Consider the following 126,564-nt stretch of genomic DNA (forward strand, 5'->3'; position numbering starts at 1 on the left):
AATTTTTTTCACATTTTGTTATGTTGCAGCCTTATGAAAAATCTAATAATTGAAAGCATTTTAGCATATCAATCTACACTCCATACCCCATAATGACAAAGCAAAAAACAGATTTTTGATGACTCTGCAAATATATTAAAAAGAATAAATTGAAATATCACTTTGACTTAAGTATTCAGACCCTTTGCTCTCATACTTGAAATTTAGCTCAGGTGCATCCGATTTCTCTGGATCATCTTTGAGATGTTTCTACACTTTGATTGGAGTCCACCTGTTTCAAATTCAATTGATTGGACATGATTTGGAAAGGCACACACCTGCCTATATAAGGTCTTACAGCTGAAAATGCATATCAGAGCAAAAACCAAGCCATGAGGTAAAAGGAACTGCCTGCAGAGCTCAGACAGGATTGTGTTGAGGCACAGATCTAGAGTTAGGCTACACCATTTTTTGGCTGCATTGAAGGTTCCAAGAGCACAGTGGCCTCCATAATTCTTAAATGGAAGACACTTGGAACAACTAGGACTCTTATAAAAACTGGCCGCCCAGCAAAACTGAGCAATCGGAGGAGAAGGGCTTTGGTAAGAGAGGTGACCAAGAACCCGTTTGTCACTCTGGTTCTCCAGGGATCATGTGTGAAAATGGGAGAAACATGCTGAAGCACAACAATCACTGCAACACTCTGCCGATCTGTGCTTTATGACAGAGTGGCCAGATGGAAGCCTCTCCTCAATGCAAGACACATAAAAAAGCACCTAAAGGACTCTCAGACTGTGATATACAATATTCTCTGGTCCGATGAAACAAAAATTGAACTGTTTTGCCTCAATTCCAAGCATCACGTCTGGAGGAAACCAGGCACCGCTCATCACCTGCGCAATTCCATCTCAACAGCGAAGCATGGTGGTGGTGGATCATGCTGTGGGGATGTTTTCAGCATCAGGGACTTGGGGACTGGTCAGGGTTGAAGGAAAGCTGATCGCAACAAAATCCAGAGATATCCTTAATAAAAACCTGGTTTAGAGTCCTCAGGACCTCTAAGTGGGCTGAAGGTGCACCTTGCAACAGGACAATGACCCTTAGCACACAGCCAAATAAATGCAAGAGTGGCTTAGGGACAACTCTGTGAATGTCCTTGAGTGGCCCAGCCAGAGCACGGACTAAAACCGAATCGAACATCTTTAAAGAAACCTGTAAATGGCTGTTGAACAACGGTCCCCATCCAACTTGCGCTTCAGATTATCTGCAGAGGAGAATGGCAGAAAATCCCCAAATCCAGTTGTGTAAAGATTGTCACATCATACCCAAAAAGGCATGAGGCTGTAATCGCTGCCAAAGGTGCTTCAACTAAGTACTGAGTAAAGGGTCTGAATACTTATGTTAATGTGATATTTCATTTTTTTCTTATTAATAAATTTGCAATGTTATCAAAAATCTGGTTTTTGCTTTGTCAATATGGGGTACGGAGTGTAGATTGATGTTAAAAAGATATCTTTCTCTAGATTAACAAACAACAAAAAATATATTTTCCATCATGTCAATATTTGTAACAATATTTTTTGTTTACTTTTTGTATGATAAACCATTTTGCTGCTGTGTTGGGTCAACTTGATGTCCAGTGTTAAATCTGGGTCCTGAAGCAAAACCAGTTGAGAACCGCTGGCTTAGAATGATGATGCAAGAGACGACAGCTCACAGTTTTCTAGTTAATCTATGACCTTTGCTGCTGTGTTCTCTGATTTGCAGATATATTCAGACTGACATATAAAGTTCAGAGTCAACAATGCTATAGAACAAACTCCTGATGCATGAGGCAGGTATCATGATGTTGCACTAAAGCACAGTATATTATTCAGGCCAAGTTGCAGAGCCATTGACCAAGCAGAAGAAAAAAAAATCAAATATTGAAGGTAAATCATTTCTCAGAGGGCAATAAACTTTTAGGATTTATAACTTAAGGAGAGGAGGTTGGTTATTTTGTGCCATTTCAGAGATTGGCTTGTGACATCAGGCTCCTCGTGCACTGTCCCATGGGAAATGTGTGACCGAGTCGGCTTCTTTTAAAGATTAATCCTTGACAAATATTTGTACTCTGAAAACAGAAATCAATGTTGCACTTCTTGCTGGACACGCTTTATCCTCCACTCGAACAGATAGGTGTGCACTTAGGCAACATACAAAATAAAGTGCCTTTGGGAAGAGTTTAAACATTAATGATGTTAAGATGGAGAAAGCAAGAGGGGCATTAGCACATAACAAACAGCCAACTTTAGCACAGCAGTCTCTCTGAAAGCTGTGTGTGTGTGTGTGTGTGTGTGTGTGTGTGTGTGTGTGTGCGATCACGATCACACAATGGTTGATCAGCAAAGACGGCTTGGCAGTGCCTCCGCTTCATTTCCAATTACATGCTTTGTTGGCAAGGTAACCAGGTCACCCTATGAAGACGACAAACAAAGTTACCTTCAGCTGCCTCGGGTGAGATTTGAATTCTCTGTACGTGCTCCCCGAGAACAATAATTGATTTGCCATCAGAGAGAGAAACAAATGTCTGAAGTACTATTTTCTCTGATCTGTATATTTAGACAATCCCTTACAAAAATCGAGAGTTCTGGCAAACTTGCCGCAAATTTGCAAATGAGCTTTGCGGCAAACTCTGCATTGTTGCCAAAGGTTTGCTGCAGGTTCACCACTACCGGTGAAGAGCTGCAAACTTCTGGCAAGCATTTGTGGCGAATCACAAGCTCAATTGCTTGTGAAAATAAGGATTGGCGAATTTGCAGCAAGTTTGTTAGAACTCTAGAATTGTTGTGAGGGATGGCTTGTGATTCTCAAGAAGTGGCTTTTATTTAAACTGTGTACTGGTCATTTATCCCATCTTAATGCCTTGACAAACATACAGTAAGTCATCTGTAGGTTAATTTCTACAAAAACATTCAAGTGTTTTGTTGTCGGAAACATGGGCCTTTATGACAGTCCTCATGTCATCTCATCCGACTCCGAATAGTAGCGTAACCAAACATCCGCCAATAGATCTGTCTATAGACGATCGCAGTTATTATAAATAAATTAAACCAACTTGGATGCACTTAACACTGCACTTCTCCGTGTGGGTTATCTACTGCTTTAATGCGACTATCAGGGCAAGGTTTACCCAGTTCATGAGGAGCTGCGCACGCTGTTCAGGTGACACTCTCAGAGGATTAATGTGCTCGACTCAAGTCCGAAGAGACCACTTTTAAGTCTTATGTCATTGTTGTCACAAACTGCAGCATGCTCATCTGCTGTTTGTGAATAGAATACAGTTGTTGACACTGGGGCATTTTCATCTCTGTTTTATTATTGTATTCGGTCGCGACTCATGAGTGGATGCTTCCCCAATCATCGCGCTCCGACCGTGAGAATATAACCCCGCGTTTACAACGATTAAACCAGTTCTTTTCTTTAATCGGACTCTTGAGATGGGAATGTTTTTTTGTTTGAACATTTTTAAATGGATCTTATACATGGAGATTGTAATAAGTACATGAATGCATTGTGATAGTTATCAGGGCAAATATGCTGCATAATCTTTACTCGGAATATACACTGGCGGCCAAAAGTTTGGAATAATGTACAGATTTTGCTCTTATGGTAAGAAATGGCATTCAACTGATCACAATGAATACTCTGGATATTAATAACTTGAAAAATGACCATTACAATTTGAAATAAATTGAACTTCTTAAACTACTTCAGAGTAATCCTTCAACAAATCCTCCATATGCAGGAATGACAGCTTTGCAGATTCTTGTTATTCTAGCGGCCAGTTTGTCCAGATACTCAGGTGACCTTTCACCCCACACTTCCTGTAGCACTTGACCTTTCACCCCACACTTCCTGTAGCACTTGACCTTTCACCCCACACTTCCTGTAGCACTTGCCATAGATGTGACTGTCTTGTCGGGCACTTCTCACACACCTTACAGTCTAGCCGATCCCACAAAAGCTCAATGGGGTTAAGATCCGTAACACTCTTTTCCAATGATCTGTTGTCCAATGTCTGTGTTTCTTTGCCCACTCTAACCTTTTCTTTTTGATTTTCTGTTGGTTCAAGGTGGTTCAAGTCACAAGCAAGTCTCAAGTGCGGTGCAGACAAATCAAGTCAAGTCAAGTCAAGTCGAGTCCTGATGAGTGTCGAGTCAAGCCACAGTACTAAAATAAATAGAGGTACATTTTTGAAGGAAAAAAAAAAACATTTTTGCTCTGAAAAAATGAACTTGTATACATATATTTACATTCATTTTTTTTATATGAATTGTATAACAGTAATGTGTTTTTATATTTATATATTTGATTGTATCTTTTCATGTGACAACACTGAAGAAATGACACTTTGCTACAATGTAAAGTAGTGAGTGTACAGCTTGTATAACAGTGTAAATTTGCTGTCCCTCAAAATAACTGAACACACAGCCATTAATGTCTAAACCGCTGGCAACAAAAGTGAGTACACCCCTAAGTGAAAATGAATGGGTGAATGAGACACAGTGTAAAGCACTTGGAATACCATTAAGGTAAAAAGCGCTATATAAGTGCAGACCATTTACCATTTCATATTCACGATTGCATGTGAAGGCAGTATATTTGTTTGAAATCCACAGCCAGTCCAAAACACCATTATTATTACTAATCTGCCTGACCAATGACAGATGGAGATCATGACAATCATATTTTTGAAATTCTGACTGGTAATGCTAGTGCCGCATTTTAAAAACGTAAGCTTTAAGCATGACATTCCCTACATTCATAGCTAAAGTTATTTGCTATTATTATACAATTCCAGACCCTAAGAATCGCTTAAAAAGATATGCTTGTGTTCATTATTGGGCAGCAAGTAGATTTAAAGGCATTTGGGCTCATTAATTGCCTTTAATGCCATAGACATCATTTTTGCTACTTGTTAGCCACAAATGTATAGACGTCCCTGTGTGGATCGGAAAAGAAAAATAACAAGCATCAAGGGGGCTGACGTGGCAGATTCACCCATTTATGGCACTTCAGGTAGAGTAAAAGGAGCATATCATAACAAACAGAAGATTCAGTTCAGTTGTTTATGATTATGTCTGTCACATGATTCTTCAGTTTGATGTGGTACTTTAGTCTCTAATCAGTGTTGTGGTCGTTTTATGACATGCTACACGAGGTATGGCTTTTGCACTAGAATCAAATTCATTGCTATGAAGCCAATGATTTATTTCGGTATGTGAGGAAAGCTGCAATCTGTATCTTTGTCTGTCATTTATCTTGATGCCAAGCAGTGACTCTTTCGAAGCACAGGAGCATTTGATTTCTTTCCCAGAGGCAGTGAGACTTGAGTCAGTCAGCAGTTTTTCGCAAAGTTGTGGCATGGTTTTATGAAAAAAATGCCACAGAACTACTGAACCATGAAGCACCAGAGTACAAAAATCAGTGTGAAAAATAGGGATTGTGAGTGAAAGCATATGTTTGCAGTCTGAGGATAGTGAAATTGATTCTTAAGCTTGTGCTGTAATCAGTGATTTGCATGTATTTGAATAATTGCAAAGTTTCCCAGATCTTCACAGCAAGAACATCATTGCTTGCCTAACATCGTTAAGGAGTAAAAAAGATCACACATGAGTGGTGTGTTTCAGCTGACATTCAGTGAACTTCACGTGAACCATTGCTTTATTTTGAGTGATGTTTATAATCTGACATGCATACATAACCACACACTGAACACAGAACACACACACACTCTGAACGCACACGCATGCACTGAACACAGACGCACGCGCGCGCGCGCACACACTGAACAGACACACACACTGAATATACATTGAACACACGCAAGCACACACTGAACACTCACAGACACACACTGAACACACACACGCACTTAGATAGGTAAATAAATATAGTGGGCAATTCCGTGTCAACTCAAAGGTCTCCGGCTTTGGTTTTGATAAAAAAAAAAATTCCTGGTGTGCATAAATGATGATGCAAGCCAAAAACTACATATGGTTATTGCACTAACTAAAGAGCCACATGTCACTTATTCTTAAATAAATTGATTGAAAAAACTGAACATTTTATTTTGACATTATTATTTTAGGTGAATAAATAAAAGGTACATTTCTAGTTTCAACATAATTTGTTCTTCTGATCTTTATTTTGTTGGACACAAAAAACTAGCTTTATACCATGTGACCCACATTTGGTTTTCTACCATTAAAAATGGGTCAAATGTAACAATTTTGGGATGGAGCCACATTGAGAGTCCCTTATCTCTGGGATTTATTCATATAGGCGCTTAGGAAAAACAACACAAAAAGTGTTTCTCCCCATTTTTGGACTCACACCACTGACATATCATTCATCAAGGGGTGTTGAAGTCAATTGATTTTAGTTACAGACCAACCTATCTATGTGTAAAAATAAAACTATGATGCGGTCACTTCTCTAAAGTTGTTAATTTGCCATGTAGATTTGCTCCAAAGTCATAGGTCGAAAATTGTCATTGACCAAAATCGTGGATTACGCCGTAAATATTGATTATGGCATTTCATCTTTTGGCCTTCATCATCATTCATGTCCATCTTTGTTTAGAAAAAGTATTAACTAAATCAAAAATTTCAGCCGGTTTTTAAAAAGCTTCAAAATCTCAAACACCCTCAATGGGAGAACTCTTTTACATGCTACATCCATACGTGCACTTGCAAAAGCCCTTCATGTTTTCCTGTGTATATGGGAATTATAAGATGACGTGTGTGTGTGTGTATATATATATATATATAATATAATATTATTATTATTTTTTTAAAATTGATACCACTTCCCAGTTATCAGCATGCGAGTTACACTCTCTACCTTGGTAAGGAATGATCTTTTCCCATAGATCTCGCAATGACATCATACACCACACACAGAGCCTTGTTTCACCTTTGTCAGTTGCCATAGGAGACGAGGAGGGTCACCTAAGAAGGTTGTTGTTTTTCTGTCGGTTACGCACGGATGTAGGACAGTGCTGCCATTTCTCTTCTGCCCAATCTCAAGCAGCGAAAGGAGAAATGTATTGATTTTCTCTCAGAGCTTTTCAAAAATAACACAAGCTCCTGAAATGTGTCATTGACTATTGCACATTTCAGTTCCCTGTGCTTCTGTTCATCCATCTTCTCAGCTTTCTACCTCCCTTAATCCATCAAAAACAACGCTACATTGCTGGATAGAAATAATGTCAAACATACTGTAAAGTGTGCCAGCTAGGTTGCTTCCTGGTTGTGCAACAGATGTTTGAGGAGAGCTCCAGCGACAGCTGCACTTGGTCATGCCCAGACGCTCGTGCTGCTCAAGCTTCCAAAGTGCCTGATCAATAATGCAGACCGCTAACAATCACTGGCTTTTACAAGCAGAAGATGTGAGGGAAGTTCAAGGGTTCTTCCAAAATCTACTCTCCTTTCCTTTCAGGTGTCCCCTAACCAACTATATACCAAAGTGCAGTGCGCCGTGCCAAAGAAATCCCGTCACTCCATATTAAAAGGACACAAGGCTTACTTTATTGACATCCTAAACTTTATTTTACAAAGGTAAGCTTATCATCCCAACCTCCATGAAACAGATTTACAAAGAAATAAAAACATCTTTCAAAGGCCATAAAAAACAACATCCGGTCCTGAAGCAGCATCCAAACATTCGTCCCTCCCGATTATATGTTTAGAGTTATTTCTCAGCCAAGCTACGCACGGTACTGCCGACATGGTACACAAGTATACAAAGTACTGCCACATGGAGCCATTACTCATTTTAGTGCAGGAAAGGAAATTACTCGTTAAAATAATCTTAGGTTAAATAAGCTTAAATAAGAGGGCTAAAGTACAAGACACTTCTTTTTAAGGTACTTTACACCAACAAGCAGAATTTGGCTTTTGTATTAGGTGGTTTACAGGTGCTAGTTTGCGTATTCTGGTGCAACCATGAGAGTTTTTTCTATCTTTTGTTTACGCAAAAACAAAGCCAGTAAGCAGCCTAACGGATAAGACCGATAGGCATGAATTGTTCATGTTGAAGTAATATGGATAAACAAAAAGAACCAAAAGGACAATCTATTTACCACCAGTAACATGAGGCACACACAGGATTTGCTTTTTTTTTTTTTACATAAATGTTTTCGAATACAACCAAATCACACTCAGTGCTAATCGTATGGAACAATTCTGTGATTAAATCAGCAAAATTATTGCTACAACATTTTTTTTGTATGCATCAACGGGTTACTTACAAAACATATTTTAAAACAGGTCTACAGAGTCTACACAGAGTCTCGGGGAGCTTTGGACATTACAGTAAGTCGCATCTTTCGACACATGGTCAACGCTAGCTTGAAGATGTTGAGCCCAAGGAACTAAAGAGTTTTAGATTGAAATCACAGCCTATTACATTAACTTCCACGATCGCAACGCGTTCGTACCCCTCGACTGGTAAAAACGTTCCCATCCTACCCTTAGATATCACATCTCGATTCTATCGTATTTAATTTACAAACTCTCCCTTTTCTCATTCACATTCTCTTGTTCCGCCGCCAACTAATCATAAAACTTTCAGCATGTTAGCATATTAGCTCGGCGCACGTTCACATTCAAATGCTGAAAATGTTCGTCTTGAATGTCTTTGATTCTCCTTGGGTCATGTCTTTGCTGAGCAAGAGAGGGGAAGTTGTGGACCACTTCGACTCAAGGTTTCTGGTCCATTGTGTTGAGGAACAATTCGGTAAATCTTCTCAGCTGAGCTGCCGCAGTCTGGCTCTCTTCGTGCAGTCGAAGGTTGTCTTGTCGGAGATGCTGAACTTGTTCCTGGAGCATAGCCTTGTCTTGTTGCTCCTTTGGAGACAAATAACGAAGCATGTCATTTCAAATAACTCACCTGAAGTGGTCTGGCAGTGCTAAAGGATTTGTTTAAGCATTATGTTTGGCAGTTAAAGGCCTTTTATATATTTTAGATGCTCTTACCTTCCTTAGGTCATACTGGAGTTGTCTGAGAATGAGCTCGAGCTGGTTAACTTTCCCAGTTAGAAGCGCAGGAGGACCTTCCCTGTGTAGTGTAAGACAGGCACACAATTAGCCAAGCCGAAATCATATTTTAAGGGTGGGCCTTTTTGCTCATTTTACTCATAGGACAGAAAGAGAAAGTGGACAGGAAATGATGGGGGTGGGCAATTGGATGATACTTTGATATACAGTGGCATGCAAACGTTTGGGCACCCCTGATCAAAATATCTGTTACTGTGAATAGCTAAGCGAGCAAAAAGATGGCCTGATTTCCAAAAGGCATAAAGTTAAAGATGACACATTTCTTTTACAGTTTCAAAAAACTAAAGGAAAAGGGCTTGAAGGCACCCTGCATGGCAAGTATCACAGCTTGTGAACGCTCTTCATGGACAGCTAAGAGTCTTTCAATACTTTTTTTTGATGCAGACATTTTTTTCCTCAAAGGACCTCTGAGTAACATTTTTGTATTGTCACACAAGGGTTAAGGAAGTCTGGGAATGTGTAAAATAAACTGAATTTTACATATGCGATTTAATTTTTCGAACATAATTTTTAGAGAACTAATCACACTAAATGAATAAGTTAAATTGACAGCCATATCTAATGAACTGTTATATTTTAGCATCTTCAAAGTAGCCACTGTTTGCCTAGAATTTGCAGAAATGTACTCTTCTTGTTATATCACCCTGGGATAATTCCCATCTATGCTGGGCACTTATTAGCTGCTTTATTATTTGTTCCAAGTCATCTTGTGACGGCACTGCACCATGTTTCGGCGCACCCTTCACAAGGCTACTGCTCCAACATGATTTTATCGTATCTTTGACTTCTTGGTGGTATTCTACATCAGGACTTACCCTGTCTCCAGTGTTGAGTCCTGCACACATCTCACTCTCCTGGTCAGCTCCTTGGTGAGCTCCAAAACATGTTTGTTCTGCTCTGCTTCCATCAGAGAGCTCAGAGAGGCCGTGGTTTGATCTAAAAGTTAGGAAAGATTTCATTAGTGACTGTTTACATGGACACCAGAAAGGAGCTTATTACGAGAAAGTGACCTTCCTGTTTACATGCATTGCATAAGCAGTGTACTCTTTACTTTACAGAGTTGTTGCTGATGTGTTCGTTTCCTTAAAGGGGTCATGACATGTTTTTTTTTATTGTATTATTATGTTCCCTTAGGTGCAATTATAGTATTAATATATTTTTTTTTTTAAGAAAAACTTTTAAAATCTAGTGATTTATGACCTTTTCCCACCCTGTTTCTCATCCTCTGATCAAACAGTCTGTTTTGGGGGCGTTTTCCATTTAAGACTTCAGTGTTAACGCCCACTGTTATGATTGGCTAACGTCAGTGCCTATGTATCAATTATTGACGCTCCAGCCAGAACAATATGCAAGTAAACTAAGTAAAAACACTGTGATTATTCATAATGAATGAAATTGCGCTTTTAAAAAGTAGTTTAAAGTTTAAAATAGATTACTTACAGTTTGCGTCGTCGTTGTTCCCAGAATAGTCGGCACGGACTTATCTTTGAGCAACAGTTTTCTGGCAAAACCAGCATCATATTGAGATTTGTTCTCAAAACAGTCATCCTTAAAATGTACAGAACAAACGCTTAAGTTAACACTGCCGTGACTGGGACGTCCGAAAAAATAAACTGCATCCATTTTTCCCTGACGCCTGGATCTTTCGGCAGCTTATTCAGAGGTTTTGTTTGACCACAGCCAGGAACAGCACATCTGTGTGGCATCGTAATTTTCCTGTGCACAAGTAGTCTCTGTCAGAGCTCGCTGTCCATCGACTGAACACTTGTGAGGCGACGGCGATACTGAAATGAGCGTAGCTGTCTTGGCGCTTAAAGCGTAGTTATCTTGTGCTGGAGGCGGTCATATGCAAACGCTGTTACGTCACTTCTAACCGACACGTCACTTCTAACCATGAATCCAGAACGAGCTGTATTTTGAGCTTGATTAAATAAATGATTCGTTTAGAATGGGGAGGACGTCTTAAAATATTAAACTTGAAGGACGTTTTAATGATACAAAGACCTCTTATATACCAAAAGATCAAGGCAAATTTGGTTTCTCATGTCATGACCCCTTTAAGTTTCCATCGTGACCTGCAGTGGAATTGCGCTGCAATAGTGGGGCTTCCCTCTTACGTCATACTCCGGGATTCACCCAATGCACTTGTTGACTTGTTGTTGGGCTAAACCATATGACGTTTGTTATACGGTCTGTTTGCGCACTCCAAAAACTGTAAGAATGCCGCTAATGCGTTTAGATGGCCTCATAAGCTGCGTTCTGTGGCAGAAACAGTGTATGAGTTTAACCAAGTTCTTCTGATCCATTAAGCAGCGTTCAGGAAAATAGCGTTCTGGTTTACGTGACATTTCAGAATGGTGCTTTCTGCAAAAACCCTGGAATATATTTTAAAATGTTATGTCAAACTGCAAGACCATGGGAAAGATTATGCCTTGCAAAGGCTCCAAGGCCAATTATCTCCAAGGGCCCCCCTCCACCCCAAAGTTGTTGAGCGGGGGTGGGGGTTGGTAGGGTGTTCATTGTTCATGCATAAAAGGGTTTTCGAGTAAAGGGCCCCTGGGCACTGTGCACCACAAAAATATTGTGTGCCAAAAACTCATTTATCAGCCCCGTGCAAAAAGAGGAAATCAGGCAACCCCCAGAGGCGCACAGGACATGGTACCTCGTATGCCTCGGATCGAGGTGAAAGCGGCTGATGTTCCAGGTAGGAGCTTCAAGCAACACCCTGAGAAAAGCTGATTAAATCCTCCTTTTTGTCTCCTTCAGAGGTGTTAAAGTTAAAACTGTTAACCAGCTTCAGCAGTGCAAGGTGTTAATTAAGTGGGGGAAGGAGCTAGCGCGGTAGAAGGGTTAATGTCAAGTGAAAGGGGGGTTCACATGCTTTCAGCTGAGTTTAGCATTACACTGTCAGTCGGGCATATCATTAAGCATTCAGGACTGAGAGAATACACTGATATTGAGCCTTTATCTTCCAGCGAGAAGGGAAAAGAAGGATGGTATGCGAGAAGAAGCTTTTGTTCTGTTGTGCATCCAGCTACCATTTATATATATATATATACACATTTCAAACAACGTCTTTAAAAATACCTTAACGTACTCTTCTTATATATGCGAAAGCAAATGCATCTACTGTAGCTATGCAAGCTCAGATGTATGTTCAGGAATGTGTTAGACCCCAATTCATCATGCAATGCAAGTGTGTTGCACTCTCAGCACTGCCACAAGGGGCGCTACAGAGATCAGCCAGCATGCATCTCGCTCAACGAAAATGTTTTTTTTTTCCCCATCAACGATAAAGATTATGAGACTGAAAGGATGCACCATGACAATAACTAAATATATATGTAATATTACAACTTACATCTGTGCAAACCATTTAGCGAATGTACAGGTGAACTTAGTTCAAGTTACGTGCGTCATAATGCATAACTTGCGCTGTGTGCCGTTTCCATAAAAAAATAAAGCTAAAGCACAGAACATTTTTAACAGTCTCTAAAGCATGGAGAACTCGGATTACAGTAATTTCAGAAAAGTAGCTAATACTTCAGTAAATTCCATTAAAGGGCCATTTTTGCCCCATTTATTTGATTTTCAGGACCAATTTTTTACCTTATGAGGGCATATGTTTTTCTGACCATTTAAAACAAAACATTTATTTCAAATATGGCAATTTTAAGCAATTCATTAATACAAATTCTCAATATTGACCACTCCAGGAGTCGGGAGGTTGAATTTAAGGCTTTTTTTAATTTAAGTGCTGAGTGATCAAGCCAGGTCTGCTAAGCAACCAAATTGGTTTCTAGGGGGGGTAGAGTCACATGGTGTAACCACCTCGTGGTCGTGATTAGTGGTTCTCGATCTCAATGGGGCGTGTGGTGAGTTGTGAGTGAATCGTGGAGAGTAGCATGAGCCTCCACATGCTGCGAGTCTCTGCGGTGTCGTGCACAACGAGTCACGTGATAAGAAGCACGGATTGACGGTCCCAGAAGCGGAGGCAACTGAAACTTGTCCTCTGTCTCCCCGATTGTGGTGCGTAACCACGCCCATCATGAGGACCAACTAAGTAGTGGGAATTGGGCATTCCAATATTGGAATAATTTCCCCCAAAAATTCAAATTTCATACCATAATAAGTACAACTACTGAAATAAAATATTTATAACTAGATCAGATATAGCAGAATTTATTTGCCCGCACATTTTGAATTTGGGGCATTTTTGCCTAGAGCCCCCCCTTAATATCTGACTCTGATTCCTTATATGCCATTACTTCAGGAGCTATTTTGCATCTCTGATACTTGTTTCAATTAATAAATGTTTATACATATGTCTATGCCTTTTTTTAAAGAAAAGGAGGGACAGGTTGAAATGGTAATCCAAGTGTGTCGCACAAGCCCTCAAAAGAGAAGCCAAAACGTCTCGATCGCCCCCCGGTGACTGGTCCTAGTATAGGTCATAAACCCCGCCTCCCCATGTTATTCAACAGGACGTGAGACCAACTAAACAATTAAATTAAACTTCACATATCTTTTTTCCAAAGATAGTTTCTGTCATTTACTGTCGTTTCTATCACGGTGATGTCATTTCAAGTGTTTGTTTTCAAAATAAGTTTGTTTTTAGTTATTTGATGCTATAAAAACGGTGCTGTGACATCATGATTGACAGCTGTGATTGACAGGTTCTCGGAGCGAAATAGTCACTGATGCACCAACTGACTTTTTTTCGGGATTTTTACTATCTAAATTTCTATAATTAATTATTTCACACCGTAATAAGTCATAAGTCAAAAGTGCAGGGGCGTGTGCTTGCGATTGATTCAGCGAGAGTGAGGGCGGGGCCTTGATTTCGCGGCTTTACTTCCTGCTCACTAGTGCGCAGGTCTAGTCCCGAAATCGCAACTGCGCAGACTCAAGTCCCAAGATGTCAGCGCCATATCGGGACACTGGCGGCTTCAGTTCTCACCAATGGAAAAGAGCGAAGGGGCGCCGTCCATCTTTTTTACAGTCTATGTGGTAATCGTCATTATGCCAAAATGCTGTCGATTGAGCTTAACTTGTATTAAAGCTGGAATATTCCTTTTTAAGTATTTACATTGAATGTACCACACCATTGCAATGCATTGATCAAGCATTTGCATACTTGCATATGTTTTGTTTCTGCCGTTCTGCACCCCTGTCACTATTCTCGGTTTTCAATATACCATAAAGGAATCTTGCAAGATGTTGACCTGCCATTGTTCTCTTGAAGAATCAAGGCTAAGAGCAATAGCAGCTCTCCCCTCTTCTAACATCTATCAGCGCTTCCCCCCCCCCCTCTCATTTCATTAACAGTCTCACAGTGAGGGGTGTCATAGGAGCTGGAATTGAATGGATGGATAATTATCAGTGCTCTAAAGAAAAACACGAACAAAGCAGCACATGGAAATCAACAATGTTACGTCCCCTCCTCCTCACCCCCATCAGTTAGCACCCGAGCCCTGGGGCAAAAGCTAACTTAATCATTTCTCCCACCATGAAACAATCACATCTGTCAAGTCTTGCGAGCTTGTGTTTAAGGGCTGGGGTTGTTACCGCACACAGTATATACTCATGAATACATTTTTTTTAAATGCCACCAGATAAGTCTAGATGACCCTGGGAAATGTAAACATTTACAGGCCAAATGTTGCCTTCGAACACATCTGCTCCTATAGATCTGAGATGGACATTCGTTACTGCATCATGACATACATTCAAACTACAATAAAAGAACATTTTTTTTCTGTTGCCAATGAATATGCATAAATGAATACACCTGCATTAGTTTAACACAATGTATTTACTTGTACATGATATCTAACAAATTATTAATTTGCATAAAACAAACCTCTTCTGTCTTGAGAATGTTTTTTTTCTGTTCAGTCATTTTCTGTTCACAAATGTTTTGTTCAGTCATTTTTATATTTTCTTTTTTATGGGAAAGTAAATAAATGTGGTGTAATCGTCATAAGATGGTAAAAAAAAAAAAGTCTGATTAAATGCTAGGAAGAAAAAAGAAATGTTGTCATGAGTAGTGAAGAATACTCATTAATTATTAGAATAGAATTGTATTATTAGAATACTCTTATTAGAATAGAATTGAATTATTTGAATAGAATTGAATTATTAGAATACTCTTATTAGAATAGAATTGTATTATTAGAATACTATTTATTAATAGAATAGAATAATATTATTAGAATAGAATTGTATTATTAGAATACTCATAGATTACAATATTATTATTAGAATTGTATTATTAGAATAGAATTGTATTAGAATAGAATTTAATTATTAGAATACTCTTATTAGAATAGAATTGTGTTATTAGAATAATATTTATTAATAGAATAGAATAATATTATTAGAATAGAATTGTATTATTAGAATACTATTATTAGAATAGAATTGTATTATTAGAATACTCTTATTAATAGAATATTATTATTAGAATATAGTTTTATTATTAGAATAGAATTGTTTTATTAGAATACTCTTAGATTACAATATTATTATTAGAATTGTATTATTAGAATATAATTGAATTATTAGAATACTCTTTTATTAGAATAGAGTTTTGTTATTAGAATAGAATTGTATTATTAGAATAATATTTATTAATAGAATAGAATACTATTATTAGAATAGAATTGTATTATTAGAATACTCTTATTAATAGAATAGTTTTATTATTAGAATAGAATAATATTATTAGAATAGAATTGTATTATTAGAATAGAATTTTTGTATTAGAATATGATTTATTAATAGAATAGAGTTTTATTATTAGAATACTCTTATAGAATAGTTTTGTTATTAGAATAGAATTATATTATTAGAATACTCTTATTAGAATAGAATTGTATTATTAGAATACTCTTATTAGAATAGAATTGTATTATTAGAATACTCTTATTAGAATAGAATTGTATTATTAGAATAGAATTGTATTATTAGAATACTCTTATTAATAGAATAGAATAATATTATTAGAATAGAATTGTATTATTAGAATAGAATTTTTGTATTAGAATATGATTTATTAATAGAATAGAGTTTTATTATTAGAATACTCTTATAGAATAGTTTTGTTATTAGAATAGAATTGTATTATTAGAATACTCTTATTAGAATAGAATTGTATTATTAGAATAGAATTGTATTATTAGAATACTCTTATTAGAATAGAATTGTATTATTAGAATAGAATTGTATTATTAGAATACTCTTATTAGAATAGAATTGTATTATTAGAATACTCTTATTAGAATAGAATTGTATTATTAGAATAGAATTGTATTATTAGAATACTCTTATTAATAGAATAGAATAATATTATTAGAATAGAATTGTATTATTAGAATATAATTTTTGTATTAGAATATGATTTATTAATAGAATAGAGTTTTATTATTAGAATACTCTTATAGAATAGTTTTGTTATTAGAATAGAATTGTATTATTAGAATAGAATTGTATTATTAGAATACTCTTAGATTACAATATTATTATTAGAATTGTATTAGAATATAATTGAATTATTAGAATACTCTTTTATTAGAATAGTGTTTTGTTATTAGAATATAATTGTATTATTAGAATACTCTTATTTTTTTTTTTTAAATAAGCAGTGAATTTTTATTTGATTTGTTTTAAAATATGATTAATATTTAAAGAAAAATGTATCCACCAAATCAAAGTCATGTCGGACATGTCAGTAGACATTTTGTTGTCATGTGGGTTAGGAAAAGAGTTCGTAAAAAAACTAAAAACATCTAGGACCCATTTAGACCCGCACAATTGTTGAAGTATAATTATTTTGTCATATCATTAAATATCAACATTTTGACAAGTCACATTTTTTCAGGTCATTTGGTGTAACCCAGAGAAAACTTGATATTCTTGATTTAAAAAATACCTGACATTTGTAAAAAATATATACAACGCCACAACATTAAAACCACCTGCCTAATATTGTGTAGGTCCCACTTGTGACACCAAAACAGCGTCAACCCGCATCTCAGTTAGGGTTTAAAATATTGATCTTTTGTTTTCCTCTTTGGACCACCTTTTTTGTCAATGACCCAATTATGCCATTTCTGACATCACAAGGCTGCATAAATGACTAAACCTTAAACTAATATAAAAACAAAATAACAGAACTATAAAAATCCTGATAAATACTTGATGACAATCAAACAAACAAATCAACGGAAACCAACGCTCCATGGCTGAAGTCGCACGCTGGCTCTCTCACATGACTCTCCTCCAGCCAATTAGAGAAATCTTTCATGTGTTCACCCATTCCATACACAAATCCCAAGCCAAGAAATACTGCGGCGTGCCCTCGCCAGCACTTGCTGTGGTCTCCACAGCGACCGGTTGAAGGTGAGGGAACAGCTGTAATTGCCCACGAGCAAAAGCGTCCAAAACCCAAACTGTGTAATTACAGCGAGCAATGGCTTGAGTCATTTCCCTAAGTGGTGTCTTGCTGGGCTCACATTGTGATAATGGCTTAATTTCGCCATGCTCAAAATACGTTCTCCAGTCCTAATTATCACCTTGTGGAACAATCTGCCTTCAGACAGTCACAGGAAATGAATGGGAGGGAAACAGAAGGCATGGTCAAGAGCAGTGGAAGAGAACGGTGCCGATTTATGCAACCTTTAGTTAACTTTGTTAATGGCGTGTGAGAACTGGTGAAGCTTTGAGGGGAAAAATATGGTCAACAGAATTCCATTTATGGTGCAAAAGGGTATTTTTAAGGTATCTGGATTTTTAAAATCCTAAATAATAATAATAATAATACATTTTTAAGCCCAAAGTTGCCCCTAGAGGTTTGTTAAATTGTGGTAGAAATACTAAAGCTGACTTATGTGATGAATTAAAAGATGTTGTGAAATGCCCATTTATACCCATGCTTTGCCACCACACCATGCATTAAAACTGTCAATGCATTAAAATAAAAGTTAATGATTATAAAGCATGTTAAATGGGTCAAGACCTTCCATTGCTGTGAATACTGCATACGCAGAAAAACTGCATTGCTTCTCTGTACCTTCAAAAGCTCGTGCAGCGTCCACAAGATGGGACCAGTCGAGACCAGAAGAGGGGTCCGGCAGGGGCATGAGACCAGTGTCCGCCAGCTTGGCCTTGTCTGCCAGCGAGCTGTCAGAGAACCAGAGCTCATCTGTAAAACAGCACACATGCTTCATCAGTGGACCGAGTAAGCGTGCATGTCCAGACTCACGGCTAGCCTCTTTCCTCACTGTAGAGCACCTGCAAACCCACACAGTCATTTCATATCTCTCCACTCTGTATAAAATGGGTCACCCACTGATTGGCCTGAATCTCTGGAGAATTTAAAGGAATGGTTAACCCAGAAATGAGTAATCAAACACCATCCTGTCTCTCATATACTGTATTGCTGGGAAAACCTAATCATTTAAGTGAATCAGTTCTTTTGGACCGTTCATGACCAACGCATTACATGTCTGGAACCAACAATCATACCATGGTCCAAATCACTGACAATCACATTTTTCCCCATTCTGATGGTTGATGTGAACATTAACTGAAGCTCCTGACCTGTATCTGCATGATTTATTCACTGCTCTGCTGCCACATGATTGGCTGATTAGATAATCACATGGATGATTGTTTGTGTCAGACGGGCTGTTTTGAGTATTTCTGGGATTTTCACACACAACAGTCTCTAGAATTTACCCCGAATGGTGCCAAAAACAAAAAAAACATCCAGTGAGCGGCAGTTCTGTGGAAGGAAATGTCTTGTTGATGAGAGAGGTCAACAGAGAATGGTCAGACTGGTTCGAACCGACAAAGTCCACAGCAGGGTTCCTCAATATGCCGCACGCGGGCCACATCCGGACCATGAAAGACAAATGTTTATCCCGCGCTAAAGGCCTGCGCTCGGCAAATCCGTGACGATTTTGCGAGACAAACTTCCAATGAAAGGTTTATACAAAGTAAATCTGAAAAACACTTTCACCCCTGTACAGTAGGTGGCGCTGTTGCTGTTCTACAAACATTTATCAATGCTAGAGATTAATACATTGAATGCTGTTAAAGTATTTCTATACCTAATTTGGTGTTTAATTACCTAATTACTGCACTTTCTGAGCAGTATATAATCTGTTTTTATGCAAGTAAAGAGCGCTGTAGCATAAATATAGATCCTACTTATATTTGCACATGTATTTTGCTACTAGTATATTTCAAACAGTCTCCCGAAGCCAACTAATCTTTCTATAATGTCTGCATTAATGCCTGGATAATATAATACAAGGTATTGTGATGCAAATACACGTGGAATAGTGCACATTAAGAATACTATGATGCATAGGCTAATATAAATTATTATTAATAAGAAAACATTTGTTCATGGTCTTTATTGAAATTATTGCAATACTTTGTCATATTATCCTTAAGAACAATAACTATATTAATGCTAATAGGTCTAATAATTGAATTTGCAATTAGGGAGAGTGCAGGGAGGAGATCCCGTTTGGAGATGAGCAGGAAGACTTGACTCCAGATTGTTCATTTAATAAAAATAAAAAAATTCCCAGCAGGCAATTTTGTGTAGTTGTGTATCTATATACAAACAAAATGTACATAATTATTTGAATATATAAAACGGGCTACTAATACTGAGAAAAAGTTAAAAAAATAAAATAAATCTGAATATTTATGTGTGAATTTTAATAATAAAAACATTATTATTATTAATAATAATAATACAAATAATAGATGCTGATTACAACCCTTGGAGTCGTGAGTTCGAATCCAGGGCGTGGACTGTGGCCAGGTCTCCTAAGCAACCAAATTGGCCCGGTTGCTAGGGAGGGTAGAGTCACATGGGGTAACCTCCTCGTGGTCGCTATAATGTGGTTCTCGCTCTCGGTGGGGCACATGGTGAGTTGTGTGTGGATGCCGCGGAGAATAGCGTGAAGCCTCCACACGCGCTACGTCTCCGTGGTAACGTGCTCAACAAGTCACGTGATAAGATGTGCGGAGGCAACTGAGATTCGTCCTCCGCCACCCGCATTGGTGCAAGTCACTACGCCACCACAAGGACTTGGAGCGCATTGGGAATTTGGCATTCCAAATTGGGTTGAAAATAAAAGTAAACCAATATGATGTCATTACATCGATGGCTGTGGCCCTTGACTTTGTATTGTTGACAGAATTTGGCTCTTGGTGAAAACGAATTGGGGAACCCTGGTCTACAGTAACTCAGATAACCGCTCTGTACAATTGTGATGAGAAGAATATCAGAATCTTAAAATAAATTCAATTTATCCTGGACATAATGACCAGTTTTATTAAGAGACGATTGAGATGGTCACAGAGGACACAATTCTGACACAACTGACCACCATATAAAACATTTAACGTTAATCCACTGGCCGAGAACTGACAGGACAAGAAGAGATGCCAAAGATCATCTTTACACACAATTTTGAGTTTTGCCAAAGAACCAAAAGCACCAAGTCACAGAGGCACAGTAAAATTAGCCCTAGGTGACCTCTAGGCACACATTTGCTAATTCACACAAAGTCTGCTCAGACAGGGTTCGCATGAGAGCGCAGGGGTGAGGGTGATTTAAATAATGAATGGAGTTGGCTAGCTTCAGGTTCCGCCATAATGAGAGGGGAACAGTATGTCTCAGACAGCTGGAGAGCAGCTCAAGTGTCTGCATGCCAAACAAGCCAAGAGGCGTACGGCCAGAAACATTCAATGCATGTATGCAGACGCAAATGCTGGGCCAGAACACTGCAAGCGAACAGTCCCGGCAAGCATCCTTAATGTAATGTGGACAAGCCCATGTATTTAGGGGGCGATAGAGTTTCAATCAAATGGATGTGCCATTAAAAGTGGAGCTATCTATAGACACGGATGTGAGTTGTGAAAGGTGCCATACAAATAAAAATGACTTGACATATAGACTTTAACTATCTTCCTCTGTTGTTCCGCCATGACAGTAGCTGACAGCAGAGAAAACTGATGTTCTTAAGCCATTTATGACCTTACCCCAATAAAGGAAAGGCATTTAATGTATTTACATGACCTTAATCGTTGTCGGGTTAAGTAAGACTGTGATCGTAAATTCGCTCATCGAGAAAGCAAAGCGTACTTTCATGACGTGTGATGTTGAGCTTGAGTTGCTGAAAGCGTTTGCATTTCGGGTCTAAGGGATCGTTCACAAAGGATGCATTCTTGTGTTCCACCTGCTCATCCATCCATCCATCCATCCATCCATCCATCCATCCATCCTCAACCGCTTATCCGAAGTCGGGTCGTGGGGGCAGCTGCTCCAGCAGGGGGCCCCAAACTTCCCTATCCCGAGCCACATTAACCAGCTCTGACTGGGGGACCCAGAGGCGTTCCCAGGCCAGTGTGGAGATGTAATCTCTCCACCTAATCTTGGGTCTTCCCCGAGGCCTCCTCCCAGCTGGACTTTTTTAAATGTTGGTCTATGCAAACGTGCGCTAGATGGACATTTTTGGGCGTTCCTGAGCTGATATTTAAAAGGTGATTTTAAGGTAACACAGTGCAGCAGATCAAAGTCAAATTTAAAACAATGGACCAATCTGATGAATCTTGGGGTTGGACAAGCATATGTTTACATACGAACAAGCGTATTGAGTATTTATATTATAAAAGGAGATGGTACGCTAGGGCTGCACAATTAATCGAAATGAAATCGAAACCGCGATATGACCTTGTGCGATTATTAAATGGCTGTGATTTAATTAAATAAATAGTCTGCTCCCTTCAAGGTTTATTTGCGCTGCTCTGTCCAGTCTATATTAAATTAGCGCATTGTTACCGTGTTTTCAGAGCGGTTCTTTTCTCCACAACTCCCTCTCATGCTTATAGTAACAGAAGTGCTGTGAGTTCGGTTCCGTTTGCTCACGTGCGCTAAACGCTTTATTTACACTAAACTGGCGCATCCTGCGTGAAGCGTTTTTTATTATTATCTGCGGTAGTAGCATTTCAGTCTCCGCAAGGCACATGTATCATAATAATAACGCAGAATACAAGATGGGGTATAATTCAAACATCTTTATTTAATGATTGCTGAGCAAACAGCATTATCAGTAACACCTGTAGAGTCCAGAAACACGCGCTCTTCATTCTCCCATCATTTGTTTACCTCACAAGAGAGAGCGTGTTGCACTTATTATACTCCCCGCGGAAACAAGTGAAAGCGGAATGAAAATGAAACGGAAGGAACATACATATAATAAATCTATATTAAATATTGAGTTACTATAATATAATGCATTGCTAAATTAAATATAATAAAATAATGAATACAAATAATTAAATTAAATCGTGACAAACTAACCAAAATTTTCACTAAGTTTAATTACACCAATGGGTGACACAATCAGTTCAACTTCAGTTTGACATTATGTATAAGTCTGTATAAGTCTACTAGTTTTTAAGGCCTAGAATAAAGAGTAACATTTATATTTTGTGTATACTGAATGTGTATTATTCAATCAATCAACATTATTTTTGACAGCAAAAACTAGGCAACTATGGTTTTACCAACAGTGACATCGAGTACAAAGCTTACATATAACCAGTTTTGACAGAGCTGCTGATAAAAGTTAAAAGATCAGCATCGATTGGTGAGATACAAATTGGAGATCAGTGTCAAATTTTAAATTCCTGATTGGAGCATCCCTAATATTCAAGTTGACTGTTTCAAAATCTAATATTGATGATTAGTGGGCTGAGACCGTATCACAAAATGGACAAAAACAGGTACACGGTGGACTGTAACATTTGGATATGAAGAAGACTTTGTTTCACTGTTTATCTATTTATTTGTTTGTGGTTGAACTGAAAAAATCCATCATAATCACAGTTCAAATCGCAATATTTTCCATAATAATCGCAATATGACTTTTTGTCCAAATCGTGCAGCCCTATGGTACGCTTAAAGCCCCTGCGCACTTCCTACGATAGCAAAGGAACAGGTGTGGCATCATTTAGAACAAATTCTGCCCTAAAAGGTGTTTTTGAGTTCATTTCGGTGGTTCGTAACAGCTCGCCAGGGCAAACTTACCAGCTGCTAAACAACTTCTTACTGCCATAGGTCGACATCATCGATAGGTGTGACCTGGAGCTCCACCTACTTTGAGGCCCACAACTAATTCCCGTCCATTTCTGACCAGTCAACATTAGTGATGGGCATTCTGGCTCTTTTGGTTCACAAACTGCTCTTGAAAAAAAACATGTATTTTTTTCAGTTCAAACAGTTCGCGAGAGTTTTGGTGTTTTTAAAAATTGTATTATTAAATGAAATCATATTCTACTTTTAACCACACTGTATTTAAAAATGCATTGTTTGTAATGAAAATGAATGCTATTAAACATTTGCCTTTTAAATGTATCATTTAGTTTTTGTACATAAACAAAGTGCATATAAATCTAACCATTCATAACGAATACTGTCTGAACGGCATAATAGACCGGGCCGCCCCTGGCTAAATTGATGCCCTACGCAGAGTTCTAAGAGGGGGGGTTCGCATTATATGAGCGTTAAGCGATCGTCTGTGTTTTGCAACTGCTTTCGGATGGACTTTTTGGTACCCTCCTAGTGAAAGATGGTTCCCCCTAATGAGTTCTTGCCCTATGCAGACTGCGTAGTATGCGTGTAGGGTGGCGGTATTGATAATAGAATATTGCACCATATCAAAGAAAAATAAATAACAATTTGCAAAACTGTAGCATCCCACGAATGGATGCTATTACACATGTGCATTTAAATATAACTTTTTAATGTATATAAACAAAGTGCATATAAATGTAATAATATCAGTAAAAATACAATCTGAACAACATAATAAATTGGCTCCGCCCTCCCTCACGCATCTTTGGTTCATTGATTGACACTGCGTGTCTGATTGACAGGAACAACAGGTGAGGCCGTTAGTCTGAGCAGACGGTCACAACGCATGTGTGTGCGCTTGAGCATTTAGGCCTATATTTTTTTATTTCTTTTTTTGTTCTTTTGAATTAGTTAATTCTGTTCATTTAAATCTTTTGATTATTCATATCTTAATTTTTTTTAATATATTTTTATAAATGGATTCAGCTCTTCTGATATGCGAGCCGGCTCCCAACGCTCCCCTATAAGAGCCGTCTCTCGTTAGCGAACGACCCATCGCTAGTCAACATGAACACACTGGTGTGTAGAGTTATTAGCGAGCTGGTGCAAATGTACCAACATCTGTACGATCGATCGCATAGAGACATTTTCCAAGAACATGTCATGAAATTTTGTTTAATCTACACAAGTAATCAAATCTACTCAAATGCCCATTCACTTACAGCATGTGCCATCTGCAGCCTAAAGCGATTCACACATCTGCCCAAAATACGATACGCCTCTCATCATCACTCTTTTGTCTGTATTCTGCCTATTTACACTCTTTTATACACCCTTCCTTGCAGTAGTATCAGTGCCATCATAAATTACAATAACAGTGTAATCGGTGCATATTATAGATGCGTATAGCGTGTTAGCACCTTAGCGCCATGAATACAAAAGGTAAACATTACAAATTACACTATCTACTGCATATACAGTATAGGGTTTTCCTTTAAATCATCAGAGTTGGTAAAACACTTATCTTTCATAGAATGAGGCATGAAGTAATTGTGCCAATTCAATGTCATGTTAGTTGATGATTCACATGTAGTTTTGTACATCATCATATTTAAATGCTCCTCTAAATGCCGCCCCCGGTGTTTAAGTGTTTGCAAACAGTATGTCGCCGCTAAGCTGTTTCATATTTCTTTTCAGCTCTGAGTAAAGAAGGAAGAAGCACTTCAATGTAAATGGTAAATGGTCTGCACGGAATGGTTTTAACCTTGGCGGTATTCAAAGCCCTTTACACTGTGTCTCATTCACACACCAATTATGGAAGAGCTGCCATGACGGCGCTAGCACTGGCATTGGGAGCAACTTGGGGTTCAGTGTCTTGACCAAGGACACTTTGGCATGTGGAGTAGTGTGGGCCTGGAATCGAACCGCCAACCCTGCGATTAATGGACAACCCACTCTACCAACTGAGCAACAGCCGCCTCATCATAAGTGTGCCAGGGCCTTTATAGACGGGCCTTCGGTTCAATTCGGTGTAACACCAGAACGCCTCCAGTGCGAATGGCATGCACACACACACCACAGCATGATGTCCAACATTCATTCTATTGTAATGGTTTTGCTATTGCAACACACTCTTCAACCCACAGGAATATTTCATTAGACATATACTGTAATAGTATGATTAACATTAACTCTCTTGTGCACCAGCAGCAGATTTATAGTATCATTATTTGCTTCATAACGAAGTACAACATTGAGTTCTGTTGAGGATGACATTACTGCAACAGGAAGGAATGTGGTGCGCTTACTGAGATGGAAAAATATGCTATGAGCCAAAATAAAAAAATCTCATCTGTCCTCATTATCATCAGCTAAAGTGTCTTGATGCTGGCAATCAGTTCAACAATTACAGTATCTGCAATGTCTCCGTTGATACAGTGATAACTTTGGGGATAATGTGGACTGCTTATTGGGGCCAGAATGTTTTTAAGACAATGTCCCGCCCAAACGGAGTCACATTTATAATTTGCAAGATATGTTTTATGCCTTATGCAATCCCATAAAAGCACTTTACAGATATAAATTCATAAATGCATCATATTAACCTCAACCGTACTGCCATTTGCACATGTGTTTTTAAACGTAGAGTTCTGTGGAGGAGATGATGAGTTTTCGGGCACCCGTTTAGCCATGCTGTCATGCAACTTTTGCCCATGTGTAGTGTATTCTCACACTGGATGAAAGATTTCATCACTATGTTAAAGATTGAATTATTGGCTGAATGTAATAAACATATGAATCCCTGAGAAGAGACTTCCAAATCGGTTGGGACGTGTAATATCCATTAGGGGGATATTAGGTCTAATCTGTGAAATTAAGAATGTGTATATAACATGAAATCAGACCAACCTAAAGACCAACACAGCCTGATGCACAAAGCACAAAACCAAAATACCTGTACGGTCCAGAAATTAGATATGTAACCGGTGTTTCATGAGGATGATATTATGAAGTAGACTGTTTTGAATATTCATCTTCACCCTGCAGCTGAACAGCTCTGATAATAATCGCCTAATAGCCGTAGTGATCTTGCTTCTTTTCATATCAAACGCCATTATCATGTCCAATTATAGTTAACGCTTTGAAACTAACCTAATTAAATGTGTACTTGCATTTTGGATATTGAGCAGCTTTTGATTCCCAGACACACGCATAACTGGGGTTTAACAAAGTTTATTACGTCTCATTCGGCACTTCATCTCTAAAGGCGAATGAAGGAGAGAAAATGTTTTTTTTTTTTACAGTGGAAATAAAACTAGCGGTCTGTCCCTTTACGAGAGCGCACGCATGTTAAACGGTCTACTATGCACGGAGAGACATGGATTTTCAGTCCTATAGAATGAAACTGTTGATTTCATGTGTTCCGATGTGTGGATTACTTCTTTTCACCAACATGTAAAAACGGAAAATGTGGGGATTTCGTTTACATTAAGTGGATTTTTCCTTCTATTTTCTACACATTGGTAATAGCTGCTGCTAAGACACTTGGAAAAGAGCGAGGAGACTGCGCTCGGTGTCTTGTGCATGCACGTAACTGCCTTGGCGTGTCCAGTATATTATGCGCTCGCGCATCTTTGCGAGCTAAATGGACTCCTCCCGCTCAGACTTCGTTCGCTCATTGTAATTGTTGTCCTCTCTCACTTGTTGTTTACTTGCACTAATGTTATAAATGCAGCATTGGCCCGATCGGGCAAGTGACCATTCTAGCAACTGGCCCGACGCGCTCTCTCACACTGGCCACGGGCCATCGGGCAGTCCTTATTGTCGAGCCCTGATATCATTTTCAATGACATTTACGTGAAGTTAACTGCAAACTTTGCCTCTGAAGAAAGGTATGCCAGTACATTCAATAGACCTCAACCCTTAACACTCAATAAAGATGACTATCAATCAACAAACCTCAATAAGTTAAAAGATAAGCTCTTAACATCACCACTCAACAATTAACTAACAATGGCAACAAAAGACAATAATGCCAGCATAAAGTCAGCAAACAGTAAGAAATAAGCCTATAACACAAAGTGCATAATAGATTCATGTTGCAATGCATGCTGGGAACTCACAAATCAGCAACAATGTTCAATCTGAAACTTTTTTTAGGCTAGTTAAGACTTTGTAATCAGCATTTCTGTCAGTCCAAAAGAACAGATTTGCCACAGCAAAAAATGTGTCTACAGATATTGGATTAGCAATAACTAATTGGCCATAATGCCAATCTAAACAATCAAAGATTAGCAAACATAAACAGCCTCTGATTTCGAGTCTGTGCATGCTGTATTTGTGATTAAGTGGGTGGGCGCTGATCTTGTTGTTGTTTGCACTGATGTGTGGCACAACATGATGAACACTCACTTTTCAGCTGACCAGTGGCTCGGTTAAGACTTAAGCGAGGTGGTAGGGTGCTGTGGTAGGGCAGGGTACTGCTGAACAGGATGTCGTTGGGCACGGCCTGATCCAGCATGGAGCTGCGAGAGCTGGCTAAAGACAGCGCCCTCCGGTGGCTGCTGCACAGGCTCTCATCGGACAGAGTACGGTACAGTGACCGGCGCGGAGACTGACCAGCATTCGGTATCTGAAAGAACCAAACGTGGAGAGAGAGAGACTTCAGTTTCAGACCAGCACAGTTAAACAAAGCCAAATCAGAACAAATCAAGAAAGCAAGGCATTTTGGGACTGTTAGGAAAAATAAGTAAAATGGAAAGAGTACATACTGATATTTGCCAATGACGCATATAAAAACAACCATGCCAATAAACTACTTTTAAATCGATGTGAGAGAGAGAGAGAAAGCATAGAGAAGACAAAGAGTGGTGGGACGGACTGGGGGGAGGGGGGTAAAGTTATTATTCATCAGAATATGATTCTGTGAAAGGCTCTGCGATATTGTTAATAAAACAGCCCTGGCAATAAAGCACATATCACTTAATTGAATTAGGAGAGAGAGGTGGAGAGTGGGGAACAGGAGGAGGGTGAGGAGAGGGAACATGAGAGTCAGCAGGAGACCAATCAGAAGCGGTCGTCGGAGCGACTGTGTATCTGTGAGTCAGAACTATTAGTGTCATGGCACGCTCATCAATAATGCAGGCAGAGGGGTCTATTGTTGGGGGAAATCGGCCAGACAAACATTAGACACACTAAATGGGATGCTTATCAGAATCAGGATTAATTGCCGCTATTCTAATATCATGGACAGTGTTGATGTTGGCCAATGCATGAAACAATCAATGAACAGTTGAATTGTGCATCGCATATTAAACACTAAAGGAAATAAGCTAAGAGTTAAATACACCTTAAACTGGCTAATATCTTACTAGTAGGTAATATTGTTAACTTGGTGCATGCCCGTGCAAAACTTAACGCCACAATGATGGATCTGGGCATTGTGAGTGTTCTAGGGCATTCACTAAATATTCTTAAAGGAATAGTTCACCCAAAAATGCCTCATTTGCTCACCCTCATGCAGTCTCAAACTAAATCTCTGAAACTTGTAAACTCATCTCTGTACTCACCTTGCCTCGACCTGCCTGCCCCGGGAGACTGTCGGGGAGGAGCATTCTGAGGAAACCCTCCTTAGAGAGCGTCTGGAGCTGCACACCAGCATTAACCACCTGAGACGAGTCTGTCAAATATAGCTGCCTGAGAGGGACATGGAGACAGAGGAGGAAGAGGACGAGAGAGTGAAACAAAGGACAAAGTGGTGGAAGGATGACAAGAGACAGAAACAAACAATAGCCGTGTTTTTGCTGTAGTTTTAACATTCTTTGTAAGTGCCTCTGCTTTACATTGATTTCACGAAACCTGTCAATATGACCTGGCAAACATTTACGGGAACATAGATGTGAAATAATTTTTTTCTTACGAGTGTGTATATACAGTGTATGTGTGTATATATACACACACACACACACACACACACACACACACACACACACACACACACACAATGGTTAGTTCCGGTCCTCAAATCTGATTGGACGAGAGATGTTCCATGAGCACTGTTGGTCTGACACCATCAGCACTTGGATGTTTCACTGTGTGTGTCACTCCGCATGTGTTAAGAGCTACTGTTTGTCTTTTTTTTTACATTACATATGTTAGCCAGCAGGTGGTGGCAAAAGATCATTTTTGTGTGTAATATGAGCCATTTGAGCCATACGCGTCAGCCATTTACATACAACAACTCTTCATGATCGCTTGTATTACTACTGCACTACTAAAGTTAGGAAATAGCTTTAAAAGGCTTAAAACGAACAACTTCAGCATTATGGCTCATCACAGCTGAGAGACACAACAGACTGATTAATTACACAGTGGGTGCTGTTTAAAATGGCGGAGGACATTGCGGTTTCTATAGTGATCGAAATAGGGAGAATTACCCCCGCTTGGACGTCTATTTTTCCACTGAGAAATCTGATCTTCAGAAAGCTGACAGCATCTCTGCTTGGGAGTGGAAACAGGTGATCACACACGCTCCTCTTTCTCTCTCGCTCCACTCACACACACACATCCTTGTTTATCCAATAAGTTGTTAGATAACAGCACAAGCCGTGATACTATTTCTGAAGAGATATTTTTGAATTACTAATGGTGGCTTGAACGCATCAGTTGTTTTGAACCAGCAACGGCAGATTCTGATCCGTCGCGTAAGAAAGTAGTTCCATGCACAAATGCGTTTTTATGACCGTACTCAGTCTTTCCTAATTTTGTTAAATGTACTTGTTCATAGAACTGTTGTATATAAGCAATATCACACTCGCAATCGTGCTATATGACTGTGGCGTGGGGGCGTGGTCGTGTGTCGGTCTGCGGGAAAGGAGGAGGCGAGAACCGGCTTGACGATACAAATCATATTTTTAATGATAAACTTAAAAGACACAAACACACACGACGGACATGTCCGTAAACTATCTCTCTCTCGTTGCACCACCGTCTGCCATCGGCCTTTATCCCTACCGGAGGCTTAATTAGCCTGATAAGGGACTGGGTGTGTATAATCACAACCCGGCCCCGCCCTCCGCCCTGCCACATTGACCCTAAATCAGCACTGCTGTGATTAACTACAGCACTCGACCTGCGGCCAAATCACAGCAGTGCTGATATAGGGCCATATAGCACTCTTGCAAATGTGATATTGCTTAAATATATATACACACACACACATTCTATATATATATATATATATTACTTTACATACAAATATAAAAAAGATATATTTTTTTTACTTTTTATTTTGGGGTTAGATTTTACTAGGACATTTTTGCGTGAGATTTACCAAAGTGGTGCAATTTATTTGTGTTTAAAGTGCTACAGACAAAAACATTCTTCTGCAACAACACAAAAAGGTGCTTTTTGACCACCGTGGTGTCAAACAGCTGATGAACAGGATTCTGGTTCAATAAACAAACACAAAGTGGCTCAAGAGGGGCATCAGGGAGCAAATCAAAACAGATCTTGTGACTCTTGTGATCTTATGGGTATGGGAAGTGCTATTCTTACAAGACAAGAGGGGAGCAAACAAGACTGGGAGGAAGATAAAAGGCCACATAATGACCAAACTACCTTGATTTCCTCAACAGTGTCTTTAGGAATAAAGACAACAAGACCTCTGAGCCTCTGAAACCGCAAACACAACAAAAAGGGACATAAATGTGATTATGCACAGAGCTTTGAATGGATGCCATGACTCTTTCTTTTTTAAAAACCTGACAAATGAAATCTGAATCTCCATCTAATATGATATACTTCAGCATCACCCAATGAGCTTGTCGATCACACCCTGTCTATGCTTTAATCATCAGAAAAACATTTACTAGGCCTTCAGTCTGATAATGTGAGGTGGCAGGTGTCAAGAACATTCTGTCTGGATTCTGTTTGATGGAGGTTATATAATATGTCTGTTGACATCGATCATTTCTGAGACGTCGCCAGAAGAGATGTGTCATGGACCTAAAAGGTATTCCCGGTGTCACTGCTATGCCGAGGTAGCAGTCTGAAATCTACTCAATACATTTGAAAAACAAACACTAAATATGTTACTTCTCGAATCATTTTCACAATCTGAACCCTTGATAAAGGGCTTCCCAACCTTTATAAAAAGCTGATCCCCAATGACATAAAATATTTTAAGCAATACTAACCTTTCAATAAGTATGTAAAGTAGGGGGCCTGGGTAGCTCGGTGGTAAAGATGCTTACTATCACCCCTGGAGTCACGAGTTTGAATCCAGGGCGTCCTGATTGACTCCAGCCAGGTCTCCGTAAGCAACCAAATTGGCCCGGTTGCTAGGGAGGTTCTCGCTCTCGGTGGGACATGTGGTGAGTTGTGTTTGGATGCCGCGGTGGATGGCATGAATCCTCCACACGCGCTATGTCTCCACGGTAATGCGCTCAACAACCGACGTGATTAGATGCGTGGATTGACGGTCTCAGACGTGGAGGCAACTGAGATTCGTCCTCCGACACCAGGACTGAGGCGAGAGACTACGCCTCCACGAGGACTTGGGAATTGGGCATTCCAAATTGTGGACCAAAATGTATATAAATAAATATATAGTTGCGTAAAGTATACTATTTATTTATTTGGTTCCACTTTATATTAGGTGTCTTTAACTACTATGTACCAACATTCCAAACGGATTCCCAATTTTTTTTAATATTTTCTCCCAATTTGTCATGCCCAATTCCCAATTCCCAATGTGCTTTTAAGTCCTTGTGGTCACGTAGTTATTAGCCTCAATCCTCCACGTCTGAGACCGTCAACTCGCACATCTTTTCACGTGGCTTGTTGAGCGCGTTACCATGGAGACATAGCACGTGTGGAGGCTTCACGGCATCCACGCTCAACTCACCACATGCCCCACCGAGAACAAACCACATTATAGCGACCACGAGAAGATTACCCCATGTGACTCTACCCTCCCTAGCAACCGGGCCAATTTGGTTGCTTAGGAGACCTGGCTGGAGTCACTCAGCATGCCCTGGATTAAAACTAGCAACTAGCCAGCGTCTTTACCACGGAGCTTAGCCAGGCCCCCACTATGTACCTACTTTAAAAAAAAAACATACAATCCAATGTATTCATTTTGTAACTACATGTTGTTCTGCAAAATTCTCAGAAGATTTAAATCTACTGTTACTAAGGTTGCAGTACGGGTAGGGTTAGGGTTGGTGTAGGGTTAGGTTTAGGGTAAAGTTAACATCAATTTAACATCAAATGTAATTCCATGCCGGTACTTTAAATGTAAGTATACTTTAACAACATGTATGCACATAATAAGTACATTGTATCAAAAAGAGACTTTTTTTCAAATGTAATTTGTTATTGGCAACGAGGTTCTTTCATGAACTACCAGTTGAGAAACCCTTTAAAGTACAAGAACAGAATGAACATGTTCAATAAGATCGATAAACATTTAAGTATTACTCACCTAAAATCTCTGGCCTGCTGCTGCTCCTCCTCCAGTGAGTGCTCGTCCTCTTTCTTCCAGCCAGTCAAATACTTAACACCTTGAGTTTGGCAGCTGTGTGGACACTTTTCCCGCCCTCCCTCAAAAGTTGCGTCTTTAGGAGAGATGATGTAGAGTTTGGAGGGGTCCATGGAGCCGGAGCTCTTTGAGCAGCGTTCAGATGGGCTTCCAGAATGTCGAGAACCGCTGGGGAAAAATGGAGGACCATTGTGTGACCAATATAAAATAGCCGATTCATGAATGTGCCACAGAAATGTGAATGACATATTTTTAGATTGCATTTGTATTTTGGCGGATGGAGACTGTATAGTCAAGTTTTCAACACTTAATTATACAGACTTTTACAGCTCATTCTGAAATATCGAGTTCTTGGCGTTAGAATATCGTTATGGTCATTTGAGGTACGTGGTTTTCCCCCAACTCTATAAGGGAAGATTAGTAGGTTTGCAGGGTATTTTAAGGACAAGAGCATGGTCCACAAGCAGTTTCCAACCGAAAGCTCCAGCACTCCCAGCTAAATGCTGCTTTTAGGTTGCTGGCAAACTCCACTGAGCAGGAGTACATTTTAAGCGTTCGAAATGGGGTTTGAGGTGGAACACCCTCAGGGATGGTGAGATGTTTTGGCTGTTTCTGTCTCATCACTTTAACTTTATATCCTCAAATGACGTGCTGATTTAATTTTAGCAAGCTCTCCAACTGTGTCTGTTTGTATTCAGTGGCTGGTGACAAGGAACCTGAATACAAGAGTACCTTTGTTCTGACCTACACTTTGCTCTAAAATCTGTGCCTAACTTAGAGTAAAATTTTCCATGAGGATCAGACATACTGTTTGTTCTGTATCCGCACCACAGGCCCAAACAGAAATCATCTGGTTAGGATACGCTACAACAGCACACTTTCACCCGTGTGGCCTCTCGCACCTCATGTTTGTGCTCTCGCTCATCTTACCTGGAAAGGGACGAGATCTCGCTCAGATCTCCAGTGCTGCCATCAGTGGTGTGTCCGGTGGCTGTACCAGGAGCGTACCCCTGAGACAAGAACATCTTTGCCCTCCCCTCTTCCGTCTCACCCTCCTCGTGGTACTCCAGAACCCAGGATAGTCCTGTCCCGTCACTCGTGACCATCCGCGACGGTCTCAGCGGTAGAGAAGGGGGTGGAGGGGGCATGCAGGGTACTGTATCTATGCCACTGTCTGTGGATGCTCCCTTGATGTAGGTGAGGCCCAGTGACTCCGGATCCATCGGGTCTCCAGATCCAAAATGCTTCTCGTCGCTGCCGCTGGAAGCATTGCTAGAGAGGGTGTTGTTACTGGAGTGGCTGGAGCAATGACTGTGGCAGCTCTTCTCACGGCTCTGGAAAATATACGTCAAGAGTTGAGCTTCATAGAATGAAATTCAGTCTGGTCCTGGAGAACCTCAACATTGTTGTCTCTCTTATTCAACACCCAAATTCATGGAGCCTCTACTAATGAGTTGAATAAAGTATGTTAGATTAAGGAGACATTCAAAATGTGTAGTATTGTGGTACTTTAAATGTGCCACGGTACACTAGTGTGCCTTGAAAGATTGTCAGTTGTGCTGTTCAACTTATTAAATGTTTTTTACATAGAGGAAAAATAAATAAGATGGACTAATCATATATGTTGACAGTTTCAAAAGGTATATGTCAAGCACAACAAACACGACATGCTCAAACATATTGATGAGTCATGATTTCTGCATGATAGCGTTCATACACAAGTTTGACACACATACGTGTGTTTGTGAATGAGATCCAGGGCATGGCACAAGAGAGATGTCAAACGGTGCGCCCATCCTGTAACTGAGCTGTCGTCCTGTTCTTATAACCATTCCTACAGGGTTCACATGGCTGTATGTGACACTATGAGCCATCTGCCATAGATGTCAAAGCCACTTTCCACCAAAGCCATGCCCTCCCTTCGACAACTACCCGCCCACCCTGAGATATGTGGTGCGTTCACAATGCTGCCAAATACATGTTCCGGATTAATGAGGTCGCTGCACTCATCAGCCACATACAAACACATAAACAGTTGCACGGACACACATGCATGCACATGACATTTGTTCCCATTCATGTACAGTACAAGGCATTTACAGTACATTAGCTAAAAGACATTTATGCTCCAATAATCAGACTTTTTTTAAAGTTAATATGTAAACGAGGAAATCACTGAAAGTACTGAGAGCAATTTAGCACACAACTACAATCTTTGCAAGCACAGTTTGGAGAGTAGGGATGTGCAAAAGTACATCTTTTCATGATCTATTAGCTGTCGTAATGTCGTTCTGAATGCAAGAATGCGGCATAACCCAAGGAATCAGGTTCAAATTTGTACGTTTGGTGGCGCTAGAGGGTTTGGGCTAGAGAGCCCAATTTCTGGCCAGTTATATTTCAGAGTGTCCTCTATCAGTGTGCCAAATTTGATAACGGTCCTATCTACGGTTTTATGGGCAGCCAAAGACTTCAAGAGCGGAATAATACTAAGAAGAACATTCATGGATTGAATAGGTGCTTGACCCCTAAAAATCGAGATCAACTAGTCGACTAGCCAGCTTGAGAATGACTAGTCCACCATCCTCTCCTAGGTATGTATGCATATATCATTTAATCAATTGAGTATCTGTTCAATACTTACTTGGGGATATTTACCGGTTGAGTCTTTTGCCCCCTGTCTCTGTAAGCCTCTGTTCAGGATCTTGGTGGACGGGATGTGCCACTTGGCCTCTGGAACACAAGGCGATCCTGGAAATCATTGGTGTAATGTTACATGATATTGATTGGAATGCAGAGTGTTCATAAATGATCATCTGAACTCACTTACATTTGCATTTACGTTTATGCATTTGGCAGACGGTTTTACCAGAGCAAAGTACAGAGTGCTTATTACAGGGACAATCCCCCCGGAGCAACCCGGAGTTAAGTGCCTTGCTCAAGGACACAATGGTGGTGGCTGTGGGGATCGAACCAGCAACCTTCTGATTACCAGTTTACCAGTTAGGTGCATTAGACCACTACACCACTTAATGGTCAAATGTATAATGCAGCTTGTTAAAGGAATTGTTCACCCAAAAATTCAAATTCTCTCATTATTTACTCACCCAAATGATATCCCAGGTGTGCATTACTTTCTACCTTTAGCAGAACACATTTGAAGAAAAATGTAAAAATATCTCAGCTCCGTAGGTCCTTAAAATGGAAGTGGATGGTGATTTCTCTTTTTGAAGCTCCAAAAATCACAAAAAGCCAGCATAAACGTCATCCATACGACTCCAGCGGTTAAATTAATGTCTTAAGCGATACGATCAATTTTGGTGTGATAAAAAGATCAATATTTTAGTACATTTTTTAACTCTAAATCACACATCTGTACTGCAGCAGTATGTGCACGTGACGTAATCGCATTGGCATCTGAAACATGTGAGAACTGACCCATGTGCGTTACATCCGGAAGAGCAGCGCTGTTTAAAAGTGAGTAGGAGGAACGTTGTACAATAGTTTGGTTGGTTTTTGTTTAGTTCTGTAATTATCCGTTTCTTTACTCACAATGCTGTGTTTGTGTGCTTATCCTGGATGCCCCAACCGAGAGAAGAACGTGAGATTACGTTGGTATTATGGCAATGCAAATACGTCACATGTGAGACCTCTTGGACTCCACCCTATTGTGCAGCTTACCCTCACATTGGTGTGTTAGAAGATCAATATTTAGGTAAATGTTTACTATAATCCAAAGGTGATCGTATCGCTTAAGAAGACATTATTTAACCGCTGGAGTCGTATCGATGCCGTTTATGCTGATTTTTGTTGGCGCTTCAAAAGCCAAATCTCCATTCACTTCCATTATAAGGACATAGGCTACTGAGCGGAGATATTTTTCTAGTTTTCATCAAATGTTTCCTGGTGAAGAAAGAAAGTCACATACACCACGGATAACATGAGGGTGAGTAAATAATGAGATCATTTACCTTTTTGGGCGAACTATCTCTTTAAATGCGCAAAACACTCAAAGTAGATCAGTCAAATAAAGCGGGTGAACCAATTCATTTCTATAGGCTATTTGAGCGAACGCAGCTAATGCGGTTTTAAGTGTAGCGGTACTTGAGAAGAATAGTCGTTTTGTACCGGCAGACCGCGTTCTCTCCAGCTTGTGCTCTCGGTCTCTGTGCCCCTCCCCCTCCTTCTCTTCTGGCTGGTCGTGAAGGGCAGGTGACTGCGATCTATGGAATATAACACAGAGGATGTTCACAAACAGATGCCGTTATATCACTCAAGAGTTGTATAGAGGTTCACTGGTGTACTGCATTGGCATTAATTATAATTCAAGGGAAAACGTGTCTCAATGTCGAATGTTCCTTGATATTTTGATATATAAAAAAAGATTACGGTTTACTAAAAACATACTATGACTTTCAGAAATCTTCGCCAAGCCAAAATATTAGAAATATATATATATTTATCAAATCTAGAGGTCGACCGATGGTGGATTTTGCAGATACAGATAACTAAGGTGGTGGGAAAAAACTGATAACCACTTAATCTGCCGATAGTTTTTAAAATCGATATCATATTGAATGCAAGGATGTAAATTTGGCTTAAATATGGGGGGTGCAATGTGAAGCATTTACCTATGTTTCAATTGATCAAGGTATAAATATTGTGGGGGTGTTATCCATGTGTGGGGGGATGTGTGAAGATGGGGGCCTGCTGATCAGCACAGGACTTTAGACAAGTGGGTGAAACACCATCTGGGCCATATGTTTCGCATCCTTGTTATTTTTTTTCTGGAAGACACTGCACAAATCCTCTTCACAGATATTAAGTGCATGTTGAGTAGCAGGATGGGGGAGGAGGGTGTTTCAGGAGGTGTTGATGTTTGTATGATGTGAAGGTCAGAGCGGGTGTGGGGTGTGAGACTGGGCCTTTCAAATCTACAGTAAAACCTCATCTGCTGAAATACATGGGCCACAAAAAGCTATTTTATTAATATTTAGATATTAAGGACTCTTATTTTGAAATGACAGAGTCTTGGCTCTGTTACAATGCTTTATATCTTAAGTATTCCAAAAATGTTGCTTTTTGTGGGCTATATATTTCACCAGATGAGGTTTTATATGATTATTCACAAGATGTACATTTGGAGACACGATGCTTGTGCTGATGGGACACGTTTCACTACGGTCACATTTTTATTTGCATGCCCTCACCTCAATTTAGAGCACTTGATAATCTAATCAAAATATGCTTTGAAGAAAATATTGAGATTGAGATACAGCAACTCCTCATAAGGAATCGGTGATTGTTTTCACCACTGTTATACTATAGAACCAAGTCATGCTAACAGAGGAACAAAAGAAAAAAAAGTACCACATCGATTTTTTTGCAGATATCGATTTTTCCAAAAACTACTATTGGCACGATTAATCGGACAAAACCAATATATCGGTCGACCTCCACTTGAGTGGTATAGGGGACGGTGATAACTGATTCTTGCCATTATCTCTGCAGGGTCTCGTGTCTGCCAATGAATGAACAGCTGACGCTCACAAGGCTGGTCATGAAACACTAGTCCATACTTGGCATGAAGGAACACAGGAGACGACAATTCAATATCACTTGACTTCACTTCTCATCTCTTGTGCTTAATTCTGTTTGCACCAAAGATTTGCGGCAAATCTCATATGATTAGCCTCTTGCGATATCCTCTAAACCTGCTGGGCTCTTTGGTCTCTGAGTTTCATGGCTGCTGTGAACGTAATCTCATTACCCGTCATAACTGGCTTTCTGGGCCCATGTGCCGTAGGGACCCGGGTCACTGGAGGTTGATTGGTTACTGGGAGAACTGCAGTAGTGCTGGCTGGGATTTCCAGGTGGACTCTGAACCATCTCAAAATCCTGCAAGACCCTGGAATGAGCAAACAAAGCGCAGAAGCTCATTAAACAGGACAGGCTTTGGCCAAATCTCTGATGGCACACAATGAGATTTCTAGAACAAGACTCATTCATATTCCCAAATGAAGGGAGGAAATACTGTCAAGAAAATAGTGTTTGAGCAGATTCTATTCATAGCCGTTGTCTCCAGGACTGAGCGTCTGTGCATTCCAGAGGGGCGTGGGGGGGCTGGATGTTGGGGGATAAGAAGAATAACTGACAGGCCACGCGCAACATAGATCCCAGCAGAGCCGAGGACGAGACGACAGCCGGGGTCAAGAGGCCATGGAGGTGTGTGTGTATTTCAGACAAGGTGAAGACAAAACATGCAGCACACAGTCACTCAAATGCACACGACGACATGCACAATCTTGAAGGGCTCCCAACTCTGCAGCACCAGAAAATCAAGTTCTCATTTAGCTCACCCTGACGGGCGTCTGGAGACTCCAAGCAAGTCCAGACTCGGACACAATTATTCTGCAAATTTAAACCCTGTGTCTAATCCATCGGTTGGGATGTGTCATCTTTAATGGCCTCTGTGTTCTCCCTTTTGGGTTCCCCCTGACACTTTCCAAGACGAATCCAGAGGATATGTCAGCAGGGACATGTACGGATCATCAAACATCACCATTGTGAATCATTATTTACGGCTCCTGCTGCTGAAAACCAGGTGTTGCTTTTTGTTACTTGTCCTGACACATTCATATTGGCGGCCAAGCACAGTACAGTAAAATCAGGCAGGAAATGCTTCTGTGCTGTACTGGCATACCATCAGAGGCACCACGTAACATCTGGGCTTGGTATTTAGTCTAGAATATTTTAGTGTAAATAAAAATATATATATATTTTTACCCCACAAGCAAAAGTCAAATAAATGTAATGGTATTTTTTTAATTAAATAGAAGAAATATACAGTTTGCAATGAAGAAAATATAGCCTAATAATAGAAATTTACAATTACAGTGAATGGAGTCGGTCCATAACTGTTAAAATACTCATCGTTTTAAAAGCATAGCCACAAGATGTAAACACTATGCATGTTTGTAACGGGATTAATGGAAAGGAGGAGGCGAGAACCGGCTTGACAATATAAATAATAGTTTAATATAAAACTAACAAAAAGACAAACACACACAGGTGTCGGACAGCTGTCTGTAAATCTCTCTCTCTCTCTCTGTCGCACTGCCGTCTTCGGTTGGCCTTTATCACTCTCGAGGGCTAATTAGCCTGAGTAGGGGCCGCGAGTACGGAATCATAACCTGGCCCATCGCCCTGCCACATTCCTCCATCGTTCTCTCTGGCTGGGGAGCCCCCGGCATGACGTACAACCCCCCCCCCCCCTTCCCCTGGGCAGGGGCTTGCCTTCCACCGCATCTGCCGGCAGGTTATCCCCGTCTACCTGGACGAGGGAGGGGACAAGGAGAGAAAAAAAAAAAAGAAAGTGTGGCAGCTACACGCCGTAACGGCGATCGTGCCAAATTAACAAACATTTTAAAAAAGAGAGGGAAAGGCCAACACGGAGCACCAGTGGGAGAGAGAGAGGAGAGATAGGGGAAAAAAAACATTCCCAAGTCTCTTGTTCCATCAAAGATAATACGGACTTCTGACTTCAGGCATGTGTTCACTTTAACTGTCCATATACTGGAAAACAGATTGTCAGATCGATGGGCATTACTTATTCTGCTGAATATAAATAACGAGAGAAGACACTGCCCAGAAGAGAGAAAAAAATTAGTATTGACATCTTTTGAGGAGATCAATGCAATTAAACACACACTCACTAACACACACACTAACACACTCACTAACACACTCACTAACACACTCACTAACACACACACTAACACACTCACTAACACACTCACTAACACACTCACTAACACACACGCTAACACACTCACTAACACACTCACTAACACACTCACTAACACACTCACTAACACACTCACTAACACACTCACTAACACACACTGACACACACACTGACACACACACTGACACACACACTGACACACACACACTAACACACTCACTGACACACACACTGACACACTCACTGACACACTCACTAACACACACACTGACACACACACTGACACACTCACTTACACACTCACTAACACACTCACTAACACACTCACTAACACACTCACACTGACACACTCACTGACACACACACTGACACACTCACTGACACACACACTGACACACTCACTAACACACTCACTAACACACTCACTGACACACACACTGACACACTCACTGACACACTCACTAACACACACACTGACACACTCACTAACACACTCACTAACACACTCACTGACACACACACTGACACACTCACTGACACACTCACTGACACACACACTGACACACACACTGACACACTCACTAACACACTCACTAACACACTCACTGACACACTCACTGACACACTCACTGACACACACACTGACACACTCACTAACACACTCACTAACACACTCACTAACACACTCACTAACACACTCACTAACACACACACTAACACACTCACTAACACACTCACTAACACACTCACTGACACACACACTGACACACTCACTGACACACTCACTAACACACACACTGACACACTCACTAACACACTCACTGACACACACACTGACACACTCACTAACACACTCACTAACACACTCACTAACACACTCACTAACACACACACTAACACACTCACTAACACACTCACTAACACACTCACTAACACACTCACTGACACACACACTGACACACTCACTAACACACTCACTAACACACACACTAACACACTCACTAACACACTCACTAACACACTCACTGACACACTCACTGACACACACACTGACACACACACTAACACACTCACTGACACACACACTGACACACTCACTGACACACTCACTAACACACACACTGACACTCACTGACACACTCACTGACACACTCACTAACACACTCACTAACACACACACACTAACACACACACACTAACACACACACACTAACACACACACACTAACACACTCACTGACACACACACTGACACACTCACTGACACACTCACTGACACACTCACTGACACACTCACTGACACACTCACTGACACACACACTAACACACTCACTAACACACACACACTGACACACACACACTGACACACACACACTGACACACACACTAACACACACACTAACACACTCACTGACACACACACACTGACACACACACACTGACACACACTAACACACACACTAACACACTCACTAACACACACACTAACACACTCACTAACACACTCACTAACACACTCACTAACACACTCACTAACACACACACTAACACACTCACTAACACACTCACTAACACACTCACTAACACACTACACTAACACACTCACTAACACACTCACTAACACACTCACTAACACACTCACTAACACACTCACTAACACACACACTAACACACTCACTAACACACTCACTAACACACTCACTGACACACACACTGACACACTCACTAACACACTCACTAACACACTCACTAACACACTCACTAACACACTCACTAACACACACACTAACACACTCACTAACACACTCACTAACACACTCACTGACACACACACTGACACACTCACTGACACACTCACTAACACACACACTGACACACTCACTAACACACTCACTGACACACACACTGACACACTCACTAACACACTCACTAACACACTCACTAACACACTCACTAACACACACACTAACACACTCACTAACACACTCACTAACACACTCACTAACACACTCACTGACACACACACTGACACACTCACTAACACACTCACTAACACACACACTAACACACTCACTAACACACTCACTGACACACTCACTGACACACACACTGACACACACACTAACACACTCACTGACACACACACTGACACACTCACTGACACACTCACTAACACACACACTGACACTCACTGACACACTCACTGACACACTCACTGACACACTCACTAACACACACACACTAACACACACACACTAACACACACACACTAACACACTCACTGACACACACACTGACACACTCACTGACACACTCACTGACACACTCACTGACACACTCACTGACACACACACTAACACACTCACTAACACACACACACTGACACACACACACACTAACACACACACTAACACACTCACTGACACACACACACTGACACACACACACTGACACACTAACACACACACTAACACACTCACTAACACACTCACTGACACACACACTGACACACACACTGACACACACACTGACACACTCACTGACACACACACTGACACACTCACTAACACACACACACTAACACACTCACTGACACACACACTGACACACTCACTGACACACTCACTAACACACACACTGACACACTCACTGACACACTCACTAACACACTCACTAACACACTCACTAACACACTCACTGACACACACACTGACACACTCACTGACACACTCACTAACACACACACTGACACACTCACTAACACACTCACTGACACACACACTGACACACTCACTGACACACTCACTAACACACTCACTAACACACTCACTAACACACTCACTAACACACACACTAACACACTCACTAACACACTCACTAACACACTCACTAACACACTCACTGACACACACACTGACACACTCACTAACACACACACACTAACACACTCACTGACACACACACTGACACACTCACTGACACACACACTAACACACTCACTGACACACACACTGACACACTCACTGACACACACACTAACACACTCACTAACACACTCACTAACACACTCACTAACACACTCACTAACACACTCACTGACACACTCACTGACACACACACTGACACACTCACTAACACACACACACTAACACACTCACTGACACACACACTGACACACTCACTGACACACTCACTAACACACACACTGACACTCACTGACACACTCACTGACACACTCACTAACACACTCACTAACACACACACACTAACACACTCACTGACACACACACTGACACACTCACTGACACACTCACTGACACACTCACTGACACACTCACTAACACACTCACTAACACACTCACTAACACACACACTAACACACTCACTAACACACTCACTAACACACTCACTAACACACTCACTAACACACTCACTAACACACACACTAACACACTCACTAACACACTCACTAACACACTCACTAACACACACACTGACACACACACTGACACACACACTGACACACTCACTGACACACACACTGACACACTCACTAACACACACACACTGACACACTCACTGACACACACACTGACACACTCACTGACACACTCACTAACACACACACTGACACACACACTGACACACTCACTGACACACTCACTAACACACTCACTAACACACTCACTGACACACACACTGACACACTCACTGACACACTCACTGACACACACACTGACACACTCACTAACACACTCACTAACACACACACTGACACACTCACTAACACACACACACTGACACACTCACTGACACACACACTGACACACTCACTGACACACTCACTAACACACACACTGACACACACACTGACACACTCACTGACACACTCACTAACACACTCACTGACACACACACTGACACACTCACTGACACACACACTGACACACTCACTAACACACACACACTGACACACTCACTGACACACACACTGACACACTCACTAACACACTCACTAACACACACACTAACACACTCACTAACACACTCACTAACACACTCACTAACACACACACTAACACACTCACTAACACACTCACTAACACACTCACTAACACACACACTGACACACACACTGACACACACACTGACACACTCACTGACACACACACTGACACACTCACTAACACACACACACTGACACACTCACTGACACACACACTGACACACTCACTGACACACTCACTAACACACACACTGACACACACACTGACACACTCACTGACACACTCACTAACACACTCACTAACACACTCACTGACACACACACTGACACACTCACTGACACACTCACTGACACACACACTGACACACTCACTAACACACTCACTAACACACACACTGACACACTCACTACACACACACACACTGACACACTCACTGACACACACACTACACTGACACACTCACTGACACACTCACTAACACACTCACTGACACACACACTGACACACACACTGACACACTCACTGACACACACACTGACACACTCACTACACACACACACTGACACACTCACTGACACACACACTGACACACTCACTGACACACTCACTAACACACACACTGACACACACACTGACACACTCACTGACACACTCACTAACACACTCACTGACACACACACTGACACACTCACTGACACACTCACTAACACACTCACTGACACACACACACACACTGACACACACACTAACACACTCACTGACACACACACTGACACACTCACTAACACACACACACTGACACACTCACTGACACACACACTGACACACTCACTGACACACTCACTAACACACACACTGACACACACACTGACACACTCACTGACACACTCACTAACACACTCACTGACACACACACTGACACACTCACTGACACACTCACTAACACACTCACTAACACACTCACTAACACACACACTAACACACTCACTAACACACTCACTAACACACTCACTAACACACTCACTAACACACTCACTGACACACACACTGACACACTCACTAACACACACACACTAACACACTCACTGACACACACACTGACACACTCACTGACACACACACTGACACACTCACTGACACACACACTAACACACTCACTAACACACTCACTAACACACTCACTAACACACTCACTAACACACACACTAACACACTCACTAACACACTCACTAACACACTCACTGACACACTCACTGACACACACACTGACACACTCACTAACACACACACACTAACACACTCACTGACACACACACTGACACACTCACTGACACACTCACTAACACACACACTAACACTCACTGACACACTCACTGACACACTCACTAACACACTCACTAACACACTCACTAACACACACACACTAACACACTCACTGACACACACACTGACACACTCACTGACACACTCACTGACACACTCACTGACACACACACTAACACACTCACTAACACACACACACTGACACACACACACTGACACACACACACTGACACACACACTAACACACACACTAACACACTCACTGACACACACACACTGACACACACACACTGACACACACTAACACACACACTAACACACTCACTAACACACTCACTAACACACACACTGACACACTCACTGACACACTCACTAACACACACACACTAACACACACACTGACACACACACTGACACACTCACTAACACACTCACTAACACACACACACTAACACACAAACTGACACACTCACTGACACACACACTGACACACTCACTAACACACTCACTAACACACACTCACTAACACACACACACTGACACACACACACTGACACACACTAACACACTCACTAACACACTCACTAACACACACACTGACACACTCACTAACACACTCACTAACACACACACACTGACACACTCACTGACACACACACTGACACACTCACTAACACACTCACTAACACACACACACTAACACACACACTGACACACTCACTGACACACTCACTGACACACTCACTGACACACACACTAACACACACACTAACACACTAACACACTCACTAACACACTCACACTACACACACACTGACACACACACACTGACACACACACTGACACACACACACTGACACACACACACTGACACACACACTAACACACTAACACACTCACTAACACACTCACACTGACACACACACACTGACACACACACACTGACACACACACTAACACACACACTAACACACTCACTGACACACACACACTGACACACACACTAACACACTCACTAACACACACACTAACACACTAACACACTCACTGACACACACACTAACACACACACTAACACACTCACTAACACACTCACTGACACACACACACTGGGGAGGGGACAAGGAGAGAAAAAAAAAAAAAGAAAGTGTGGCAGCTACACGCCGTAACGGCGATCGTGCCAAATTAACAAACATTTTAAAAAAGAGAGGGAAAGGCCAACACGGAGCACCAGTGGGAGAGAGAGAGGAGAGATAGGGGAAAAAAAACATTCCCAAGTCTCTTGTTCCATCAAAGATAATACAGACTTCTGACTTCAGGCATGTGTTCACTTTAACTGTCCATATACTGTAAAACAGATTGTCAGCTCGATGGGCATTACTTATTCTGCTGAATATAAATAACGAGAGAAGACACTGCCCAGAAGAGAGAAAAAAATTAGTATTGACATCTTTTGAGGAGATCAATGCAATTAAACACACACTCACTAACACACACACTAACACACTCACTAACACACTCACTAACACACTCACTAACACACACACTAACACACACACTAACACACACACTAACACACTCACTAACACACACACTAACACACACACTAACACACTCACTAACACACACACTAACACACTCACTAACACACACACTAACACACACACTAACACACTCACTAACACACACACTAACACACTCACTAACACACTCACTAACACACTCACTAACACACTCACTAACACACTCACTAACACACTCACTGACACACACACTGACACACTCACTAACACACACACACTAACACACTCACTGACACACACACTGACACACTCACTGACACACTCACTAACACACACACTGACACTCACTGACACACTCACTGACACACTCACTGACACACTCACTAACACACTCACTAACACACACACACTAACACACTCACTGACACACACACTGACACACTCACTGACACACTCACTGACACACTCACTGACACACTCACTGACACACTCACTGACACACACACTAACACACTAACACACTCACTAACACACACACACTGACACACACACACTGACACACACACACTGACACACACACTAACACACACACTAACACACTCACTGACACACACACACTGACACACACACACTGACACACACTAACACACACACTAACACACTCACTAACACACTCACTAACACACACACTGACACACTCACTAACACACTCACTAACACACACACACTAACACACACACTGACACACACACTGACACACTCACTAACACACTCACTAACACACACACACTAACACACACACTGACACACTCACTGACACACTCACTGACACACACACTGACACACTCACTAACACACTCACTAACACACACTCACTAACACACACACACTGACACACACACACTGACACACACTAACACACTCACTAACACACTCACTAACACACACACTGACACACTCACTAACACACTCACTAACACACACACACTGACACACTCACTGACACACACACTGACACACTCACTAACACACTCACTAACACACACACACTAACACACACACTGACACACTCACTGACACACTCACTGACACACTCACTGACACACACTAACACACACACTAACACACTAACACACTCACTAACACACTCACACTGACACACACACACTGACACACACACACTGACACACACACTGACACACACACACTGACACACACACTAACACACACACTAACACACTAACACACTCACTAACACACTCACACTGACACACACACACTGACACACACACTAACACACACACTAACACACTCACTGACACACACACACTGACACACACACACTGACACACACACTAACACACTCACTAACACACACACTAACACACTAACACACTCACTGACACACACACACTAACACACACACTAACACACTCACTGACACACACACACTGACACACACACACTGACACACACACTAACACACTCACTAACACACACACTAACACACACACTAACACACACACTGACACACTCACTGACACACTCACTGACACACACACACTGACACACACACTGACACACACACTGACACACACACTGACACACTCACTGACACACTCACTGACACACACACCAACACACTCACTAACACACTCACTAACACACACACACACACACTAACACACTCACTGACACACACACTGACACACTCACTGACACACTCACTGACACACACACTGACACACTCACTAACACACTCACTAACACACACACACTAACACACTCACTGACACACACACTGACACACTCACTGACACACTCACTGACACACACTAACACACTCACTAACACACACACACACACACTAACACACTCACTGACACACTCACTGACACACTCACTGACACACACACTAACACACACACACACACACTAACACACTCACTGACACACACACTGACACACTCACTGACACACACACTAACACACTCACTAACACACACACTAACACACTAACACACTCACTAACACACTCACTAACACACACACACACACTAACACACTCACTGACACACACACTGACACACTCACTGACACACTCACTGACACACTCACTGACACACTCACTGACACACACACTAACACACACACTAACACACACACTAACACACTCACTGACACACACACACTGACACACACACACTAACACACACACTAACACACTCACTGACACACACACACTGACACACACACACTGACACACACACTAACACACTCACTAACACACACACTAACACACACACTAACACACACACTGACACACTCACTGACACACTCACTGACACACTCACTGACACACACACTGACACACACACTGACACACTCACTGACACACTCACTAACACACTCACTGACACACTCACTGACACACTCACTAACACACTCACTGACACACACACCAACACACTCACTAACACACTCACTAACACACACACTGACACACTCACTAACACACTCACTAACACACACACACTAACACACACACTGACACACTCACTGACACACTCACTGACACACTCACTAACACACACACACTAACACACTCACTGACACACTCACTGACACACTCACTGACACACTCACTGACACACACACTGACACACACACACTGACACACTCACACTGACACACTCACACTGACACACTCACTGACACACTCACTGACACACTCACTGACACACACACCAACACACTCACTAACACACTCACTAACACACACACACACACACTAACACACTCACTGACACACACACTGACACACACACTGACACACTCACTAACACACTCACTAACACACACACACACACACTAACACACTCACTGACACACACACTGACACACTCACTGACACACACACTAACACACTCACTAACACACACACACACACACTGACACACTCACTGACACACACACTGACACACTCACTGACACACTCACTGACACACACACTAACACACACACACACACACTAACACACTCACTGACACACACACTGACACACTCACTGACACACTCACTGACACACTCACTGACACACTCACTGACACACTCACTGACACACACACTAACACACACACTAACACACTCACTAACACACACACTAACACACTAACACACTCACTAACACACTCACTAACACACACACACACACTAACACACTCACTGACACACACACTGACACACTCACTGACACACTCACTAACACACTCACTAACACACACACACACTAACACACTCACTGACACACACACTAACACACTCACTGACACACTCACTGACACACTCACTGACACACACACTGACACACTCACTGACACACACACTGACACACACACTGACACACTCACTGACACACTCACTGACACACACACTGACACACACACTGACACACACACTGACACACTCACTGACACACTCACTGACACACACACTGACACACTCACTGACACACTCACTGACACACTCACTGACACACACACTGACACACACACTGACACACACTAACACACACACGTACACACGTACACACACACACTAACACAGACACTAACACACACACTCACACGTGCACAGACACACACACACACTAACACAGACACATACACACACACTAACACAGACACACACACTAACACACACACACTCACACGCGCGCACACACACACTAACTCACATGCGCACACACACACTAACACACACAGAGATGATAATCAGGCAATACTGAGATGACTGCAATGACAGAATCAATTACACAAGCCTAACCAATCGACTTTCCACTTCTCTAAGACCTCCCCCTACAGACTGTCCTCATATGTCTCTCTACCTATCTCTCTTTCACATCAATTATCATATCATTCTTCATGTCGACATTACACTTAGAATTAGGGAAGAACACATGCAATCGCATACTATTACTTAAAATTACCAGAGACAGTTTCTCTGGCAGAGACGGACCACCGCTATTAAACTCCCAACGACCCACGGATGTAGAAAAAGTCCTGCCTTACAGGTAAAAGAGCCAATCACATTTTAGATACTGACATCAGTCAACTCGAGAACGTGCATGTGCGTTAGTCGAACCAGCTTGAAATGTAATGTTTTATTATTATATATTTTTAGTGATCTGAGCTAAAGAAGCACAATTTTTGCGTCCATTGATGACCATATTGGAGATTTCAGTCTTTCCCCCTTCAAGTAAATTGGATCTGTAATTTTATGTCGGCCCTGTAACTGGTCACCATTGTTTCCCCCACCATCTTCCCTCTTTCTGCACTCGTACACTTAAATGGTCCTGCTCAATTAACGATGTCATAAAAGCTGCATGCAAAATAATAAACAGTACCAGTCTGGACCAACATCGAAAGTCATGCAGGTATAATGCGAAGTTGTCAGTCAGTTTTCTCTTACCTCGATCCATCCTGGTACTTCTTGTCGAAAGAGGTGCTGCGTGAGATCGCAGCCTGTGCGTACTGGAACATCTGCTGGCCTGGAGAGGGTCGATCTGGAGCCTGAGTGGGAGAAACACGAGAGAGTGCCAGCGCCTGGGGAACATGAGTCATCCGATGCCAACCAGGCCCAGTACCAAGCGCCTTGTACTCCATAACGGGGACACGGTATAGCTCTGAGGCACCTCTGTAGGACACAGAGAGGCGAGACAACAACCCCACAGTCAAGAGATTAGACACTAACATCATAGTACTACGGTATTACCAGGGATTTACTTTATTTACTTGTTTATAGTGAAAACAATTGAAAACATCTGCCAGTGCTGAAGAAGTAATCCAAAGTATTTAGATTACATTACTGATTTTGAGTAATCTAACGGAATACGTTACAAGTTACATTTTACAGTATGTATTCTGTAATCTGTAGCGGAATACTTTTTAAAAGTAACATTCCCAACCCTGCATATAGACTTTGGATTTAAATGGACAATGTTATTTTTAAATGACCCATAAACTGAAAACAAGCATAAACTTCCTCAGATTCCTGCAGAATTCATCCCCCTTTAAACAGCACATGACAGATGCATCATTGACATTTAGCAAAACATACATCTTGCATTAATGCATCACTACATGAGAAATAATCTTTTACATGTTCATGGGACGCCTACACAAGCTGACCCAGTGTTTATCTCCACTTAGATCTGCATTATATCAAATGCACGACATGCAGCCGACAAGTCTAATTATAGAACGGTCTGTTTCTGGAAGCCTCCAGGGATTAATCGCATCACTAGTATGGATTAACTTGATTTTTGGTTAGATCACTGACTGCGCTTCTATAGAGTTAATTAGCCTTGAAATGGCTGGGAAGATTAAAGCAGCGTAGAGTTCCTTCCGCGAGAATGAGGATTATCATAGCGGCTGAGTTACAGGTCAGAGACCCCTGACAGCAGGAACGCTTCCTTCACGCTTCTGGATAACTCCTGGGAGTTTGTGTGTAATTGTGTGCTGTTTATCGAGCCAGACACTTTCGATAAATCTATGCCAATTTGCAAATCTGGAGCATATTTTTGCTTTTTAAGTCACATGTTTGTGATTTACTTTAGCACTGCACCAAAACCTAGTAAGCTGCCTCGCTGCCTACATAGGCAGCTACCTTCTAAGGCAGCATCCTAGCCGTCATGGAGCCACACACGTGACTGATAAACCTAAAAAAAAAAAACTCTACACTACACCAAAATAGTGCTCTGCATGGTAGACTCGACTAGCAATTGATTTCAATAGAGTTTAAAGTTAGCATGTTGCTAAGCTAACAACAATATACTCAAAAATAAACAGCAGATACAAATATTGTGTTAAAAATGTAACTAGTAGTTTTCATACTTTTCAGCACTGAATGAAATCAGTTTATTTATAATAAAAATGCATTAATCAATATTATAAAAAAAAGGACGTACGCGATGATGCTACAGACGTACGCGATGATGCTACAGACGCCGTTCAGATCAAAAGCGCTAGTGTAAAAAAAAGCTAGACTCAGTACAATGAATGAAAAAAAGCGAAACAGTGGCACGCAGCGCAACGGCCAAAAATGTCTGTCTAGTGCATGTTTACATTCTGTCGAAAAACTACTGAAGAACAGTGCAGACAGAGGCAAATACACGTTCGTTGTGAACAGCCCCTTAGAATTTGGCTAAAACGGAGGCAGCATTATAAAGTTGCCTTTCTTTTGGAACAACCATCATGTCGATAGCGCCTTTAAATTTTAACACCGCTAATATCATCCATTTGAATCTGAATGTTGAAGTGAAAATGGCAGAGGTGTGTGTGTTTGTGTGTGTGTGTGTGTGTGTGTGTGTGTGTGTGTGCCACACACACCACACTACTTCCGAACCAAGACTCTCTGCCGGTGATCTTGAATGAAGGGCTGCAGCAGGCAAGGGCTCTCAAATCAAGATCTCATAGCCTTGATTACCAGATATGATACTTTAAAAAGTACTTCTATTAAGAATATCACACTCTTACACTCACACACTCCACAAATCTGTGGAATAGAGAAAATACAAACAGACCAAGAGCATCGATTTTGACATTTGAGTTTTTATAGAGACGTGCACAACTCATCGCCAGGAGCTAGGGTGTTCTGTGTGGTTGCTACGCCGTTGATATGTGGTTTCTTATTGGACAACTGACTTCCTATTGGCTAACTCCCTAGTTGTGACTCACGTGACTCCTTCAATGCAAGTGACTCAATTTACCGTATGCCAAACGAAAATCTTAAGCTTCGCTTCGCAATGTTGCACACTTTTCTAAACGAGCTGCATGGGCTTGAGACATTCATGTCTGTAGCACAGGTGCAGGACTAGATAAGAGGCTAAATTTAAACTTAAGCGTTGAACCTACACCGTGGCCTCTATGTGGTTGTTTCACAGCCAAAAATTATAATTTTACAGAGTATTCTTAACTGCGTTCACACTGCCAGCGACATGCAGCGACAAAACGACCTCGTCTCATTCATTTTCAATGAGAGCTGGCGACGTCCGGCGACGCGACGGATGTGGCCGTGTCCCGCGACACAGTTGAGAAATGTTCAACTTTATGCAAACAAAGAGCGACTTTGAGGAGCGACAGCCAATACGAGAGAAGATGGTAGAGCTCAAATAGCCTGTAAAATCAACGTACTATATTAATAACCTTACTAATATTTGAATAATAATATTAATTGGCCATGGTTCTCAGCAGGAAACCGATGGAGTGCGTACTCCGGGTAGGGAATGAGGTATTGCCCCAAGTGAAGGAGTTCAAGTACCTCGGGGTCTTGTTCACGAGCGAGGGGACAATGGAGTGGGAGGTTGGCCGGAGAATCGGGGCAGCGGGGGCGGTATTGCACTCGCTCTATCGCAAAAAGAGAGTTGAGCCGGAAGGCAAAGCTCTCGATCTACCGGTCAATTTTTGTTCCTACCCTCAGCTATGGTCATGAAGGCTGGGTCATGACCGAAAGAACTAGGTCGCAAGTACAAGCGGCCGAAATGGGCTTCCTCAGAAGGGTGGCGGGCTTCTCCCTTAGAGATAGGGTGAGGAGCTCAGTCATCCGTGAGGAGCTCGGAGTACAGCCACTGCTGCTTTGCGTCAAAAGGAGCCAGTTGAGGTGGTTTGGGTAAGGACATTTAGGATGGTAAGTATATTTGTTACGTTTTCAATTTTTAACTTCATTAAACAGAACAATATAAAACGGCAGATGCTCCAGATTAAAATGAGCCACGAAAATCTTTTTTTTATCCAGGGAAAACGTCTCCGTTAACATAGCAGACTAATCACAGCTTCTGTGGTTTGTGTAGATATGATGTGTAGTTAAATTTTTGGGGAAGCATCCGCCGTAACCGCTGTAGCTATGCATAGCCTATGGTGTGGGTTGGACGCAGAACTATAAATCAGCCCTAAATCGGGTTGGGCATTTAAAACAAACCCTTAACCCAAAGTATAAGCCTATTAACCCTTATAATAAAATTGACGGTTGCCTTTGCAAACACCACTAACAAACTGAAGCTATTGTTCAATGAGCTCCAACCAGAATATTATTGCTAATCTCTCTGAATGCTACCTTAACTTGTACGGGCATGTTTCTGTTAACTACAACTCTCCAGAAATGTAACTGCCTTAAGATACAGAGATATACAGCACTTTAGGGTCATGCAACATGCTCCAGATCTTTGGCATTTTGCGTTACAGGGGGTGACATGAGTCAATCCAGATATGGACGGTGCAGCCAGAGGGTCGCTGTAATCTCTGACGTTCTCAGTAAGCCCTCAGATCTTGTGAAATGACCAAACCGAACACGAGGCACATGTTCAACGAAGCTCTACCGGGTTCTGGGACGCGCTCTATTCTAGGCCTGTTTGCTGCGAGTGGATTCTGTCATGTAATGGGTCAGCAGACTACGAACAGACGATGATCATATCATTCGCAGATTATCTCAAGAGGATTAATCTTCTCTTTGGGAGGTGACCTCCGTTAACCCATGAGAAACTGGTGTGGTCCATCTGTCCATATGTTAGTTTCATATAAGTTCAATGTTTAGTGCTGCATTTGTCAAATGTTGCCGGAAGTGTTCATGACATGGTAAAGCACACTTGGGATTATGTCATCTGTATTGCATCTCTGTCTGGTAAATCACAAATCCGTTTAGTAATATGAGTATGATTTATGAAGAGCTATAGTTTTTCACAATTTATAAATATTTACATAAAATAAGCACTGAAAAGCTCAAGCTCGTGAAAGAGAGTTGACAAACTGTACCTCCTAGGGGTGCCGTCCTCGTGTGGCTGTATGACCACCACTGTGACAGGTGTGGAGGTCCGCAGCAGGTCGATCATTTGTTCGTGAGTCAGTGTCCCAACAGCGACTTTGCAGATCTCTACCAGACGGCAGCCAGGCCGGAGTCCAGCCTGCCAGGCAAATCCAAATGGCTCCACGTCGGCTACCACACCTTCAAAGTTGACATGGAAGCCCAGCTGGCCGAGGGCGTTTCTGAGCAGGGTCATCTCTGACGTCTCGCAGCCCCTGGTGACCAACTGAGAAGATAATTGTATTGGCTTGTACTAAGAGTCTTTTACCATCTAAGACAGTTTTAAATGGTAAATGGTCTGCACTTATATAGCACCTTTTTAACCTTAGCGGTATTCAAAGCGCCTTACATTGTGTCTCATTCACCCATTCATACACCAATGACGGCATGAGCTGCATGCAAGGTGCTAGCCTGTCATTGGGAGCAACTTGGGGTTCAGTGTCTTGCCCAAGGACACTTCGGCATGTGGAGTCACGTGGGCCGGGAATCGAACCGCCAACCCTGCGATTAGTGGCTGACCTGCTCTACCACCTGAGCCACAGCCGCCCCAATAATAATAATAATATTAAGTCTCTCACTGTTCAAATTAACCTACCATTAAAATTATAGACTGATAATTTCTTTGTCAGTGGGCAAATGTACAAAATTTCCCTCACTGTATATTATGATTCACTACATTGTGAGCAATCACGTTATAATCTAGCTGCAGCGCACGCGCGATGAGCGTCTCCGTGCGAGACCGTATAACTGCCGGGAGAAGTTTGAAATACTCTTGCGTTGTTTTTCATGCAACTCGTAAGCGGCTCTGACCACTTCCTTATTATTTAAACTTTAATAAAGCATTAATTAAAGATATAATGGTGGGGTGTTTCCTTTTTAGACGCTCTGACAGGAAAGTTTTGCTCAAGCGAACACCAGGTCCGGCTCCGCTTTATTTTATGATGACACTGCTTCTGTGTTTATTTATCTTGTATTATATTTCCTTCATAATTTGCAATCTATATCACCTTCAGCCGTTTGGAAATTTTGGAGTGCATCTGGACTGCGAGCTGAGATGAAGTGCTGCTCTCGCGTGTCCTCATTAGCATTTCAAATGATCTCATATTGCGTTAAATGAGATCAAATGACTATTCCACAACAGAAATGCTCGTCGACAATTTTTTATTGTTGCCGTTGTCGATAATGTTGACCAATCGTTTCAGAAGCTATTTATAGAAGTTATGGTTGGGTGAAGTAATCCAAGATTGTATTTGATATACCAGCTTAGACCTTCTGCACACAACTCCTCTATCCCGAAATAAACCATTTTCAAGTTTGAAAACTGAACTTGCTTTTAATCTGCAAAGCCACTAAGAGCCTAAAGTTGCAGTTCTTGGCAACAGCAAAAGCCCTTTGAAGAGACTGAGGTGGATAAAAAGAAATATAATCCTTCCTTTTTAAGCTAACTCTGTTGACTAACACATTCGTGATACCTTACCCCATGCAACACTTCCTTACATTCACCTGCAAGAGATCAGGTGAGTTTCACTGTTATATTACGTAAAGTGTTGCCTATCGGCTATGCAGGCTGCGCAGTACAATAAACAACACATTTAAAAGTTGTTTAGGAGACGGGTAAAGAGTTAAAGGAAGGCATTTTGCAAGCTGTCAAGCTTCATAGAGAGACCGGAGCACACATGCTGACTGAGTCCATCACAACGTTTCACAATAATACTCTCAAAACAGCATGTACACCCATTACAGCCTCTACAACACCAAGTTGGAAGGTCTGGCCCAAAACTGGGAGGCGATAAAGCAGGAGGTGGAAGTAACATTTTATCCCTTTACTTTCTTTAGTTGTATATATTGCATTCATTTTTCCAATGGTGCAATAAGGCACCAATTAAATGTGGACACTTCTGGCAGCTTTTAGGGAAACTATGGTTATCTGCTTGGGGCAGAGCGGAGGGCGGGGCCGGGTCGTGATCCTACGCACCCGGTCCCGTATTAGGCTAATTATGCCTCAGTGAGGGTTAAAGGCTGACTGCAGGGGTTCGTGCGGGAAAGAGAGAATTACGGGCATGTCCGCCATGTGTGTGTTTATGTTTGTGTGTTTTGGTTTTGAGTTTAATTCAATATGATTTATATTGACAAGCCGGTTCTCGCCTCCTCCTTGCCCATCTTAACCTCCTTACATTGGTGCCGAAACCCGAGAAGGAGGAGGCGAGAACCGGCTTGATAATATAAATAATAGTTTAATGATAAACTTAAAAGAGGACACAAACACACACACATGACGGACATGTCTGCTAACGATCTCTCTCTCCCGCACGAACCCCTGCAGTCAGCCATTAACCCTCACGGAGGCATAATTAGCCTAATACGGGACCGGGTGCATAGGATCACGACCTGGCCCCGCCCTCCGCCCTGCCACACTGCTCTAACATGGTCTTTTAAACATTTTAAATGCTAGTCCAATGACCCATGATGCAACATTGCAACTGAAGAGAAACTTGAAGAGAACCCAATATACCAACGCTACATGCTTCACAGTAAAATGCAAAGCTGGTCAGAGCTTCAGTTTAAATTTAAAGCTGAAGTGTCATTTCTAAACAGAATTGCAAAAATGATGATCCTTTTCTAACAGGTTTCCCAAACACTCCCAGTGTCGCACTGACTTTCGGAGGGTGTAAAGGCAGAAATATGAAGCTTATAATTTTATAAAAGCACGTAGCCGCCAGGAATATTTTACTACTTATGTATAACTCAAAGGCGAACCCAACACTTGAAGTTTAGAAATGTATATTCTTTCCTTAAAAAGAAGCTGAATTTCTTAACTAGAAAAGAACTGATTTGCAATGAAATGTTTTAACCCATAAGAAGCATACATATGGGGTAATCCATGCACACAATTGATGAATGCAGAGTAAGACTGATGTCAAAAAATCATGAAGGCACACCGGAAAAATATCAGATTGCATATCCAATCTATTTCCACATGAAACCCAGATCGTTTAAATAATTACTCATACCTCTAATCGCTGCGTAACCTCTCGAACTTCCTCCGGACATCCATCCTGCACGGAGAACACCACGCAGTCACCACGCTCGTAAAACAGCTTCACCCTTCCCGCCGTGGAGGAAGAACTCCAACCAATCACGTCCCTGCAGTAACAGTTGAAAACCACTTCCTTGGACGCCTCCTCAATGAGCACCACAAACTCTTGGGAGATGGCCAGCAAACAACCGATATCAGTAGATTGGCTGCTGTCCCGGGCGACCACCGACCACGTGATGGCACCCGTACTATGCAGATGAGCGTTGATCCGTGGCCGGCTACGTTCCTTCCTCTTGGCGCCCAAAGTGATGAAGCTGAACTTTGCCCCCGTGGCATCCACAGGCGTGGCACTGGTCAAGTTTTCTGCCAGGTCCTTGAGGTATTCCTGGCGGCTACGTGTGGCCATGGCACGGAACTTCTCAGACTTGTGAGCTGCGTTTTCGCCATTGATCACTTTGGCCAACAGGAAGTCCCGGAACACGGCAGACTTCGGGAACATCACTCCCTTGGGGATGGGTGGACCAAACGCTGGGACATCTTTTGATCTGGCAACTGCAACACTATTGAATAATAGAGATGAATGAGTACAGTACTTTTTTACAAATGTGTTATTTTTATGCTTAAATGAATAATTGATTGACTTTAAGTTTTAAAGTGCTTATATCTGATAAAGGTACATTTAGTCGAATTGTAGACGTACACTAGCAAATAGATGGCTTTAAAGCTAATAGACATGGACTAAAAGTCACAAAACACTCTTTCAGTGGGCTTTTAAACACTCAGTTTCCCACAGAAAGATGTTTTAGTATCAATTAAAGTTAAATATCTGTAATATCTAGCCGGGTTGGATGCACGTGGCCCCTGTCAGGAACATAAATGGCAAGGTTTTTCAGTTTGACTTCATCTCTGACATCAATTCTGAAATCGCAGAAGGTGAGGCAGGCAATTTTCCTTTGCGACAGGTTCCAACCTTCCTCCGGTCTCTGCTATGTTACTCTGAACAAGCTTAAGGAGGGGCACACTGAGTAAATAAGACTGGAAATTGAATTCCTTCCGATCTTATCCTTTAATCCTCCCTATCGTTCTAAGAGGTCAAATGTGACCGTCACCAAGCTGTTCAAGAAAGCAGCTTCGTCTATTTTGTCCCGTGCCTCATAATTACATTTTTAATTTAGAAAATTTGATCAGTCAGGGTGGGTTGAGTCAGACTTTATAGAGAAACAGCATCTCACTGGAAAACAGAAGCATATATTGAAAATGTCTAGGTTGAGTTTCCCCTACCTGTAACACACATGGTCCGTGCAGGGGTTGTGGACTTTGACGATGATGAAGACGTGCTGAAAATGTGAGCGTATGTTTTGGGGTGTAAATGGAGAAGCTCCTGGCTCCTGGAAAATGATGGTGACGATGTCGTTCCCAATATGCCTTTTCCTCAGTAGCTGGATGGAGGAAAAAGATAATAGGAAGCAAGTCATTACGGGGCAAATTCGAAGAGAAAACTACTCATCTACTCAGTCCCGCCGCTCCTATAAGAAGACTACGCAGTCTGCATAGGGCACCAACTCCCTAGGGGGCACCATCTTACCCTAGGAGGGCACCAGAAAGTCCACCGGCTGCCCTTACTTGTACGTTCTGGACGTGCATACATTATTTAAGGACCCGAAAGCAGTTGCGAATAACAGATGATCGCTTCATGCTCATATCACGCGAAACCCCCCAACTGGAACTCTGTGTAGGGCATCAATTTGGCCAGCGGCGTCCCTGCATCTACTCTTTCCACTAACAACTTTTTTTCAATAAATACCATAGTATAACCATTGTTTGTTGTCATATCGGTTTTACAGATTAATCGGTACCGATATTTGCATTTTAGGTTTTCTGCAAAAACCAATGCCGATATTTGGGAATAGATTTTATCATTATTCCTCTGTGGCCATCACTGGAGGATTCTACAGTTTGGCTATAAAATTATGATTTTTTTAAAACTTAAATATAAAGCACTGTAACAGAGCCAAGTCTCTGTCATTTCAAAATAAGAGTCCCTTGTGTGTTTCGGGCTTGTTTGTAGTTAAAAGTCCCGCTTTCTGCATCAAATCTTGATTATTTGGATTTTGGTTGAACAATAAAACTGCATCTGGGATTATATTCATTTTGGACTCTTGCAGTCTCTGTGTCTGTGCTTGTCATACTAACAATTTTTAACATTTAATAAACCGATTTTAATCAGCTGATTAATCGGTTATTGGCCTTTTCCACCACCGTAGTAATCGGCATCTGCAAAATCAACTATTGGTCAACTATTATTGATAATGCCATGTAGAAAGGCAGCATCTTGGTATTTTAAATATGATAATTATTCAGTACTAAGATACACATCAAATCACACTGGCATTACCATCTGAAACCATCACTATACAACAGTTTTTATTCATTAAGATTGTTTGCTGGTCTTATCTGGTCTCACATAGGCTGGGCTTTGATGGGGTTTGGGTACTTTTAGCTGAGCGACCAGCTAGACCAGCTTGGCCAGGCTGGAGATCAGCTTAAACCAGCTAAGATCAGCAAAATGGTTTAACATTACTTTTTCAACAGACAATAGTTTTTTTGGTGGGTAACTTGGTAAGAAAGCATCTGACAAAAGGTATTTAGCTGTAGTCCACTGTGAATTGCTCAATGAATTTCAGAACCGAACAACCAAGATGTGGAGATCTTGACCAGTTTACGTTCCAAGATAAGCCCCATCAGACCATGATCCTATGAAGAGAAATTACAAATCCCACAAATCAGCCAAATAAAGACTCAGGCAAGGGCTCCTTTAATTCCCATTCTGTAAAAAAACAGCTTTCCTTTAAAAGCACAGATCTCAATTTCGTTATCCGACTGAGCTCTGCCAAGGCATGAGGATTTCACAAAGTCATTGATGGAAAGCTGCTACGGTTGAAATTAATCTGCTGAAGTCTTTATTAGGATTGTTCCGCCCATTGAAAAGTACAACCGAGAAAGAAAATAAATCCCTCCACAATTGCTTCACCAAATAAATTCGAACAGCCCTTCTTAAATGCATCAACATTACACATTTTTCATTAATGATCCTTTATGTGCTTTAATGCATTACTTAAGCTTTGTCTAGTGAACTGGAAAGGGAGGGTTTTTTTTGGGTGATGAGATGGGGCATTCAGGCGGTTGCCATGACGACGTGGCCTGCCCGCTCAAGTGTTTACAATTAGCAGGATGCAGAACAATTGGTCTGGACTCTGTGAGGTCTATAGAAGCACAGATCAAGACCGCACACTTGAACGGAGAGATGACATGGGTTGAAAGAGTTTGCAGCGGTTATACAGAGGCTTGAGTAACTGATCAGACCGCCTTGAATCTCATTTGCACGGGTGTTTGCTGAAGCGTGCATTATTCTGAAGGTTTGTATATGAAGGTTTTCTAAAGAAAGAAATGCAATGATGGGACCCAACCCTGTGCAAAATCAACCCTTAAAGGAACAGTTCACAGATAAAACGGTGAAAACGAGACGTCACGAATGGTCATGATCACTTTGAATGGACGTTAATGGGGCCCAATTTTGGAGGGTTTAAATGCAGAAGCTTATATGGCAATTTTATTAAAGCACTTATCTGTTAAAATGTGTACATTATTTGAGCTGTAAAGTTTTAGAGCATTACGTCATCATGGCACTGAAGCTGTAAAATTGGATATAACGTGACACTTTACGTCTTGTGTTTATACTTTTGAAACAGTGAGTATTTTAATGTTTACCAATTGGCCCCCATTGACTTCCATTGTAATTGTCTCACTGTTCCCCAGATTTGTCCATTTTTGTAATGAAAATTCAAAATCAGTTTTTGTGCTAATAATTTTACATGACGCCACAAATGCTGTCGACCGAGCTTAACTTGTATCGAACCCGCAATACTCTTTTAAGGGCAATATTTCCCCCCTAAATATGATTTTAAGGGGCATTTTCCTACCCCTACCTGTCCTAATCATGCTAATCATCGGAGTAATTACATCTTCATGCTACAATATGTATACCTTGTCCTAGAATTAAATATTAAAAATATATATCAGATGTTACAAATAAAAACCAAAGAACTTCTGCCCCCACATTTTAAATTTGGTAGGCATTTATGCCATTTTCGGTGGCATTTTTGCCCCAATTCCCCATTCATTTCTGACCCTGGTAACGATACATGCGAGAGCCAATGCCGTTTGGCATCACTGATGTGAACCGCCTCTGTGCTTTTGTTGTATGGAGAAAAAATAATCTCCTTTTGTGTTCCATGGAAGGAAAAAGGTCATACAGGTTTGGATTGGCATTAAGGTGAGTAAATGAGTTTTGGGGTGATCTATCCCTTTAAATGACACAATAGCCCCATCAGGGCTAATTAAACCTGGATGAAGAAAGGAAATAATTATGAAACGTGTCAAACTCACTTGCTGTCTGTTGTTGGGCATATAGGGCAGCATTGTAGAGACGTGAAACATCAGTTCAAAGTCTTTATAGGTGGTGTAGAGCGAGTGAGTGCCAGTGGAGTCCGCTGTAGAGTGAGATTAAATCACACATGTAAGTATAAGACCAGTAAACTAAAAAGACACATACATTCATGATGAAATACAAAAATTAGTTTCCTATGTACTCAAATGCTAATTGAGATTCTCAGATTATAAAAAGCTGTCCAAAGCCCAACAGTATAGGCACTAACTGACCGCCAGGGATGGATTATGACTTCCAAAGGCCCTGGGGACAATTATATCCAAGGGCCCCCCTTCACTCAAGAGTTGTTGAGTGAGTGGGGTGGGGGGGTCATTGTTCGTGCCCAAAAGGGTTTTCAAGTGGGGGGTCACCAAAGTAGATCGTGCAGCCTTAAAGCCCAGGGCACCCCCGGGCAGTCAAGGGCCCCTGGGCACTGGCCCCATTGACCCGGTCGGTAATCTGTCCCTGCTGACTGCACAAATGGGGTATTTACATAACACATTTTTAGAAATGAACCTGAACTTGCCAAGTTGTGATCTGAACAGCTTTCGAGTCATCAAGCATTCACAACAGTGAAATTAGATCAAACGTTCTGACGTCATTCTGAGAGCAGCACTTACTTTTGTTGTCCAGCTGTGCCCTAAATTTGCTGAAGCCCTTCAGTCGAACTCTCTGACCCAGCAGATCCAAAAATTCATCCAGTGCGGGACTACCACTCTCATTGTTGTACATCTCCTCCTCTGTGCTCTGACCCACCTGGCAGTACAGGACGCCCACTTTGTGCTGGAAACTCATCTACAAATAAAACGAGAAAAAACTGGCACTTTGAGATGATATTCTTACATTTACATTTATCCAAAGCGACTTACAGAGCACTTATTACAGGGACAATCCCCCCGGAGCAACCTGGAGTTAAGTGCCTTGCCCAAGGTCACAATGGTGGTGGCTGTGGGGCTCGAACCAGCAACCTTCTGAGTACCAGATTACCAGTTATGTGCTTAGACCACTACACCACCATTTAGTTAGTTTTGACTCTAATTCGAATGCACGGCAATTGTAAACAACTAAACTCAAGTTTGCATTGTGCCTATCACACTTATTTACTCACTTATTTTTATTTTTTTTTTGCATTTCAATGTTTCTTTGTCGCTCTCATGAAAAAACGATCCGTCCTGTCAAATGATAACCATGCAAATACAGTAAAGTTCACAATATTCTACTCAATGCACCGTTTACAGTCACAATGCCCATCTCTCCAATCTTCATTAAACTATTGAATATCTTTCTGGTAAATCAGTTTCAGCTAGTTATTACATCCTTCATTAAGTACTATAAACCCCTAAATCCATGTATTACATGGCAGGATTTATTATGGAACAGAATGGATTTTGAAGTATAGCGACATAGTTGATGTCCAAAAATAAAAAAAGAGCTTTATTTATTATACTGCATCTCCAACACACCATGACATGAAATAATCAAAAGCACTCTTGAAGCACATGGTCACAGTATGCTGATATACATCGCCAGTCACAAGTGCCGATCAAGCCATGTTAAGTGCTATCAATCTGTGCAAAAGGCTGGCACATAAAAGACCATAATCACATGTAGACTGGCATCAGATGCTGCTTTTGCATTATGTATGAGACACACTCGCCAGACAGAAACTCAAAGATGATCGAGAAACACACTGGAGCTCCAACAGGCAAAACTATTAACTAGAACTCCTAAAAGCAAATGTACAGTATATTAAAAACAGAATTATTATTTATAATAAAATGTAATGCTGAATTGAGTTGGTTACACACAGAGGACTTTTTATGGTAATTGTCTCAATCCCCAGCCCATACCTTGGGGGGGGGGGGAAATGGTAAAAGCAATTTTTGTGCTATTCTGACAATTGCTTAGGATTTTGTGCCATAAAAATGCCACCAACAGTCTCTAAAGAGGGAAGGAAAAACTGCTGGCGAGCACACTTGTGGGTGGCGCAAAGAAAAAAAACATAAGATGAGAAATGATTTTCTTTCATTTTCACTGTAAGTGTTTCTGGTCACAGTTGGCAGCATCTCAGACAGGTCAAGTGCCCGTTATGTGTGGCTAGGTGGTTGTCATGGCGATATTTTTAGCGGTATTGTTGGAGGGGTGGGGGGCAATTAATTGCCTTAACAGAATTGTCTGGGTTTAATACACTTTGAGCTCAATCAACAGCATTTGTGGCATAATGATGATTACCAAAACAATGGAAGTGAATGGGGCTAAAGGCGCACAAAAGTGAAAGCGGCATAGAAGCGACACCTAATGACGTGAAAACACTATCGGTTAGGGTTAGTCGTTGGTTTAGGTTAAAGATGTCTGTTTTGTTAAGCTCTTATTGATCTTTTCGGACACTTGGTTAGGTTTAGGGTACAGTTTTAGATTACGGAGGTACATTTACTTATTGAAATCTCCATCTTGGGACCTGGGTAGCTCAGCGAGTACTGACGCTGAATACCACCACTGGAGTCATGAGTTCGAATCCAGAGCATGCTGAGGTCTCCTAAGCAACCAAATTGGCCCTGTTGCTAGGGAGGGTAGAGTCACATGGTGTAACCTCCATGTGGTGGCCCTCTCAATGGGGCGTGTGGTGAGTTGTGTGTGGATCGTGGAGAGTAGCATGAGCCTCCACATGCTGTGAGTCTCCGCGGTGTCATGCACAACGAGTCACGTGATAAAATGCGCGGATTGACGGGCTCAGAAGCGGAGGCAACTGAGACTCGTCCTCCACCACCCGGATTGAGGCGAGTAACCGTGCCACCACAAGGACCTACTAAGTAGTGGGAATTGGGCGTTCCAAATTGGGAGAAAATTAAATAAATAAATGCATAAATAAAGAAAATCCTCCATCTAAAAACCTCGTCTGATTACAACCTTATTTTGTTGGTTTCGGCACCCCCTGCTGGACATTTCACTTGAAAACTGCAGTCAAACGTGTAACGAAGCACGCGATTTCAGTTTTGCAAAAACATTGCAATGTTCAATCTCTTGAGTTCAATTCCACACTAATTCATTTTTGGTTGAAAACGCATTGATTTTGCTACATTTACATGCCTCATCCAGCATTGTCCCCCACGGAAAACACTCTCTCTTACGACAAACATACTTTTAAAAAATCAATGACATCAGGAAACCGAGAACTGAAAAATGAATAAGTATGGATTTAACTTGATTGACTAGACATGTCAAATTACGGTTTATAATCATTACCAACTTGAATTTTACAACTAACCCCTCTAAATGCACATACAGTCCTACAGAATTCCTCTCGATAAATTTGCCCCTCCGGCCGTCATGTGGCTGCAACATCAAATTCCATTCAGCCAATTTACAGACAAAACGGCTCATCTCTCATTTCCACTCTCACCGTGAGATGTTCAAGTCCAGCTCCGTTCAATAAGAAATGAGAGCTTTCTTTTTATAAAAAGGCTCCTTTAGTAAAACCCCATCTCGTCCTGACACACCTGCAATTCGAACCCTCAAACGGAAATATTGTAAGGTCATCAGCACCCGATAGGCGCCTTGCCCAAAGGAAGCACTTTACATGCTCAACCTCGCTGTAGTTATCCAATGAACAATGGCTTTTAAGGATGTCACATCATCAGGAGAGTGTTGCACACATCTGTTTCTGTTTTTATCAGTACATATTAAAACTCTAAGTGAATGGGACGTATGAAGGATATAATTGATGGTTTCAGAAACCCCCACTTGATTATGTCTTAGTAATTACAAGCCTTGTAGACATGCACGGTTCATAACACTGTACGCTGCATGCTATGAATCATTCTGGCGAATGAGTGTTTCTTCCCCCCGGTCACTTTGTGTTAGCCAAACTGTCTCTTACTCACCAAAGGGCGCTTTGATAATTGTGCATTATTGCAGAACTGTGGGAAAGACTCATTGAAGCACTGCTCACCAAGCTATTGTGTATAACAGCATAGCACCCATAGAGTAACGTTCTGTATTCATTTATATACCAGGGACTCTGCATAATGTATCCATTCATTTTTTTGTTTGTTTAATAACGCCTCGATTTTAAGATACAATTCATATGAATGTACCAAGAATATCCTGTAACTGGTCACCATTTCGTTTCCAGTCTTTATAATCACCTTTTGTCTTCACTAGTTCACTTTAAATGGTCCAATTGAGTGACAAATTCACATTTTAAAAGTACAAATATTCCATGTAGTGTCCCAATTAATAAGAGGTCACAAAATTTGGATAATAACTATAAAAGCATGAGCAAATGTTGTTTAAATTACCTTTAAATAGAGCGTAGCACGCACATGGAATGACATTTATTTAACATCGTAGTGGAAGTATTTTCCAATAAAATGTTTATACTTAATGTTTTTATTATTGAGCGTACGTTTACACGACAACGATGCACTAAAAACGGAAACGTTTTTCCTTTGCATTTTTGAAAAGTTTCACGTACAGACGACAACGTTGTCATAATGATCCCCGTTCACACGGATCCGCGAAAACAACTGAAAACGCTGCATTATGCATGCCAGGCCAGTAGGTGGCGATGTCACTTTGTAAAGAAACACTGCACGCCTGCGCACATAAGCATTCTTCCACAGAGCGGTGATTACGAACAAGATGGCGAAAACATAGAGCAATTTTGTCTGGACGGAAGATGAGGTTGCTTTATTACTACAATTACTTTGCTGGAGAAGCGTCAATAAACTCAAAATCTTGAACAGCACAAACTGTCCTGCTGTCCGCCATTGTAGTTTTGAATGTCTCACGCATTATGCATTTGGCAGACGCTTTTATCCAAAGTGACTTACAGTGCATTTATTACAGAGACAATCCCCCCGGAGCAACCTGGAGTTAAGTGTCTTGCTCAAGGACACAATGGTGGTAGCTGTAGGGATCGAACCAGCAACTTTCTGCTTACCAGTTATGTGCTGATTAACAATTATGTGCTTTAGCCCACTACGCCAACACCTCTCGCATGCATGCCAATAGGCTGAACACGTAATACGCGTGCGCATGACCTCGTAGTTTTCACAAATCTGCGTTTTTGTATGTTAACACGGAGACGCTAACGGCACCGTTTTCAAAAAAGTGCACTTTGAAACCCGTTTTCAAATGTTTGCGTTTTCAGGACCCAAAACACCGTTGTTGTGTGAACGAACAGCCAAAATGCATAAAAAGTTAAAATCCGTTTTTTGTTGAAAACGTTGTCGTGTAAACATACACGTCAAGCTTTGTTGACCGCATTTGTAGCTGAACTGAAAACTATTTTGACTCATCCATCTTTTTATATATATATATATATAAAACGGCAAATATTGCAAACAACTGGTTACAGAAAGACAATTTCAATAACAGTAAACAAGATGTAAACATTATACGTGTTGACATTAATTTATTGAGACAAAATCAGGGATTTACAGCATTTAACAGCGGGTTTATTGGTGTTATGTTGTCATGACAACTATGTTGTTACATTGGATAGAACTGTACACAGATAATGTTAGTAAGCAATTCGATCATACTAAAATCATGTTGTGACGAGGAGGAGGGCGTGGCCGGCACTGAATCAGCTGATCAGCGGGAGAACGAGATAATGGGCGGCCAGAGGTGCCAGTTCGAGATGGAGAGAGAGCGAGCGCTGCATGTGTGTCCTTTTGTTTATATTTGCATAATGTTGAGTTTCTTATTTAACTTTATGTTGACTGTTCAGCCGGTTCCCGCCTCCTCTTTGCCCATCCTTTAACTGTTACACATGTTAACATTAGGGATGTGCGAGACTAGTCGACTAAACGGTTCTGATGTTGCTAGTCGACACTGGAATTACTAGTCGGTTAATATTTCCCTCCATTAAACTGTTCAGCATTTTTACACATTTACGTTTGGCTTTATATTTTTTACAAAGGTTGCTCTTAAATTACTGTCATATTAATGTTATATATTTTACAAACAAAGAGGATATCTGGAGCATACACAAAGTTTAATTTCACCGCAGACTTGCATGCTTCTTCCCTCGCGGGATGCGCAGGAAAATGTCCTCTCGCTAGACAAGCAAAGTGACATCACTTCGGTGGTTTATTGGTTAACGTTCTTTACAGAACAGCTGTCATGGTTAGATCAATGGCTAATGCACGACTGCAACTTTTCAGAGCATTTTATCCTCTCTCGTCGATTTGGCTTACCTGTTAATTATTTTCAACAATGTCATGACTGTTTTAATATGTTAAAGCTACACTATGTAACTTTTGTCCCTCTAGTGGTTAAAAATAAAACTGCACGCGTCTTGCGGAAGAACATTGTTTTGGTTGTGCTTCGGCTCTGCTCCTCTGCCCGCATGAATGTGGTTCGAGGCATCGGTGTACACATGAATACGGGACGTCTTATCAGAGCGAATGGACAAATAAATAACAAAAGAAAGGAAGAGACGGACATCCGAAAGCATGTCATCTGAGCAGATAAGTGCATATCTTGCGCTGTTGTTTGATTATTGTATTTCACTACACGCAAACACATAGACCTGAGTGTGTGTGTGTGTGTGTGCGATTACACAACTATCCATAATCCATATCAATTAAGTATCTTATCTGTTGAGTAAGACTAAAGCCATCTCTGGGCCACTTTTAAATCCTTTCAGTTGTCAGCACCTCTGACAATCAAAGCCGATGTTGATTCTGGTTTTCGGGACTCTGTCGTTTCCCTTTGTGCTTGTAGACTCTACTCTGTTCGGGGTTTCTTTGATTTTACAACCGGTGATTCTCCGGAGGTTTGCGTTTTAAATGATACATGCTCAGTCTTTCTCGTTCGTTGGGACATCAAACATTCAGCTTCACGCTACTCGCACACATACATGCGCTACAGTAGCCAGAGCTTATTTTCTCTGTGTACGGATACGACATAAACGCATGAACATGCACGGGCGATTAACACATGTACGCAATTTCCCGTCAATCCGTCCCGACAGATCTAAAATATAAATCATTATTATAGGTTTATCAAATGTATTTGGGTAAAGACACGGTTTCGTTGATTTTTGTTGCATTCTCTCATTAATAACATTTTGTTATTTATAAAATAATAAATAAATGTTACATAGAGTAGCTTTAAGTAACTTGGTGAATTACTTTTAGAACAGGCTATTAGGGTCCTGCACTATTCATTCAATTGTTTTTAATAAATAAACCTGTATTCGCTAAATACGTGCCATGTTCTATATTTAATGTACAATGATGATAATGCAAGGCGAATATTTTATATGGGTTGCATAAACAATTTTAATTGTATTTTTTTACTGTTTTCTGAAGAGTTTTCTTTTTAGATTAGTCGACTCCAAAATTTTCATTTAAACGTCAGTGAAATTAGTCCATCCTTAGTTAACAATGTCTAATGTTTTCATCTTTTGGCTACACTTTTAAACAGTGTTTATTTCAATAATGTTGATGGATTGGCCCCATTCACTTCCATTGTAAGAGCCTCGATGTAACCACAAAGTTTGCTTTTTTTAAATAAACAATGGACGAGTGGATCAAACAATGGAAATGATGCCACAAATGCTGTCAATTGAGCACAACTTGTATTGAACCTGGAAAATTTCTTCAAAAGCAATGAGACACGTGCGGCCTCTATTGGTAATATAGTCACTGGATCTCATTCCTTATTGCCAATTTTTTTTTTTATTTATTAAAAAAATATATATCTTTTTTTTTTACGAGATAATAAAAATATATCTTTTTTTTTAGTAACAGCAAATAAATGCACAATACTCTTTCTATGTGTAAAACTCATCGCAGGCTTGTTAGTATGGGACTCACCCCCTGCTGATCCAGTTTCAGCAGCTGTTCTGGGACTTTGGGCGAGCCGATGGCCAGCCTGAGGCACTGAATGTTGAGCTCCGGAACTACATACTCCAACACCTCTTTGAGAGGGAGACCACGGGATGTCCCATGCTTCGCCGTGGAGGGGACGGCGTCCTCCAGGATTGCGCCTCTTAAGGTGGTGAGCTGTGGAGTGATGTATAGAGCAAGAGATGGATTGACTCAAGAAAATGGTGCTTATACTCAAACGCAAAGAGTTCTTAAATGTTGACTGAATGCACCATATGCAAGTATTCAATGAAATCAATGTCATATCAGTAAACATGAATAAACCATTCAAGTCAGCTTTCAATGGCAAAACACTCACTTTGAGTGCCCCTGCAATGAGCTGAATCCGGCTACATGCCCTGCCAACCATCACGATGAATAACTGAGCTCAACTAACTGTGGAGGATGCTGAAGTAATGTTTTGGCTTTTAGCAAGAGAGCCATTGTACACTCAAGCGTTGCAACTTCAGCAAACTACACAGTCACCCTTAAATCCCTGGCAAGCTGCATATGAAAGATCTCATTGTGACTGTTAAAACTTCACTGCAGTGGTGAGAATCATGTACTACAGTGAGGTAATTTATATCACCGGACATGGAAAATCAATTGTACGCCGCAGACATAATCCATCTTGAGCTGATTTTCAAAACAATCAATGCCATTATTGAGGCAGCTCTGATTTGTATTCAGAGAAGACATTATAAAAGCTTTGGGAGATGCACTTAAGGGGACGGTAATCAATTATGAATTAATGAGAAGTCCACTTGTTGTCTGATAAAAGCATGCAAACAAACTGCCCTCGGTTTATTTAACATTTGATTGGATTTCTGGAAAACAAATGAGAATGAAACCGCAATAAATTAAGATTTGATGTACTCGTTGAGAAAAAAGGAGTAAGAGACTATTTAGCATACAGAGGTAATACCTCACAAGTTTGTGTTTTAAGGTTTTTAGTCCATGTCTATTAGCTTTGAAGTCACCTGCTTTTGAAGCCACATACATAATATGCATAATGGGTCTGTTCCAAAACCAAGTGAGCGTCCTTCGGAGGCAGCATTTTAAGACATAGGCGCACTCCTGATGAGCAGGCTGTTCCAGAAGGTAGGTATGTTTATTATGCTACCTCTTAAGACATCTCATTTTGGCCAAATTCTAAGGAAGCATCATATGTATCTGTGATACATGTGTGTTCCCGGGCCGTGATGGAGCATGGCCAGTGCTGAATCAGCGGGAGAGCGTGATAAATGCCGGCCGGAGATGCCGGTTCGGCAAAGAGTCCGCGTTGCAATTGCGTCAGTGTTTGTTTGCATTTGTTTTGAGTTGAGTTTCTCATTAAAGTTTACGTTGACTGTTGTGCTGGTTCCTGCCGCTTCCTTGCCCGTCTCTTACTCATGACAGTCTTTAAGTGGAAGAAATTCACAATTGTTCATGTCCCTCAAATGTTTGTTGTTTCAAGTAAATTTTCAAGTAATTTTTTGTGTTAAAGTTGATTTCATAGGGGGGTTTTTTCCATCTATTTCACAAATGTTCAATCACAAGGTTTTGGCTCCACTGTAAAGGGTAAGGGACGGGCAAGGAGGAGGCGGGAAACTCAAAACACAGATACAAATGCAACGTGGCCACGTGCGTCTCCCTCTCTACCGAACCGGCGTCTCTGGCCGCCCTTTATCTTGCTCTCCCACTGATCAGCTGATTCAACGGCGGCCATGCTCCATCACCGCCCGGCCATGTCCTCCTCCTCGTCACAGTATCCTCCCCGGGTGGGCGATTTTTGGAAATACAAATCCAAGATGGCGGACGAAGCGAGATAAATTGTGATTATACATATACTTATAATCCATTCACTACTGACACACAAAACTGACTATTTTACCCAAAATGTGTGTGTGCTATGATTATTTATGCTCATTTAAGGGTAGCGTTATTTCTCTCGAGTCACTTGTATTGAAATCAGTTGCGCCTCTCTTACGAGGCATAATTATTTTGGTAAGAATTCTGCTGTATAGAATATATATTTTAAAGGTGCACTCAGTAACTTTTTGCTCATGTCATCTTGGACTTACTGTGGCACCTAGTGGTGTGGATGCAGCATCATTATCAAAATCAACAGTTTTCAGTTACATATGCCATTGTAGAAATTCACTATGCACAATCAGCTATGGTTAATTTAATCCAAGAGTGAACGTGTCCAATAACAAGATGGTTACTGAGCTTAAGCCAGTGGTATTCAGCTGGTTATCTGATTCTAAAATGGCAGCACCCATGAGGGCACCCCTCTCCCATACAGAATAAAACACATGAGATGAGAGTCCTCATCTCATGTGAGTGGTCCTGATATCATACATGTGTTTCAAAATTACCATTAATATATTTAGGAGTAAAAATTACTGAACGTACCCCCTCGAACCTCCTTATGTACTCCCTGGAATAAGCTACCCCTGTTTGGGAATCACTGTGCTAGTGTATTCCTAAAAGTTGTCCAAATTAGCCTTTAGCATTGAAAATGTACAAACTTTCTCTTCCGGGAAACGGACCAAAAATACTGTATTGATTAACCAATTCATGGGGCTTTACCTGTAATACAAGTAGTCCATTTTATACCACTGTACTTGGTTGACCAAAGAACTTTGGCTCAGAAGAGTTCTGTGAACTGGCGTGTGTTAGCAGTGAGTTTGAAAGACGCTGTCTTACCTCACTGGTCCTGAAGATGACTCTATAATTATACTGTGTTCCCTCCTTCCCCTCCTCCAGCTTCTCTCTCCGGATACTAACTGCCACCGGACCCAAGTTCTCATCAACACCAAAATAGTTCTGGTGCTCTGATGGAAAGAAAGAGTGTAAGAAGAGATCCAAGTTCCATAGTGAGAAGAGATGTCCACACATACCTACTTCACAGAATCTATTACTATGGTGCAATACTGCTTAAGCTATAAATAGTTTCGTTTTGGAGTCAAATAATGGTTTAGATCTTTGAATCCTACCTTTATTGAAGAAGAATTTGTGATAGTAGTATGCTCCCATGTCAATGTGCTCAATGATGTAGCGTTTGAGGCAATCTCGTGGAACAGCGTAGTTTTCACGAGTGGCATAATTCTCACGAGGCAATTCCAAGACAGAAACCCCCGCATTAGTGCAGTGAGAACTCAGAGTGGATTCAATGGTGTACGTTTCGCCAACATTGTTGTAGGGAACACTATTTGGTTTGGTGGCACACAGTTTCCTTTCACCTTCTCCACCAATCTCATTCCGGAAATATGGGCAGCTCAGCACCAATCCATTGCTCTTTCCGTCCCCCTCGTCAGGATCAGTGCAAAATTTTTGTCCAAGTTCCTCACAATTGTCCAAAGGGGACTCGCAAACATATAAGGGGTCAGGACTGTCCAACATCCCACCACCAACCTGGTGTTGGGATGCTGCAGAAGCTCCCGTAGTTATATTCTTCCGTCGTGCCAGGTTGGCACGATTTGTAACAGCCTCGCTAATATTGAAGAGCACACTCTGGACATCATAGTGGGCGAAACATCTCTGGAAGCTCAACGGACGACCGTGTCTACTGCAATCGTCATGTTCAGTCAGTGGCCGTTGCTCGCTTTTCATTGTCTTCAGCCTGCGGAAAATTGACGTCTCGCACTTTTCGGATTTCTGCCGCTGCAAGAAGGACTTCTCCCTTTCCCGACTGTAGAAGATCGAACTGTCCACATAGTCTGCATAGTTTGGAATGCAGAGAATGTCCCCCCGTGCTATCTGTGCTGCCGTTTGAAGGCTGGGAGAGAGGGTGGTCTCGTATCTACGGAACTCCGGAAAGCCGTGTGGTGGTGGCGCGCTAGGTTGTTCTGAGAGTTCTGTCTGCAATCCCTTAATATTGGAGAAAAACACTTCATCGGTCAAACCCTGATGGTTAATGGACGATGTGCTTCCATACTCTCGGTGCAGAGATGCACCAGTATTGGGGTTAACCGCCATCTGGTTCATGTCCTCCGATCCTATATCACTGATTGTGACATCACTATTGCTTCTCTTCTGGAGAGGGTTCACTTTACCAGGTGAATGGCTCAGAATGTCACCAAGCCCATATTTTGCCTCCAGAAAGCTGGGGTTAGGAGGAGTACCTGGGCTCTGTTTGACAACATCTTCCGCCAGTTGACTTGGTACTCCATTCTGGAAGGTTGTCATAAAGCTGTCGTACTTCGGTGGTGGACCGTGGTTGCCATCCTTCCTCTGCGGCCAATCCGACACTCTGGCTCGGACTCCCATCTTGGGCACTGCTGGTGTTCCTTGTGTGTTTGTGCTAGGAGGTCCCATATTCCCATTCAGGTCTTGAAGCTTTTTGGCAAAAAGATCATCAGTCTGCATCCTCAAGAGAGGCGCTTGGATTCTCAAGCTTCTGTGGCCTCGTCAGCTATTTTTCTTGCCCTAAAGTTCGGGACACTCATATCTAATGTTAAATCAGCCTGTCAGATTCAGGCATTTTACGGAATAACAGGACAGTGTGCTTGGGGAAGAGAGTGAATAATGACTGACCCACGTCAGGGTGTTTAGACCCACAGGTCTGTAATCCATAGGAGGAGAATAGGTCTCTTTATCTCAGTTTCACTGTCAAGGACAACTGCTCACTCCAAGGGAGGGCAAGCAGGAGATACGGTCATTTCACAGGCATGTAGGCTTAATAAAGCCAGGTGGGATCCCTCTGATGCTCTGGAAAGGAGCGAGAAAGAGAGAGAGAAAGATCATTAGACAATACATTGGGGATGGAGAGATCCCAAAGTGACCTTGGAAGAGTGCATAGCACTCAAAATCCTCAACTGAACATAGCATCAGCAAAAATGGATATTAATTTAATAAGGGTTTGAATGTCTGTTCAGAAAGGACAATACATTTTCAGCTGGATGCATGTAATTTATAGATGTGAAATTGGTACTTTTTCACCTTTGTGCACAAGCTATTTAAAGATAAATATCTAAAAGCATCAGTGACTTACATCCAGGTACTTTTCCTTATAAAATTCTTATAAACAGATTCATACTACTTCGCCTTAAGCGTAGATCTGTAATCATAATTTAGTGCTACCAAGAGGTCTATACATAATCAAAACATGTCTTAATGATGTGCAATTTGATGGGTGTGGTCTTTTTGACCTACTTGAAATTGGGGTTACCTGGATGAGACTGTCCTGCCCATTTCATTGGCTAGATGTTACTCTTGTATATATTTAGATAACTGCTTTATATCTGCTCTGTCTTAACTTTGTAAACCCTGATGAAGGCTTGTGTGCCGAAACACGTCCGTTTTGACCTGTCTTCAACAAGTGTTGCTGGATTTGTCCTCTTCAACATAACTTTCAAAGGAACCCTTTATATTTCATTGCATAGACTGATTCCTAAATGAAATCTTTCCCTTTTGTGTCCCATTTGCAAACCGCAAACATTTGTCAGCAAACTACACTGGGTGCAGTTAGAATGGCATTGAAATGTAACAAGGAAAAATTTATTATTAACTTTCTTTACACAGTTTTGCAAATTCAGTTGCAATTACAGGTCTGTTAAGATGTGACCATGGAAAAAGTCACCATGAAAAAACAATGCTAAAAGCAAATAATGATTATGCAATAAAAGGATAGCAACGTAAATAGGCTCATAAATATTTAAAGGTAGGGTAAATCACTATGCAAATCATTTTTGTTGACGTCAATTGATTTTAATGACCTTTTTGTTGAATTTTGTCTTTATGATAACAATTCTGATCCTGTATCGGGTCATCATTTGATGATCCAATGATTCTTCCTGTCATTGAAAGAGCTTTCCAATACACTAAACTGTCATCCAAATGTAAAGTACTAGAGAGAGAGGAAAGGGGTATAAAATTACAGTACTGACAGCCCCCGCGTCGGGTACACTGAAGTGTGTGATTCGCCAACCTAAAAATAATCCTTTGAAAGGCAAGCTGATTAAACTGCCGTTTATTAATAATGAGTTTTGGACAGCAGTCCTGTCTGACTGTTACATACATACTGACCCCAATAACACATGAACCTTTACCACTCTGAGATAAACACGTTTTTTTTCTGTTTCCACCAGCTGTGCTCAATGCTTTGAAGTTTTTAACTCTTCAAACTGAAATCTCTATCTCATGTCAGCTGTTATTTAAAGTTAACATGAAATCAAAATGGACCCCGTTTACTTCAACACACATTCCAAATCTTATATTTTAATTTTACATGTTCAAAATTGCTTCGCCTCTGAAACATCTTTCCTTTTCGGAAGGCATCACCATGCCCTCTTATTGCTCCATGCTGGTGTGTAACACCCTGTAGAGCGGAGGAGGGCGGGGAACAGTGCACGCCCGGTCCCCATTCAGCCTGATGGGGGCGTGCGAGGGATAAAGGCGGCCGAGGACGATAGTTCGAGAGAGAGAGAATTGATGGCAGCTTCCCTGTGTGTGTTTGTGTGTGTCATTTATTTAATTAAATATTATTTATATTGTTAAGCCGGTTCTCGCCGCCTTCTTGCCCATGAAACCCCCTTACACTGGTTCTGAAACCCGGGAAGGAGGAGGGATGTCCGTCGTAGAGTCCACACTGCCGTCCACCCAGGGGAGTGCCACTGCCACCTGCCGGGGGACGGAGTAGCCCGACTGCCTGGATCCGGGGAACGGCCGCCGTCCGCGAGGCGAGGAGGGCTGGGACTCCCCGACCGCCTGGAGCGATGGAGTCTCTGCCAGGGGCGGAGGAGTGACCCAACATGCTGCCAGAAAAGCGGAGGGGCGTTCTGTCCACTGGGGTTGGAGGTTGACTCTGGTCCGCCCAGGGAGGAGTGGCTATCGGCCGCCTGAGAGGGTGGAGGAGTGATCGAGGACCGCGCGACAGAGCATCAGAGAACCGGTGAGTGAGCTTCTTTTTCGCTCTCTCTTGCCCTGTAACTCCATTTTGGCCTTTACCTAGCGCTCCATCAAGTGTTTGAAATGCAAGAATGTAACGAATATTTGTGTTGATGCTACTGAAGTGTTTTATTCACTGTATAAACTCTGCATTGCCACACAGCTGAAGTTTCACTTACTGCCCTCTGGAGTAAACAGGTGGTACTACAAGCTTGCATTTCTCAGGAATCTTCCATTTCATTGCGGACATTGCAATTAATTGCGATTTAACGCGTAATTTTTTTAATAAAATTAATTGCACTGAATTAACACGTTACATCGATAGCCCTAGTTTTAACTTAAGAGTTCAGAAATCAATATTTGATGGAATAATACTGATTTTCATACATCTTGGCATGCTCTCTGCCAGTCTTTCACATTGCTGTTGGGTGACTTTATGCTACTCCTGGTGCAAAAATTCAAGCAGTAATTCAACAGGCACTGAAAAGGCTTCATTTTTAAAAATGATGCTCACTTATTATAATTTGTTTAGATTTTAGGGTGAAATATGACCAGCACATTTAGAGATACACCCGTAAAGAAAATGTTTCACAGATGGCTATATCTTTTGAATTCTTCTGCCACTACTGCATGAAAAACATCATCTCATTTCTGTAGCATCTCACAGCTGCATTCAGTACCAAACGAGTCTTACGTCACATCTTTCTCATTCAAAGAATACCTAAAGTAACGCACATGAATTATTGACTCATTTCTGTGCATCGACATGTGTTTTTAAAGATTCATATCTCAGATGGAGGTCTGTTTATCTTCCAAGATATGCAACATACATGAAGCACATGATTAAACAAATATCTGTTTTGGAACCAAATGGCTTTAAAAATTAAATGTAAATATGGATTACAATTATGTAAGATAAAGAAGATAATGGAACCCAATGGCTAGTTCATCCAGCACATCTGAAAGCTACCCTCCCACAAACCCCCACTGGGCTCCAAAGCCTGGCAAATGGCCAATCCCGTCCCACCCAACCCCCCTGACGCCCTCCGTCCAGCTGCAGTTCCTGTACAGGTCATTGATTACCATTATGAGCCAGTCCCCCTGCATTCAGTCGCTTGCTCATTTGCAACGTGCCGACCGAACAACAAAGCTGATCATCACTATCATCGCTCACAGCAAAGACACACTGACCCAATCTATTTAGACAGCTGGATCTATATGGGGACTGTGACCACACTGGCCTGTCTATCATTTCCAGCAGCTACACAAGTTAAAAGAAGCCTCAGCCTGCCTAGTGTCTGATAGGGAAGAGAATATGACAGAATATTTGAAATAAAGTGTTTTTTCTTTGGTAGAGTCATGTCATGAATCAAGCTTATTTTTGCAAACGCTGATGGAGCGCAGTGATTTGTGCATAAGAAGATAAAAAGAAAGATCTTGTTTGATGTTTGGTTAGAAATCTGCAGAGTTTTGATGGATTTAGACAGAATGTTACTTAACTACTTATCTGACAAGGGCAGCAGTGACTTTGCAATGCGGTGTGAAACAGATCAAAACAATGCCGGAAAGGTGGTCAACGAGCTCACAGTGGAACAGCTCTTTGTTCCACGGCTAAAACACGGCAAAATATATGTCCATGTAATCTATAAACCACAGTTTCATAAGAAGTACTTGGACATTTAAATCATGCTTAAAAATGTATGACTGTTTTCTTAGTAAGACTGTTTTACTATTTATGACTGCAGCTAAGATTTGCATGTTCAAAAAATTGGAAAACGGTTAAAGAATCATTCTGTTGTGTCACAAGACAAAAATGTCATATATTAGATCCCCCATAGCCCACTTTGGTTGTCTTTGGGCCCCTAACGTCTTCATTCTTGCCCAGTTATTAAGATACTTTTTTGACTGTTTATGATTTACTATTGTTTTCTTGTTTTACAAAGTACTATTGCTGCCAAATTTGGACATTTATAATAACCATTTCAAAATACAGTCAGGTCTCCTATGCAGCCAAATTGGTCTGGTTGCTAGGGAGGGTAGAGTCACATGGGGTAACCTCCTCGAGGTCACTATAATATGGTTCTCGCTCTCGGTGGGGCGTGTGGAGAGTTGAGCGTGGATGCCGTGGTGGATGGTTGTGAAGCACTCAACAAGTCATGTGATAGGATGCGTGGATTGACGGTCTCAGATGCGGAGACAACTGAGATTCGTCTTCCGCCACCCGGATTGAGGCGAGTCACTACGCCACTATGAGGACCTAGAGCGCATTGGGAATCGGGCATTCCAAATTGGGGAGAAAATCCAAAAATAAATAAATATTTTAAAAAAGTTTGCATTTCTTACACATTGTCATTAGTCAGAATGGATACGAAATAAGTTATTATTGCCCGGACCTTTGGTGGGACGGAAATGTCGAGACAGGACCTCTTGAAACTTTAATTGAATACCCCTGAACTAATGTTTACAACCTTGACTGATAACTTACAAGCTTTATTGATTTTATTCCGATACATGATTACATGTCTTTGTCAGAAGGACTGAGGAAGTGAATCCACAAGTTTCAGTTTGCAACTGGATGAACGGGCACCTAGAAAAACTTGTACATTTAGAGCCCCAGAGGATACCCTACATGGGCATACCCTGTCAGACGCTGGCAGAGTCTCTCAGTCGCCTTTTCTACTCCAGCAAGGAGCTCACCTACATTTCTCACTCCTGGAAAGCTATTGAGAGGTCTTGTTTCATTTGCCTTCCCTTGTTAGGAGCGAGGACGGAGTCTCTTTGGTGGTGCTTGTGCATTCCAGTGCTGGAGGCACTAAAACAAGAGCCAGCAGACAATGTGCCCTAATGCCTTACATGCCAGGAACACTTTGGGATTTATTCCAAGCGACGGCACGCAGGAAACTTTCAAGTCCATTTCACACGGACATCACAGCAGTGAGTCTATTAGCATGGTCTAAACTCCATTAGAAAGACTGACAGACTGATATTAAGACAAAGACAGACAGCTAACGAATGAAACGACACGTTAAACATCAGGATCTCTCTTCACAGGGTCCGCACAAGGTCCTTGAACTGCTTTATGTGCTTGAATTTTGCTTTTATATATGGAAATCGCACTCTTTTGTTGGAAAAAGTGCTTGCTATTAAAACTGAATATGTATGCCGTGTAATGTGTATCCACCAAAGAAGAGATCCACGCACTCCACTTTCATTGAATAACATGTCTTTGAATATCCTTTCTGTTCTTTATAATCGTGATTAAAAAGTAAAAAGTAAAAAGAAACATTCATTTAAATCACACAGCACAAGAGGCAAAGAAACCTCGAAACGCTTCTGTGCAAGACGCTTGTTGAACTGCCACCAATCTTAAAGAGACAGTACTATATATATATATATATATATATATATATATATATATATATATATATGTATTATATATGACATAATATACACTGGCAGCCAAATGTTTGGAATAACAAAGATTTTGCTCTTATTGAAAGAAATTGGTACTTTTATTCACCAAAGTGGCATTCAACTGATCACAATGTATACTCAGGACATTATTAACCTGAAAAATTACTGTAAAGGGATCAGTGGAAAGGAGGAGGAGAGAACCGGCTTAACGATACAAATAATTGTTTAATTTTAAACTCAAACAAAAGACAAACACACACATGATGGACATGTCCGTAAACAATCTCTCTCTCCCGCACGATCCTCTGCAGTTGACCTTTATCCCTCTCGAAGGCTTGATTAGCCTGATACGGGACCGGGTGGGTAGGATCACGACCCGGCCCTGCCCTCCGCCCTACCACAATTACTATTACAATAAAAAAAACGTATTAAACTACAAATAGTTCTAATCAAAAAAATCCTCTGTGTGCATCAATAACAGCTTTGCAGATCTTGTTATTCTAGCGGTCAGTTTGTCCAGATACTCAGGTGACCTTTCACCCCACACTTCCTGTAGCACTTGACCTTTCACCCCACACTTCCTGTAGCACTTGCCATAGATGTGTCTGTCTTGTCTGGCACTTCTCACACACCTTACAGTCTAGCTGATCCCACAAAAGCTCAATGGGTTTAAGATCCATAACACTCTTTTCCAATTATCTGTTGTCCAATGTCTGTGTTTCTTTGCCCACTCGAACCTTTTCTTTTTGTATTTGTTTCAAAAGTGTCTTTTTCTTTGCAATTCTTCCCATAAGTCCTCCTGAGTCTTCTCTTTACATGAAACTGGTGTTGAGCGGGTAGAATTCAATGAAGCTGTCAGCGGAGGATATGTGAGGCATCTATTTCTCAAACTAGAGACGCTGCTGTACTTATCCTCTTGTTTAGTTGCACATCCTCTTGTTTAGTTGTATATCCTCTTGTTTAGTTTGTCTTCCACATCTCTTTACGCTATGTAACATTAACACTAAATGTACGAATCTGCAACGACCAAGAACAGCACTTTGCATTCACATTTGCATTTGAGTTTGGCGCGAAGTACTGCAGACAAGTGCGCACATCATAGCGCTTCAAAATGCTCTGAGTTCGTGACGTTTCTATTTTTGCTTATAACTCCATTATTTAAACACAGTTATCTCAAATAATCACGATCACGTGATTACGTAATAATCGTGACAGCCCTAGACAGATAAATAGATATTTATTTTGATTCCACAGCCAAGCAAAATTAAAAGGTCAAGATATCGTTGAAAAGCTGAAAGGTACCTCCACTGCAAGCTGGACTGGCAAAAAGGGTGTGAGTGCTGAGAAAGAAAGGAAAAGGATCAGACCCAACTAAAGATTGGGGAAGAACAATAAACAAACAAGCGGCAGGTCTCACACCCTCACAGGCAGTGTGGGCAGGAGTTGAAAGGTCAACTCCAGGGGGTGCATTAGGGGTCCTCTGAAGGCAATACAGTAACTAACCTTTACCATTTGGGCTAATACAATTTCCAGGTGTTTGCAAAACAAACATGGGCCTCCAACAGTAAACAAACAGAAAGGGAAAGGGCCTGCAAGAAAGCACCATGGTGTAGGAAAGGGTCTGTATTCTGGCTTAAACACAATAACTCACATTTCCTTCATTTACAAGATGATACAGCCCAGAGAGGACTATTTCCGTAGTATTTTGTGCAGCGAAATGACCTCTCGTTGGCAGATTTCACAGTGGAATGCAGGGTTGTGTGCCAGAACATGTCAAGATCTTATGATCTTATTCATTGCTGGTTCTTAAACAAGAAGGAATACCCATAATTTCATGCTAAAAGCTCACAGCTTGACTGCTTTACCCCTCATAATTTGGAAAAAGGCCCGTAATAAGTCAAATTGTGATTACTGTGCGAAAACAAAACCTCTTTTCCACTCCACTCTTTTCTTGGCTTCAGACCCTTCCTGACTTGGATAACTGATGCTGCTAAAATGAGTCGGATAGGCTGAAACACAGACAGCCAGTCAGCATCTGCTACATTGGCTCACCAACACGAATGTCTGCAATTGAGTTTATGGCATCCCGCCCAACGAAAGATAAAGTCCTGTTTATGACACGCACTGTGAACACGGTATTTCATGTACTGACTGATGATGTTTCTGATTACAATTGTGTTGGAGGACTTGCTGCTGTCCGCCCGGGGAGGAGCGGCTGTCGTCTGCCAGCGGGTGGAGGCGTGGTCGAGGACCAGGCGACGGCGTGTCTGGGAACAGGAGAGCAATTTGTCACTGTCGCTCCACGTTGCTCTTTCCCTCTCCCATTTCCCCTCCCCTTGGAGGGATCCAAGGTCTCAAGGAAGACGTGGAAGGGGGGGGGGGGGATGGGGGGGTTTGTACGTCTTGCCATGGGTTCCCCGGCCTGAGGCTAAGGAGGGAGGAGTGTGACAAGGAGGAGGGTGAGTGAGCCATGAGTACGCATGCCCGGGCCCCAATCGGGCTAATCAGCCGAGGAGAGGGATAGGGACGAGCCGGATGCGGCAGTTAGAGAGAGAGAGTCACACGCAGCTGCCGTGTGTGTTTATGTCTTCCTTAAATATTACTTTGATGGTTCGTCCTGTTCCCGCCTTCTCCTTGCCCGACCCACTGTTACAAATTGGAATATCATAGCTGTTTAGACCAGGAGGAAGGAGACCGGCTTGTAGTATTATCCTAAAGATCTTTTGCCTCACAGCCAGTTGGATTTCAACATGAAGGGCCACCCAACTTCTCCACTACAGGCCATTCCTCTCACGCACTTTAGGCCCGAAACTAGGCCTGTCGCGATTACTAAATAACCGTTTTGCCAAACAGTGATCTAACTGCAATTTTTGGAGATCACCGTGATTTTTGGGCATTCTAATTCCAATCACATTTTAATGCCGAAATAAGGTCATTTTAAGTGAGCATACTCTATAAATGACCATGAATGGAGCATTTGTTTTTCATTCACTTGAACTCCGAGTCCAAGTGACACTGAGCCGCACCGCAGATGTCAACCACCTCCTGTCCGGAAGAGCGCATCTCAAGCACTCTGATGCATATGGTTATTTGCTCAGTGGGCTTAATAGGAACAATAGGGGTCAAATAATTTATAGTAGAGTCAAGGTAAACACGTTTTTTTTTACATGAATAAAAAAACACTATATTTTACAATGTAGTAGAGCATGTTTGTTATTGTTGTTTAAACAAATCAAATAATTATTCTGCTTTTAAGCTGTGAGCAAACAGGCTTTTCAAAGGCACTGTTCCTTACAAGCCCACATGAAAACAAAGTTAAATTTCTGGATTATAATTACAGACAGAGCACTAAATCTTGTTTGTGCTGAAGAAGTTTCTTAAATATTTTCATTTAATGTGGTTATCAGCTGTTTTTATTCATTTATGTTCTTTTACTACATGCATCTTTGTGACCGAACTTTGAGGGCGAACAGTGGTAGCACATGGTGCCAAATAACACAAGAATTAAACATTTGGGGGGGGTCTGAGTAGCTCAGCAAGTAAAGACGTTGACTATCACACCTGAAGTGACAAGTTTGAATCCACGGCGTGCCGAGTGACTCCATAGAATCACAAAGCAATAGTGTTTACACTTTTCATGAGGGATGAAAAATCTAGAAAATTCAGAAAATCTGACGTTCACCAAGCATTCACGTCTGCATTGGCAAACTTCTGGCCTTTAACAGGCACACACATTCTCTCTTTTATAGGCGACACAACTATTTTGGCTAATGAGCTGTGTTAAGGGTAAGTTCTCTTAATTTGAACCCATTTAATGTCTTCCATATGACACGTTACCCACAAATGGCACCAATCTTATTCATAATGGAAGCTTGAACGGGGCGTCTTAAACAAAGCCATGAGGTAAATTAACCCATGGCTCTTAGTCTTTAACACCAGAAGTCTTGGCCCTGCCCCAACAGGGCTTATGCGAACAATGTTCATCTGCAAGTTGCTAACAAAACAAAAAAAGCGTTATGAGTTTATGTAAGCCTTTTGTCTGGACACAAATCCTTTTTTTCACTCACATCAATGACGGCTTAGAAAAGGAATAAAGGGCGAGTCGGTCCAGTGCCTCGTTCCATTAAAATTTGAATAATAAAGCAAAACACGTTCAGTTCATTGTACAGCTCCAGGGTGAAAAACAACATGTTGAAAGTTTGACAGGAGATTCGATTCCTGCCGTTAACGTTTGTAAAGCTACCTGCTGACAACACTAAAGGTAAAACACAAAAACACCTTCACATGACAGGACCAGGCACAAACATGTGGGTACTGGTCATATCGCACACAAAAAGCTTGATGGCAAGTTTGGACAGAAATCAATGGCGTAACTTTAAATCTGTCTCGGCTTCTTTAAGGTCAGAGGGAGAAAACGTGCCGAGGGTCTTACACAAACCTCACTACATCTAGTAATGGGCGGTTGAAGTACACTGCCTGCTTGTTCGTCTCATTCAGTGCTTCCTCTATGGGTTTGAACAGCGGCAGACAGCTTTGTGGAAAGAGGCCTGCAGCATTGTCCCCAGAGCTGAACTCATTTCTTCTTGCGCTCAGGCGGTAACATTCATTCACCGGCAGATTCTGACAACATGCTGGACTTGAAAGAGAGACTGAAAGGGTCTGTGAGAGAACTGGAGCAGCAGGTAGCTTTGGGTGTGTGAGAATTCTGCCTGTCTGAATTGAGGGTGGTCAATCCAAGACAGCATGTGGTCCACACCGAAGAGCTCCAGTCGAGTGGGAGAGCTTTGAGTTTAACAAGCACCATCTGGCATTCAGAGTTCCTCAATGCAGCCTCACACACACACACACACACACACAACGACACGACACATATACCTTCACCAGTACACACACAGAGCTGAAATGCACCCTTGAACAAGTAGTGGGGTCCAGAAGTCTGAGAGCACATTTAAAATATGGGATTCACAATCAAATTTAAGCCTGAAAATCCAAGTTTTAGGTTTTTGAAGAAAATGTAAACAAAGAAACTGATATGAAACAAAACTCAAAATAAAAAAATCTGTACAATTCAACACTATTTATAGGTCACTAATCAAATCCTCAATGGAAAAAAATAACTTCCATTGAAACACTAAAGATGCTCTTTGGAAGGTTCTCAAATAATGCTGGATTACATTTACATTTATGCATTTGGCAGACGCTTTTATCCAAAGTGACTTACAGTGCCCTTATTACAGGGACAATCCCCCTGGAGCAATCTGGAGTTAAGTGCCTTACTCAAGGACACAATGGTGGTGGCTGTGGGGATTGAACCAGCAACCTTCTGATTACCAGTTATGTGCTTTAGCCCACTACGCCACCACCACTCCATGATCATCAGGTTTTGCAACTAGCTGGAAACTTGCATCCAGTCCAAGCAAAATGGATTTGATGGAAGTCATTACTTCCAGGGCAGTGAGATTATTTCAGTAACATCTCCAACTGAAGTGTTTTTTGATTCGCTAAATAAGAACCCATTTGTTCAGAAATCGCACTACACTGGACGCACTGTTTTGAGCTGTAGGTTCAAAAGAACCATCTCATAAGACTCATCTCTTCGGGAATCGTACTACATTGTTCACGCTGAGTGTTTCATGCTTTAGATTCAATAGAACAGGTGGATCAGTTCGGAAATCAGACCACACTGGTCACACGCTATATGTTTCTGTAGATGCAGTAGTTTTATTAACTATTACTAAAAACTATTTTAGTACAGTGTTCTGTTCACATCGGTGAAAATAATGCAACTTGTTTAAGAACCTTTTCTCGGTTCCCAATCTTAGTAAACGTCCCCTCAGACTATTGGACCCCACTCCATGAACATATACACAAACATGCCCCAATGATCTCCCACACTACCCACATCTCTATCCCATCACTCAACGCTTCCACTGAAACTAAACGTGCAATAAAAAGATTGAGAAATGGGAGTAAAAACACGGTTAAAGCCAATCATCTTGCAACCGTTCACAACAACTGAGAGCTCTCAAAAAACCCGGATGAGTCAAACACAAAGAAGAGCAACTCGCCAAACAAAGCCGCATTCTTTCTACCAGCCATCAGATTCGATTCAAGAGCACTTTGGCAGTCGTGTCAGGACCGATCAGCTCAGCCAGTGGGTTTGGAATTGTTGTTATCACCACATCCTCACCGCAGAAAAACAGCAAACATCTTTAAATCCATCCGTGTCTGCAGAATAGTCCCAAAGGCCTTGGCTTTACAAACCAATGTTCAACACTCTGCCAACTGTGCTGACAACACCTGGAAACCACACCCAAAGATTTACTTGGGGAAAGCAAACCAAAAACACTGTTTGCTCTACCTGAGCAGATCAATTCATCCTCTATGTAGGCCACCGATATGGAGATCTGATGCTGGTTACTGATTACGAGAAGTGGTGTGTGGAGAACGCACAGTTAACATAAAGAGAAGACCAAGGCGGTAAAGAAAAGAATGCTCAGACAGCAAACCCTCATTTCCTCACCCCCTCATCTCTCCAAACCCCCTCACCCACTTGAACAAAAGCCCCTAACGACTGATGCCACTGCCTCATATTAACATTTCTATAGAATGGGGGCAAAACCATGAAACTTCAGTTATCGGACCAGCAGAAAAAAACCCTTTCCCCCCTTTTCTTGAACTCCACCCTCCCCCCAAACCGATTCAGTCCACCTGCATTGATACGGAGACCCTCTATGGGCACAGCTACACGCTTCTCTTCTCATTAAGCTCCAGCTTTTAGTTTTTGGGGTTATGGAAGGGCTGAAAGAGAGCGTGATGGATAGAGAGGACAGAGGTGGAATAATCCTGTGGAAGAACCATATGCTGCAGCACCGTCGACTGACTTCCTGTGGTGGAGAGGGCGAAGTGGAGGACGACAACAGTCAGACAAGCCCAGATGCAAGACGACAGAATGACATGTTTATACTTTAAAACAAAATGATTGCTTTTTGCTGAGCTTTCAACTAAAATTATCTTGTCATTTACACTTCTCTAACTTTGGTCTGGAGCGGTGGTGGTGTAGTGGGCTAAAGCACATAACTGGTAATCAGAAGGTTGCTGGTTCGATCCCCACAGCCACCACCATTGTCTCCTTGAGTAAGGCACTTAACTCCGGGTTGCTCCGGGGGGATTGTCCCTGTAATAAGTGCACTGTAAGTCGCTTTGGATAAAAGCATCTGCCAAATGCATAAATGTAAATGTAACTTTCTTTTGTTTACTCTTTTTGAGAGAGTATTATATCGTGATGATAATGACCGGCTGACTGTACATTTACCTGCTTATTACATTGCTACTTGCACATTAAATAATGATTTTAGTCTAAAGTATTTTACTCTGTAAGAAAAAGACACCACGGAGTGATCTGATAGACATTAAACCAGCACAGTTATGTAGGAAATTAGCTGCCTTTGAGTTTAACGCTCATTAAAGAACAAGATTTCAAGTATTCCAGAGAAGTGTTTCTTATATATGGGTGTTTCTTCAACTTCAGGCAATATCATGTCCCAGGGGTTGATCTTTATTAAAAGCAAACAGATTTTACCGTATATATGTATCTATAAATACACACACACTATGTGGACACAAGTTTGTGGACACCATATGGGCTTGATGAACCTTCAATTTCAAAACCATAGGCATCAATTTCCCCCTTTGGTGCAATAACAACTTCCACTCTTCTGGGAAGGCTTTCCATTGTACTGTATGTAGTGACATGGCTGCAGGGATTTGCTCCCATTCAGACACAAGTGCATCACTGAGGTCTGGCACTGATGTTGGGCGATGGGGCCTGGCTTTCAGTTGGCATTCCAATTCACCCCAAAGGTGTTCAGTGGGGTTCCGGGTCTGGGCATTGTGCAGGCTAGTTGTAACGAGTGGTTATTTCAGGCAAAGTTGCTCTTCTATCCGCTTGAATCAGTCGGCCCATTCTCCTCTGACCTCTAGCATCAACAAGGCATTTTCGCCCACAGGACTGCCGCATACTGGATGTTTTTCCCTTTTCACACCATTCTTTGTAAACCCTATAAATGGTTGTGTGTGAAAATCCCAGTAACTGAGCAGATTGTGAAATACTCAGACCGGCCCGTCTGGCACCAACAACCATGCCACGCTCAAAATTGCTTAAATCACCTTTCTTTCCCATTCTGACATTCAGTTTGGAGTTCAGGAGATTGTCTTGACCAGGACCACACCCCTAAATGCATTGAAGCAACTGCCATGTGATTGGTTGATTAGATAATTGCATTAATGAGAAATTGAACAGGTGTTCCTAATAATCCTTTAGGTGAGTGTATATATATATACATATATGTAGACCTCATAAAAATTTAAATGGAAACTTTCCACCAGGCCTTAATCATTTATTTTGGGTACTTTGGCTACTATTTCGGAATAGATTGGCTTGTCCGAGACCCAGACCTTCAATATTAAACTTTGAAAAGCCTTTATAAAAAAATTAATTACTGTATGTTTAAAAGTACATATCGTTATGTACATAATGTAATACAAAGAAAGTACATCATCTTTCAAATAACGTGTGAAATAAACAAAGCATTTCAATATTTATTGTGTGAAATAGACACAAGTGAAATCGGAATATATAAATATATATTTATATGGGAGTGCATAAATTAAATTAAATAGATTTTATATATTATACATATACATATATATATATATATCATGGCTCGCGCTGTGTGTGTTGTTGCATGCCGACAGTAAGCTCATATCATATCATCAACAGAAAGGGTGAAAAGAGGCACGAGACACACTGGCGCTCTGAAGCTGTAGTAAATAAATGGTAAATGGTCTGCACTTATATAGCGCCTGTTTAAGCCTTAACGGTATTCAAAGCGCTTTACACCGCGTCTCATTCACACACCAATGGCGGCAGAGCTGCTATGTAAGGCGCTAGCCTGCCATTGGGAGCAACTTGGGGTTCAGTGTCTTGCCCAAGGACACTTCGGCATGTGGAGTCGTGTGGGCCGGGAATCGAACCACCAACCCTGCGATTAGTGGCCGACCCGCTCTACCACCTGAGCCACAGCCGCCTCTTATCATGTGGCTCGTTGAGCGCATTGCCACAGAGAAATAGCACGTGTGGAGGACCGCGGCATCTACACACAACTCACCATGCGCCCCACCGAGAGCGAACCACATTATTGCGACCACGATTCATTGTGCTGCATTCTAAACATTTTCAGCTTGCAAAGAGGACTTCATGTTACTGTCCACCATTAAACATGATTCCTGTGGGGGGCTTGGGTAGCTGAGTGGTAAAGACACTTGCTACCAACCCTGGAGTTCACTAGTTCCCAGGGTGTGCTGAGTGACTTCAGCAAGGTCTACAAAGCAACCAAATTGGCCCGGTTGCTAGGGAGGGTAGAGTTGCTATAATGCGGTTCGTTCTCGGTGGGCCACATGGTGAGTTGAGCGTGGATGCCGCGATGGATGGCATGAAGCCTCCACAAGATGCGCGGATTGACGGTCTCAGACATGGAGGCAGCTGGGATTCCTCCTCTGCCACCCAGATTGAGGCGATTCACTATGTGACACGAGGACTTAAAAAAGCACATTGGGAATTGGGCATGATTCCCAGTTGTTTTTAACCAAGCAAAGTTTTAGCGCTCGGTAAACGGCGAGACGGTGTTTTTCCCCTTTAGCTCTGGTGTGCATATTTACGTACAATAATTAGACAAGTTCAATGACATTTGATTTGAAATCAATTAAATATAAAAACACCCCGAAGAGGCTATTCAATGTAACTCCACGCACATGACAATACTTGCGTTCCCTGCCCCATGTGAACGTGCCCTGTTGTTGTCCACATGCCAAATATGCAAGTAATCATATTTTCTGCATCTGTTTATGGGAAATGTGCAATAAAAGTTTGATCGATTGACATACACAAATAGCAGGGTCAGCTCAAGACGCACACACTAAAACACTGAATAGCTCAGACAGACAGACGTGATGTGAAATGGTCTCTGGAGCAGTTGAACTGTAACTCAGCCTGAGCACACAGAGCTGGACGATAATACATTCTGACCCAACCACTGCGACAAATACCCACTCTGCCACGCCTCGCTCTGCCTACAGCTATGCCAAGTCTCCAGGGGAATATTTACACATCGCTCTGCCAGGGTAACCCAATCTTTTATACAAGTCTTAACACAAGGACAGGACACACACAGTCCCAACTTCTTTCTCTTTCACTCGGAGCTTTACTGGCATGATTGTCAGCATTTACAATATTGCCCAAACCTTTAAAGTCCTTAATGTATTTAAACGGATCCTCATAAAACCTGTCAAGGAGGATTTCTTACATTGTGACATTATTTTCATGACAGTTAAGGCACATTATATCCCTCACATTATAATTCTGCAATGCTAAAAAATAAAAAAGATTATCTTAATGATATTCTCATTGCTGCTGTAAAGTGATATCATACTTAAATTGTAAAGCATTTATTCATCGTCATATTCATTGGTACTGACTTTCATTTTTGAGGATTGTACTTGAATAAAATAATTGAACAACACTATCTTTTTTCTGTAATATAATTTTGAATGTTTTAAATTTTACTATTACAGTAATATGAATAGCTTTTGCATACAATTGGAATAGTAAAACCTCAGGATGCATTTCGGCCAGGGGCATCTAGCGGCGGGGTGGGACGAGGCAGCGGCACCCTCCCCCTCACATGACCATGATTGACAGGTTTTTCGAGAATCACTGAAATAGTTTGAAGTAAATAGAGAGAAAAATGAAATGAACTGGAAAATAAAAGTAAATGTAAAAATAAAAACATACAAATAAATAGTCAAATAGACCACAATAGGAATGAATTTTCCTATAAAATTTGGTTTATACAAAATTCACCCATTAAAGGGTCAGTTCACCAAAAAAATCTAAAATCTGTCATCAGTGTTTACCAACTCTGCATGACTTACATTGATGAAATATAGGGCTGGGTATTGATACAGATTTCCCGATTTGAAGCTCTCGATTCAATTATAATCAGATTCTGATTCGATAGTGATTCAAATGGCTGTATTTATGTTATAAAGTCCCTTTTGCTTACACATGATTCTCTCCCAGCTAATGTGGTCATATAAAGAAGACCTTCTAACTGGGTACATTACGATAATAACATTTGTATTAGTTTTTCATCATTTTGGTCACAATTTAGCTTTTTAAAAATGAACAAATCCATGTATTCAATCAATAATTATAATTTAAGTATCAATTTTGATATTGTTCAAATAATGTTCACGCATTTTGCGACGCTTTGGAAAATTTATAATTTTGCCTAGAGTCCAAAATGTCACACTTTGTTTTACCTGCTGAAGAAGTGCATCAACTGGATACTCGTAGTAGACTCGTATTTCTTTTAATTGCATTTATAGTATAAAGATACTACTCGACTACTTATACTACAAAATGATGCCTATAGGTCCCCGTTTGGGACGCTCCTATAGTAATTTACGACTCCTCTATTACTGAAAATTATAAAGTTAATATAGCTGCAAGCAGCAATCAACGGGCCCAAGCCACGTTTGGTGCCTGTCACTTAAATCCCCTAGGAGGAGTATTTCAAAATCCAGAGCATGCGTTTTTCAAACAATGCAACATGGCAGACTTCCTGTTGGGGAGAGCCTATGACTATGTGGGTGAAAGTTGTCCAGCTTGATGAGATCTATATGTTTACAAAGATTGGTGACTGTAGGCATGTGCTACAGAGCCTCCCAAAAAATCTAATTTTCAAGGGACCGGCAGAGAGCTCCCCCTTGACCTCCCCATGTGAACATTTGCCAAGCTCTAAAGTGCAAATTTTCAGAATGAATGTTAACAGTAATCCTTAGGAAATGTGATTGGGCCCTAATGATTTACCTGAACATTTTAGTAGGGAAAAATATAATATTTTTCAGGCACACATGTTGATAAAAATAAAATATAGAATAATTTTTGCTGTATGGTCAAAAATCTGAACTACAGGCCCAGTTGTGCCATCAGAAATAAAAAAATCCATATCACTATCTACGTTTCCATCCAAGGATTTTTGGCGAAAAAAAAAAAAAAAAACGTTTTAGCGCATCAAAATAAAGCTGATGGCAACGCAAATTATCGCTAAAATTTCACGAGTGTCGACATAATATTTTTCCGTTTAACTCTAGCGCATAAACTCCATGTCGATACATCAAATGTCGTGCAAAACTGGTTTGGAAACACTTTTTTGAAGAGAAAATTGGCATTAACCATTTTAATCGATAAAAGGCCATTTGAATGGAAACGGGCAGAAAACGACAAACATCTCTTACGATCACACATCTGCAGTCTTAATCAGGTGATGGAGTGGAGAAAACAAGATTGGGAGGTGAAGTGGTTGCTCTTACGGTTAAAGGACAGTCGGTACGAGTCGAGCCTTGAATGTGTAAGTGTGTTTTGTGTGAAAACACTTGCAACTGCTGTAGGGACACTGTGGCCATGAGCCAGATACATGCCAAACACGACGTCTTCCCCAACATGTTATTAGCTCTTTACGAAATGTGCACTTGCAGTTTGTTGTTGTTAGTTAGGGGTTTGGGGTCTGTTTTACCCGGTTACCTAGCAACTTCTGATCTCGTGTCTTTTTGATTGACAGCACATTTCCTCTCTGCTGAGTTACTATGTCGGAAAGCGGCTTTGCCATATGTCAAACAAAAGAATAGAAGACATGAGATGGAAGAGAGAGACTCATATCAATAGGCTGCTTCCTACCATCACTTTATCTGGTTCTTATTTTCTCACATATCACTTTCAAGTGAAGCTTACCACCACATCACATATGGAAACAGTTTGTGTGGAAACAATTGCTTGCACTCAACATAAAAAGGCATTTGCAATATGTTACCTCTGTAATGTGATGTATTTCTGAGTGACATACCGGTTCTCACTTCTGATCCCACTCTTGACACACTCCTAACACACTCTGAGGTGTGTTTGTGCCTGTTTTCATCTATTGCGAGATATTAAATGTGTTGATAAAAGCCCAAAGGCCTCATGGATCTGCAGCAGACAAGATTAAACTCATTCCCCCAGAGGAAAACCCAGCTGAGGTTCTTTTATGTTTGCGTTTGTGTGTATATAGAGTGAACTGTCCATTCACATACAGTAAGTGTTTTATTGTAACTGGGAAAACAGTATGATTTGGGAAGTTAAATCTCTTTTTCTCGCTCTCTCACACACACACACACACAACGAGAATGAGTTACATGCATGCTTTTATTAAAAAAGGAAAAGTTTATTGCTGCCCGTGGACTCATAAAGCTCCAGTGAGGAGGGAGAGGATGTGAATTATTCTCATTCTTGCCCTATTTTTAAAGGGTCTTTGTGTCTTTCTCTTCACAGAATAAAAACCTGTCAAGTTTATAAGGAAGCGGCACAGTTTGCATTTTGTTTGTACTTGGGGTATGAAATGCAGTTTTAAATCCATCCCACTTTGTCCACACTACCCAATAAACATGAATTGAGTGCTGCAATTCTTACATTTGCAATTTAAAGGTAAAGTGTGTATGTAGTTTCTGCACTACACATGATCCAGAAGGAGAAAATGCACCAATCAGAGAATCACAGCCAAAAAAAAGCATGCAAAATGAGCTTTGCGGTGACCGCCCACTCCCATGACTCACTTTGAATGGCTCAATAGAGTCATCGAGTCTTCCAACACTTTCAAACGACTTATGTATTATTTGCATGTATGTGAATATTTTTGCTATGTACTCTAAGTAGCCTATACTGATCCTATACTTCTAATCAACAAATTAAAATCAGTAGTTTTATCATTTTCCTTTTAAGACAATCGCAATGCATCATGGGAGTCTTGTGCCTTTTGTCTTTTTGTTCGATTTTTCAAATCCTTTTTTTCTTCTTAGCAAAATTGGAAACATTGTGATTCTTTGTGATCCTAAAATAATAAAAGATGTAATGACAACAGTGTTTCTGCAGTGCCGGTGGTATCGCTATGGCTGCTTTCACATGCGCACATGCTCTGTTACTCGTTTTACATACAAATTCTGCTGATTTTAATGGCGCCATGACACCCTAAAGCTGTAAAAACTAAAATGACAGAACTATCAGGGACTATCACCCCTTGAGTCACGAGTTCGAATCCAGGATGTGCTGAGTGACCCCAGCTAGATCTCCTAAGCAACCAAATTGGCCCGGTTGCTAGGGAGGGTAGAGTCACATGGGGTAACCTCCTCGTGGTGGTGATTAGTGGTTCTCTCAATGGGGCGTGTGGTGAGTTGTGTGTGGATCGTGAAGAGTAGCATGAGTCTCCACATGCTGTGAGTCTCCTTAGCAACCAAATTGGGCCAGTTGCTAGGGACCGTAGAGTCACATGGGGTAACCTCCTCGTGGTGGTGTTTAGTGGTTCTCGCTCTCAATGGGGCGTGTGGTGAGTTGTGTGTGGATCGTGGAGAGTAGCATGAGCCTCCACATGCTGCGAGTCTCCGCAGTGTCGTGCACAACAAGTCACGTGATCAGATGCGCGGATTGACGGTCCCAGAAGCGGAGGCAACTGAGACTTGTCCTCTAAATCTGACATCAGTAGTTTTTATTAATTATTCACAATAATATTTAACTTTTTACTTGGCTAAAGGAGTGTGTTTAATAGCATATTATCAATTTTTACTGTATCAATACTTCTGGAATCATGAAGACTAAAAAGGTGGGCGGACATTGTTGCGCCCTATTCCCACCCCAGCTTCACGCCATTGGGTGCCCCAGAAATTGACATGACGGGCCGCTCAAACAAACAGCAATGCTTCAAAAGCACCACAAACAAAACCACAGAGTTTACAGTTTTTGGGCAGTCAACCTACGAATGGCTTTCTTAGTCGTCTCTGCACATTAACCTTGAATAGGAGAAAGCATCAACATCACCATTAAAGGAATATCCTGGCATCTGTTGTATGCTGTTGATTCCCACAAACAATAATTCTGAAACGTCTCTAACAGTGTGTATAAACGAACGGGACACGTGTTTACAGTAAACACACATTTATTGTCTGAGGTAATCGACAGCACAGATGAAGCACGCAGACATTAGGTTAAAATAAACCCCAGAGTACTTCTTAGTGTCCCACCCTTCCCCCTACAAGACAAGTAGAAGGAGATGGGCAACAGCTGCTCCAGAAGTCGAGGTGCCAACTCTTAAATCAGCCCGCCCCTCTGCCACAACACACCAGGTCACCAGATCTGGAACACTCGTGGCGATCTGAATGACATAGGTGCGTCCGTCAGCTACAGATCTCATCAGCTCATCCGCCTGACCCTGTGTACACTTCTTAATCGTGGTTATCCTACTAGCGTTGAAAGAGTAGCTCTGTCATTGTTTACTCACACTTAAGTTGTTTCAAAACTGTATGACTTTCTCCTATGGAACACAACCCCAACATGAGGGTGAGGAAATGATGACATTAACTAAGACAGACCTCCAAAGAAATCTTCCTGTTTTCCTCGTGGCTCACTCCTGCTGTAGGACGAGCACGCCGGGGCGAAGAATCGAGGGGGATGGAAACAGCTGTTTCTCATTCACAATAACACGTCAGTCAGACTCAAATGCATTGGCATGCCAGTGAAGAAATGACATGTTCGGGAGAAACAGAACTACACCGACTACTTAACTTACTGTAGTTCAGCTCTCACTTACATAAGCAACTTAAAGGGACAATTGTGTCATCATTTACTCACCCTCATGTTGTTCCAAACCCGTATTACTTTCTTTCTTCCGTGGAACACAAAAGGAGATGTTAGGCAGAATGTTAGAGACTGACTGCCTCACTGGCCATATACTTTATTGTTTATGATCTCCTCTTGTGTTCTGCAGAAGAAAGAAAGTCATATGGGTTGGGTGATTCTCACAAGACCAGTCAAAATCAAAAGAATAATAATAATATTTTGCATATAGAAAATTAAGCCAGTTTATAGAGCCTTTTCTCCCCAATTTGGAATGCCCAATTCCCAATGCGCTCTAGGTCCTCATGGTGGCGTATTGACTCGCCTCCATCCGGGTGGCGGAGGATGTATCTCGGTTGCCTCCACGTCTGAGACCGTCAATCCGCGCATCTTATCACGTGACTTGTTGAGCGCTTAACCTCGGAGACCTAGCGCGTGTGGAGGCTTCACGCTATTCTCCGTGGCATCCACGCACAACTCGCCACGCACCCCACCGAGAGTGAGAACCACATTATAGCGACCACGAGGAGGTTACCCCATGTGACTCTCCCCTCCCTAGCAACCGGGCCAAATTGGTTGCTTAGGAGACCTGGCTGGAGTCACTCAGCATGACTCATGACTCCAGGGGTGGTAGTCAGCGTCTTTACTCACAGAGCAACCTAGCCTTTACGATTTTTAACATTGTGACAATGTTTTTCATTTAGCACAATTTACCCACCAATTCTCATGCAATGCATGAAAGAAAAAAGGTAATTCAGATATTTTTATTACCGCAATCTGAACAAAACTAGATATTTTGCTGTTTAAATTGTAAAGCATTTATATTTCATAGTAGTACTCTCTTGGAAAACATTAAAATACTCACTGTTTCAAAAGTATAGCCACAAGATGTAAACAATATGTGTGATAAAAATCACTTATTAAACTTTTCGATGTAAAGTTATGTCCAATTTTACAACTTCGTTGCCATGACGATATAACACTAAACGACAAACCCTAAAACAACAATATAAACAACTTTACAGCTCAAATATTATCCAAGCTTTAACACAAGAATGAATGTGTTCTTCACATTTCTGCCTTAAACCCTCCAAAAATGGGCCCCATTGACTTTTCATTGATATTACTTCTTTTTTTGAAAGAAAAGGCGTGACGAAATAATAATTTGTGGTAATCAATGCTACTGTCGATTTGAGCTTAAATTGCTTTGCAAAAAAAAAAAATATTCAAAAATGCACAAAATCTTAATGGCACTACATGTAGGCTATAAGCCTATACAATATATTGTCATATTTGTTTTATATTGATTTGGGGGTTAAATATGTACCAGTCAATGATAGCTGGCGACTTCCGGCAACACGAGCGACGGCGACCGTTGGCGACCGGATGTGGGCGTGTCCAGTGACGCGACAACGTTGAGAAATGAAGAGTGACTTTCGGGAGCGACAGCCAATATGAGATGGTAGAGCTCACGTGATCCTAATATTTTAATAATAATATTAATTGTAAAGAAATGGTGCTGTTTAGACTCTCCATACACACCACTAGCGACTTAACCGCTAGCCACTGGCGACATGCAGCGACAAAGTAGCTGGCAGTGTGAACGCAGCTTAAGAGTAGTGGAGACAAAATGAGGAGGGAAAGAAAAGTTGTACAGAGAATGAAAAAGGGAGACAGACAGACTAACTGTTTTTTAACAGTCTGCTGGGTGTTGTGAAGTATTCCCTGGGCTCTATTATTCACATTACAAAGCACACTGACTCTCTGAAATAAAAGTGTCCTCTCAGGCCAGCCCAGCTGTGCTGTCCTTTCTCTGTCTCTCCCCTTCTCTTCACTTCCTCCCTTCATCTCTCACTCCTGGTGCTCCTTGGCATTCAGGGAATAAAGGTGGCGTAAATAAGACCTTTCCCTCCACATGGGACTAAAACCTCTCTGCTCACTCAGTGAGGGACGTCTGTGAAGACAGCTGACTTCTAAATGCTGAAATCCGCAGAGACTGAAATCCGCTAATGATCTTATGAGCTCCCGTCCAGAAGAAGGCAAAACGTGGAGGAAGGGAGAGAAAGAAAGTGAGGCAGAAGCTTATTATAAGTGGCTACAGCCACAATTACACAGTCAACTGTTCTTCCAGATCTTGTTGCATGCATGTAAACAGCAAAAACACATGAGATCTGGGGGGTTTTACACAATCAATTCAAGCAACTTTCAAATACGATGATCGTATCTGATATTCTTTCATTTAGCGTGAGTGTGTGTGTGACCAATTATTATGCATTCATTTCATGGCTTGTTGAGCGCGTTACCACGGAGACCTAGTGCATGTGGAGGCTTCATGCTACTCTCCGCGGCATCCACACACAACTCGCCACACGTCCCACCGAGAGCGAGAATTACATTATAGAGACCACAAGGAGGTTGCCTCATGTGACTCTACCCGCCCTAGCAACCGGGTCAATTTGGTTGCTTAGGAGACCTGGCTGGAGTCACTCAGCACACCCTGGATTCAAACTCGCAACATGAGAGGGCTGGAACGAGAGGGATAAAGGCGGCCGGTGACGACAGTTCGAGAGAGAGAGAATTACAGGCAGCTGCCCTGTATGTGTTTATGTTTGTGTGTTTTCACACAAAAGTTTATCACTAAGCATTATTTATATTGTCAAGCTGGTTCTCGCCGCCTCCTTTCCCTTTAACCCCCTTAACCTGCCGAAACCCGGGAGGGAGGAGGGAAGCCCGTCACAGAGTCCTCAACACTGCCATCCACACAGGGGAGTGCCGCTGCCATCCACTGTGGGATGGAGTAGCCTGACTGCCCGGATGCGAGGAACGGCCGCCGTCCGCGGGGCGAGTGGGGACTGGACACCCCGACCACCTGCCGCGATGGAGCCGCTGCCAGGGGCGGAAAAATGCCCTGCCATCCCCCAGATATGCGGAGGGGTCGAGAGAAGTCCGCTGTCCGCGAGGGGAGGAGGGAAGCGACTCCCCAACCGCCTGGAGCGGTAGAGCCGCTGCCAGGGGCAGAGGAGTGTCCCCAAAGGGTCGCCAGGAATGTGGAGGGGCGTTCTGTCCGCTGCGAGTCGGAGGTCTGACTCCAGTCCGCATGGGGAGGAGCAGCTGCCATCCACATGAGAGGGTGGAGGAGTGATCAAGGACCACGCGATGGCACATCAGAGAACCGGTGAGTGAGTTTCTTTTTCTCTCTCTCTCTCTTCTCTCTCTCTGTTGCTCCGTGTTGGCCTTTCCCTTGCCTATTTCTTTTTTTTTCCCAGGTCAAGGTAGGCGGGGCGCGGGGGGGGGTCCCCAGCCTGAGGCAACGCCGGGTGGAGTGTAGAACAGAGGAGGGCGGGGAAAGGCTGGAACGACGCGCGCCCGGTCCCCAATAAGTCTGATGTGGGACGCGAGGGATAAAGGCGGCCGGTGATGACAGTTAGAGTGAGCGAGAGAACTACAGGCAACTGCCCTGTATGTGTTTAGATTTGTGTGTTTTTGGTTAAGTTTATCATTAAACATTATTTATATTGTCAAGCCGGTTCTCACCTCCTCCTTTCCCTTTAACCCCCTTACAGGCTGAAATGTGACCAAAATGCTGAAAATATACTCTAAAAATCATATTTTTGCAAATGCATATTAGCTGAGCCAGAATTTATTTAGTATACTGTATACATGCATATGCGAATCGCAATCGATTCGGGAAATCTGTATCAATACCCTGCCCTAATCATGTTAGTTAAGAACAATAATTAGCATTAATTAACAACGCTTAACAGTTCATAAAATTTGTTAGAAATGACATGAAAATGTTATATATCTTATATACCTTCCACAGACCCCCTGTAGTTCCTTTAAGGACCCCTGAAAGAAAAGGCCTGGATATAAGGGATGTTTGAAGATAGACCAAGGAGAATAATGTCTAAGAATTTATGTGTGTGTGTGTGTGTGTGTGTGTGTGTGTGTGTGTGTGTGTGTGTGTGTGTGTGTGTGTGTGTGTGTGTGTCTGGGGTTGGGGGGCTCCAGTGAGCTGAAGCAGCACTCCTGCAGCTGAGTCAGGAAAAGGCTTTAGACTCAAGTAAACACACACATTCACACCAAAACACACAAAAGCACAGCACACATGGAACGGCACAATACAGCAGTGCCTTGAAGCGAAACCTCTCACAGTGTTATTAAATCCAATACCCCTCCCTTTCACCTCATCCTCCTCCTGAGTTCATGGAACAATACACGGCCCTTTCAAATATCTTTAAAAATGCTCATTAACTAAATAAAACAGGCCGAACTGGCTGAACCAAACTGATTGGCTGCCAGCTCGGCAGCTCATTAGCGTGTGAAAACCGCACATTCGGCCACATTAAAGCCGTGTCTAACTATTCTCAGCTCAATCTCCATCTCACAACATGATCTGCTACAATAAGTCCAATTAACCTTGAATAGTATAGGTCACCAACCAACTAATCAGTCTCAATGGAACCGGACAAATACACGCTCACACATACACACTCTTCCGTGCAACCTTGCCGCATTTCACTCGCCTTTGGCGCCCCCTGCTGGACATTTCAAATGGAAAACTGCAGAAAAAACATTTCATTCATTTAGTAAAAACATTGCCACAGTCACGAAATGTTCAGGAGATCAGGCTGCTTCCGTGACACATCTGGCTCGTAAAAATCTCATTATGCCCATGACGAAAGATTTTTTTATATTTATAATTACTTGATTGGATCACAGTCGAGTGAATTGATGGAAGTCAATGAGACCATGAAGAACAAGTCAAATGCTGAACATGCAAAAGGTCACAAAAACACTTGCCCTTTCATGCTGATGTGAGATCAGTACTATGGTATTTTATGTAAACAAGGATGTGTGAAGAGAATCTGAGCCTGTATCAGTAAACATGTTCTGGCAGGTTTCTACTAATACAGCCAGGTTTACTTGCAGCTTGAAGATCACAGAGAATTATGACCCTGAATCCTTGAATGCAGTGAGTACAGACTCTTGCAATAACAGGAAGACATAGTGGAGAACATAAACAGATCAGCATTTAGGCTGTTACTTCTTAAAATGAGAAAATAAAACCTGACAACAGTAAATCTTTCCATAATGGATGTGTGTATATATATATATATATATATATATATGGATGTATTTGACAGATTAAAAACAATTGGATCTGTTGTTTGTCAGAGACAGCAGACAAAGCATGGCAAATCTGCACTTTTTTGAACATCTGTCACCGTTTACACATTTTGAACTGCTCAGCCGGAACGATCCGCAAACTGAAGCTACTAATCTGGTGAGTTTTGAAGCCATTTGGACGCTTTAGTTGTCTGTAAATGGATCCAGTGAGGTCTTTGATCACCCGCAACACTTTCCGACAAACACAGCGCTGTTATGTTTATCGTGAGCGGTGACGGAAGAGTCTGGAGGCTGCACCTGCGTCTCAAGGCAACACGTGTTTTCTCCTCATCTTTTTTAATTGCTGACAGCCATTTCCTGCCACTATAATCACACTCATAATTTCCTGCTCAAATGCCTCTAATTTCCCAGGTCATAGGGGCTTCTAGAAAATGATAAAAAGCCTAGCATCTTATTTCAGTGGTGTATGAAGGCGGAGAAGAACTGACAAGATAAAATAAACATGTAATGGTAACTTAAAGTACAATTAATGGTGTATATTTTTTTTAATAACGCAATTGCTCAATGTTAATGTCATAAGGAATTTTCCAACCTTTGGAGCAATTCATGCTTGAAATACCTATTCGATATAACATGAAAGGAATATTCCAAGTTGAGCTCAATCAACAGCATTTGAGGTGATGTTGATTACCACAAAAAACTATTGACTCATCCCTCCTTTCCTTTGAACCCCCCCCCCCCCCTTGCAGGCACCTACAATGGGAGTCAATGGAGCCAATCTGTAACATTAAAACATTCACTGCTTCAAAAGAACAGACACAATACATACATAATATGCATGTTCACATGATTTTATGGTGATAAAAAAATCAATTACTAGCCTTTTCTGTGTAGTTGCAATTTAACAACTTCATTTCCATTAGGGATGTGCAAAACGACATAATATAAAAACGGCTAGTTTGGTGGGTTATGTAAATAGTCTAGATATTCACCTTCCACCATTGCAGAGGGTTCTAGTCTGGGTCCATGCAGTGATCGTTGACATATATCCAGCTCTGTAGGTCTGCTAAGCATGTTTGAGTAGCATTACTCGCCCCAAAAAAAGAAAACATTAAAAACACGGTAATTGACGGCTGTCAAGATCATAAAAATGACGATTTAACAACTTTACAGCTCAAATAGTCCATGAGTTTTAACAGAATTAATTAGCTTTCATTGGTCGAACTATCAGATAGTCCCGTCCCAAACTCACGCCATTGGTTGAGCCGGTGCTGAACGGGTTGCTCAAAATAATCTGATAAATGCTAAAAGTGCAACAGAGCTGCAGTGGTTACACTTTTTGGGAAAATCAACCTACGAACACTTTACTTATAATTATTTCTGCATTAGAAACATCTGAACATTAAACAATGAGCTTTAAATCCTCTTCTAAAATGTATTTATTAGGATTAACTTCGTTAATTAACCGTGATATCATACAATTAATTTAATTACAATTTTTAATCACTTGACAGCCCTAGAAAAATGAGAGAAACGGACCATAATGTCACCAGTCAAAATCCCCTAGGCTTCCTATTGAGACATCACTTTCGCTACAGAGGAAAGGAGGAATGCTGGGAGAGACGCTAATCTTCTTCTCTTATCTGGCCTTCAGCAATGGAGGACAGCAGGTCAGCCATCTCCCCCAAACAAAACCCCCCACTGAATCAACACATTGTCTGAGGTGTGGCCTTTGCATTCAGAGGCCTTGCCCAAGAGTAACCACAGGTCATTAGATCCTGAACCATCAGGCCTTCTTGAGATTATCCCTTTGTCTGGTCATGTTCATCTCTTAAAGGTGCAAGAGATTACTTTGCACATACAGGAGAATAATCTGGCCGTACTTTATGCTTCATGGGTCAATGGGGAGCATCTTGGTGCATGTACAAAAAAAGCAATTAGCCACAAGAGTCGGAGTGCCTAAAATACCCTTTGACACCAATGTTGTTCAATAGTCTATATTATTTGCAGTTTTATGTAAGCTCTTACCCAACTGCTTTGTACGTTGCTCATCCAATCAAATGATAGAGCTGACCGATGCACTTTTTAAAATTATTTACTTTGATTAAAGTGCTTTGAAAGTGCTGTTTGGCGGTCTCTTCCAAGTCAGCAAAAAGGTTAAACCTTTGCGCCACCCAAACAAACAAGTAGGGATTAAAGATGACCTTGCTGGCATTGTTCTCTTTGACAGACACATATGCAACAGTCACATTCCAAACCAACATGGACACATCCGTTGATGGGTCCGGATCAATATGGCTACACAATAGGAAACCCTGGGGGCAGGGGCACCTTGACCCAGAGATAAAAACATGTCCATCTGTCCCAGTTGAAGTGACCAGAAAATATTCAAAAGAAGATTCAGCATCAGTCCCACCTCAGGAATGGCCTTCACCATCACACCCCATGGCAAGAAAGAGGTATGAACCATCAGCAAACTTCACAGAATCAATAGCAGTTCCTTTGTTAATATAGAAATATTTTAAGTTTTATTTAAAAAGGACCCAACAGTTACCCATTGCTTAGCCAATTCAAATCTGATGAATAGACAAAGGAACTGTTTACTAAATCAGCTCAGAATTTTACATGGCAACTGGCCCAAAACATGTTGAGGGGGGGTGGTGAGCCAAAAGTTGTTGAGCGGGCTGTGTGTGTGTGTGTGTGTGTGTGTGGGGGGGGGCGCTGTCCTTATCTGCATATCGCGGTGCCGTTTTGTGGTCCGTTCTGCATAACGCAGCAGCTCATATTAGCTTATCGCGTTTTGCGGCCGACCCACCGGCCCGCTCGGTTCTCCCTATGGCCAGTCCGTCCCTGATTGGCACCCAAAATACATCAGCCCGCCAGGAAACTGCCCGATATGCCAGATTACCAGTCCAGCCCTGACTATAAGTACAGAAACAACATGTTTAATTATATTTGACTGCAAAGTATCCAAATATATACAAAGAAATAAGTAGCTTGAGCGTATAGTGAGACCAAATCGACTGCATCGTTCACGGAAGTGGGCGGTCACTGCAGAGCTCCTTTGCTTTGCAGTGATTCTCTGATTGGTGGATATCTTTCTTCAGGATTCATCGGTAGTGTAGTTCTTCACCAGGAACTTCTCTATTAAACATGATTTTTTTTTTTTAAATAATGTGGACTGATGCTTCAGCAGAAGCATACCATCGATTAACAACCTCAGAGCTCAAGGTAGGTCTGTCTTTTAAGGTTTATAAGTTAGCGTTAAAAAAAGATTTTTCTTCAGGAACCCGACTGTTGCGTTCTATTGGTTGAGCCCAAACAGTGCAATGATTTGAAAGTGCCACAGTGTTTCTAATCTACAGGATATCGACCTGCTAATGTCTTTTGCGGCTTTCACACTGGGCACGTTTGCTGCGGTCCGATTCCGAGTGTAATTGTTCCCAGTGCCCCCCTGGAGCGTTGGTCTGGTTTCACACTCACTTGATTCTATCGAACCCCGGTCCATTTGCATTCATCTTATGTCATCACAAACACGCATGGAGAACACAACGCGACTCGTCATACTTTTAGTTTTTTTGTTATTTTGGTGCCATTATGCACAGCAGAGTGAACGACAACTGCGTATATGTGGCGTAACTCATCAGATGTCCAGGGGGAGGCGGCTTGCTGCTGCTCGCAAACGGCGTTTATTGAGGAGATGGCTGATTGGGAGGAATTCATTTGCATCTTTGTTTACACTGCACGCCAAGGTGAAGTTACTGCCACAACAGTTCCATTGCAACCGAACTCAGACCACCTCCTACCCCCAGTCCGCATGACAGCTTTCACATTACCAATTTTTCATGCGAACCGTTCTCTGTTTCAAACTAACCTGCCAGTGTGAAAGCACCCTTAATTGTATTTGTTAGTACACATTAAATTGGAAATAAATGACACACTTGACATTTACATAAGACAAATATGGTAAAAAAAAAAAAAGTGGAAAGGCTGGTAAGAGTCCAGTTATCTTCAGAGACAAAACAGTAATGATTTATTAAAAGGCTATGAGGGTTTGCTGTGCATGCACAATAATGGCAGCACAGTCGCAACAAAACAACAGCTGTTTCTGCTGCAAATAGCCTCGCTGATAATGACCAACATATTTAACTTACATCTAGCAGTGTCATGCCAAATCTCTACGGTATATATGTAGTAGTCTCATGGGAGATAGAGCAATATAGCAGGGCAGGCTGTAGCTATAACATAGGACTTCTGAAACAGGCAGTAAAGTGTACTACAGATTGGAGATCTTCCACACCAATAGGGTTGGGAACCCTATTGTTCTTGTTCAGAACCGGTTCCATTAATGGTTTTCATGTTGAAATCTCACAAGCCTGAAGTACAACTTTAGGCTACAAAACCCAGTCTAAACTGTCTCTGGAACGGTTACTGTTTATTTAATGATGACCTGTGAGACTTAAATCAAGCAGTGCAGTTACTGACTGGTTGTTCATATGACAATGTATAATTAAAGATGCATGAGAGTTGTTATATATAACTGGAAATAATACATTAATCATAGAAATATGCCATCACATTTCTTGTTGGATTAGATTTGTTTATTTCAAATAGTTAGAATCTATTATTGGATTGTAATTCTGTGTGAAAACACACCTTTTACAAGAACTGTATTTCTATCTGGAAGACTCGCAGACTTGAGTGAAATTTAAGATGACATTTATTTGATGAATATAAAACAGTAATGTCTCTCTTTGGCGTAGGCCCCGTCTGGCAGTCCGAAGAAGCTGTACTCAGAACAGTCATGTCCTGCCGGAGATAGGAGGCAGGGGTGAGGAGCCTACCCCCATGCAGGACAGGATTCAACTGGTGGTGGTGGGGTGGAGGAGGTTGCTGTGTTAGCACACCGAAATAGCAATGTGATAGATTGTGATCAGACTTATAAAGCAATGGCTTACATGTGATTGGCTAAGAGTTACCTAGCTAATAGTGCGATGATGTATAGGTGCTAGTCTTCCCGCTAGAACTACGCTGCGCTTACATAGATTTTATTTCTGATTATTTATATCTACTCTGTACACATCTGAAATGATCTCATTATTTGGTAACATACAGCAGAGGGTAGTAAATGTAATAAGAATAATAATTATTTAAAAAAAAAAAAAAGGTGCTAAAAGGATTACTGGAATCGTTACTGGAACCATGAAGGAACCGGAATCGTTAAGAGGAATCGGAATCGTAAAACTCCTTACGATTCCCATCCCTATGCACCAATGCAGCCCAATGACAAAGGCCATAAAAATGTGTATTTAGAAGCAATTAGAGCAAAATATGCAACATGAGGAGGCCTCAGGATTACATGAAATTAATCGTCCTTGCACATGCATGAATAACAAGCTGGCCCCGCAAACACACAGACTGACATGGGAATTACACATCCATCCCTGGCATGGAGGAAATGTAGGGCAAAAATAATAAGCTTTCCACTCTGCTTGCATTGTGGAGGAGGTGGCGCTGTCTAGCGTACAGTGCACTTAATCATTGCATAAATGGATGAAGCTAATGAGCAAAAACAATGATGTAAAACAAAAGAGACAGTTGCACCATGCTTCGCCTTGCATTAAACTATCTACTGCAAATCTCTGTCATCCATCAAATAGGAAAAGATAACATATACTGCATTGAGGACTATCCAATTGGATGCAACTGCTTGGAGAAGTTGAGACAGGCTTATGACATGGTGATTCACAGCTGCTGAAGGGTAAACATTGCAAAACAAAGACTCCACAGATACCACGCCATAACTCCTGGTTTTTAAACGCTTTCTTTGCTCTGGGACACGCCTCCATGACAACCAAAACAGGTACAACACAGCCACTGTTTCTCTCAACACTTGGCAGGAGCTGTTAACCTTATGCAAGGCCTTATTGTGCTCATAACTCATTTTTTCAGGTCCTTGTCAATCATCTGATTAGTCATACCATGTTTCTCCAGGTGGAAAGCGAGGAACGCAAGAAGCAATTATGGAGGTGACATTCCTCTCATTTTCACCCTCAAGGCTTCTCTGGCATTCCCCTCAGTTCTTTATGAAATAAAAAATATCTAATTGTGAAAGTGCTTTGCTCAGTCTGCCACTGTAAATGAAAGGCTCAAGATTTGATCTTTGCATGCACACAAAGGGTCAAAGAGATATCTATGAACACTTCACATAGATTGGCCTCTGCCCATCTGAAGTCCCACTTTGTGACTGAAACCTCCAAAGAGTCCACTTAGTACCCGCGAAAGAGTCGTATTAGTCCCACTGAGAGCAGAAATTTGCTTCAAAGCTAGAGAGAGAAGCCAGAAGGAGACGGCTCTCTGTGCATCAGCCAGCCTCCGAAAATCGTCCCCTCTCACAATAAGATTCTTGAATGAGAATCAGTTCAGCCAAAGTGGAACTGTGGAAACCTATCTGGTGATATTTCAATCCCTGTCCCCATGCTGTGCTACAACTCGAAACAAAGGCGCACAGAACAACCCGAAGCAGACGGCGCACTCCAGTGCTCTATTTTTTCGTAGCATTTGCCATTTAAAATATTAAGCAGCTTGTCATCCAGGGTTACGCTCATGTAGCAGGTGGAAGAAAATAGGGACAATCCCAAAGGATGGTGGGGAATGTACAAGCCTGACCAAGTCTGCTCTTAGACAGGGTTCGAAGTGAAACTACAGTTAATCAAGAAAAGGCATTTGGTGGGGTTAAGACCAAACTGGATGGATGGGAGTGAGTGTTACAGTGTCAGGTGTAGAGGCAGATGGCTTCATGCATCTGATGCCAGCAGCCTTGTTTGCTTTCCCATGGGCCTATGTACTAGGCAAAAAAGAGGGTCAAAGATGGCTGGGTTATTATGTGAGGCTGGGGCTGTGAGTAAATTAAATATCATATAAAGATATTAAAGGGGACCTATTATGCAAAATGCACTTTTACATAGTGTTTGTGCATAAATGTGTGTCGGCAGTGTGTGTACACAATCACCCTACAATGTTAAAAGTCCACCCACTCCTTTCTTATATTTCTATTAATCAAAAACAGTGTGTCAAAATGAAGAGTGGGCCGATGCACTTTGGGGCTGATCAGGGGCGGACTGGCCATCGGGAGAACCGAGCGAGCCGGTGAATCGGCCACAATAAGCTAAAATGAGCTGCCACATTATGCAGAACGGACCACAAAACGGAGCCGCGATATGCAGAAAAGCATAGCGAACACCTCCCTACACAACTTTTTGGGCCAGTTGCTATGTAAAATCCCGGGCTGATTTCTCTTCCCAGTCCAGCCCTGCCTGAACTCCGGTATTTATGCTGTCAGTCATATTGGTTCTGATTTGTTGTTCCGGAAAGGGGGCGGGGAGCAGCAGCTTATTTGCATTTAAAGAGACACACACAAAATCAGCATGTTTTTTATTCCACCCAAAAAGAGGCATTTATAACATAGTTTAATACATTTACATTTATGCATTTGGCAGATGCTTTTATCCAAAGCGACTTACAGTGCACTTATTACAGGGACAATTCCCCCGGAGCAACCTGGAGTTAAGTGTCTTGCTCAAGGACACAATGGTGATGGCTGTGGGGATCGAACCAGCAACCTTCTGATTACCAGTTTACCAGTTATGTGCATTAGACCACTACACCACCACCACTTAATACATTTTCTGTGGGGTTATTTTGAGCAGAAACTTAAAGGTCTCCTTTAATATATCAGGTAGGTAACTTAGTGAAGGCAATAAGAAGGAATGTGAAGCAAATCGAGGTTTGCAGGACTCCATACTATAGAGCCATTGGCTTAAAAAAGAATTTGGGGATAAAAAAAGCCAAATTACTCTATTCTCTACTGTCGTTTCAAAATAGTTTCATTAATCTTTTCAGCTGATTCATCAATAAAGGTCTGGTTCAAAAGAGTCACGAATTGAACTTCATGGCAGGCACCATATTTGTTGTTGAGTACAGCGACACTCTTGCAGAAGACAGACTGGTGCATGCTCAAAATTAGTTGTCGACTGTTACAGGTTTTTAAATGGACGATGCTGATGCCAAAATCCAGAGTAGGGTGGCAGATATGAGGCCTAATATACAGTAATTGAATATCCTAAATAAATAGCTAAATACATTAATTAACTTATATTTTTGTGCTTTTTACTCAGAATTTCACACAAAACTTTATTTAAAAAACCATTTAAAATCATTACAAAATTAAGATTTTGTTTTAAATGGTAGATAGCGGTTTCTTCTGGTTTCGTCATCACATTTGTGTCATTTCATTGCACAAAAAATATAGTAGGAAGAAAGAAATAACAACAGAGCACACAGTAGTCTAGCAACCATGGATGGTATGTGTGCATTAGCAATTAGCATTTTCAAAAAAGACCAAACCAAACCAACTTTACAAACCATGCACAGTGAATGTGACATTTGCTTATAGCACACATGAAGCACTTTTAATTTAGCATGCTAGTGTGGATGCAGTGAACAGCAATCTCCTGACAGCTTTCAGTTTACATGGCCCAGATCGCCTGCTTGGAGTTTCACTGACTGACCATCATGCAACATTCATGAGTTGAATGGGTCTGACACACAGGATGGTTTAAATGAGACGTTGTAGTATGCAAGTCTATTATTGTAGTAGCAAAATGGCACGTAACCGCAAAATTAACTGTGACTGGTAACGTACATGTCTCAGACAGCTCCCTTACGTGTTTGCGGGCGATTCTTGGCGTCCTCGTGGCTTGAGAAACTAAACGGCCAAACTGGAAAACATAGCGGCCGATGCGATAATTAAAAAAATCTGAATATCGTCCGATTCATCGGTCGACCACTAGCTAATCTAAATATGTAATTCAGTATTTCACAAGATGATAGCTGACAAAACTGCATATGTACTCATCAATCGCCAATGGGGACTACCCTACATTTTAAATTATTGACACAATTAATTATTTTGGCTGCATTTGCAGCCATTTTTGTCACAGTCTGAAGCATTGTCCAAGACTTACCCTAGTCTCTATAATAATTTGGCAATAATGATTATGAAGTATTAAGGTCTTTAACCAGTCAAGGTTTCAATACAAGCTTTGGCCTTTCTCCAAATTGCTGCTTCATTTTGCCAGGACTTGTACACAAATGGCAGGCAGTTCTCATTGCTTCCATGTCAGCGATCTACATTTCTACACTTCTTTCTGACTCACCTTTAAGTTCAGACACCATGTGATAACACACATAGTTCATGCCTCATAGCAAACCACAAAACAAAACAATATAATACAAGAATCAAAATACAACAAACATAATAAGCCTGCTTTTCTGGTTTACCAGACAAAATGTCTTGGATTCAGCAATCCAGGGTGCCAGGTGATTCTGCTAGAAACATCAGCAGTGAGAACAGTTAAGTCTGAGTTGGTGTCAGCTCTTTAAGTCTGTCTACGACAATAAGGATAAAATGGTCTACTCTATATCGACCTGAAAACCCAATCCGTAAACCTCCAGGCTGGGGAAGTGTCATTGGAAGACACTCCATTGTGTTGACACCTTCAAAAGAGCCATGAAATGGAATGGGAAGAGAAACAAAATAGCCAGGAACCCCATGGCCAACTAAAAAAACATTTTCTTGTGACAGAGGAAAGGATCTCAAATGTCATACTGTCGAGCATTTACTGGGACAACCGAATGAAACTCACATACTGCAGCTCAAAAAGAATGGATAATTTGACTGTCATATGGAAAACACTAATGTTGCAAACAAATGTTGCCTTGAGAGTCCTAACAATGTGGTCACCTTGGTAGAAGTGACTTTTGGAAGACTTGAACACTGGCAGTTGGCAACCACCAACTAAATAGATGGTACACTAATTAAAACCAATTAGAACATTGCAGGTCATTGTATTGGAAGAGCCAAGAATGGTGGAAGAAAGGTGGAACTAGGTGACGTCATGCTTTCTTTCTCACAAAGGCACATGAGCAAACACACATTAAAAATGAAGTACCCAATGTCACTCTAGGCCAAACTGAAGTACCGTTGTTGGAGTGGTGCGGTGATCCTTTCCTGTTCCCATGCAGGGAAGCTGAGAAAGTTCTGGCTATTGACTGCTTGGGCAACAGATGGCCATAGCTAATCCCTGTCTGTGTCCATGCATTCTCCTGATGCTATCCATTGGTAAAAATAATATCCTTTCCCTCTTCCCACTCTTTGCATTACTACCAGCTAGGTCTGGGCGATACATCGAATACCCACGATATAATCGCGATGATTTTGCTGACGATACAACATTCAACCGTATCGTGAATAGGCCTATCGCAGGAGCAGGGCTCATGGGCTAGTGTTTGTGAAGTACTACGGGTTTAAGCATTTGTGCAATTCCAATCATTAGTAACCGCTATAAAGTTATAATACACATCTACAAAAGCAGGAACAGTAAAGGAGATTTTGACAGCAGTTCAAGAGATGTGGAACCCATAACTGTCAAACAAAATTGCACTTCCTGTTTCATAATAAAAGCTCCTGGCGAATGTGAAATAAACATGACTGCACTTGCAATAGGGCTGCACGATATTGGAAAAATCTGACATTGCGATAATTTGATTTTCTGCGATATATATATATTGCGATAAGAAAAAATGCAGGATGACTTGAATGGCTCTATTTGAGAAAAATGAACTATTCTAGAATGATTGGGGTGATTTTGTTGAGAACTCATCTTCATGGAAATGACTTTTTACTTTTTGACTTATTTTGGGTAGTTTATTTTATTATAATAATGAATACACTGTTTAATTCACCATGGTTCTATTGTATTCACGTAATACTCTTCTATCAATTCAGGCTAAAGTCAACGATCTAACATGTTATGATATTAATAATGCATGTTGCTTACCCTAAAATAAAGGGGCTCATTTGTGAATAAAGAAGTTTGGTGTTTTTTCTCTGTAGTTAAGAGCATTACACTAAGGAGGAAGGTTCATTATCAAAATAGAGAATTAATGTAAATGACAAAATAAGTAATTTAACATTGCATTACATTTATGGAAAATAGCTATACACCAACCCTGAGTGGTTTACAAAAATACGACGTAAAATAAAATGTTTATAAAACAAATAACTTGTTTGGAACCTTTCTCGTACGGTGTAACGCTGGCAAAGACATCCGAAATAGCTTTTTGCTTTGGACGGCATTCAGATCTGGCTTTGCACTCGTCAAACAAAGACTTGTGTTGCCAACTTAAACGATCAAACAAATGGGGGGTGTTCGCTGTCCTTTTCTGCATATCGCAGCGCTGTTTTGTGGTCCGTTCTGCATAACGCGGCGGCTCATTTTAGCTTATCGCGGCCCATTCGGCCCATCTTGCGGCCGACCCACCGGACCCCTCGGTGCATCGGTCCACCGGAAATAGGCCCGGTATGCCAGATTACCAGTCCAGCCCTGGTGACTATTGCAGATGCACGCATCGCGATGTCGATGCTGAAACGATATATCGTGCAGCCCTAAATCGCAAAATAAAGTCAAAAGTCAAAATAAAAACCCCAATTTATCTTATCTTATCCTGAAAATATCAAATAATTACATTTTATATTATAATAATAAACTTTAATGGGTTCCACAGCAATTATTTAATACAATGCAATATTCATCTGGTTTCCAAAAAATAAGTGAAGTAGTTTCTGCACACCTTATTCATTCACGAAGAATTTTTTTTTTAGTAAAAATATATGAAGGTAAATATGATTTTTATTAAGCTGCCATATATGAATGTCTGCTAAATATAACTTTAACCATGCAAATCAATGAAAAGATTACATTTTACTCTCCCTTGTAGGTTTAGTGAAAAACTGTGGGAAACTTGGCTTCATAATCTTTAAATAGATTTGTATTTAATGCCTTTGAAATATTTAATTATACATGGCTACAATGGCTGTTTAGATTAAATGAAAAGAAAAACGTATAATATTTCAGAGCAAAAACACACTTATCGAGATCTATATCGAATATTGTCAATTTGCTGAAAAATATTGAGATGTAATTTCTGAAGTCATATCACCCAACCCTACTACCAGCAAATGAACATCACCATTTGTTGTCTTCTTGAGTTTTGACAAATGTATACAAGTGAAGCTCTATCAACAGAATTGATGGCGTAATGCTAATTACCACAAAAATAATAGAGACTTCTGCCTCGTCTATATAACAGTATGGCAGATACAGGAAGACACTTACAATGGAAGTGGTTAGCCAATCCACAAACATGAAAACACACACCGTTTCAAAAGTATTATCAAAAGATGTCAACATTAAACAAGTTAACATGATTTCAGTGTGATAAAATCAAGCAATAACCTTATCAGTGTATATGTGCTGTATCCTCGAGACAGGATATTCAATGAAAAAAACTCATGTAAGATGGCATCTGTATAATAGAGATGGAATTTATTGGATTGAGAAGTCAGACTTTCTTTTCCCCCGTTTGTGCACCATTGAATCATTCACAGTAAGACCAGAAATATGTTTTAGGAGCCTATATAGGGTGCATTTCTACCAGCAATGATTTAAAATACTTTCCACACAGTTCTGTTTACAAAAGTCAGAATCTTGGATAGATGTGACTATTTTAAAGAATTTTAGGAGTTTACAGACGGGCAAAGAGATTAGGAACTAGAGCATCCGATCTGAGTCTCAAGATAATGAAATACTTCCTTTCCGAGAGAAGCAAAAGGCAAACTCTTTCAGAAAGTCCTAGGGCAGGGGTTGTTTAGTCTTCGATTTAAACCATTTGGAGCTTGCTCCCTGAGGTGTCCTCAACTCCTGACCTTGAGTTGATAAACTTGAAACGCATCCGAACTGGTTTCCTGTCCATTATCTATGAATTATGTAAACTATGGACATAATCTGCCCCAACTGGGCAGGATTCGGGCTCTCGAACACGCTCTGATTGTCCCTAGGGAAGCAGAGATGCACAGAGGAAACTCTTACTGAGGAGTCCACCCTTAGAGAGAGACACAGAAACATACACAGCCATATGCACTAGACAATTATGACTCGCATAGTTGCCTATGTGAACAATAAAAAACAAAGCAAACAATGGGGAGGGGGTCTTCAAGTTTGCTTGCCAGGGTCAATGGGGTGTGCCAAGAATGAGATAACTCAATCAAAAGTCAAAAATTCAGCTGCGTCTAACATGATTTCCCTCAATTACGTCGCATTAGACAACTTGAAAAACATCTGCTGATCTTTCTCTAAGATCTTGAGGTTCATCCAAGGCCTGGGGGACGAGACCTGAGAGGCTTGAAGAAAAGACTGGAGGCTTAATTAGCCTGACCGCACTACGTCCGGACAACAGAAAAGTCCCACAGGATTAACACAAGGAGTCCCTCAGTGCTGACAGGTTCCTGCCATGACATCGAGAGAGAGAGGAAATTAATCCGCTAACACAAACAATTCGCCCTCAGGCCTGTTTTTTGTCATGGGTGGCAACACAAAGGCCATTGATTTGAACCCTCTGAACGAGTGGAAAGTGTTTTTGACGGGTTCCCTGCTGTCAGACATTTGGGGTTTGACTTCTAATCCATCCTGAGGGGGTTTCAAATGACCACACATAGCAGTAGGACTATCCATCCAGTTGTTTAATGCAGAAGAGCACTAAATAAATTATGAAAATATGAACATTTAACTAAAGCAGCACAATATTTCTTTTGCTGAAACTGAGAGGACACCGATGTGTTTCTTGGTTGGCTCCGAGCTTGGCTCTCCAGAGATGTGTTTCTGACTAAATTTAGCTGGGCAGAACATAATTACATTGGAGTTTTGATAATTAAATTAACAATAAAATATTCGTCATCTCATTAAATGAGCATTTAGGGCCATCTGCACCTCATCTTATATGCAATTTGGGGCGGATAGTCTTCATTTAATGAATATATTTCATTTACATGACACTCAGTTTCTAACAGACGAGAACAAAGTATTTGCCTGAATTTGAATAATGGACGCGCCTGAAACAAAGACAGAGGGAGCTACAAAAGGTTTCAGGCTGCAACCCAGATAGCACACGTACATCTCCGAGATGTCTGTTTAAGAGCTTTTCATCTGGAAAGCACAATGGACCCCTTTCACACGTCCAGTAAACGATTGAGGGTAAACTTCGTAAAATGGGACTGAATGAGAGACCACGCCAAATACAAGTTTTGCTTTAAAACATTTGCTCCAACGTCAAAAGATAAACGCCACAATTACATTTCCGCAACTTTCCAAATGAAGAGGATAAATAGGGAGCGGTGGATTAAGACATTCAGAAGTGACAAGATGGCAAATTTACTTTGAGAAATAGAGGTTGGGTAAAAATATAAATTTTCCGATGCATCGTGATCTTCATTTGAACGATCTCAACAGCGATTCTTCAACCCCAAGGTCAATATTTGACTATACGCAACCCTCCACTTGCAACCAAATTTTGCGCTATGCGACTAAGAATGAATATACTTGGCAACCGCATGTTGCTTCGTGTAATGTGTGTCCAAAGACGAGATCCACGCAACCCATTTGTCATTTAATAATGTCTCTTTTAATATCCTTTCTATTCTTTATAGTCAGTTGTTGATCAAAAAAAAAAAAAACATTTCATTCTAATCAGTTATAGCAGAGATGATGTAATAAAATGCGCTCATTTACAGACAGAAATGGCGGTTTTGTTAGAGACGTACTGTCTCTTTAACAAAACCGCCATTTCTGTTTTAGCACGTGTTCAACAAATCAATGTAATTACAAGTAAATAGTACAAATTCTGAAATTAAACAATAAACAAGTCACAAAAAATAATATAGGAAATATAATATCTTATTTCTAAATAAAATACATGGATTTGTCTGTTTTAAAAAGCCAAAAGTTGAACAAAATGATGAAAAACCAATCAAATATAATGAGTAGAATTAATATTTTCGTAATGCACCTACTACCTACCTAATTACAACCGAAATACACCCATATGAATCAATTTCGAAGTCAAAATTGAATCGGAAATCTGTATGAATAACCAACCCTGTGAAAACAGTATGTGAAAAGGGTCCATCTAATTAATAACTGCTAAACACCTTAAAAAATATCAGATTTACAAACATTAAAAATCAAAAACGTCTCTAAGACATCTGCTGAACATCTTATTGATATCCGAGAGAAAACGTCTTATTTATACGTTTTGCCCGAGCAAATAACGTAAATAAAAATACGTCTTCCAGATGTAATCACGTACACATCAAATAGACTTCTTGGTCTATTTTGGGCATCAAAACTCCAAGCTGGGTAGATTGCCAAGACGATCGAAGAAACAGCTGGCTGCCAAGGTTACTGCTCAAGAAACAGCACAAAAACTATTTTCTCTTTGAAAGCGTTCATCGTTACTAATGAAACGAGACTAATCCATTTCGGACCGTGGCAGGGTTTTCAACGCCTCTGAGTAATGAGTAATTTGGGATAACCTATTTTAGCATGAAGACCTGTGACAGAATGCGCATTCACACTATAAGATTGAAGATAATCTGACTTAATAATCGAAAATTCTCTTCATGAAATGGCTACGTCTCCGTGGAGTTCACATCTAAGCTAAAAGTTTATTTCGGACCAAGTTTAAATAAACGGGAATTAATTACTGTTTGCATCTTACCGAGCCAGAGACGAGAAGAGCATCCCGTTGTACGCGAAAAGCGATATAATATACCGACTCCTTGTGTCAAAACACACGTATTCCCAAAGAGACGCGCCTTCCAGGCGCAACAACTCAACACAGGTCTCTGGACTCAGCGAGCGCATGACTGACAGCTCCTGCGAGACAAGCCACGCCCTCCTGGACGCTGATTCGCCGCGGCGCAGACAGATCCCCGCCTACAATGACGAACCCGTATCATTTGCTCACTGAACTGTCAATCTTTCCCTTTAACGCCACAGACTCATGATGGTGCTGTTTTGGGACAATTTTGCGTAACGTTTTTTAAATATGTCATCTTGGACTTTCACTGGCACCCAGGGGCATGGATGCAGTATAATTACAAGTCAAACACAGTAGTTTTCAGTTACGGATGCCATTGTAGAGATTCACTGTTCACGATAGCACGGCGGTTACTGATATTAACCCTTGCGCGTCAACTAAAAAAAGTTACTCAGAGGTCATTAGAGGACAAAAACTACCATAATAATATTATTTATTAATATTATTTTTGACTTTCAATGAGGTATTTTTTATTAACCAGCATCAGTCCTGATCATAACTACCAAATATTCATTTTCAGGATTTTAACCCTTTAAATGCCAGTTTGTTTACATAGTGCCACTGTTGTGCAAACTGAACATGAATTATTTTCCATATTCTGAATGCTAAGGGGAATTTTTATATATATTTATTTGTATTTTTCTGGGATATGTCAATGATTAGCAACAACATTGATTTCGATCCATTATTTATTTATTGTGCATTGTCAGATTTAAAAAACAACAACAACTCACACTCAGGCCCTTATAGGACTAAAATATCCACATCAAATAACTGCCATAAAATATTATATTTTAATGTTATTTTCCACTTTCCCTGATTTAGATTTTTTAACCAACATCAGTCCTGATCATAACTACCAAATATTCATTTTCAGGATTTTAACCCTTTAAATGCCAGTTTGTTTACATAATGCACTGTTGTTTTTTACACACACACACACACACACACACACACACACACACACACATACAAAACACACTCTGACATCCATACCAACACACCCACACACTTTTAGCTGCATCATTTATTCAATTGGCCTGCAGCAAACAGAAAATAGGTGAAAAGCTTGTATTTGCTCCATAGGCTAAACATGAGAAAAATGTCGCCATCTGGTGGAAAATATAAAAAATGTACATTTTGAAGCCAGAAAGCATAATATCATGCAATTCATGATTTTATGCTTTAATGGCACTGGGATCAATTATTGCAGTTTTAATGGGTTTCAATGGGGACATTTTTGTCCTGAAGGTCCTGAGTGTGACTATTTTGTGTACACAGTGTGTTATAGATGTATTATAGGAACTGAGGTTGAAATAGCAAAATTACCCCAAAAATACACACCTTTGGCAAAATGTATGTCGTTGGCATTATCACAACCAAAATGATGGAAAAAACAAAAATGAAAAAGACAAAAATGTCGCACAAGTGTTCAGCAAGTAGTGTACGGTTGGTCATGTGATCCTCCTAACATGGTAGCCCCCACGAGGGGACCCTCTCCATATACAGCGCTTATAAGGTAAATGATTTGACTTGAAAAATTGCTATTCATTAGGAACACACCTACAGATGAAAAGATGCAACGAAAATATAACATTTCATTTGTTCATGATCACGTATCTGATGTAAAATAGGACCTCTTGCAACGTCCACTTCTATGTGAATTATTTTAAGCATACATTATAAAACTCTCAGTTCATTTGTCTTAAGTTGGCTTATGATTATACTTCTGCCTCATATTGTTATGAATATGCTCCTGTAAAATGTCAAGTTATTTTTAGCTCTGATGAGAGCTACCATGTGATGTGTGTGCCATCATATAGCCTGACAAGAGTCATGTTTCCTGTTAAGACAGTTCACGTACATTTGTTTTAACTTAAAGCAATAGAAATGTGAGACACACTGACCTAGATGACCTAGATGCAGTTTCTGTTTTATTTTGTGCAAAATTGCGAAAGTATGGGTATAACATATTTTATCGTGAGACAAAAACATTAATAATATATGAGTGTACATGCTCCATAGTTTTACAACATGCGTGTTTGTTTGTGCATGTGCTACTGTCATATATTCAAATAAAATGCAAATATATTAGAATAGACAAATAGTCTGGGACTGTACTTTGCATTGAGTGTAGTACTTATAACTGGTCGAGCATGTTGCTAGCAACACCAAGTTTACAGGTTGAATCTCAGGGAACACCAGCGTGCTGCCAGCCCTGTCATTTTCTAATATGGTAAATGGTCTGCACTTATATAGCGCTTTTTTTTAACCTTAGAGGTTACCAAAGCGCTTTACACTGTGTCCCAATCACCCATTCACACACACATTCACACTCATACACCAATGGTGGCAGAGCTGCTATGTAAGATGCTAGCCTGCCATTGGGAGCAACTTGGGGTTCAGTGTCTTTCCCAAGGACACTTCGGCATGTGGAGTCATGTGCGCCGGGAATCGAACCGCCAACCCGTGAGATTAATAGCCGCCCCGGTCAATATGTATGATCAGGGTTTATAATGAACTGAAGTCCCAACAAATGCGGGTGGAAATCAACAGGTAACACTGTCAACTCATGAGAAGAATGTTACAACATTAGGGGCCGTTCACATCGATTATGTTCTTGGCCCCTTACATTTTCCATGACTACCTCAGCAAACAAGTCGTGTGTCCTGTATTTTCCGTCAGCTGTTTAAAATCAATTTAGCAATGTCTGATTCATGAACAAATCCCTCTTTTGAGTCGGTTCTTTTCAATGAATCAGTCAAACGGCTCTTTATTGATTCAAAATCATTCGGATTTGGAGCACCTTCGTAAAACAGTACCAAACAGGGCCCTGGATAAGGTGGAATGTTTACCTACAAACACCTTTACATTTCTTTAAAGTTGGGGTAACCCCCTGCTTACAATGGATCCATCGAATGCGACCAGTCCATAAATGTTAACATTTCCCTCCCACCATTGTTAGAAACTGAAACTTGTGTTTTTCATTTTGTTTAGTTTTTTTTGGATTTTCTCCCTATTTGTAACGCCCAATTCCCAATGCGCTCCAAGTCCTCGTGGTGGCGTAGTGAATCTCAGTTGCCTCCGCGTCTGAGACCGTCAATCCTCGCATCTTATCACGTGACTTGTTGAGCGCGTTACCGTGGAGACCTAGCATATGTGGAGGCTTCCCGCTATTCTCCGCGGCATCCACGCACATCTCACCACACGCCCTACCGAGAGCGAGAACCACATTATAGCGACCACGAGGAGGTTACCCCTTGTGACTCTACCCTCCCTAGCAACCGGGCCAATTTGGTTGCTTAGGAAGCCTGGCTGGAGTCACTCAACATTCCCTGGATTCAAACTCACGATTCCAGGTGTGATAGTCAGCAACAGTACTCGCTGAGCTACCCAGTGTGGCAGGGCGGCGGGTGGGGCCGGGTCGTTATCCTACACACCCGGTCCCATATTAGGCTAATTATGCCTCCTTGAGGGTTAAAGGTCGACTGCAGGGGATCGTGCGGGAGAGAGAGATTGTTAACGGACATGTCCGTCATGTGTGTGTTTATGCTGTCTTTTGAGTTTATCATTAAAATATTATTTATTTTGAAAAGCCGGTTCTCGCCTCCTCCTTTCCATTGATCACTTTACACCCAGGGTCCCGTTATTCCTTTTTTTTTTTTATTTGGTGCCACCATTGATACAATGCATACCTTGAAATGCGATATACTGTAAGTCACATTGGATACTTTGCTGTCCACCAAGTGCATAAATGTAAATAAATGGTTTTGATGAGTTTTTATGATGGTCTGGGAATGCCATCCATCCAGTTAGGGAAACATTGCATCGCCGTGGCTTGAGGTTGCCATGGCATTTACATTTAGTGGTATTCCCCCCCTTCATTCCAAGTCTCGTTATTGTAAAGGGCGACTTTCCATCCACCCAGCGGGACATGGGATATAATTGCTTCCTTCTTGGATGTGCCTGTCCTGTATTCTGTTTTTTATGCTTGTCACATTCCGGTTTCGCCAGTAGTGAGAACATTTATCAAGCGCATTTATTTATATTATTTACACAGGGCAGCCTGCTGCGCACATTCTGAGACACATTTGGACTCTCCAGCTGAGGCCCATAAAAAAGTTGCATTTGCGTTTTGTTAATGCCTTACAGAGAGTTGTGTGAAAAGCTTTGGGACAAGTTCCTCCCTTCAATAGGGACTCACGACAGAGCTCTTTCCCTTGGCCAGCTTTGAGATGAGGCAAACAACAGTCATTTGCATAAAGGGGAATTTTCATAGGCAAACTCACTGTAATGGCTAACTTTGAGAGGTTTTACTAACGGTGGCACAAAATGAGTCTTCATGTGAGGAAAACAATCAAACGCGTAGGGGAGCCAGGTACCTTCAGAACTACTGTGACTGTGGGGTATCCAAGCATGACTATCACAGATAAGAGGCAAATACAAGCGCGTCAGAAAGTGTTAAGGTGGACAGAGACATATGGAAGCAGCCCGCAGACATGCCTGTTACTGATGCCACAGCAGTAGGGACTCAGAGGTTCAGGCACAAACAGAAGCCACGGATTTACATAAGAGCGATGAGACTGACAGCCACTAACACAGACACAGCGTGGTGTTGCCGGAGGGTGAAATAACTGGCCCTCATTGGGCCGCAGTATGGGAGAAAATGCTGCAGAGCAGCTGCAGAGATAGAGACGTTGACAGGCTCAGAAACATGGCCTGTGAGGAAGCATAATCTATGTACCACTGGTCCAGAGAAACAACAGCACCGAAGCTGGAGAGCGTTTAGAGAGATCCCTTCTTCAGCCTTGCTTGACGACGCCATTGTAAGTGCCTCAGGGTCACCTCGATTTCTGCTTTTGTTTTAAAAAGTAGGGACGAGTCTATGTAATTTCAGTGATAATCAACAATTCACTGCATTTGCATTTGCTTGTATTGATCCAGGAATGATCCAGATTAATTTTTTAATTGATTAGTGACTTAGGAATTGTGCAGAATCTTAGATATTTCTTCTTCCCAGATGTTAAATGTGGTGTCAAACTTTTGGATCCCACAGTAGGATATACAGTATATACTGTATAACATTATTAAACTGAAATGTCGCTGAAAACATTATTTGTTATATTTGCCAAAGTAATTAGTGTATGAGCATGCAGTGGGCGGTGGCTGCAGATTCAGTGCGGGCCAGGTCATAAGTTTGATGCTGTTGCAGTAAATAAGAATGGGGTCATGCTGCACATCTCAAGATGACACAATGCTTTGCCTTTGACATTAATGTTTCATGAACAGGGCCTGGGGAAAGGGCAAAGATACATTATCATAAGCCTGCCAGAACTATCATCTCGGCGCGTTGTTCCTCTGAGACATGTTTCGTTCTTTAGAAGTTGCTATAACTCGTCTGCTGAGACAAATTCATGCCGTTTTGAAAGTCTGTGCATTTGATCGTCAGTTTCATACCGTGGAATTCCATCGTTTTCTGTAAACAGATCAGGGTGACATTTGGTTACCCAAAGAGGAGACTCAAGCATTTAAAATGCAAATTGGCAACCAGCATGTTCCAAAGGCAGGAGAGTCAGGAGAACATGTGTGAGAGAGCGAGAGAGAGAGAGAGAGAGAGAGAGAGAGAGAGGTGGAATAAATCCAGCTAGTTAAGACATCTCAGGTTATTGATAGTGTCAGAGTGACCTCTTCTGGCATGGAGGCTATTAGTCGAACATGCAGTCCCTGGGGCAAACGTTCCACCTGGAGAGCTGAGCTCAGCATGGGCTTGAACACACACAAACATGCATCATATGTGCTTTTACTGTTCTAATCCATTTCGCTGTATGTTATAGCAAGATGGGAACCGGAGACTGCTGATCATTAGCAGGTGGTGCAAATTCAGCTCTCTTGGGCTTGTGGGGCATACATGGAGGCGGCTGGGCGTTCTTGCAGTGCAGGCTGTTTTCTAGAAGGTACATTCATCATTAGTCGGGACAGAAACATATTTTCATTCCACTGTTTAATCGTGCCATGATACTTGAGGCAACAAGAACAGATATAAATGCTCTACCCAATCAAATCATAGATTGTATTATATATTGTTTTGTATACTTCAGCCTCAGAATTGCCAGTTTATGCATCAGGATGTTTTTTTATTGTGATGTGTGGTGCAGAAGAATCTTATTACAAAAATGATATCTAGGAAAGGCCCAGAATAACAATTTTATGATACAGGAGGATGGATAGACAGAACAATATATAGAAATATACATAGACAGACAGACAGAAAAACAAAACGATAGATAGATATAGACAGACAGACAGATAGATTGATAGATGATAATATATACAGTATACGATAGACAGACAGATAGATAGACAGACAGACAGACAGACAAACAGACAGACAGATGATAATATATACAGTATCGATAGACATATAGATAGACAGATAGATAGAGAGTGGTGGTGGTGGTGTAGTGGTCTAAGCACATAACTGGTAATCTGGTAATCAGATGGATGCTGGTTCGATCCCCACAGTCACCACCATTGTGTCCTTGAGCAAGACACTTAACTCCAGGTTGCTCCGGGGGGATTGTCCCTGTAATAAGTGACTCTGTAAGTCGCTTTGGATAAAAGTGTCTGCCAAATGCATAAATAAATGTAGAAAAATAAATGTAGATAGACAGAAAGACAATAATATATACTTTATACGACAGATAGATAGACAGACAGAAAGACAGATAGATAGACAGACGGATAGATAGATAGATAGACAGACAGAAAGACAGATAGATAGATAGACAGACGGATAGATAGATTGATAGATAGACAGACGGATAGATAGACAGACAGAAAGACAGATAGATAGACAGACAGATAGATAGATAGACAGACGGATAGATAGATAGACAGACGGATAGATAGATTGATAGATCGATAGACAGACGGATAGATAGATAGACAGACGGATAGACAGACAGACGGATAGATAGATAGATAGATAGATAGATAGATAGATAGACAGACAGAAAGACAGATAGATAGACAGACGGATAGATAGATAGATAGACAGACAGAAAGACAGATAGATAGATAGACAGACGGATAGATAGATAGATAGACAGACGGATAGATAGATTGATAGATAGACAGACGGATAGATAGACAGACAGAAAGACAGATAGATAGACAGACAGATAGATAGATAGACAGACGGATAGATAGATAGACAGACGGATAGATAGATTGATAGATCGATAGACAGACGGATAGATAGATAGACAGACGGATAGACAGACAGACGGATAGATAGATAGATAGATAGATAGATAGATAGATAGATAGACAGACAAACGGATAGATTGATAGATAGACAGATAGATAGATAGATAGACAGACAGACAGACGGATAGATAGATAGATAGATAGATAGATAGATAGATAGACAGACAAACGGATAGATTGATAGATAGATAGATTGATAGATAGACAGACAGACAGACGGATAGATAGATAGATAGATAGATAGATAGATAGATAGATAGATAGATAGATAGATAGACAGACAAACGGATAGATTGATAGATAGACAGACAGACAGACAGACAGACAGATAGATAGATAGATAGATAGATAGATAGATAGACAGACAGATAGGTAGATAGATAGATAGATAGATAGATAGATAGATAGATAGATAGATAGACAGACAGACAAACGGATAGATTGATAGATAGACAGATAGATAGATAGATAGATAGATAGATAGATAGATAGATAGATAGATAGATAGATAGATAGACAGACAAACGGATAGATTGATAGATAGACAGACAGACAGATAGATAGATAGATAGATAGATAGATAGATAGATAGATAGATAGACAGACAGATATTAATATATACAGTATACTTTAGACAGATAGATAGCAACATTTTGTATTACTTTTTATTTTATTTTATTTTAATTAAGGAACTA

The 126,564-nt window shown here is 41.3% G+C and overlaps 1 protein-coding gene across 2 annotated transcripts; it reads right to left on the reverse strand.

Annotated features, from left to right (window-relative positions):
- Positions 1-7,542: 7,542 nt before the first annotated feature.
- Positions 7,543-118,637, reverse strand: LOC127632501 (signal-induced proliferation-associated 1-like protein 2). 2 transcript variants are annotated; one of them, XM_052111107.1, is made up of 21 exons: positions 118,499-118,637; positions 74,628-76,341; positions 74,338-74,465; positions 71,596-71,784; positions 64,387-64,561; positions 63,727-63,830; positions 60,562-60,719; positions 59,255-59,840; positions 56,195-56,469; positions 51,858-52,082; positions 38,559-38,696; positions 36,917-37,011; positions 35,433-35,539; positions 33,722-34,125; positions 32,735-32,959; positions 28,818-28,944; positions 27,661-27,880; positions 18,157-18,288; positions 9,899-10,019; positions 9,003-9,084; positions 7,543-8,873 (listed from the first exon to the last, which is right to left on the reverse strand). In XM_052111107.1, exons 2-21 carry the CDS (start codon positions 75,997-75,999, stop codon positions 8,727-8,729), a joined length of 5,010 nt encoding a protein of 1,669 aa, XP_051967067.1. In that variant the 5' UTR covers positions 76,000-76,341; positions 118,499-118,637; the 3' UTR covers positions 7,543-8,726. The 2 variants fall into 2 exon arrangements, with proteins under 2 accessions (XP_051967067.1, XP_051967068.1); XM_052111108.1 differs by lacking the exon at positions 38,559-38,696.
- Between the last annotated feature and the right edge of the window lie 7,927 nt (positions 118,638-126,564).

This window comes from Xyrauchen texanus, chromosome 39 (genome assembly GCF_025860055.1).
Source record: "Xyrauchen texanus isolate HMW12.3.18 chromosome 39, RBS_HiC_50CHRs, whole genome shotgun sequence".
Taxonomy (NCBI): domain Eukaryota; kingdom Metazoa; phylum Chordata; class Actinopteri; order Cypriniformes; family Catostomidae; genus Xyrauchen; species Xyrauchen texanus.

Excerpts from the sequence above, each read along its gene's own strand:
- LOC127632501 (XM_052111107.1), bottom strand. The coding sequence starts at position 75,999 with ATGCAGACTGATGATCTTTTTGCCAAAAAGCTTCAAGACCTGAATGGG. Across the intron at positions 64,562-71,595 it reads TGAAACTGGATCAGCAGGGG|ATGAGTTTCCAGCACAAAGT; the intron begins GTGAGTCCCATA and ends TTTTATTTGTAG. Across the intron at positions 37,012-38,558 it reads CAGAAAGCCAGTTATGACGG|ATCGCAGTCACCTGCCCTTC; the intron begins GTAATGAGATTA and ends TATATTCCATAG.